Source organism: Somniosus microcephalus, chromosome 22, assembly GCF_052327205.1.
Source record: "Somniosus microcephalus isolate GS21.2 chromosome 22, FLI_Smic_1.0, whole genome shotgun sequence".
NCBI lineage: Eukaryota > Metazoa > Chordata > Chondrichthyes > Squaliformes > Somniosidae > Somniosus > Somniosus microcephalus.
This window is the reverse complement of record NC_141008.1, coordinates 61,750,309-61,894,487: the sequence shown is the minus strand read 5'-3', so window position 1 is coordinate 61,894,487 and position 144,179 is coordinate 61,750,309. Positions and strand designations below refer to the sequence as shown.

The 144,179-nt window shown below is 46.3% G+C and overlaps 1 protein-coding gene across 3 annotated transcripts; it reads right to left on the bottom strand.

Annotated features, from left to right (window-relative positions):
- Positions 1 to 24,675: 24,675 nt before the first annotated feature.
- On the bottom strand, positions 24,676 to 133,692 carry LOC147102454 (hepatocyte nuclear factor 1-beta-like). 3 transcript variants are annotated; one of them, XM_085964919.1, is made up of 10 exons: positions 133,011 to 133,692; positions 129,184 to 129,383; positions 124,438 to 124,705; positions 121,486 to 121,718; positions 66,691 to 66,810; positions 65,071 to 65,231; positions 62,122 to 62,263; positions 58,279 to 58,473; positions 50,754 to 50,872; positions 24,676 to 29,066 (listed from the first exon to the last, which is right to left on the bottom strand). In XM_085964919.1, the coding sequence occupies exons 1-10, from the start codon at positions 133,358 to 133,360 to the stop codon at positions 29,046 to 29,048; spliced, it is 1,809 nt and encodes a 602-aa protein (XP_085821045.1). In that variant the 5' UTR covers positions 133,361 to 133,692; the 3' UTR covers positions 24,676 to 29,045. The 3 variants fall into 3 exon arrangements, with proteins under 3 accessions (XP_085821045.1, XP_085821046.1, XP_085821047.1); XM_085964920.1 differs by having other exon boundaries at positions 121,495 to 121,718; XM_085964921.1 differs by lacking the exon at positions 66,691 to 66,810.
- Between the last annotated feature and the right edge of the window lie 10,487 nt (positions 133,693 to 144,179).

Below are 144,179 nucleotides of genomic sequence, written 5' to 3'. Positions count from 1 at the left end.
AAAGGTCAAGGACATGAAGCTGCCATAAACTGCAAGGCAGGAGGGAAGAATGTACTGCACATTCTGTACATATCCCTGGCACAGGGTGAAGGTGCAGAATTTCTCTTGCCCTGCCTACCAGCAGTCCAGATTGCGATGTGCTATTCAAAAAGTGAAACACAGTGATGGTTTGTTCCTGGAATTCTATAATTTCTGTGTAATAACCATCAGCCATTGTGTGCTACAAGCATGACTGTTCTGATTACAGACGTGAGTTCCAAGGGTTGTAGGTTCAATCCCCGCTCAAGACTTTAGCATGCAATCTAGGTTGGCACTCCAGTGCAGGAGCAAGGGAATGCTGCATTGTCAGAGGTGCCCTCTTTCAGGTGCGATGTGAAACTGTGAGCCTGCCTTGCTTATTCCAATGATTCATTAAAGTGTATGTGAAGCACTTTGAGATGTTTCCGATAGGAGTAATGAGGCGCTATATAAATGCAAGTTCTTTATTTCCCATGACCCTCAACAGGTTTACGCCTCTAATGGGCATTATTATCACAGCAAGTTCATCACTCTCATAATTTGTTTGTTAAAAATCTGGGCAAGGATTTTTGAATTCATGTACGCACCAGCCTGGGATCTTGCTGTCCCTTAAAATGAATGGGGGTGATAATCACGGGCCGGCGAGTCTACAAGCGAAGAGCCTCGGCCCTGGTTCTTAAATAAACTGGAATATGATGTCCAGCACCAGTGAGGGAGATGGGCACTTTAACTGTTATGGCAAAATTCCAGGCCTAATGCAATATAAAAGCCATGATTAGTCAAGTAAGAATCTTTAATAAAGACTGAGGTGGGCAGTATGACAGCAATGTTTATTTTAAGGAGGCTTAAATTAGTTCCCAATCTGTATCTCTGCTAGAGACAAATAGTTTAGAAAACTCGCACAGTGGAAACTGGAACAAAGTCAGAGAGTGGTGCAGTGAGGCTAACTGCAAGACCAAGTGCTGCCTGACTAACCATACATTTCTTTTAGTTCATTAGGATCCAGTTAAATAAAAACAACTCATTCATTTCTCTCTCTCTCTCTCTCTCTGTCTCTCCCTGGGGTAGATTTTATGCAATAGTGTAAAACGGCCGATAGTGAATGGGCAGCCCGTATTACATCTCTCCTGATTTTTATTTCCATGGGATAATCAGGAGAGATTTAAAACAGGCTGCCCATTCGCTATCACCTGTTTTACACTATCACCCAAAGTCAAAATCTACCCTTTTCTCTCTGAAGGAATTGGAGTTGCACAATTGAACGAATGATAAAGATCACCGCTATTGTATGCAAGGTTATAAAGGTCAAGAAATGTTCTAAAACAAGATTTGACAGCACACAAGGCCCCTGTCCTGTATTAAACAAGGCAAGCTAGTACTTTTCTCAGATCATAGGTTGGGACATGACAAATACTGGGCGTGGGATGTGTCCAGACTCGCCGCAGTTATAACAGTACAAGTCTGGACAGCTTCTTACAAGATGGTTGTGTCCAAGGCAATAATAACAAACCTTCACCTGGTTATCATGCAGTACCCGAAAGTACTGCACTCCTTCCATTGTCTTAAATGTCATGCTATACGGCAATGACTTCACCCCCTCTAGGAACCGCATCTTTACATAACGGGTTCCATCTGCTACCCATGTTCCTGGATAGTATCTCCTCTTTATTGCCAAGTAAATTTTAATGTCCCACGACTCCAACTTCTTTATTAGCACACCGTCCTTAATATAAACCGACAGGTTTAAGAATGAGACCACCACCTCTTCAGAATATAGCAGAGATACCTCCAAGAACTTATCTCCAACCTTCAAACTCAGTAAAAGTCTTTCTACCTCCTCTTGGCCACTGACCGTCAACTTGAACCCAACATTTGGCTTTGGTCGGCAGGCAAAGCAGCTTCCCTCGTCGCAGACCTCATGTACCACCCGGATAATATCCCAAGCTCATATCTCCTTATCCTCGCACTGAACCACCACCGTGTTTTCTTTGCCAAACCTCCTGGGGTCCCGGCCTAAATCTTTGGGCCTTTTTTTCTCCCTTCCCCCAACATTTGCTCCCCTGATTAAATTCATCCTGGCAACATTGTCCTCTGAGGGGCCCGGCACTCCAGGGCCCTCGGCAGCCATCTGGCTGTTGTTGAAGGACCAGAAAGGCACGAAACCCTGAAAAAAAATACAAAAACCCACCACCAACTTTTTTACAAACTCACTCCAACTTCCTGCAGTAATCAAGCACCTGCAAGCAAGCACTGAGTGCGAGTCATCAAAGAGTGCTCTGAGTTTGGGTAAGTGTGAGAGTTCTTTAATTGTTATTTCTCTTTAAATCATTCTTGATAAGATTACTTAAGCAGTTTAAGTAAAGGGGAAAAGTTAAATATTTGGGATTCTGTTGGTTTAAGAAGAGTAAAACAAGGTTAAACTGCAGTAGGAGTAAATTGGCACAGCAGGCAGTGGAAACCAGTTTTCTAACCAATCAGCAGGGGTGACTCATTTGGCTGTAAACAAACAAACAGTATAAAAAGACCAGTCCTAGTGCGAGCAAGCACTGAGTGCGAGTCATCAAAGAGTGCTCTGAGTTTGGGTAAGTGTGAGTTAGGGTGAGTGGGGTGTTAGGTGCTCTTTTCAAACTTTAACTCTGTGGGTTGCAGTTAATAAGGCCTTTCTGGTGCAGAGTGACTGTTGGTAAACCATTTAACTGGTGTAACTAGAGGGATTGATTTAATTTAAATCCAATTAATTAAAGGGGATACTAGCATCTAAAATCGGGCAGAGGGTGTACATAACTAACAATAAAAAATGTAATAAATTACATAGAATGGAGCAGGTGATGTGTTACTGTTGCGAGATGTGGGAGCCGGTGAACCCCATTGAGGCTCACGGTGATTATGTCTGTGACAAGTGTCTGCTGCTACAGGAACTCCAGCTCCGTGTTGATGAGCTGGAGTCTGAGCTTCAGACACTGCGACACATCAGGGAGGGGGAGAAGTACCTGGACTCTGTGTATCAGGAGGTGGTCACACCTATGAAGTTAATTAATTCAGATGTAGCCCATGGTCAGGGACAGGACGGTGTGACTACGAGTGAGGCAGGTACGGGGATCCAGGAGGTAGAGCTGGAGGAGCCGCAGCCCTTGCTCTTGTCCAACAGGTTCGAGGTTCTTACTCCCTGTGGGGACAGGAGCAGGGACTGCAGGGAGGATGAGCAACCTGGCCACAGCACTGTGGAACGGGGGGCCATTCAAGAGGGGGGAGTAAATAGAAATGTTGTAGTGGTAGGGGATAGTATTATTAGGGGGATAGATAGAGTTCTCTGCAGCCGAGAGCAAGAGTCCCGAAGGCTGTGTTGCCTACCCGGTGCCAGGGTTAAGGACATCTCCTCTGGGCTGGAAAGAAACTTGCAGTGGGAGGGGGTGGATCCAGTTGTCCTGGTCCATGTTGGTACAAACGACGTAGATAGGACTAGGAAGCCAGTTCTGTTAAAGGAGTAAGAGCAGCTAGGGGTCAAATTAAAAAACAGAACCTCAAGGGTAATAATCTCTGGCTTATTACCTGAGCCACGAGCGAATTTGGCTAGGACAAATAAAATTAGAGAGTTAAATGCGTGGCTCAAAGACTGGTGTGGGAGAAATGGGTTTTGCTTCCTGGGACACTGGCACCAGTACTGGGGCAGGAGGGAGCTGTTCCGTTGGGACGGGCTTCACTTGGCCAGTGCTGGGACTAGAGTCCTGGCGGATCATATAACTAGGGCTGTAGAGAGGGCTTTAAACTAACTAGTGGGGGGGAGGTTCCTAGAGAACAAATAATAAAAATGACAACAGAGAAGGTCATAGACTTAGGTAGCAGTGGAGAAATTAAAAACCAGAGCATGTCAGGAAGGGGCAGAAGGTATGGAGTAAAAGGTAAAGTAATAAAAAGGGCAAAAGCAGGAACTAAGTGTCACAAAACATATTTGAAAGTTCTCTATCTGAATGCACGTAGCATTCGTAACAAAATAGACGAGTTAATGGCACAAATAACGACATATGGGTATGATCTTGTGGCCATTACAGAAACATGGCTGCAGGGTGACAATGCCTGGGAATTAAACATGCCAGGTTATTTAACGATCAGGAAGGACAGGCAGGAAGGAAGGGGAGGTGGGGTGGCTATGTTAATCAAGGAAGGAATCACTGTAATACAGAGAAATGATATTGGGTCAAAAGATCAGGATAATGAAACAGTTTGGGTGGAGGTAAGGAATAATAAGGGGAAAAAACACTAGTGGGCATAGTCTATAGGCCTCCGAACAGTTGCAACTCTGTTGGACGGAGTATCAATCAGGAAATAGTTGAGGCTTGTAATAAGGGAACATCTATAATTATGGGGGATTTTAACTATCATATTAATTGGACAAATCAAATTGGGCAGGGCTGCCTTGAGGATGAGTTCATTGAATGTATTAGGGATGGGTTTCTTGAGCAGTATGTAACTGAACCGACCAGGGGGCAAGCAACCTTAGATCTGGTCCTGTGTAACGAGACAGGATTAATTAAAAATGTCCTAGTAAAGGATCCCCTTGGAATGAGTGACCATAACATGGTTGAATTCCATATTCAATTAGAGGGTGAGAAGGTTGGACCTCAAACAAGCATGCTAAGCTTGAATAAAGGAGACTATGAAGGTATGAGAGCGGAATTGAGTAGAGTGGATTGGGAAAATAGATTAAAGGGTAAGACGATACATGATCAGTGGTGTACATTTAAGGAGTTATTTTACAACTTCCAAAAAATATATATTCCACTGAGAAGAAAAGGGTGTAAAAGAAAAGACAGCCATCCGTGGCTAAGTAAAGAAATTAAGGATAGTATTTGACTAAAAACAAGGGCATATAAGGTAGCCAAATCTAGTGGGAGGATAGAGGATTGGGAAAACTTTAAAAGACAGCAAAAAATAACAAAAAGATTGATTAAGAAAGGGAAGATAGATTATGAAAGTAAATTAGCAAAAAATATAAAAACAGATAGTAAGAGTTTTTATAGTTATATAAAAAGAAAAAGGGTGGCTAAAGTAAATGTTGGTCCCTTAGAGGATGAGACCGGGAAATTAATGGTGGGAAATATGGAGATGGCAAAAACACTGAATGAATATTTTGTATCAGTCTTTACAGTAGAGCTATAGGGGGGGAGGAGCTAAACACGATCAAAATCACTAAGGAAGTGGTACTCGGTAAAATAATGGGACTCAAGGCGAATAAATCACCTGGACCTGATGGCTTACATCCTAGGGTCTTGAGGGAAGTGGCGGTAGGGATTGTGGATGCATTGGTAATAATTTTCCAAAACTCCCTGGACTCAGCAAAGGTCCCGGCAGACTGGAAAACTGCTAATGTAACACCCTTATTTAAAAAGGGCAGTAGACAGAAGGCTGGAAACTATAGACCGGTTAGCCTAACATCTGTGGTAGGTAAAATTTTGGAGTCCATTATTAAGGAGACAGTAACAGGACGTTTGGATAATCATAATTTAATAGGACAAAGTCAGCATGGTTTTATGAAGGGGAAGTCATGTTTGACAAATTTGCTGGAGTTCTTTGAGGAAGTAACATATAAGGTGGATAAAGGGGAACCAGTGGACGTAATGTATTTAGACTTCCAAAAGGCATTTGACAAGGTGCCACACAAAAGATTATTGCTTAAGATAAAAAATCACGGGATTGGGGGTAATATTCTGGCATGGATAGAGGATTGGCTATCTAATAGAAGGCAGAGAGTTGGGATAAATGGTTCATTCTCAGACTGGCAATCAGTAAGTAGTGGTGTTCCGCAGGGGTCAGTGCTGGGTCCCCAACTCTTTACAATCTATATTAATGATTTGGAGGAGGGGACCGAGTGTAACATATCAAAGTTTGCAGATGATACTAAGATGGGAGGGAAAGTAGTGAGTGAGGAGGACATAAAAAACCTGCAAGGGGACATAGACAGGCTAAGTAAGTGGGCAGAGATTTGGCAGATGGAATACAATACTGGAAAGTGTGAGGTTATGCACTTTGGCAGGAAAAATCGTAGAGCAAGTTATTATCTTAATGGCAAGAAACTGGAAAGTACTGAAGTACAAAGGGATCTGGGGGTCCTGGTGCACAAAACTCAAAAGTATGCAGGTGCAGCAAGTGATTAAGAAGGCCAATGGAATGTTGGCTTTCATTGCTAGGGGGATAGAATATAAAAATAGGGAGGTATTGCTTCAGTTGTACAAGGTATTGGTGAGACCGCACCTGGAATACTGCATACAGTTTTGGTGTCCGTACTTAAGAAAAGACATACTTGCTCTCGAGTCAGTACAAAGAAGGTTCACTCGGTTAATCCCGGGGATGAGGGGATGGACATATGAGGAGAGGTTGAGTAGATTGGGACTCTACTCATTGGAGTTCAGAAGAATGAGAGGCGATCTTATTGAAACATATAAGATTGTGAAGGGGTTGGATCGGGTGGATGCGGGGAGGATGTTCCCGATGATGGGTGAAACTAGAACTAGGGGGCATAGTCTTAGAATAAGGGGCTGCTCTTTCAAAACTGAGATGAGGAGGAACTACTTCACTCAGAGGGTGGTAGGTCCATGGAATATGTTGCCCCAAAAAGCTGTAGAAGCTACATCATTACATAAATTTAAAACAGAAATAGACAGTTTCCTAGAAGTAAAGGGAATTAAGGGTTACGGGGAGCGGGCAGGAATTTGGACATGAGTCTAGGTTCGGATCGGACATGGCCCTGTGGGTAGCGGAGCGGGCCCAGGGGCCATGTAGCCTGATCCTGCTCCTATTTCATGTGTCTAATTCTGTTAGATTCAGGAGATGGTTCTGTGATAGTGGATTGGTGGTTAGGATCAGATCAGCCATGATCTTATTGAATGGCGGAGCAGGCTCGAGGGACCGATTGGCCTACTCCTGCTCCTATTTCTTATGTTCTTCTGTTCTTATGCTCACTCCTAGCCCCTCCCACCTAGCGAGTGCTACCCACTGAGCCACAGCTGACACTTTAAACACCTTTAGAAGGAGAACACTTACAATCAGGTCCTATTGCTGTATGTTGGTGCCTTCTATTCTCATTGGATGTGACAGAAGAAAACTACGAGGCACTTGGTCTGAGTATTAAACAAGGCTTTAATCAACTTTTTTAACATGGAGATCTAGTTGTGTCCTTCACTAGTACCTGTTAAAGAATGTCCTGAGCAAGCTGGCCCCATGCCTGAGTATTTATACTCTCCCTGGACAGCGCCACCAGCAGGCCGCCCAGTTTCATAAGTCATTTCCACGTGAATGACAAGATTCATGTCAGGATGTGTGTATATGGCTTGAGAATGAAGCAGCTGTTGTGTGCTGTGAGTGGCACAGCTTTAAGGAGGAAATTATGTGAATAAATTAAGTTTTTAAAAAAAAACAAGGCTGAATTTTATTGTTTGTGCACCAGTGCATGTCCACTATGCCCTTCAGGCTCTCAAGGCACTGGTCCACTTGCTTTATTCAGCGGCATGAAATGGCATTTCGAGGCACTGAATGAATATTCACACGGGCCCTTATGACCTGTTTCCAGTAGGCCTTGGTGCCTCGCGCACAGCAATGAAAATGGCCTCACTTGGCGTGCGTCAAATTTCCAGCCCAGGATGGAAGAGAAAAAATGGCCGAGTTGTACAAGTGGAAAGGCGCTGAGGCCAATTCGGGCAGCCGACCCACTGGGTGAAGTTCAATTAAATTAATCATATGGTTTGTTTTCCTTTTACTTTTGGCATGATTTAAATCATGTTTTATCAAAATGTGACCAAAGTTCACTGTTCCCTATCCAGGGAGCATGTAAAGAAATACAAAGTGAGTTCTCACCACTCTTTATCTAACCTCAGAAAGTAATACCAGCCCTCTGCTGCCTCACTGGTAACATCTGCAGTTCCTTCTTACTGCTCCATCAGTACAATCCATTCATCTATTAAACCTAATATAATTGCAAAATACTGCGAATGCTGGAAATCTGAAATAACAACAGAAAATGCTGGAAATACTCAGCAGGCCAGGCAGCATCCGTGGAGAGAGAAACAGAGTTAACGTTTCAGGTCTGGGACCCTTCATCATCTCCAGCTTTTTCCAGTTCTGATGAAGGGTCCCAGACCTGAAACATTGACTCTGTTTCTCTCTCCACGGATGCTGCCTGGCCTGCTGAGTGTTTCCAGCATTTTCTGTTGTTATTTCATCTATTAAACCTGTTCCTTTGATTCTCATTGTGAACCCAGGTGTGGTCAGTTTATTTTAAATATCTCATACTTTTATTTCCCAGTGGGGAAATGTTTATAACATGTCTATAAATGTTTATAAATCGTCTTTATCGGAGCTTCTGTAAAATCAAATGACTGACTTATCTCTACTATTTTATGGCAAACTTTCTACATTCGCCAGAGCTGAGATTGAATTGAAACCAATGTGTTTTGTACGGTGTCATTTTGTGCCACACTCTTTCATGATGTGTTTTTGGACCATGTTGATTGTGGTAAGTGTATCACCTACATTTCAATAAAACAATGATGGCAGCCCCAACTTCCAGCCCCTACCACCCCCGCCCCCCCCCCGTCCACCCCCCGCCCCCACAATGGTACACTCCAAATTAAAAAAACATTACAATATTTTATCTGGAATCTGCCTGCAAAAATTTGCCTCCAATCTGAAATTTGCAGCAAAGCATTTTCGCATCAATGTGAAGCAGTCGGAATTTCAAACTCTCAGTATCCTGGTGTCTCATTTCTAAGGAAAAATCGGGAGAGGTATACAACAGGCCTTCGATAAGGTCCCACATAAAAGATTAGCATGGAAAATTGAGGCTCATGGGATAAAGGGGAAAGTTTTGGCGTGGATAGGGAACTGGCTGTCAGATAGAAAACAGAGAGTTGGAATAAACGGCTCATTTTCTGAATGGCAGGCAGTAACAAGTGGGGTACCACAGGGATCTGTCCTGGGCCCCCAGCTGTTCACAATTTACATTAATGACCTGGATCAGGGAGTCGGATGCAGCATTTCCAAATTTGCAGACGACACTAAACTAGGAGGGGGGGTGGGCTCAGAGGAAGAGACCAGGAAGCTCCAGAGCGATTTGGACAGACTGGGCGATTGGGCGGATAAATGGCAGATGCACTATAATGTGGACAAGTGCGAAGTTATCCACCTTGGGTGCAGGAACGGGAGGGCAAATTATTATTTAAATGGCAATAGATTGGGAGAGGGGGAAGTACAGAGAGACCTGGGTGTTCTTGTACACCAGTCACTGAAGGCGAGCATGCAGGTGCAACAGGCGGTCAAGAAGGCAAACGGTATGCTGGCCTTCATAGCAAAAGGGTTAGAATACAGGAACAGGGATACCTTGCTGCAGCTGTACAGGGCACTGGTGAGACCACACCTCGAGTACTGTGTACAGTTTTGGTCGCCTCATCTGAGGAAGGATGTTCTTGCCATGGAGGGGGTGCAGCGGCGATTCACCAGGCTGATACCAGGAATGGTGGGAATGACCTATGAGGAGAGACTATGTAGTTTAGGGATGTACACACTGGAGTTTAGAAGATTGAGAGGGGACCTCATAGAAGTGTATAAAATTCTGACAGGTCTAGACAGACTGGATGCAGAAGGAATGTTTCCCTTGGCGGGTGAGAACAGAACTAGAGGACATAATTTAAGGATAAGGGCTAAACCATTTAGGACAGAGATGAGGGGGAATTTCTTCACTCAGAGAGTGGTGAACCTGTGGAACTCATTGCCACAGAGGGCAGTGTACGCCAGCTCATTAAATATATTTAAGAGGGAATTAGATATATTTCTACGGGCAAAAGGGGTTAAGGGTTACGGAGAGAAGGCGGGGACGGGATACTGAATTAAAGGATCAGCCATGATCTCATCGAATGGCGGAGCAGGCACGAAGGGCCGAATGGCCTACTCCTGCTCCTATCTTCTATGTATCTATGTATATTGCCCAAAGCCAGAATGATCCCAGTAGGTGGAGGTAATAGGGTATGGTAGCCTAATGGTTATGATACTGGATCAGTAACCCTAAGGGTCATGAGTTCAGTTCCCAGCAGGGCACGTCCTGAACTGAAACCCTATACATGTGGTAATTCTGCTCACGTCCTTCCTTCGGGGAAGAAATCCTGCTACCCCTACATGTGACTCCAGTCTCACTCTAGGGGGTTGACTCTGATTGTCCTCAAGGCAACTTGGGATGAGTAATAAATGCTGGCTTACTCGTGTTGCCTACGTCCTGAGAACGAATAAAAAAGTAAACCACCGCGCAAGTTAAGTTACAGCTTACCTGTTCATTAGGACATCAATGAAAAACTTCAGATGATGGCAACTATAAATAGCGATATACTTTAGTCCTGTTTCCAGTATCATTTCCCCCCCCCCACCTTATTAGTGGTTTTTAATGTACAGCACACTTCCAGTGATTGCTCCACAAGCCATCTTCTCAATTCTAGTCGCACTTCTGTGGAATTGGTGAGCAGAAGCAAGTTGTATCCCCCTCAGGGAGAGGGGTGGAGGTGGGGCGAGGTCACTCAGGGCCCCTTTAACACACCTTCTAGTGACTGATCATAAGCAGTAACGGCTATAGGAACATAGGACCGGAGGAGGCCATTTAGCCCCTTGAGCCTGTTCCGCCACTCAATGAGATCATGGCAGATCTGTGACCGAACGCCATATACCCGCCTTTGCCCCATATCCCTTAATACCTTTGGTTAACAAAAATCTACTATGAGCAAGCCTTCTGAAAATCAATCACAAGGGAAAAGTTGGAGAGCTGGGGGGAAAATAATACATTAATGACAAAATGGAGGGAAACACTCCATCGATGGATCAATGAGTTAATCTAGTGAGTAGTTGAGCTCATATTCAAATACTAGTCTGTGTTGAGTTATCCAATCTCAGCCAGGGGAGTGGTAGGTTATTATCATTGACTGTAGTGACCCAGGCTAGGAAGGGGAATGTTGGCCAGGGTTTCTGTGCCTGATCAATATCTAGGGACCACTGTTGGAAGTGGATCAGATAAAGACAGGATTCTGCTGTCCTCTGCTACCCCCTCCCTAGTTGAAAACATAGAAGATAGGAGCAGGAGTAGGCCATTTGGCCCCTCGAGCCTGCTCCGCCATTCAATGAGATCATGGCTGATCGTCCAAATTCAGTACCCTATAGAAACATAGAAGATAGGAACAGGAGTAGAGATAGGAGCAGGAGTGAAAAGCCTGCTTGTGGCGACACGCCACCACTGGACATAATCCGCTCACGGCGGCACGGACAGTTTAAGCAGATGCCCCCAGCCGGGGGCCCTTTCCTCCAGCAACTTGTTTCCCGCAGGGACAGGCTGCCGGGAGCACTTCCTGTCTGGGGAGTATTTAAGTGGATACGCGGGCTGTTCCATTCTCTCTTTGCCATGAGGTAGAATAAAAGCAGTTGTGTTTTACTAGCTCTGGTCTCGACTCCCACGTTTGCCGCGGTATCTCAACACTGGTGACCCCGACGCTCAGGACAAATCCTAAGCTAGCATGGCGGAAACAAACGCAGTCACGGTGAAACTACCAGACTTTTGGGAGAACCTGGCCGAAGCCTGGTTCGTTCAAGCTGAGTCCAGATTCCGGCTGAAACACATTACGGTCGACGCCACAAAGTACGACTAGCTCGTCTCCTCTCTCACCTACGCCACAGTCCCCAAGGTTTGGGCAGCGCTGCAGGATCCACCACCGGAAGGCAAGTACGAACATCTGAAGGCTGCGCTCCTTAAAAAATTTCAAACGTCCTCTTACCAGCGCAATTGCCAACTCCTTGACCTCCCCGGCCTTGGTGACGCTTCACCCTCGGATCTGCTTTCCCACATGCTGTCCCTCTCGGACAACAAAAACACCGGCGCCCTCTTTCGCACGCTTTTCATTCGGCAGCTCCCCGCCAGCATCTGCCCGCTCATTGTGGAGTCTGGCTCCACGGACCTGAATGACATAGCCGAAAAGGCCGACCGGCTGCTCTCTGCACAGTCCGCTCGCGACGTCGCGCCCGACCTCATGGCAATGACCACGCGGGCTTCCCGGCCCACTAGGCCTGACCGCCCTACCACTCCGGGTCACTGCTACTACCACACCTGTTTTGGCGCTCGGGCCCAACGCTGCACGCCACCGTGTACTTTCAAACACCCCCCCGCACCGGCCCCCGCAATGGCCGCGGGGCAAAAGGGGCCTCTACTGTACGTCACCGACGACAGAACCAACCGCCGATTTCTGTGCGACACAGGGGCCCAGCACAGCATCACCCCCGCCTCCGCCCTCGAAATCCAACGCGGCACACGGGGTATCACGCTGGCCGCAGCCAATTGCTCTGACATCCGCACATACAGCACCCGCATGGTCACGCTCGACCTCGCGGGCCGCCGCTACCGCTGGGAGTTCCTCACAGCCAAGGTCTTCTGCCCACTCATCGGCGCCGACTTCCTACGCGCCCACGGCCTCCTTGTCGACATTCCGAGGCACCGCCTCGTCGACATCAACACCATGACCCCCATCCCCGGCGCATTCACCCCGGCCCGTTCGGCCAGCCTGACGACCTACTGCCTCGCCAGAGCCACGGACAACTACTCGGCACTCCTAGCCGAGTTTCCCGCCCTCACTAACCCGACCTTTTCGGCCAAAGCCGCCAAACACGGTGTGGAGCACTATATCCCCACCACCGGCCCCCCAGTTTCTGCCCGCGCCCGCAGACTCAACCCGGCCAAGCTGGAAATCGCGCGGGCCGAGTTCACCACCATGGAACAACTCGGCATCATCCGCCGCTCCAGCAGCCCTTGGGCCTCGCCCCTCCACATCGCCCCCAAGCCCGGCGGAGGCTGGCGCCCTTGCGGGGACTACCGCCGCCTCAACAACGCCACCACCCCCGACCGATACCCGGTGCCACACATCCAGGACTTCTCGGCCCGACTGGCCGGACGAACCGTCTTTTCCAAGGTCGACCTGGTGCGCGGTTACCACCAAGTCCCCGTACACCCCGCGGACATCCCCAAAACGGCCGTCATCACCCCATTCGGCCTGTTTGAGTTCCTGAGGATGCCCTTCGGCCTCAAGAATGCAGCCCAGGCTTTCCAGCGCCTTATGGACTCAGTCCTCCGGTCAACCGACACGGCGAACTTGCACCTCACGTCCCGCCAAATTTACAGCAGGCGCGCTTCATCTTCGTGCGACAATACGCGCACCGCGGGCCCCGTACGACGGACCGTACGAGGTACTACAAACCGGGGACAAGGTCTTCAAGCTGCGACTCGGCGACAGGGTCGACACAGTCTCCATCGACCGGCTCAAACCAGCACACACAGAACCAGGGGAACAGGTCCCCGTGGCCCGGCCTCCAACTAGAGGCCGTCCTGCCAGCAAGCCAGCACAGCCGGCGGCGAACCGCCCGGCCCCATCAACTGTGCCGGCGACCACTCAGAGCCGCTGCGGCAGAACCATCAGACCACCGTCACGACTCGTCCACTCCTCCTAAGCGGATTCTGGGGGGAGCTCTGTGGCGACACGCCACCACTGGACATAATCCGCTCACGGCGGCACGGACAGTTTAAGCAGACGCCCCCAGCCGGGGGCCCTTTCCTCCAGCAACTTGTTTCCCGCAGGGACAGGCTGCTGGGAGCACTTCCTGTCTGGGGAGTATTTAAGTGGATACGCGGGCTGTTCCATTCTCTCTTTGCCATGAGGTAGAATAAAAGCAGTTGTGTTTTACTAGCTCTGGTCTCGACTCCCACGTTTGCCGCGGTATCTCAACATGCTCATATTTACTGTCAAGACGTACATGTGTATAATACCCACTTGGGCAAGGTCCTGAGTGCCCCAGCGCCCCTAGAACCATGCCCCAAACAAGGAGACAACAGGGTTGATATCCAGTTTGAGGGGGTGGAAGTGAGCAGGGCGGGACGTCCTCCCGTTGCTGTGACCCGATCCCAAATCCCGGGGATGGGGGCAGTGTCATTCACATAATGGCACAACAGAAGTGCCTTCCCCAAAGATGCAGTGGAGAGCAAGAGCTGGAGGCCTGGATCAAGCCAAAGAAAATGGAGGGGAAAATCATTTGCCCCTAAGCCCCAATTTGCACAATTTCTGGACTCGCCCCTTTAGGTGAGATGGGTCGTTTCCTAATCAGGAGAAAAACGCATTCGAAATGCAAGAGCTCATGACAGAAGATGCCATCTGTAGACTTGCTTAATTATAGCAAAACATTTTATGTTATTTTAATTCAATAGGGGGCTACTGGAGCCTCATTAGAGGGGAGTGCAGGTTGGAGGTGAAGCTCTAACACTTTAGGGCTGATTTTGTGACCTGCGCTCCCTTCTAGTGAGGTTCCACACAGTAAGTCACAAAACGACCACTAATACTTCAGTCACAGGACAAGTGATTGATGGAAGTTGATCTTCTTCTTCTTAGGCATTCCCCCAGAGTCGAGGATGTCTTGCTTCCACTCCAATATTGTGGGTTCTAAGGTGACTAATGAGTCCTATGCGGGATCTACAGACTCTGCCACAGGTGGGGTAGGTAGTGGTTGAAGGGATGAGTGCGTGGAGTGCTTGGTTTGTCATACGCTCCTTCCGCTGTTTGTACTTGGCTTCCGCGTGCTCCCGACTGTTGTGTCTGTGTGTTGATAGAGACACTGAAGACAGGAGTTGGTTTCATAGGTGTTTACTAAACAAAGTCTGGAGGGGAACTAACTGATACAACACAATATACAGGCTTATATAGCCTGAGTGGCAATTACCGGCATTACAGTACACCTGGGGCTCTTAAAGGCACATACACTACAATTCCTCCCCTTTTAGCCAACCAGTACATAATATTTTAAGTAATTATTAATTACATGTTACAAGAAAAATAATCTACACATTGCTGCAGTTAATTAATTATAAGTCAGTCTCTCTGGAGGCTTCCTGACTCGGTCCGGATAACGCCTCGGTGGTGTAGTAGTTTCTGGTGGTGTAGTAGGTTCTTTTGGCAAGGCTGATTCGGCTTGAATGCCAGTGTCGGGTTCATCGGGTTCCAGTATCACCGGATCGGAGGTAGATATGGGTATCTCTACTTCATCATTAGGCGTATAGAGTTGTGGTGTAGGTTGTCCCTTTTCGGATGACTCTATGATTTGGTCAGCATGGCGCCTTATTATGCTTTCTCTGATGTCCACGGTATACATCAGCGGTCCTAGTCGTGTGCAGATAGTTCCAGGCTGCCATTTCTCGGTACGGTAGTCCCGGGCCAAAACTTGTTGACCTATCTGGAAGGTTCTAGTTGGCCTTTCATTCATGCCTTGAAATTGCCGGTTCTCCACGTCCCTTCTGATGTTGGGCTTGATCAAATCCAGCCGGCATCTTAGGCTTCTATTGAAGAACATCATGGCGGGAGTTTGGTTTGTAACCATATGTGTTGCATTCCTGTATGCGAACAAGAAGTTATCCACCTTGTGCTGAAGTTTTATGTCTTCATTACCCATGGCCTTTATGGCCTTCTTGAAGGTCTGGACAAACCTTTCAGCCAATCCATTGGTGGCGGGATGGTATGGGGCGGACGTGTAATGCTTCGGACACAAATTGCGGTCCATTATCAGAACAGATCTGTTCCGGCAGCCCATTCCTGGCAAATATGGTCCTTAATACTGTGATGGTTTTTTCCGTGATGGTGGAGGACATCTTTATTACCTCCGGCCACTTGGAGTGTGCATCAACCGCGATTAAGAACATTGAGTCAGGGAGATGAGGGCCACTCCCATGGATGTAGAGGGGCTTGGGGTGGAGCGTTTTGGACCTTCTGGCATCCTAGGCAGCTCTTGGTCATTTCTTCGATGTCTCCATCGATACCTGGCCACCATACAAACGCCCTGGCTAGGTTCTTCATTTTCACTCCACCCAGATGCCCCTCGTGAAGCTCCTTTAGAACTTTATCCTGGAGTTTGGGTGGAATCACCACTCTGGATCCGCACATCAAGGTTCCTCGGCACACTGACAGCTGTTCTCTTCTTTGCGAGAATGCTGGCAACAGTGGTTCGCCATGTGCTGGCCATCCCTTCACTGTTAAATCGTAGACTCGTGAGAGAGTCGGGTCATTTCTAGTTTCCCTTTCAATGGCAGAATTTGTTACTGGTAGACATTCGACTATGGTAGAGTGGAAAATCTCCACTGGGTCTACGGTAGGTGCTTCTTCTACCGTTGGCAACGGTAGGCGTGATAACCCGTCAGCATTCCCATGCTGTTTTGATCCTTTGTATTCTATGTTGTATTGGTGTGCTCCTAGAAAAAGGGACCACCTCTGTAGCCTTTGCGCTGTCATAATGGGAACCCCCTTTTTAGGGTTGAATATGGAGATGAGGGGTTGATGGTCAGTCAACAAGGTAAATTTTTGTCCGTGTAGGTAATGGTTGAATTTCTTCACTCCCCATACCAGGCTGAGTGCTTCCCTGTCGATCTAGGCATAGTTACGCTCAGCTGAGTTCAATGAGCGTGACGCAAAAGCTATCGGCCGTTCCGAGCCATCAGGGAGTTTATGCGATAATACTGCTCCTACGCCGTAAGGGGATGCATCGCACGCCAGTCTGATTGGCAGTGATGGGTTGTAATGAGCCAAAACTTCTTTGGACGTGATTAAGTCTTTGCATTTATGGAAGGCACGTTTACAGTCTTCGCTCCATTTCCAAATTACTCCTGTTTGTAGCAGTTCATTAAGAGGGTGTAGAAGAGTTGATAAGTTCAGTAAAAATTTATGATAGTAATTTATTAATCCCAGGAATGACCTTAATTGTGAAACATTTTCAGCTGCTGGGGCTTTTATGACCGCTTCAATTTTTTCAGGTGACTTATGCAACCCTTCCTTATTAATTATGTGGCCACAATATGATATTTGATTTTGGAAAAATTCGCACTTGGGGCGATTTGCTCGTAGGCCCCGTTCTCTCAGCCTAGTGAGCACCTGCTCCAAATTGGCAAGGTGCTCGTTGTCATTTTCTCCTGTTACAAGGATGTCGTCTAGGTAGCATTGAGTCCCCGGAATCCTTTGGAGGACTTGCTCCATAGCTGTTTGGCAGATAGCTGGAGCGGATGCTACTCCGAAAACCAGTCGATTGTACTGGTACAGGCCTTTGTGTGTATTTATCGTGAGATTTTTTTAGAGGCCTCTTCAACCTCCATCTGTAGATATGCCTGTGCCAAGTCAATTTTGGTGAAACGTTTCCCTCCGGATAGTGAGGCGAAAATATCTTCTATCCTCGGAAGAGGATACTGTACCGTGTGAAGGACTGGGTTTACAGTCACCTTGAAGTCTCCACAGATGCGAATTTTTCTCTGTTCTTCAGATTTATCATTATTCAACGTTTTCTTCATGACCGGGACGATGGGTGTTGCCCACTCGCTCCAATCTATTTTGGATAATACGCCTGCCTTTTCCAAATTCTCCAGCTCTGCCTCGACTGCTGGACGAATTGCGTATGGCACCGGTTTTGCCTTAAAAAACTTGGGAATTGCCGCATCTTCCACTTTTATTGAGGCAGTTCCTAGTTTCTCTTGAAACACTTCCTTGGCGTTGGCCAAGATGTCTTTTAATCGTTCAGGTATGACGTCATCATCATTTTTTTCCTTACTGGTCACCGTCAGTGCCTGAATGGAGTGCCAGTCTAAACGTATCTTCCTGATCCATTCACGTCCCAACAGCGGTGGACCGCCATCTTGTAGAACGTATAAATACAACTTCTGTATTTCCTTGCCGTTGTATACAACAGGCACCCTTATTTTTCCTTTGGGGTATACTTTCTGCCCCGTATATGTTTTCAAGATAATGGATGTGTTTTTTAAAGGTATATGCGGAAATAGCCGCTCGTAATCCCGTCGATTAATGACGGTCAGAGCTGATCCTGTATCTAGCTCCATTTTAACTGGGGACCCTGCTATTGTGAGGGTAACCCAAATGGTCTGGTAATCTTCTTTGGCAATTACATTATGTAATTTGAGAGAGCTTAGTCTCTTGTTTCCGGAGTCGCTATCGCTCTTCTGGTCTTCGGAGCTACTGTCCGTCATCATTTGTACCTTTCTGTGCTTTTCCTTATTGATTTTTTTTTCTGTTAGTGGATTTTTTGTTTCCAGATCGGCATACACGTGTAATGTGTCCCATCTTTCCGCATTGCCTGCATGCTTTGTCCTTGAACCAGCAGTCCCATGGTCATGGTTGGATCTGCCGCAGCGATAACATCTCTCGAAACCCCGTGTCATTTCATGGGTGCCGAAGTCCTGTGGCTTTTGCTGTATCTCTGCAGCTCCTCTTGCACTGAAAGCCTTGTCCAGTGTCAAATCTTTCTCAGAAAGTAGCCTTTTTTGTGTTCCTTCACTTAGGGGAAAAAAAAATGGCGCTTCCCGCGCTTTTCTTTCTTTTCTGCAGAAAAGATATGGCGCTTCCCGTGCTTCCCCGCCGCTGCTGCCGATGACAACGCTGTTTCCCGCGGTTTCCGTTCTTTTTATTTATTTATTTACAGTTGGAGACTCGTTCCCGCTGGACTCTCTCTCTAGGTCTGAACGCCAACCTGCTTGCAGCGCCGGCCGTCTCCCGAGTGCTCCCTCCCCGTCTGTTACTGCTTGCCTCCGCTTTCGCTGCTTGGCCTAGCTGCAGAGCCAGCCGCAGGAGCCCCAGCCCGACGCCCAGGAAGGATTATTGCAGTACCTGCCACCAGCTTGGCTAGCTGGTGAAACCACAGCTTTTTCTTTTTCTTGATTTCTTTTCAACTTTGGACGCCAGAGGAATCGATGTCCTTGAGGTGCTGCCGAATTGCAGGTAAGTCCGTTTCCAATTCGTCGCCACTGTTGTGTCTGGGAATCGCCATAAAAAAGGATGAAAATTCCAAGTATTTTTGGGTAGGAAAAGGGTTAAAGACGAGATGATGTATGGCCCGATTTACTGGACAGATTTCACTCCTGGGTGAACCCACAACTGTTTTGATTTGGTCATAAAACACTTGTGTAAACTCTCCTGAGGAGGTCACACCCCTGTACTCAATGCAATCGGAATTCACTCTGAAATGCCGTAGTTTGACTCTAGCTGGGACTCAAGTGATGTGCAAATGGCATCAGGCACCCTGTGTGACTCAGGAAATTTTGCCCCTTGGCACTGCACTGTAATCTCCCCCTCACATGTTCTAGGGGCTGGGGGCATCTTAGAATAGAATCATAGAATCGTTAGAGCACAGAAGGAGGCCATTCGGCCCGTCGAGCCCGTGCCAGCTCTCTGCAAGAGCACTTCAGCTAGTCCCACTCTCCCCTGCCCTTTCCCCATAGCCCTGCAATATTTTTTCCTTCAGGTACTTATCCCTTTTGAAAGCCACGAATGAATCTGCCTCCACCACCCTTTCAGGCAGCGCATTCCAGTAACCCACATTTTCTTTGCTGTGAAACTCACCATGTGCGACGTGGCATCCTTCACACCGCTTCTGCACCGGTCATCTTTTCACAAACATCAGACCAGACTCACAACATACACTTACCTGGCGTGTTGTCCGGATGTCGTGAAACCCGATGCAGAAGCTGGAAAATCGAAAAACAGCCTTTAATCCGTTTCCTGCCGCTAGGTGTCGGGTCCATTCGCAAATCGGAGACCTGACACTTGGGAAGGTTGTATGGAGGTGGGTTGATGGCGGGTGCGAAACCCGGCATCAATCAAAACGACTTTAACCTCTGACCTGCCTCCAAACCCGCCCTCTGAGCGCCGGGAAAATCGCGGCCACAGGGGGCAGCTTATACCCAGATTATAAGTGGTAATATAAGTCTCAATTATACTCTGTAAACTGCTGCTCGAATCCTGTAATGTATTAAGCCTTGCTTGTGCTGAATAAAGCTAAATCGCTGTCCCCACTACGGGTCAACCTCGAATCATTTGGAACCAGGGTCCCTCTGGGATCTTACAACTACTCTCTGTTTCCTGTCACTTAGCCACTCGCTCAGATTCCTTTTTCCCACTCTGTGAGGAAGTGCCCAGCTCTCTGTCATTGGCTGGTCAGCAGCTTGACCCTGGGATTGGCAACTTGCTATGTGGGGGGAACTGCATCCCATCGTTTCCATGTTGCACGGTTTTCAGTACATTACAATCCTGGGGCAGCACCTTCCCCCTTCAGTGAGGTCTACCCTGGAGCTTGCAGATCTGCCATAGTGTAAACAGAGCAGATAGGTTACAATGCCTTCTTTTAATCAATACACTCTAACCCCGTTGGGAGTGATGCCACAACGTAGCAAATAATGGATAGCTTGGGAGTGGTTACAAGGTAGTAATCTAATCAAGGGGCTGAGATGACATCATAAATTGCGAGAGAGGTCGAGTGGTTTATTACTGTTATCTGAACACTGGGATTAGATTACAGCTTGGGAATCATCCTCCTGGAATGTCACTTGTTTATAACAGATAACTTTAATTTTTTTGTTTTAAAGTTTGTTCAGTTTTGGTTGCTAGTGCTTAAGGGAACTCTCAGTGGCTCCGTGTCATTGTTGTGCGGTAATCTTAAAACAGAGGGTTAACCATGGCAACATCACCACCATTAAAAGTTATCAAGGAATAATCTGAGGGGTTAATTTTGCGAGGCTCCTAGCGGGTCGTCGGAGTGTTGTAGTCCTGTCTCTGGCCCGTGCTCCTGGCTGGTGAGGCTCCTCACTGGGAGCGACACCTTGTAAAATTATTCCCGTAGCTCATCATCAGGGAAGCCTAGGCCCAATGTTTAGAAATGATATACATTGTTCATTGTAACATTACACAATACATTTAATCCTTTTATTTTAATACGCAAATCAGTTTCTTTTAACGGGCCATTGTCTTCATCAGGGAGGGAAAAGGTTCGAAATGACAGTGCATCTTTGCTGTGACAATAATGTCACATGCCAGTGAAATAATGATATTTTATTGACACGATGAGGTGTTTTGATACGAATTACTCCAAGAGGCTGTCAAGCGGTAATGGATTCTGAAGCAGATTTGGAAGAATTCTGGAGACCCTCTGAAAAAAGTTGGACATCGGTTCCTTATCCCATCCTGATGACTCAATAGATAAATACATTGTGTGGTATAGGCCTGAGCCAGATCATGAAGGCCCCTGGTTGTGCATCTCAGTCATCATGGCAACAAGGGCATCATAGTTGGTGCGTGGGCTAGAAAATTACAAACTGAGTCAGGAGTTCTCACTGCCAATCACTATCAAGTGTGCTTCAGGATCAGGTTTGGCTGCCATGTCCTTCACAAGTATTCTGCCAATGTACATCGAGTTACATCGAGTGTACTTCACAAAAAACAAGCCATTCGGCCCAACTGGTCTATGCCGGCATTATGCTGCACACGAACCTCCTCCTGCCAATGTTCCCTGTAATTATTTTTGGGGCCATGCGGCCCCTTTAACAGGCTGTGCGGCCCATTCAAAATTCTGTACATGCGCATTTTTTTCAATTGAAAAGCCGTCTCACCAGCTACGCGGGACCGCTAGAGCGCGGCATGGCCGCGCAGCTTAAAGGGACCACTGCCTCCCATCCTACTTCATCTAACTCTATCAGCATATCTTTTGATTCCTTTCTCCCTAATGTGCTTATCTAGCTTCCCCTTAAATGCATCTATGCTATTTGCCTCAACTACTCCTTGTGGTAGCTGACATGAATCAACTGAGCGGCCTGTGGGTGGCGCTGCCCAGGGAGAGTATAAATACTCAGGCACGGGCCCAGCTTGTGCAGGACATTCTTAACAGGAACTAGTGAAGGACACAACTAGACCTCCATGTTGTAAAACAGTTGATTAAAGCTTTAACGCTTAGACCAAGTGCCTAGTAGTTTTCTTATGTCATTGATGACCTCTAGTTTTGATTCCCCCACAAGTGGAAACATTTTCTCTACGTCTACCCCATCGAACCCCTTCATTATCTTAAAGACTCTATCAGGTCACCCCTCAGCCTTCTGTTTTCTAGAGAAACCAGCTTGTTCAGCCTTTCCTGATAAGTATACAGTATAAGTATACAATTGTTAAAGCTCACACACGAAGAGTGGTAATTGGCATGAGGTACTCGGGGGTGGAGGGGAGTGGGTGCTGTCCTGTGCCAATGGAGTTGTACCCCAGCAAGAGTTACTGCATTTAAGAAAGATGGGGTGAGAAAGGAGGAAATATTTTTTTTAAGTTGATAATTTACACATGGAGAAGAAAGAAAGATTTGCATTTCCATAGCGCCTTTCATGACCTCAGGACGTCCCAAAGCGCTTTACAGCCAATGAAGCACTTTTTGAAGTGGAGTCACTGTTGTAATGTGGGAAACGCAGCAGCCAATTTGCGCACAGCAAACTCCCACAAACAGCAATGTGATAATGACCAGATAATCTGTTGCTGGTGATGTTGATTGAGGGATAAATATTGGCCAGGACACCAGGGATAGCTCCCCTGCTCTTCTTCGAAATAGTGCCATGGGATCATTTATGTCCACCCGAGAGAGCAGACAGGGTCTCGGTTTAACATCTCATCCAAAAGAAGGAATGCTTCCCTTAGCTCACACCTTGGGACATTTTCCTACTTTAGAGGCACCATACAGCTGCAAGTTGTTGTTAGTGTTTATCGCCACAGGTGATCATTGTGACACCTTTTAACTGCCAGCTCTTTGCCACCTTGAGTATCGGTCCGACATTGAGTAGAAAGGAAACTCCCACAGCCTTCAGCTTTCATCAACATTGTTTACTCCCAATGTTCACTTTACACATTAAGTATAAATATGATTTTTAAAAGACTGGATTTGCATTTTTACAAAAATAATACATCGAAACAAATCAATTCTAACGGCATTTTTTTCCTCTAGATAAAAAGGTCAGAATCCCTCTATGTCCTCGGCAGTAAAGAAATTGCCAAACATCGACAGACAAAAATATACCAAAGACCAGACCGTCTCTGCTGCTGGGTCTCTGTGACCTGTTGCCTGCAATATACATAAAACGGCAAGTACCATAGAAAATGAGCTGGAACTGAGATTATTAAAAAAGTTACACTTTCATGAGGGAACAATTTTCGTACATTACAAAAAAGAATTATTTTAGTATAACATTTTCTTTTGAAAAATTCAGTTTTGACCGAGAATTTCTTCAGCAAAAATGTAAATTAATACTGCTGTATATTGGACATTAGAAAAGTTACAAAGCATTAAAATACATCAATTGTAAGATATAATCAGTTTTTTCAATAATTACACACTTTTATTTAAAAATCTGGAAAGTTTAAATAACACTGTTTTGTCAAATGCAGTGAAGTCAGGAGGGAGAAGAGAGAGCAAGAAGGAGAACGGGAGGGAAAATGGGAGAGAACGAGAGGGAAAATGAGAGAGATAACAAGAGGGAATAAGAGGGAGAATGAGAGAGAGAGGGAGAGAACGAGGGAGAATTAAAGAGAGAGAACAAGAGGGAGAATGAGAGAGAATAAAAGGAGAGGGAGAACGAGAAAAAAGTAGAGGAAGACTGAGAGAGAGAAATGAGAGGGAAGCTGAGAGAGAGAAATGAGAAAGGGCGCCATTTTGTTGCTGTGAATTATTATACCATATAAATATTCAGTGTCACAAGGGGAGACGTTTGATGATTTTGAGGACTATTAAATAATTATTGTAAACCTACTGTATTTCCTCACTTTGAAATAAAATTTGCAATTTTAGTCCCTCCATTTTCTCAGCCTGTGTGTGTGGTACAATCGTTTATTGAGACAACTGTTTACATCTCACACCTCCAAACCCAGGAATATAGAACTGGTATTTTATAAAGATTTATAGATCTCATATTAGTAAGGTGAATTCATATCGGGCAGAGATGGTGTAAACAAAATCTAAAGGTTGTGAAATAATAACGTTAATTCTTTTTTAAAAAATCTGTACAAAATCAAAGTTGCTTGAGCGCTGCTTGCTCACAACATAGAAAAGAGGCAGGGTATAGAATAGGATCAAGGGAATCAGCTAAAGGCTAAAAGGTATCAAATCCGTCGAGTTCAGAGGGCGTCTCAAGCTACAAGATGAATCTAGGCAATAACTTGGCTAGTGGTGGTATTTAGATGAACACAGTGTGCGGAGAAGCAAGATTAGTAGGTCTTTCGTCCACTCCGTTTATGGGACCGAGCTGTGCGCAAATTGGTTGCTTTGCTTGCCTACCCAACAAACAGTGATTGCACCTCAAAAGTACTTTATTGGCTGTGAAGCATTTTGGGACATCCTGAGGTCATTAAAGGCGCAATATAAATGCAATTTTTTTCTTTCTTACCAATAAAACAATGGCTGCCAATGCTCAAGCTGAAAAACAGCAGCATAATCCGGCACATGACTGATGTAGAATGGGCTGTCAATGGGCGCAAGCTCTGGACGGTGGAGAACGCAGTTGATACGCAATTGAATTTCCTTTTTTGATTATTGTTGTACGATGTGCAAGTACTGTTTGTTGTGCGGCGCAATTCAACTTCTCAATCGAGATGAACATATTAAACTTGCACAAATACAAAAGCAAAATACTGCGGATGCTGGAAATCTGAAATAAAAACAGAAAATGCTGGAAATACTCAGCAGGTCAGGCAGCATCTGTGGAGAGAGAAACAGAGTTAACGTTTCAGGGCGATGACTGACGAAGGGTCATCGACCTGAAACGTTAACTCTGTTTCTCTCTCCACAGGTGCTGCCTGACCTGCTGAGTATTTCCAGCATTTTCTGTTTTTATTTTATATTAAACTTGCAGTTGACTTGATAATTTGTGTTTCATTCAGTGGAGCAAACTAACTCAAATCATTGCCAAAGGATCGGCAGAATTTTCAACAGGATGACACTTTTTCAAGGCAAGATGAGGCTGAAAATACCGTGTTTTTTTTTATAAGGGTTGAAGGGAAGCACTGCAATGCTGTGTGGAATGTTTATGGGGAGTGGAGAGCAACAGGAATGAACATTGAAAAGAGCTCAATCTGCTCACTTTCTGCAAATATCGTTATAAAGTCTGGGTAGTATATTCGGTAACTAGTTATAGTTAACCTAACTAGACGCTGGGAAATCTGTCTCTTCATTTCCAGTACACACAAGGTAATCTTTGCAGTCAAATGACTGTCGTACAGTAAATCCATTGTTTATAAGTGGTATGCGAGGGGTGTTGATTTTTATGGGAAAATGGGCACGATATATGATCCCAAACCACTGGCTAAAAATCGCAGAAAATCAATGCAATTTGATGCAGTAAATATAGAATCTGACTTATTCAACCAGCATAATCCAATGGGCCTGATTATAACCACGTGGTATCACGACCTGCAGTCCCCAAAAGGCATAGGTAAAAAAAAATCTCAGTAATAAAAACAGAATTTGACAAAAGCACGCTCCCCAGGCTGGAGCATCGCCTGCAGCGAGCACCTTTTGGGAAATTGCAGGCATGCTCCCCACAATTCGTCGTTCGTTATTACCGGTTGGCAGCCCGCCTGCGATTTCCTGATACGTGCTCCTGTCGGGCGACGCTCCGAGCCAGGAGACCACGGTCTAAAAATCAGCCCTCTTGGGTCACCGTTAAGCGGTGGCCTCTGGCGACATGGCATATTGACGCACACCATTTGTGTCTGATGCTCCAGGAGTAGGGTAATAACTTTATCTTGTCAGCTGGCCTCATTCTTAGCCGGGTGCAATTATTGCTTTGATACACACGTGAGCTTGGGAAACGGCCAGCAGAACAAAGTGAATGTGAGATATAACTCTTCTGGTACTTGGCCCTCTGCGATGGAGTGAGTTAGTTGGATTGACAACCAAAGAATTGCAATTCATTTGAGATGGGCTAGCTTTATCGCTGAGGGGAGGAGGGGGCGGGGGGGGGGGGTGGAAATAACAGTCAGCATAGTCACATGTCACTTCTAACGCAAAGGCACATTATGATGTAAATTGTGTTGCAGTCCCCGGAAAAGGCAGAATAAAGATTTTAGCGAGCACGTCTTAATTTATTTCGAACTGCGGCTCGTTGAGCTCGGGCTCTGCGCCTCAGATTTCCGTTCTTATTTCACTGGCTTGGAATTTGTGAGTAAACCGCGCCCTTCGTTTTTATCATTCAAAGTCGTGTGTATGAACCTGTCAGGTTCTGCTTTTCACAGTTGTCATGAACAGAACGGAGAGACTGGAGGAGGCGGTCAATTCAGTTTCATGTTAAAAAGAGGAATATGTTGTCGCTAATATAAACTTTCATGTTTGTCCTCATTAAGGCACTTAAAAATCTGTCTCTTTTTTGGAGCAAAGGGTTCACTTGGTCCAGCACTTCACTGTCCCAAGTTGTCACATTCTATTGTGGTGTATTTTTTTAATGCAACTGGCAGGATGCCTCTGTGGAAATGGTATCATTTCAATGTTTTCAGAAGATATTAAGTATTGATACTGAGGGGCAGATTGAGGGTGCTGTACCCTTCTCAAACAGAACTATTGAAGCAGGTTTTTCAAGTCGCAGTTTTCTCCGGTAATTTCTCCCCCTCATGTTGATGATTTGCCAATGCACATCCTTCCATTGTCACTGGGGGAGAGGAACATTCTGGGCTTCTAATTATCTATTATCCAATGAGCAAGCTTTTAATGACATGCTGTAATTGGCCAACGTGAGGTATGCGTCAAGACGAGCAAGTCAGAACATGCCTGTGTTTTGTTTCGCTTAAGATTGAGCACCATACTTACACGTGCCAACAAGCTAGCAACCTCACTAAGCATTGGTAACCCTACCTAAATGAGGCAGGGTGCTTGAGTGACAGATTGCCTTAGGACTTGAAGTCAAGACCTTCTGATCGGAAAGGTTTACCACTTGAGCTCTAACGTCACTTTGGAAACGACTATTTCTAATGACCTTCCCTCCCCCCCCCAGCCAAGCCAATTTGTTGATCTTATATTACTATTTCAAGGCCAGCATTCTGTTTCCATGCAATCCTGTTCAGCTGCAAGGTTGAGGCCACTGGGATGTGACCTGCTCAAGTGTTCAGACAACAGGAAGCGCTCCTGCCTCTAGGCATGATGGGTAATGTCAGCTTTTCTGTCCAGTAGCAAGGGATCTTACTCCTTGTAGGCCGCACTACCTAAGGAACCGATAAAGCTCAACAAATCTGGTTGGTAGAGTTGGTTGAGCATTCTGGGGGGGGTGGCGGAGGGACCTTGAAAACTGGAAGGGATACTAGGCAACAATTTCTAGATTCATTTTTGGAGGAAGGGTTGAGCTTTGAATTATTATTCTTTGCACTTTTGTGAGAACGTGGAAATTTATGGACGACCCTTTTGTACAGCCTTTAAGTGAGTGCTGAACATGGCTGGAGAAAATTGGAATCAAAATGTCAGATTGAATCGAAATCCCAATTCAAACTGCCTCCAAATTCCAACACCTCCACTTTCTGCAGCAGCCTGAATGACAAGCATCCTTCTCCAGAAACAGCCACCTTATGGCTTCTGAAAGCGATCCAATCCCAGCTGGGCACATTTTTTTTCCCCTCACACCTAGTATGTTCTAAAAATAGCTGAATAAATGTGGATTCAAGTCCGAAAGCAAACGTCAAACAAATCCGTTAATCATTCCCGCCGACGTATGCCGTGGCGAATGTCTACAGTAAAATGTACTTAGCGGCTTCAAGAGCACAAACAAGCAAAACAGCTGTACCGCCACATTCGCTTCTGGGTTCTACTGCAAGCTAGCTAACGTTGTGAGTGAAAACAGGAGAGCTCAAGTCGGAAACCTGCCCGCTGTACCACAAACACACCTAGCGTCGTCATGGAAATGAAAAAATCAAGAGCTTCATTACGCTTTAAAGGAGATAGAGATAGCACAAAAGTTGACTGTATTCTTCACCGAATTTACCAGCCATCAGTGAATATAAAGCTGGATATTACATATCGAATAGGCAGGGACTGGCTTCCAGCTAAGGAAATCCATGGTTTTCCAGCATGCACCTGAACAATTCTGCACCCCGCTACCCCCCCCCCCCCCCACCCCCACCTTGCACAAATATTAATATTAAACAGTAGTCTTATATGATGAATGTAATCTGGAATAATCAAGCCAACAGAGCTTCTGGATGAAGCTACATCCTCTATTGATCGCTTGCATTGCAAATCCCCGTGTCATTGCCCTTTCGATAAAGGCGAGCCACTTTCAAAAATGGAGTTCAGCGCTGATCGAATGCAATCTGTTTCTCCTTTTTTGTCAAATCATTGCCCCCATTATGTGACAGGAGTATTTCTCGCACTGTGCTCCTGGGAACGCCAGTCTGTCTCTTTGCAACTTCAAAAGCGACTATTCAGTTCACACATTTGAAATCCATCGATACGAGCTGGGGGACAATCCTGTTTTCTTCACGAACCCAGTTCCCGTGTGGACACTTATCTTGCAGCCGACGCATTCCTTGGTGATGCTGGCAACATTGAGAATTGCACTTAATCAGAACAATCAAGATTTCTGTGTTCATTTTCTAAGGCGTTCCTTCTTTAGAATTTAACTATAATCTGTCTTCATTTTAATATTCACAGTTTGGATTTTGATTTAACTGTACAAGTGTTCTTGCTTCAAACTTCCAGTAACAGATATAAAGGTGTTTTTCGGCTGAGAATTTTATTTGCTGCACAAGTGAGTTCTAAAAAAAAAACTCCAATTCTTTAAAACTCTTTCATTATTTTTGTTCTTGCGCGAGGCCTGTGCAAACCAGAGCACGATCTGAAACAGGACGCGTTTTTGGTCGATGGGGAAGTACTGTCACAGCAGGAATTTCAAGGTAAAGTTTGGGTCGGGTTTATCTCTTCCGCACCGTGTTCTCTGTCAGGTGTGCTAAGGGATTAGCTGCAGAGGCGGCCAGTCTTGGGACAGCTCCGTGGAATCATACCGTGTACTGGCTGGCTCAGTGAGTTCTCCATGGAAACCGCCCCCCCCCCCTCCCGGTCTCCGTAGATACCGGAAAGATGTTGCGGAAACCATTTTGTTTTTTGTTTTTTTAATGCTGTTGTCTGTGATGAGAAGACAGGAGGTGAGTGGAGCATCACCAGGCTTGTAGAGGACACTGAGGAAAATAAAAAGACAACAGAAAAAATGAGTGAGTGCTGTCAAAAGCAAACAGGGAGATTGGCTCTCATCAATGTTGAGGTAAAAATTCCACGCCTGCGCTCGCAGCGAGCGGCACCAGCATGTTGATGAGATTGCGCACACCCAGCCCGTGACTGGCCAACTCGCAGCAGAATCTTTTACCCCCTGCCTAAATGCGTCCGTGAAAATTTCCACTGGATGGTATTTCTAGCAAAACGGTAAACACGATCAAGCGGATTTTGCCAACGGAAATCACCACGATTCCATTTACAAGGTTGCTAACACACAGTTGGGGGGGGGGGGGCGATTTTAACTCGAGTCGCTCAGCAGAATCCTGGCGGGTGGGCAGTTAAATCTGCCCTGGCTCTTACCCTGATCACAACATCTCCAATTTTAACCCTGCTCTCCTCGGCAGGTGGCAAGGCCACCAGCCCGGAGCCAACAGGGTCCTTCTTTACTTATGCATGTTGCAGCCCGATGACATCATTGAAACCCGACTGTAATTTTAACTCAGGCCTGAGCGGGGGAATCCACCTGGAGTTAAAATCGGGGCCTACCCAGAACAAGTCTTCCCCATCCCACCCCTCCCTCCATACTGTTTTCTTTTTTCTACTGAGGGCAAAATGACTGCATTTCCACCTCCCTCTCTCTGTGTCCAGACATCACACCGAAGGTGTCACATATTAGATGTCGCACTTTATTACAGATGCAAATAACCTTTTTTTTAAAAAGTGAAAGGAAGGCGGGCTTTGACCTGCAGCCTGAAATTTACAGGCAATTTACTGGCCTCGAATGGACCCGAGTAATTTAGATCCAGCAGCTTTAGCTACATGGATTCCCACATGGAATGCTTAAGGAGTGGACAGGACAACTTAGCAGCTAAACATCCCAATTTAAAGGGGTAAGGATTCCTCCACTGCACTCCTAACGCATGGCCGAGCACATATCACGGAATTGGGACTCTCCTTACCCGTGATTGTTCCGCCCAGTATAGACCGAAACCTGCGAGCTGGGAGGCAGTTTCAAGCTATGCACTCCCAGGAATGCAGAAGTGGGATTCTTATCCCCATGTTCCAGACTGCAGACTTCCCAAGGGCAATGGAGGATCCATTTGTGATCTAATAACTCGCTGAACATAAGTTGCATTATTCTTGTTGAAAGGACTGTGCCTGATGCTGTTTCACACTTAATATTTTCACACTAAAAAAGTATTTTTTTGCCAAAAAGTCTAAAACATTTTCTCAGATAAACTTCCTCCTGATGATAATTTTAGAGGAAAGGTCAGCGAAAACAGCACTCCCTGTTTTGTACTCAAGTGGACTTTTTAATGTTTACATATTGGCATTTAAGGGGAAGTTAGATAAGCACATGAGGGAGAAAGGAATAGAAGGTTAGGAAAGAAAGACTTGCATTTCTATAGCGCCTTTCACGACCTCAGGACATCCCAAAGTGCTTTACAACTAATTAAGTACTTTTTGGCGTGTAGTCACTGTTGTAATATAGGAAATGCAGCAGCCAATTTGTGCACAGCAAGCTCCCACAAACAGCAATGTGATATTGACCAGATAATCTGTTTTGGTGACGTGGTAGAGGGATAAATATTAGCCAGCAGCAATGATACAGGACCCAGTTTAGTATTTCTGAACTGGCTCCATATCCATTTTGTTCCGGCTCCAATTTGATTCTTTTTCATGACCATGCATTAAACAATTCTTCACAACAAAATTCATTGGCAATCTCCTTTAGCCGTGACTCCAGTTCACCCGGGGCAGGTTTGTGGGTGGGATTTGGGGTTACACAGAAATGGAGTCACTTCTTCTGGCTCACATTTTAGGTGCCATAGACCTGATACTGTCACCAAATTATTTGATTTAAAAGAAATAATTCTCCTGAGACATAAACTGACAGCACAAATGTCCCCAGCAAGTCACTCTATCTGAATGCTAGTTCCATAGAATGACATTGGGGGAGAAATTCAGTGGGCTGTGCCACCAGTTAGCGCCTAAAGAGGGCACTCAGTGGCTTTAGCGCCACTGGCCGCACCTCCCGCGATATTTAGCTGGGGCGCTAATGGCGGCGTTAGCCTGTTGCGCTGCGCCGCCACCGATGACATCATCGGTGTGCGCAGTGCCCCGCTACCGCCCCGATCGCGATATTTGGCAGCGACCGCCTCTGTAGCGCCGCTCGCTCATCGCGCCCGGTTCACGGGGCCTACCTGTGGCGGCAGTGGCGCAAATTAAGGTGGAGGTGCGGGGCGGCCGTTTTTTTCGGCGGCCGCCTGCCAGCACCTCCGTCCCCGGCCTCCTGTTCTCCCCCCGCGGCATTGCTGGCTGTTTTCCGAGAGCCCGGCACTTCTCCTCGGTGCCGGGCTCTTTTGCCGGCACTCGCGATCGCTCATCGCGCTGGTGCAGGCCCCTCCCCCTTAAGAATGGGAGGAAGGCCTGCAGTACCGCAGCGCGCCGTGCCGCAGCGTGTGGCGCTGCGGCACGTTGCGCTGCGATATTCAGTTTCAGCGCCCTAAGAGGGACGCGGAGCGCCTCGAGCCTCGCCCCGTGTCCCTCTTGGGGCGCTCAAGCTGAATTTCCGGCGATCGCTGCTGCTCCGATCGCAGCGCAAAATCTGGCGCCCAGGCGAGCTTGGCGCCCCGTTTGCGGCTCCACCCAATTTCTCCCCCGTGAGTCTACAGCACAGAAACAGGCCATTCAGCCCAACTGGTCCATGCTGGTGTTTATTGTTAACACGAGTCTCCTCCTACCCCTCTTCATTTCACCCTATCAGCATATCCCCCTATTCCTTTCTCTCTCATGTGCGTATCTAGCTTCCCCTTAAATGCATCTGTGCTTTTCACCTCGACTACTCCCTGTGGTAGCAAGTTCCACATTCTTAACACTCTTTGGGTGAAAAAGTTTCTCCTGAATTCCCTATTGGATTTATTAGTGACTATCTTATAGTTATGGCCTCTAGTTTTGCACGCCCCCCACAAGTGGAAACATCTTCTCTACGTCTACCCTATCAAACCCTTTCATAACCTTAAAGACCTCTATCAGGTCACCCCTCAGCCGTCTCCTTTCTGGGGGAAAGAACCCCAGCCTGTTCAGGCTTTCTGTTGAGAGAGGTCTCAGATCAGCTCTTCCTCACCACAGGTGAGGCTTCAGGTGAGTGCAGTGGAAGGTGTGTCAGCATCGTCATTTTTTTAAGACCTAGTATGTGGTTAAACTAGCTTCATTCCTGTAGAGTGTGACACAGGGTGGGCAGACCCCAAGTTATACTGCCGTGTTATATCATTCTCAGAGACAACAGGCCTTTGCGCATGCATGTTCCACTCTTTGGCACCCAATTTGTTAAATTTAACTAAATATTGTTTAAGAAGTTCACAGTGTTAAGGTGTAGGTAGTCTCACACATCTTGTTAGTCTCTCTCTCTCTCTCTTAGGCAGTCCCTCAGAACCGAGGATGACTTGCTTCCACGCTAAAAATGTCTTAGTATACACTAGGCAACTATGCACCTGAAGTGCTTGACGTAAGAAAACTACTCGGCACTTGGTCTAAGCATTAAACAAAGCTTTAATCAACTGTTTTACAACATGGAGGTCTAGTTGTGTCCTTCACTAGTTCCTGTTAAGAATGTCCTGCGCAAGCTGGGCCCGTGCCTGAGTATTTATACTCTCCCTGGACAGCGCCACCCACAGGCCGCTCAGTATTATTTCATAAGTCTTTCTTTCATGAATGACTGATTCATGTCATTGTTTGTACTGACTCAAAGCTGGATTATCTCAGCATTGACGCAAGCTGTGTACGTAGTGTAACTGGCCTCTTGCTGCACTTCACCTAATAGAGATTACGACAGGAAAAAAGGCCATTCAGCTCATCGCAACTGTTCAACTGGAGCTGTCCACTATAATCCCTTGTCCCTGTCCTTCCCTCATACTCCATTATATTCTTTATTTTCAAATACTTATCCAACTCCCTTTTAAATGACGTTATAGTCTCTGCCCAAATTGTAGTAAAACATTCAATATTCTAATAAGCTGCTGGGCAGGATTTTCATCGGGCCATGGAGGCGGGATTGGAGGCGTGTGGGGGGTTAAAATCCCGAAATCGGGGGGGGAGCACGAACCCAACCCGCCTCCATGCCAGTTTCAAAGGAGGCGGGTACCCGCCCCGCACTGGGACCCGCCTCCCTGAGGCGGGAAGGGGATTAGTGCCAATTAACTGCCTGTTAACAGGTAGTTAACAGGCAGTTTTTAGCCTAATCCCTATTTTCATTCTTGAAGTGTGGGATTCCCGACGGCTCCAAACCACGCCAAGTTAGCGAGGCGGGCCGTCGGGCTGAAGGGCTTGGAGGGTTCAAGATGTCCGGTGTTCAGGTGAGTGATGGGTGCATGAGTGCAGAGGTAAGTGTGTTTGGTGTGTTTAAAGTGTTTAAAGAAGTTTTACTTACCTTTACTTACATTTACAGCCTTCCTTCCTTCAGGTCTCGGGAGTCCCTCATCTCACCGGCACAGAAAGCAGAATGGCCGCGAGCTGTCAAAAATTCCAGCATTCAGCTTTCTGTTCCAGAGAGATCTCTAAATCATCCTGAGAGGAAGGAATTAACTTAGAGTACAGATTGTCAGTGTTTGACAGCTTCAAACAGCTGTTAAACGCTGATATTTCATCTGTCAAAAGGTTTTGACAGAAGAAATATCAATCTCTGACATCACCTGTTGCCGGGTGGCCCTTAATTGGCCTGCTGAGCCCGCTGGGTGGGCTCAACAAGGTCAATCAAGTCAAAATTGCGTGGTTTGGCTACAACTCGATGGAGGCGGGACTACAACCCCGAATGTTGTAGTCCCGCCTCCTACCTGCCTCCTCAATGAAAATCCAGCCCGCTGTGTCAAAAAAAACCTTCTTATTTCCCCCCTTTGTTCTTCTGGTAATAATCCTGAGTTTATTTCCTCTAGTTATCGATTCACCAACCAATGGAAACAATCTTTCACTGCTGGCCCTTTCAAAGCCTTGTCATAATTTTGTAAAAATCAGAAAACCAATATAAAAAAAATCTCAATAATTTTTGGCAATATTGCAAAGCTTTGAGCCAGTGCCCACTGTAAATATCAAAGCATGCCCAATGTGCCCCACATTGACCACTGTGTTACTAGCGTCAGTCGTGGCTCAGCGGGTAGCGCTCTCGCCTCTGAGTCAGAAGGTTGTGGATCTCAAGGCCCACTCCAGGGACTTGAGCACAAAAATCTAGGCTGACGCTCCAGTGCAGTGCTGAGGGAGTGCTGCACTGTCGGAGGTGCCGTCTTTTGGATGAGACGTTAAACCAAGGCCCCGTCTGCTCTCCCAGGTGGACGTAAAAGATCCCATGGCACTATTTTGAAGAAGAGCAGGGGAGTTCGCCCCGGTGTCCTGTCCAATATTTATCCCTCAATCGATATCACTAAAAACAGATTATCCGGTCATTATCACATTGCTGTTTGTGGGAGCTTGCTGTGCGCAGATTGGCTGCCGTGTTTCCTACATTACAACAGTGACTACACTTCAAAAGTGCTTCATTGGCTGTAAAGCGCTTTGGGACGTCCTGAGGTTGTGAAAGGCACTATAGAAATGCAAGTCTTTCTTTCTTTCAGGGCAATAGAGCTGGGCTTCAGGGAGACGGAAGACACAGCAGAATACTAAACCCGAAAATAAAGCTCCTAAAAGGAGAAGGCCTTTCTTTTTATTTCCCCCCCTCCCCCTCCCCCCCCCCCCCCCCACCACCAAAGAAATGTCATTAAATGACACAGGCTATAATTTCTTTGCACTGCAGTAGAGTCACTATATGATTGATGACAGCCTCCTTTAATAATCTACTTCATGACACAACGAATTGCTGTGAGGTATCCTGTATGAAGGAAGGGTAAAGATACGGTGTGGTTGATCTTATTTCGTCAGGAGGGTGGTGCCAAAGATAGCTTTTGCGACCGGACTAATTTATTGGAACTGTAAACATAATAACCCAAAGATAAGCAGACGCCAGGAGATGTCATTAAGACCAGACCCCTGCGACTCAGGCACTGGCAATACAAACATTACTGATCCTTTAAAGTGGCAGCAATAGTCCCTAAACTAAAGCAATCATAGGAATGTCCTATCAGTTGTCTTACCTGGGCAAAGTTGTCCTATCTGACAATATGTGATTAGAAACATGAGAGGACTACACCTATTATAACTCGTTTACACATGTACCCGGGGTGACTCTAAAATGATTTATTCCGGATGCTAATGCAATAAAGAGCAAGGTCAGGAGCAGTGAAACTTTATTTATTTAAATTTATAAATTCAGCGCTGTTGCCCTCCCAGTATTGAGCCATGTTCAAAGGGAGTGCGGGACAGAGATTGAGCTACAACACTGGCGCCTGATTCCAACCCGCGCTCCCTCCGAGTGTGGCTTCGCACTGGGGGGCGCAGGAGTGCTGAATTCAGGCCCAAGAGCTTTATCTACGTTTGTGTGTTTACCAATAGAATTGGGGGGTGGGGGAGAGTTCAGAGGTCGAAATAAACCACACATGCATGGCATGAGTGACTTCCAAAGCCACCTGAGATTGTGTTATAGTTTTATAATGCACCCAGAGTGTGCATTTCCCTGTAATACACAAGAACACGATACTCCCCAATAATATGTATGATTTCCTTCTTCACAAATACAGTACTGGAAATGCTCTTTCCCATGTGTTATATATAAAGTATGCTCTTTCCCCAACATACAAAAGGCATGCTTTTCCTTTATAATATATCCAACTTATGGCATTTTCCTATATTATGTATGGTGTGTGCTGTTCCTCCAATATATACAGGTTATACTGTTCCTTCATAATGGCCCGGAATTTGTGGTGGGTAATAACCGCGAATGAACAGCGTTTCCTGTTATTACCGCTTTGAAACTGACCGCAACTTCAGGATTTAGCGCATGTGCATCCTAACGCGGAAATCCTGAAGTTGCGGTCAGTCAGTCACTGCTCCGACACTGGCTGTGCTGTGGACCGCGGCCCCCCCCCCTCCACCAATCAGGAAAACTGACGAAAACTTCGGCTTTTCCGCGGTAGTACCGCTGTTAAATTCCCCACTAAAAGTTAGAGCTTTTTAGATTGGGTGTAACTGGGGTTTTAACAGCGTATTGACTGCTAAACAAAGGTTATGGCCCTGAAAAAATCATTTAAATTTTGTGGCGTGTCAAATTTAGCCATTTTAATAAAAATTAAAACTTTTAAGAGACTTAAATTTAAAAAAAAGTTTGTTCATCTTTATTTCAGGTTTACCTTTTCCCCATGTGAGAGCCCCGGTATTTGTTTGGCTCTCTCTAACATTTAAAAAAAAGTTAGAATCAAGGCAGCTTACTCACTTATTAAGTTCGCTGTCTGTGAGAATTCTGCATTGTGATTGGCTGCTTGTTGACGTCACAGCAGCTCGCGTTGGGGATTCCCCGTTAACTTTCGCAGATTTCAACTGCACGTCGGAAAAGCCGAACTTCTCTCCACAGAGATTGCGAGATCTTTATGGGAAGCTTACCTCAGGGCCAGCGACGAAAGCCTTTGCTTCGCCACTGACCGCAAATTACGGGTCAATATATACCTTGTACGTGTTGCCTCTATAATGGATCCAAAGCATGGCATTCCTTTATACTTACAACATGTTCAAGGTATGCTCTCTATATAGTATATATTCAGAGCCTGCTATACCTCTATAATATACACAGGGTGTGCTATTTCCTTACAGTATATACAGTGTGTGCTGTTTCTCAGTAATATTCTGTGAGAGGAAGATTCATATCACAGTACTAAGTCACATGGCACAATGGGACAGCAGAAAGAATCGTATGACTTAATGTCATTTCAGTTTGAGCCACGTAGTGCAAGTGCAGGAGTCCGCCCTTCATTTAGAACTGAGCAGCTGCCACTCTTTTGTCTGATAACTTCTCTCAATCTCCCAGTGTAGAGAAAATAAGAAGAAATGACTGAAGCACATGGGGAAACTGCTTGTTCCCCTCTTCCCTGCCAACGATTTCCTCCCCATCTCTTCTAAAGGCGCACGCTCTTGCTCAGATACATTTTCACAATTTCAAGGGGTCCGGGAGCCGTCCTAACCCGGTATGTGACACCAGACCCACGGCAATGTGGTTGACTCTTAACTGCCCTCTGAAATGGCCTAGCAAACCCCCACTCGGTTGTACCAAACCACTACGACAAAGTCAGCACTGTGGGAGTGCCTGCACCACACGGACTGCAGCGGTTCAAGAAGGCGGCTCACCACCACCTTCTCAAGGGCAGTTAGGGATGGGCAATAAATGCTGGCCTTGCCAGCGACGTCCACAAACCCATAAATTAATTTTTAAAAAACAAGTACCAAGCCTTCCTTAACATAGTGGACAAAAGAATTTCTCACTAATATCTAACAGCGCAATTTCACTATCTATAAGACCAGTTAAAAAAAATCAGAAACATAACAGAAGAAATGACAAAAACAGGGGGCAATTTTCCTTGCTGTTGTAGATTTAAGAACATTAAGGGACCATCTTGCCCTTTGCCCCCGGGGAATACTCATTCCCCAGGAAAGGTCGGGAAAAAGGGGATGGCGACTCCTTTTGCTGGGTGTCCACATCTCTTTACGTAGCCCCAAGGCTCAAGCCCAGTGCGTCAAGGGAGCAGGAATGGGTGAGGCCTCTAACCTTTTTCTCCTATAAAATGGACATGGGGCACCTCACAAAGTTGGCACTAGGCTTGCTCTGTGGCGGACCCTCAAACCACAGGGTCCGAGGAGTCCTGGCAACAAGTCAAAGAGGAGCCCAAAAGGTGGACGTTTCACATTTTCTACAACTCACTGATTGGATCTTCAGGACTTGCGGCTTTCTGGCTGCTGGTAGCTGCACTCCTGTTTCTTGCTCTGTTTCCAAGGATGGATACAGCCAGGCAGCAGAACCCCCCCCCCAAAGCCATGTTAAAGACTTCATGCAGGAAATTTAGGTGCACTGGAGTGTTCGTGTGAGCTGCTCCTGCTCAGTGCTGTCTTTGAAGAAAAAGGCTTTTAAAGGACTGCTGCTGCCACACAAGTAGTGCTCGTTGAACACTCAGATCCAGTACCCCTGCCATGTTGGCTGCGCAGAGGGGAGAGGAAAACGTTGGCGGTGGGGGGGAGGGAGGGGGTGAAATTGTTCTATGCTAGTAGCACGAAATGGGCTCGTAGCGAATCAGCGGCCCATTTTACACTGCGTCTAACGTTCTTTTCCAATGGATTAGATGCATCTTATTGGAAAAACCTCTCCCAATTACAGTAATCGGAAAGACAATAAGTAAAATCCATTTGATAAGGATATTCTGTTTAACTATGTGTCATCTCATGCGCACTGCATTTGCATTAGTTCCAGTTAACTATCCTTCAAGGAAGAGTGACCGTAGTGCCTGATGAAAAGACTGATAATTATCAGGATGTATGTTAAACTAACAGGTAGCATCACATAATATTTTGATAAGAGGACATTTCCTGTACTGTGAAGGCTTGTTCCAACAAGCAACTCATCTAAGACCATTGAAGTATGAAGGCATAATTAATCAAGCCAGTTTAAGGCTGAATAGTTAGCATATTGATTGATAGAGATTTTCAAAGAAAACCTTGTTTACTTAGGAGTATTGCTCTGCTCGGTTGCCCAACTGATTGAGATTTGTGTATCAGAACCTCAACTAGCATTAAAATTCAATTTCTATTTGATGTATATTAACCCTTCTTCACCTTTATGTTAGGGTAATAAAAATAATTTAGTTGTTTAACTGGACACATGTATAGTGATGAGGCGGGCAACTTATATATTTAACATTGAAGAAGAAAGGTATTAGGATGGATATTTTCAGCTGAACACTATTTGAGATAAGTGTAAAATTGGATCTAATTCACTTAACTGCAGTCAGTCACTGCATTTTATTGTGCGATGCACTTTGAGTATTCGACGACTCGATAAGCCATTAGATAAATGGAAGTATTAGTACACTTGAAATAATGTTGTGGTACAATAAAAGCTAACGTGGGTTTATATCTGCATATAAAAAACTTGATTTGCTTCTTAAAGGGCTAGTCTTAATCCAACGGCGTTTAGGCAAACTTTATGTTTGTTTGCAAACACACGGCATTGTGATGTGAATTGAGTTGAAACATATCATCACGTCCCCTATCTATGATGAAAATAGCGCATGGCTGCCATTCCCTCCTGTTTACTTTCCTCCTTCTTCCCACCTCCTCAAAACAAGTGCCCAATACTTCTTTGTGAAGGCAGCGGCCCTTTATCTACTAGTGTAGGATCTTGTTGCCATTTTGCAGGACATCCTTCAAGACAGTCAGTGTGACAAAAAGGACAGAAATAAAGTATTGCGTCTTGACCGAACAGTAATGAATAGAGGAGACGGAATGTACCTTTTACTATTTACTGAGTAAATGGGTGGACATTACAGCACATTGTCTGCATGGCAGAACCCGAAACTGAAAGTGAAAGACAAAGTAAAACCGAGCCCCCCAGCACCCCCTTCAGGTAACACCCGGGAACTGGGACAAACTTCATTGAAGCAAAACTCAAAACACAACAAAAAGAAACTGTAACAATTAACAATACAAGAAAGAAAGACTTGCATTTATATCGCACCTTTCACAACCACCGGACGTCCCAAAGCACTTTACAGCCAATGAAGAACTTTCTGAAGTGTTGTCACTGTTGTAATGTAGGAAATGCAACAGCCAATTTGTGCACAGCAAGATCCCACATAACAACAATGTGATGATGACCAGATCATCTGGTTTTTTTTTTTAAGTGATGTTGATTGAGGGATAAACATTGGCCAGGACACCGGGGAGAACTCCCCTGCTCTTCTTCAAAATAGTGCCGTGGGATCTTTTACGTCCGCCTGAGAGAGCAGATGGGGCCTCGGCTTAATGTCTCACCCAAAGGGCAGCACCTCCAACAGTCCAGCATTCCACTGGGAGTGTCAGCCTAGATTTTTGTGTTACAAGTTTCTGGAGTGGAACTTGAACCCACAACCTTCTGACTCAAAGGCAAGAGTGCGACCCACTGAGCCGCTGGCTGACACAGTAAACATGTGCTGCTGAACAGCGCCCACAGCTGCTGTGCTTTTCCACTCTCTTCTCTGAAAATACAAGAAAATGAATATCCAAGAATGATCAAACACCCTTTAAACCACTGCACATATCCAATACTTTTTAAAATATATATTCAATGGAGTTTTTAAGGGTGGTTTTACTCCAGTCTGAAAGTTCTATCCCACAAGTGGGTGCCATGGAGATCGGGCGGGAAAGTGGAGCTGAGGTCGATGATCAGCCATGATCTTATTGATTGGCGGAGCAGGCTCGAGGGGCCGCATGGCCTACTCCTCTTATTTCTTATGTTCTTATGTCACGGCGGACTCTGTACTTTAATGTGTTCTGATCCCACGCTGATTGATTGGTGTGGCAGAGAAAGTATTGTTAGTGATATTGGTGCATAAATACTTAACATGCTCGTATGACATTCCTTAACAAATGGGTTAACACACTTGTGGACATGAGAACATCAAACATGTTAAACATTCATCCATTAATATCACCAACAGTAATTTCTAGGCTGTAATAGCTGAAACCTTGTGAATGGACAATCCACAGCTGATCAGCCATGATCGCATTGAATGGCAGAGCAGGTTCGAGGGGCCGAATGGCCTACTCCTGCTCCTATCTTCTATGTTTCTATGATTACTATGGGACAGTCAACATAAATTATACGAGTAAACTGTCCTGGGAATTGCCCAAAGTCAGTTGATGAAAGTAAGGTTTTTTATATACAAGATGGTGACAGATTTGGGAGAGAGGTTTCCGAAACTCACCTAGTGGCCAAAGTCTGCAACTACACCTTAACTGTTGACATTGGAAAATTAAATGGGAAATGTTGACAAGGCAGCTTATTGTTGACAGAAGAGTGTGACCAAAAATCCTGACAACAGGAAGTAAGATCTGTGGACAGAAAGTGCACACTCTATGCAGGATCTATAATAATATATAGATTCAGTGACTTGGTGCGGAGGTGATTAGAATTTCAGCAAATATTAGCATTCCCTTTTCACTTAAGTCAAACGTTTACTTTTATGAATGCCTTCTTCCCTGGCTTCCTTCACCATTGGCAGTCGTGCCTTCAGCTGTCTCGGCCTCAAGCTCTGGAATTCCCTCCATGAACCGTTCTACCTCTCCTCCTTTAAGATGCTGCTTAAAACCTCCCTCTTTCACCAAGTTTTTGATCACATTTCCATCTTTGGCTCGGTGTCAATTTTTGTCTAATTACGCGCCGGTGAAGCACCTTCGGACATTTTGCAACGTTAAAGGCGCTATATAAATGCAATTTGTTGTTGTTGTTGAATTATTTTCAGACAAGGCAGTCAGTGGAAAAGCACCAACTAGTCTCATTTTTTTAGGCAAGTAGAATTAACAGAAAATACTTTGCAACAATTTGCAATGTGAAAAAAAAGTTTCCCCCCCTCCCCCAATGAGCTAAGAGATTATAATTTGATATATTTGCCATATAGTTGTGTTTGGCATTTGCATTAAAAAGGTTTAAACGTGGCATGCCAGCAGTTAGCCTTAACTGCCATCGACACACATTGGAAATTCAGGGGCTCGGCCACAGTTGCTGGTGGGCGAGGCTCCAAGATCACCCCTGGCGTGTTAGGTACATCAGGGTACGTTGTAAAAAATAATCACTTTGTAATCGTAAAAAATGTCCTACAAAATTCTCCTCAAAACGGCAGGGATTGAAAATAAATTACGGCTCGGCTATTCAAGTCCAAGATTTTTTGTGGGAGGGTGAGGTTCGCTTTGCATAATCTGGCTAAAATACGACTGAGTCTTTTTAATTGAATTTTCTCAGCCTCTGGGTTCTTGATAAGTTGCTGTTATGCGAGCGCTCAGTGCTGGTAGAATTTCCTAGCCGTACAGCTCTGATATTTAGCTTTGCATCAGGAAACCAGAGAGAGTCGCTTCTCTGAGTCTACCTTGGGGCAGCCGACGATTCATTTCAAGAGTGCATCATGGAACAACATGGGTCTTATCTGCAATTGGTGGAAACAGACCAATCAGAAGCCAAGAGCTCACTGTGTTGGACTAAGTATGGGACTCTTAATTATCAGCCGATTTGTGAGGGGGGGGCGATCCCCTCCATTATAATAGGTAATCGAGGTTCCACTATAAACTAGATAAATATTGGTCCTAATATAACCTCACATCCAGTCTTATCTCGGATTACTGCTTCCTTTCCTGAGGATTCAGGAAATGTGATAAATAGAGCAATTTCTGAAGCACAGTGGATTATGGGTACTGTAACCGCCATTATTGGTCGATTGCCGTGTCGGCCGACCAATGGCAGGAGCATGGGAGTGAGATGGTTGCAGCCTGGAGGCTATATGAAACCTCCCTGAATACGGCCGTGCCAGAGTTGGCGACCTATGAGTTGTTTGGCTACTGTACCCTTTGTTTTTGGACTTATTGTTCTCATGCCATTTACTATCTTACATAGACCTCTATAAAAGCCCTCTCAGTTCTCTTCAGCATTCTCTGGCTCTGTAACCTCCTCCAGCCCTATAACCCTCCGTGATCTCTGCGCTCCTCCAATTCTGGCCTCTTGCACATCCCTGATTTACAATCACTCCACTATTGGCGGCCGTGCCTTCAGTTGCCTGGGCCCTAAGCACTGGCATTCCCTCCCCAGACCTCTCCGCCTCTCTCTCCTCCTTGAAGACGCTCCTTAAAACCTACCTCTTTGACCAAGCTTTTGGCAACTTCTTCTAACATCTCCTTGGGTGGCTCGGTGTCAAATTCTGTCTGATAGCACTCATGTGAAGTGCCTTGGGACATCTTACTATGTTAAAGGTGTTATATAAATGCAAGTTGTTGTTGTTCATGGTTGTGCGCCCATGATTTTGTGAGATGCGCTTCTTGCTCTCACTGCTCCCATTGGGAGCCCCGAGTTGTGGGATCGTCCCTCTTATCCTTGCTCAATCATCTCTTAGGAGGCAAAAACAGGCTTGGACAGCATTAAGTTCACGCTACAGTTAGGTGAAAGCATCATAAAATCATCAAGAGCTTGATCCACATCTACTTCACGAGTCCCTTAAATAAGCCATTGCTCTTTATACTTCCACGTGGTGTATTAAAATTGTACCATTGCCTCAGATTTCTGCAACAGGAAGGATGCAATAAAGGCAATCCATGTGGAAAGTGATTTTACTTGAAGCAACCAGCAAGCTCCACATCGCCGTCCACCTTTAACTGAGCCTCACCCACCAGTTATAAAACACAGAGCTGCCTTGTTTGCTGCAGGTATTGCACTGAGCGCAGTCGGTAACTGTCAGCACTGTAATTTATGACGGCCTTTTGCAATTTTGTATTTATTTGCTTTTTCCATGAACCAATATGATTTTCACTGTGTAACGCTGTGCACCTTTTTCACTGGGTTCAATCACCTTGACTGCTAACCTCGCTAATACTCTTCACCCCCTTTGCCATTTAATCACTGCTGCCCCCCCACCCTATCACAGACCTTCCCCTTTGTTCTTTCCTTCATCTCCCCCCACTCCCAAACCCGCCCCCACCCCGCACCGCCTTTTCCCGGCTCTGTACTTGCTTGGACACTGTTAATCTCTAACATAGAAACATAGAAGATAGGAGCAGGAGTAGGCCATTCGGGCCCTCGAGCCTGCTCCGCCATTTGATGGGATCATGGCTGATCATCCAAATTCAGTACCCTGTCCCTGCTTTCTCCCCATATCCCTTGATCCCTTTAGCCTTAAGAAATATATCTAACTCCTTCTTGAATATATTTAATGAATTGGCCTCAACTGCCTTCTGTGGTAGAGAATTCCACAGGTTCACCACTCTCTGGGTGAAGAAATTCCTCCTAAATGGCTTACCCCTTATCTTTAGACTGTGACCCCTGGTTCTGGACTCCCCCGCCATCGGGAACATCCTTCCTGCATCTAGTCTGTCTAGTCCTGTTAGAATGTTATAAGTTTCAATGAGATCCCCTCTCATTCTTCTAAACTCCAGCGAATATAAGCCTAATCGACCCAATCTCTCCTCATACGTTATTCCTGCCATCCCAGGTATCAGTCTGGTGAATCTTCACTGCACTCCCTCTATGGCAAGAACATCCTTCCTCAGATAAGGCGACCAAAACTGCACACAATACTCAAGGTGTGGTCTCACCAAGGCCCTGTACAACTGCAGCAAGACATCCTTGCTCCTGTATTCGAATCCTCTCGCTATGAAGGCCAACATACCATTTGCCTTCTTAACCGCCTAACATCTTCCAGTTCTGATGAAATGTCACCGACTTGAAATATTGGGGATAATTTTAACCTAACTTGGCAGGTGGGAAACCCACGGGACCGGGTGGAACGCCGGCTTAACACCCCGCCCAATATTAGTCTCCAGTGAATCCAATGGAGAATAAGGTCAGACGGGCTGTAAAACCAGCATTGCAGCCGACCCCATCTGTTTCACGGTGGGCTGTTTAAGTTAAAATTGCCCCCCTTAACTCTGTCTCTCTCTCTCTCCACAGATGCTGCTGGACCAGCTGAGCGTTTTCCAGCATTTTCTGTTTTTATTTCACTAATACTCATTTCAATACATACATGCAACACAACTCAAGCTATAATCTTCAACTATTAGGACTTCTTTTTCACAAGAGCATACGCGAGGGATTGCCTCTGTGAGATATGTCCAACAAAAGTCTAAAGCTGTTTATCGGTTTGTAGTGAATGGGTTTATGATTTTGTTACAGAGGGGGGAGCGCGTGGAGGATCTGCCATTGAATTTAAATGATAGTAATGAAAACACCTTTAAATTGCTTCAGTTTATTTTTTCAAGGATTACCTTGCCCTGCTAAGTCTATCAGTAAAGAATACAATTACAGGATGTAGAGTGAAGCCTTTCATTAGATCAATGTGTGCGGCAGGTGAGTCACCTCAGAGCCACACAGAGGCCTTGTGAGTGGGCTCGGAGGTGAGTGGTCCCTGGGGTGAGGGGTCTTTGGGGTGAGGGGTCTCTGGGTTGAGGTGTTTCTGGGGTGAGGGGTCTTTGGGGTGAGGGGTCTCTGGGGTGAGGGGTCCCTGGGGTGAGAGGTCTGGGTTGAGAGGTCTCTGGCGTGAGGGGTCCCTGGGAGGAGGGGTCCCTGGGGTGAGGGGATCCCTGGGGTGAGTGGACTTTGGGGTGATGGGTCCCTGGGGTGAGGGGTCCCTGGGGTGAGGGGTCCCTGGGGCGAGGGGTCGCGGGGTGAGGGGTCCCTGAGGTGAGGGGTCCCTGGGGTGAGAGGTCCCTGGGGTGAGGTGTCTTTGGGGTGAGGGGTCCCTGGGGTGAGTGGATTTTGGGGTGAGGGGTCCCTGGGGTGAGTGGATTTTGGGGTGATGGGTGCCTGGGGTGAGGGGTCCCTGGGGAGAGGGGTCCCTGGGGCGAGGGGTCCCTGAGGTGAGGGGTCCCTGGGGTGAGGGGTCCCTGGGGCGAGGGGTCCCTGGGGCGAGGGGTCGCTGGGGTGAGGGGTCCCTGAGGTGAGGGGTCCCTGAGGTGAGTGGTCACTGGGGTGAGGGGTCAATGGGGTGAGGGGTCACTGGGGTGAGGGGTCCCTGAGGTGAGCGGTTTCTGGGGTGAGGGGTCCCTGGGTCAAGGGGTCCCTGAGGTGAGGTGTCCCTGAGGTGAGCGGTCCCTGGGGTGAGGGGTCGCTGGGGTGTGGGGTCCCTGAGGTGAGCGGTCCCTGAGGTGAGCAGTCCCTGGGGTGAGGGGTCACTGGGGTGAGGGGTCACTGGGGTGAGGGGTCCCTGGGGTGAGGGGTCCCTGAGGTGAGGGGTCCCTGGGGTCAGCGGTCCCTGGGGTGAGGGGTCCCTGGGGTGAGGGGTCTCTGGGGTGAGGGGTCTCTGGGGTGAGGGGTCCCTGGGGTGAGGGGTCCCTGGGGTGAGGGGTCCCTGGGGTGAGGGGTCACTGGGGTGAGGGATCCCTGGGGTGAGGGGTCACTGGGGCGAGGGATCGCTGGGGTGAGGGGTCCCTGAGGTAAGCGGTCACTGGGGTGAGGGGTCACTGGGGTGAGAGGTCCCTGAGGTGAGGGGTCTTTGGGGTGAGGGGTCTCTGGGGTGAGAGGTCTTTGGAGTGAGGGGTCCCTGGGGTGAGGGGTCACTGGGGTGAGAGGTCCCTGAGGTGAGGGGTCTTTGGGGTGAGGGGTCTCTGGGGTGAGAGATCTTTGGAGTGAGGGGTCCCTGAGGTGAGGGGTCCATGGGGTGAGGGGTCTTTGGGGTGAGGTGTCGCTGGGGTGAGGGGTCCCTGAGGTGAGGGGGTCCCTGAGGTGAGGGGATCCCTGGGGTGAGGGGATCCCTGGGGTGAGGGGATCCCTGGGGTGAGGGGGTCCCTGGGGTGAGGGGGTCCCTGGGGTGAGCGGTCACTGGGGTGAGCGGTCACTGGGGTGAGGGGTCTTTGGGGTGAGGGGTCTTTGGAGTGAGGGGTCCCTGGGGTGAGGGGTCTCTGGGGTGAGGGGTCTTTGGAGTGAGTGGTCCCTGGGGTGAGGGGTCTCTGGGGCGAGGGGTCTTTGGGGTGAGCTGTCTTTGAGTTTATTGCACATTTGTTCCCAAACTGTCTTCAATTTATGTAAGAAACTTGGCAGCTCCTTTAAAAACAACAGAGACACCTTGAAATTCATCCAACAGGAGGAAGCATGGACTCCCTAAGATGGGAAATTCCCAGTTCTGGACATGGAAGACGATCTGCTGTAGTAGTGGCAACTGGTACACGGAGTGAGCAGAGGTGTACTGGCCTCCACTAGGGCACATGTGGGCTTCAGTGGTGGGGTCCAGGCCTGGCAAACTTGCTGCCCCTCTGCGAAGAGGCAAATAAAAACTCCTGGCTTGGTGGCGAATTGGAGCAGAGCGATGGTCGGTGGGGTGGAGGGGGGGAGGGGTGGGTGGAGGGCAGGCTGGGTTACTTCAACCCTTACCTTTTATGCTTAAGGCCTATTACAGGCATACTACACTGCTGCCCTATGTGGGAGGTATCACGGAGTGCCAAAGAGGGCAACCCTACACATACCCACCTCAGGCAGTATAATGCCCATTTTGCCAGCCAGTAAGCATTGGGAGCTGGGCAGCTTCATCACTTGCCCTCTGACTGCACATGCTGCCTCCACATTGGGTCTACTCTTTGTCTCTCACTTCCCCTCCACCCCTCCATCCTTGCCAAAGTCTTGTACACCTGTGTCAGCTGTGACTCAGTGGGTGGCACCCTTGCCTCTGAGTCAGAAGGTTGTGGGTTCAAGTCCCACTCCAGAGACTTGAGCACAAAAATCTAGGCTGACACTCCCGGTGCAGTACTGAGGGAGTGCCGCGCTGTCGGAGGTGCCGTCTTTCAGATGAGGTGTTAAATAGATGTTAAACAGTTTGCCCTCTCAGATGGACGTAAAAGGTCCTAGGGCACCATTTCAAAGAAGAGCAGGGGAGTTCTCCCTGGTGTCCTCAACCAACATCACTAAAACAGATTATCTGGTCATTATCACGTTGCTGTTTGTGGGATCTTGCTGCCGTGTTACAACAGTGACGACACTTCAAAAAAAGTACTTCATTGGCTGTAAAGTGCTTTTGGATGCCCTGAGGTCATAAAAGGCGCTACAGAAATGCAAGTCTTTCTTTTTGTTCCATTAGGTTTGGTGTGCCCTTTGAAGCTTTCTAAAGATGCCTGTCCTCCGTGCTACTTCCCTTTAACTGGCTGCTTCCTTTAGATTGCGGCTACATTGCAATGTTCACGTCTCCCACCTCCCTACAACAGGAGCTCTGTATAATTATGTAAATAAGCTGACTCAGCAAAACTGCATGTGATCAGCGCATTACGATCCTTGCCAGAATGACACCAGGTCTTAACCATTCAGAACTGAATCACATCAGGTTGCAAAAATCTACCCCATCTCAATTAATCATATTTCCCTGTTTTTTTGCTCTACCCTTTACTATTTCTTTTCTTCGAGTTTTTTTAATTTGTTCACGGGATGTGGGCTTCGCTGGCAAGGCCAGCATTTATTGCCCATCCCTAATTGCCCTTGAGAAGGTGGTGGTGGGCCGCCTTCTTGAACCGCTGCAGTCCATGTGGTGAGGGTACTCCCACAGTGCTGTTAGGTAGGGAGTTCCAGGATTTTGACCCAGCATTTTGACCCAGCGACAATGAAGGAACGGCGATATATTTCCAAGTCAGGGTGGTGTGTGACTTGGAGGGGAACTTGGAGGTGGTGGTGTTCCCATGCGCCTGCTGCCCTTATCCTTCTAGGTGGAAGAGGTCGCGGGTTTGGGAGGTGCTGCCGAAGAAGCCTTGGCGAGTTGCTGCAGTGCCTCTTGTAGATGGTAAACACTGCAGCCACGGTACGCCAGTGGTGGAGGGAGTGAATGTTTAAGGTGGTGGATGGGGTGCCAATCAAGCGGGCTGCTTTGTCCTGGATGGTGTCGAGCTTCTTGAGTGTTGTTGAAGCTGCACTCATCCAGGCAAGTGGAGAGTATTCCATAACATCGTAAAATATTGGGTGCTACAATTGGTTTCAGTGCCCCTGGGTTAGGATGGGGAAAATCCCAATGGTCCTTACTGGACAGTGTTGTCTGTGAACCTCTGATAAGAACAGGGTGGAATGAGGCTCACTGATGGAGAAGGGCCATATGGGCAAATTCCCCATGGATTCAGACCCCAGCAAGACACAACACATTCAGGAGAGAAAGGGGGGTGGGAAGGATAAAAATTGATACAAAATAAAAGGAAAATATTTTATAGCTATTTGTCTTCTTCCGCTCCTCAGAGATTCCCTGCCCTATACACCACGGATAGGTTCACGCTGGCTAGCTACTTCTAGACCTCTGATTCTGCTCAGTCCCTCCGAAGACCACGGAGCTAAGACTGGGAGACGCAAAATCCACATCCCGGCACCCGCCTTTCTCGTCCAATACCTTGCGCCATTGCATCACCCACAGACAGCGGAGCTCATTTTAACAAGGAGACTGTGTTACTGTGAACAGGTCTGTTTCTTACTATACACCTGTTAAACTCACCCAATAAAAAGCACCAGGCTGTGTACAATACTGGTCAGCAATGGCCAACTCTTTCAAAATCATAATGGCCCAGGAATTCGGGTCTCCATGGGTGAGTACGCACGGGGTACTCGCCCGTAAGCCCAATGGAAGTGCCGGTTTCCTGCATGCACTGCGCATGCGCGGGAAACCGGCACTTCCATTCCCCTGAACGTAGGGGTTAAGAGGTGGAACACGTGCACAGGAGAGGCTGCGCGTGCGCATCGAACTTAGGTTTTTTTTACAGGTTTTCCCGGGGGGGTAAGTCTGCAGAATTTACACATTTAAAAAGCAGGCGTTAGGCCTGCTTTTTACAAGGTAAGTGGTGAATTAATTAAAATTAAAACATTTTTTCCACAGGTTTATTATTTTTAAATACTTTAAAGAAAGGTAAGTTTATTTTTAGCCCTGTTAGAAAATAAAATTACTTTTTTCAAAAATTTAAATTATTGTTTAAAATAGTTATTTCATGTAATTTATAGTTTATTTAAAAAATGTGATTTAAAAAAAAAATTATTTTAAGATTTAGTGATGTTTTGGGGCTCGTAGTATTTCTAAAGTTTTGACAGCGCTTCCTGTCAATCTTATGAATGGAGCATTCCCTGCTCTGATTGGCTCCCCATGGCCCACGTGATCCCAGGGGATGCATCGAACTAACTGCGCCCCTGGGATACGCAAGCACTGCGTGCCGGCAGTTGGAGGAGGCCCAGGATCGGAATCCCACGGGGGCCCACAGCTCAACGGCCGGCGCGCTAGGTAAGTGCAGGTCGGGGGCTTGCACCCGCGGGAAGCCCCCGACCCGAATTTCTGGGCCAATATTATTCATTAAAATTAGGAACTAAATGATGGAGTGTGTTGGATGAACTGATGGCCTTTTCTCACCGTTATCACATTCAACAGCTTGCATTTATATAGCGCCTTTAACATAGTAAAACATCCTAGGAGCAATTACCAAACAAAATTTGACACCGAGCCACATAAGGAGATATTAGGATAGGTGACCCAAAACTTGGTCAAAGAGGTAGGTTTTAAGGAGAGTCCTCAATGAGGAGAGAGAGAGAGGTAGAGAGGCGGAGAGGTTTAGGGAGGCAATCCCACAGCTTAGAGCCTAGGCAACAGAAGGCACGGCTGCCAATGGTGGAACGATGTAAATCGGGGATGTGCAAGAGGCCAGAATTGGAGGAGCACAGAGATCACGGTGGGTTGTAAGCCTGGAGGAGGATACAGAGATAGGGAGGGGCGAGGCCATGGAAGGATTTGAAAACAAGGATGAGAATTTTAAAATCGAGACAGTGAGAAAAGGCCCATCCAACTCACTCCATCATTTAGTTGCTGATTTTAAGGAATAAATTGATTCAAAAAATTGTCCAGTGCTAATAAATATACAGATATGTTATATGCACCATTCAGATCTTAACCTTTGCCTCAATCTCAGCCTGTGTGCACCTGCAACACATTAACGATCACCTTACAGCAGGGTTTCTACGCGCCACAGGACCGTAGCCAATACTATCGCTTTGAGTAGCTACTGTAGTTGCTGCACTCAGTTACCTGCTTGCTGGAGGACATGCTCGCTAGTGCGCTGATGCTGCCCGTATCCGTGACGACCATGGCTGATGGGAAGCGTGCAGTGTGGGAATACTGGGGAGGATCTGGCTTGTGTGTGTACACTAGAAGGAAACCAAAACAAAAACAGCCATGTTAGACAAACGACTCTTTCATGAACCAGCAATCTTCAAACCCCCAAAGCTTTCACAATCTATGTATTTTCCGTCATATAACGCATTAAAGATTCAGACACCCTTTCACAATGAACAGAATGGGATACTGTACTTACACGTTAATTCGTGCATATAAATGTTTAATTTGAAGCAATTTATAATGTTTTTACATCAATTTAAAGAGCTATTATTGATTGGCCACTGTTATCAGGGCTGCATGCAAAGAACATAAGAAATAGGAGCAGGAGTTGGACATTCGGCCCTTCGAGCCTGCTCCGCCATTCAATAAGATCATGGCTGATCTTCTACCTCAGCTCCATCTTCCCGCACTATCCCCATATCCCTCGAGTCCCTTAATATTCAAAAATCTATCGATCTCAGCCTTGAATATACTCAACGACTGAGCCTCCACAGCCCTCTGGGGTAGAGAATTCCAAAGATTCACCACCCTTTGAATGAAGAAATTTCTCCTCATCTCAGTCCTAAATGGCCGACCCCTTTATTCTGAGACTGTGACCCCTGGTTCTAGGCTCCCCAGCCAGGGGAAACAGCCTCTCAGCATCGACCCTGTCAAGCCCTGTAAGAATTGTTTCAATGAGATCACCTCTCATTCTTCTAAACTCTAGGGAATATAGCCCTATATGTGGGCAGGTATAGAAACAGCAACAGTGATTCGGCAAGGTTATGGCGCTGCTAATCTCATCTGGGGAGGCAAATTAATAAAAGTTTATTTGCAAAGGAAATGACCAGAAAGACCACTGCAAGGCAACAGTTATGTATTGCAGCAGATCGAGGTTCTGCAGTTGAGCAACAGAGGTGAATCCGGTCTTCCCCAGTAGCACGAGATGGGCTCACAGCAAATCGGCAGCCCGTTTTACACCATTAACTTCAATGGTTTATCAAAAAGTCCGGATTACAGAGAGGTATAGTAAAAGGTACGAGAGCCCCGTACACGGCCACAGATCCAGGCGTCCCTGTTGCATAGCAACAGGTGCAGGAAGCCCGGTTTACTCGGTAAAATAATGGGACTCAAGCCGGATAAATCCCCTGGACCTGATGGCTTACATCCAAGGGTCTTGAGGGAAGTGGCGGTAGGGATTGTGGATGCATTGGTAATAATCTTCCAAAACTCCCTGGACTCAGCAAAGGTCCCAGCAGACTGGAAAACTGCTAATGTAACACCCTTATTTAAAAAGGGCAGTAGACAGAAGGCTGGAAACTATAGACCGGTTAGCCTAACATCTGTGGTAGGTAAAATTTTGGAGTCCATTATTAAGGAGACAGTAACAGGACATTTGGATAATCATAGTTTAATAAGACAAAGTCAGCATGGTTTTATGAAGGGGAAGTCATGTTTGACAAATTTGCTGGAGTTCTTTGAGGAAGTAACATACAGGGTGGATAAAGGTGAACCAGTGGACGTAGTGTATTTAGACTTCCAAAAGGCATTTGACAAGGTGCCACACAAAAGATTATTGCTTAAGATAAAAAATCACGGGATTGGGGGTAATATTCTGGCATGGATAGAGGATTGGCTATCTAACAGAAGGCAGAGAGTTGGGATAAATGGTTCATTCTCAGACTGGCAATCAGTAACCAGTGGTGTTCCGCAGGGGTCAGTGCTGGGTCCCCAACTCTTTACAATCTATATTAACGATTTGGAGGAGGGGACCGAGTGTAACATATCAAAGTTTGCAGATGATACTAAGATGGGAGGGAAAGTAGTGAGAGAGGAGGACATAAAAAACCTGCAAGGGGACATAGACAGGCTAAGTAAGTGGGCAGAGACTTGGCAGATGGAATACAATACTGGAAAGTGTGAGGTTATGCACTTTGGCAGGAAAAATCGTAGAGCAAGTTATTATCTTAATGGCAAGAAACTGGAAAGTGCTGAAGTACAAAGGGATCTGGGGGTCCTGGTGCACGAAACTCAAAAGGTTAGTATGCAGGTGCAGCAAGTGATTAAGAAGGCCAATGGAATGTTGGCTTTCATTGCTAGGGGGATAGAATATAAAAATAGGGAGGTATTGCACCTGGAATACCGCACCTGGAATACTGCATACAGTTTTGGTGTCCATACTTAAGAAAAGACATACTTGCTCTCGAGTCAGTACAAAGAAGGTTCACTCGGTTAATCCCGGGGATGAGGGGATGGACATATGAGGAGAGGTTGAGTAGATTGGGACTCTACTCATTGGAGTTCAGAAGAATGAGAAGCGATCTTATTGAAACATATAAGATTGTGAAGGGGTTGGATCGGGTGGATGCGGGGAGGATGTTCCAGATGATGGGTGAAACTAGAACTAGGGGGCATAGTCTTAGAATAAGGGGCTGCTCTTTCAAAACTGAGATGAGGAGGAACTACTTCACTCAGAGGGTGGTAGGTCCATGGAATATGCTGCCCCAAAAAGCTGTCGAAGCTACATCATTACATAAATTTAAAACAGAAATAGACAGTTTCCTAGAAGAAAAGGGAATTAAGGGTTACGGGGAGCGGGCAGGAATTTGGACATGAGTTTAGGTGCGGATCGGTCATGGCCCTGTGGGTAGCGGAGCGGGCCCAGGGGCCGTGTAGCCTGATCCTGCTCCTGTTTCGTGTGTCTAATTCTGTTAGATTCAGGAGATGGTTCTGTGATAGTGGATTGGCGGTTAGGATCAGATCAGCCATGATCTTATTGAATGGCGGAGCAGGCTCGAGGGGCCAATTGGCCTACTCCTGCTCCTATTTCTTATGTTCTTATGTTCTTACACGGCCACAGATCCAGGAACGGCCACTAATATGAAGTAAAACTTACCTGAACCTACTCCTGCATTTTGCCGGTTAACGGAGATTTCTGGTTATTTAGGTGCCGGTAAATCGAGAGTTTCCTGTATAAAAGGCCCACTGATTCGCTATGAGCCCATTTTGCGCTACTAGTGTAGACCAATTTCTCCTCCACTCCATCAACACTCTCCCCTCTGTGCTGCCAACATGGCAGAGGTACTGGATCAGAGTGTTCAAAGAGCTGAAGTCCACCCACCCCCAACCCCACGTGTGTCAACAACAGCCCTTTAAATGCATTTTTTTTTAAAAAGTCAAAAGAAATTGGGGAAAACGCCTCCAAAAATATATTTTCAAAATGCTACACAATACACATACGGGGCTGGTAATCGAATGGCAGGTGCCCAATGCACTGAAGCGCATCAGGTGCCTGCTCCTTGTAGTATTGGTCACGGAGATCTGAAGCTTACAAATCCGAGTGCACCCGAATGTTGGCACCCAGGGCCATGGGAGGCTGTGCACCAGCTGTCTACCGCTTCGCTCGAATGATGGAACAGAGGAAAATATCCCCCTTGCAGTGAGCTTTAACTGTAGTACGCTGTCCAGAGCACTTGTTATTCAAAGCATAAGTTCAAGAGGATCAATTGGCCTCCATCATTAGACGATAGTTACTGCTTGGTGACTTATTCTTAAACAGCAGGAGCCAATTTTAACAAGTTGATGCTCTTTCTCCTTTGAAGTGTTGCACCAGTTTCTCGTTGTGTGAACGGCGGGGTTGGGGGGGGGGGTAAGTGACTTTTTCAAAGACCCTTGAATCACACCTGCAGTGCACCTCAACAATCATTCAGATGAGGAAAATACACTTTCTGGATGTAAGTAATAAAAATTTGCATTAGGTGATGGGGCCTAACCCTAACGCTAACCCTGCTTGCTTATTGAGAGTTACATGGAACTTCACCCTCAATACTGTTAGGTGGTTCCTGGTATTAGTAGTTTGGCCACAATCTCAGCCACATCTATTAAAGGGCTATGTGGGCAGGTCTTCCTGTTCCTGCACCTGCATTCATGAAGAAGTGTTTGGCAAACCTTTAATTGTTCAGCAGGGGCGAAGAGCATTGTGTGCCTTATAATGACATCATGATTTGTGTCACGCCTCACTGTGCATTGGCAAAGAAGCAACATAAGGGTTTGCATGAAGGTGGCAACCTCCTTTAGCATTGTCCAATGAGAAAGAGACCTTAAGAAAAGTCCTGAAGGTATAGAGGCATCAGCCCTACCCCGCCATCTCATTCCAGACTCTCTAGCTAGTCCTGGTACCTGGGAGGGGACCCTGTCTGTTTTACTCCTGCTATGAGTTATACGGTAACACGGTTTGTGGCTCTGGAGTTTTTAAAATCTACTGCCGTCACCTCCCACAACTCCTCCCACTCCGCAGCCATTTCACAAGCAATGGCCAGCTCCCAGGTGGTCTCAAGAGAAGCCATATAGCGCGTATTAAAGAGAATTCCATTTTCAACAGTGAATGTTAAAAAAAGATACATCCATATGGGCTGTAAAATCCTGATGCAAATATGAGAGTGGATTTCTTTTAAATGCACTGGTTGGCGTGAGGCACAACCTCACAGGCCAACCCCCCCCCACAGTCTGCATTGAGTTATCTAATCTCAACTGAGGGGCGGGGCAGGGGGAGGGCGGCGGGGGGGGGGGTGGGGGTGCGAGTGGGATGTGGTATAATTCACCTCAGGATGGCGATGATAACAATCAGCCTAGATTTCTCTTCCTGATCACTGTCCAGTGGCTTACGTTGGAACACTGGCTGAGAATGTTGGGCTTGACTGTGGCGGCCCCTATGGTAGGAAAGCCTACAATAATCATTGTCTAGGTTCCCAATGGGCACTTGGCCGGGTAATCAGAGCTTTGCTAAAACAGATTATCTGGCCATTAACACTCTGCTGTTTGTGGGAGCTTGCTGTGCCCAAATTGGCTGCCGCGTTTCCCACATTACAACAGTGACTGCACTTCAAAAAGTTCTTCATTGGCTGCAAAGCGCTTTGGGACGTCCTGAGGGCAGGAAAGGTGCAATAGAAATGCAAGTATTGATGCTTGTGGAACTGCACCCCAGAGCGAGTCAGTACCGTCAGGAAAGGGGAAGATTTGGGGAGCATCATTTTTGAGTCAAATATTGGCTGGTCAATGATACCATTGGGTCAAGCTGATGAATCTATTAACATGAAAGCTGGCCTTTAATGCTTGCCAGGCAAACAAAACCCTTCTTATAAACAAGCTTTCCCCACTTCCATTTTATAAAAATCATTCTGCGAGATGTGGGCGTCGCTGGCAAGGCCAGCATTTATTGCCCATCCCTAATTGCCCTCGAGAAGGTGGTGGTGAGCCACCTTCTTGAACCGCTGCAGTCCATGTGGTGAAGGTACTCCCACAGAGCTGTTAGGTTAGGGAGTTCGAGGATTTTGACTCAGTGACGATGAAGGATCGGCGATATATTTCCAAACCAGGATGGTGCATGACTTCGGGGGGGGGGGGGGGGCGGTTAGGAGGCGATGGTGTTCTCATACACCTGCTGCCCTTGTCCTTCTAGGTGGTGGAGGTCGCGAGTTTGGGAGGTGCTGCTGAAGAAGCCTTGGCGAGTTGCTGCAGTGCATCTTGTAGAAAGTACACACTGCAGCCACGGTGCGCCGGTGATGTAGGGAGGAGTAGGATGAACCATAGAAGTTTACAACACAGGAGGCCATAAAAAATAAGAGGATGAAAAGGATGACAGGCAAACACAGGTCACGTGTTAAAATGTTTCTACTTTTGTATAATACTAGTAAATTGCCTGTGACTTTGCCTGCAGTTAGTTGATGAATATTTTTTATATACAAGATGGCGATGGAGCTGGGAGAGAGATTCCATGCCCTTGCTCCACAGAGCCACCTAGTGGCCACAGCATGCAACTACACTGTGACCACTGACGTGACAAAAGTGAATACAAAATATTGGCACAGCAATTTATAATTGTCAGTTATGATAAAAAGGTATATTTTAGGGTTAATATTACAAAATAAAGCTATGTTTGAGTAGCTTTATTGCTGTATTGGTTTAGGTCCCTGATCCTGCTGGCAGTCTGGGGGTTAATAGTTTCTCATAAGGATTTTATCAAGGTCACGATATAAATTTTAATTTCAAAATTAGAATTAGTAAAAAAAAATATATAGTACTAGTCAGGAGGTCGTGGGCCTGAGCCCCAGCACTGCCCCACGTTGGAGATTGGCTCTCTCAGTTTGTCTAATTTTTGGCTGGTTGGTGAGCCCTTCGCAAGATCGCATGGTAAAAGTCTGGGGCCTAGAAATTGAGTTTTGGCTTAGCCAGGGCTTTAGCGCCGGAAGTTAGTGCCGGCGCTAAGTCCCCCTGCGCGCGCCAAAAATTCAGCAGGGCCGCGCCCAAACGGCTGCCGGCGCTACTGAAGGGTCTTTGCGGCGGTAAATCGGCGCTAACTGCCGTTTCGCGCCGCAATTCCGGCGCTGCGGCACCCGATGCGGTGCGGCAGGCTCGGGAAGTGCAGGCCTCCTCCTTCCCTTAAGGAGGAGCTGCCTGCACCCGGCCGCGGCCCGCGAAAATCTTTTTAAAAATGAGCCCGGCACCTCGGACAAGTGCCGGGCTTGCTTCTGTTCCGGGGGAGGGGGGGGAAGTCCAGGGAGGGAGCTGCGGCCAGGCGGCCGGCGGGAAAGCGGCCGGCCGCCGCGGGGCCTTTAATGCGCCGGCGCAAAGACTTGTAAGACTCTGTTGCCAGAGTCTTAGTTGCGGCTGCCACGGGCGAGGCGGCCGCAACTGAATTTCGGCGCTGGGGCCCGTCGGCATGGCAACCGGGACGCTGCGCACACCGATGACGTCATTGGTGCCGGCGCAGCGCTACCGGTCTACCGCGGCGGAAGGGCCCCAGGCAATTTCGGCGCCGGCGCCAATTGCAGCGCTAGGCCCTCTAGCGCCACAAAATCGGCGCTAAGGGCACTCAATTTCTAGGCCTGGGTGTAGGAAGCCCTTTGGTCCATTTGCTTTCATCCTTCCAGAACACCAACCCTCCCTTTGTGGAAGAACACTGCTCTAATTTATCTTACAAAATGGCCACCAGCCTCATGCTTGTTCTCAAACGTGCTCATTTTCACACCCACTCCTCCCTCCGCCCACCCTCCCCCCCCAACCACCACCCCCAAGACCATCTCCAGGGCGAGTCTCTGAGTGGCCCTGATGGTGATCTTGAGGGAATCCATACTCGCAATAGTGCTGGAGACTCCATGGGAGAGAAAACCCATAACTTAACTTTGAGATTAGGGAGGTGGGGGGAATGCCGAGGCAGGAATGCAAAAAAAAAACCAAACCCAATATATTTTATTTCATTTAAGGATGATTAAAAAGCTCTGCAGCTTTTTTCCACCTGTGTGACTTCAGTTGGTAACTAGGCAAAAGACGTTGTGCGTTTGCGTAGATTTCGAACAGTTAATCATCCTACTTTCTATTACGCCGCAGAGGGGTTAGGCCCTCTTTTTATTGAGCACCCAACCTCCCACTCCAACCCCATGCCACCCGCCCGTCTTACTGTGAGAGTTTTGCAGCTGGGTCACCGTGGCCATGAAGGGTTGCTGTGACATGTGACTCTGAGACTGCTGCATGATTGGCTGCTGATGTGGACTGTGGAGCTGCTGGGAAAACTGCACGGGTTGTAAAGCTGCCAGGCTGCCCGCTGTGACGCTGTTTATAACAGGGACGCTCTGCCCTTGGGATGTGCTTATACCTGAAAATACAACAACAAAAAAACAGGAGAACATCAATACCCTGCACAAAAAACTTTTAATAAAGAAATCATTCAATTTGCACAATTCTTCTACTTCTTAGGCAGTCCCTCGGAACTGAGGATGATTAAAAATGAGTTCTCAGGTGACTGATAAGTCCAATGCGGGACCTACAGTCTCTGCCACAGGTGGGGCAGACAGTGGTTGAAGGGGTGGGTGGGTGGGCTGCTTGGATTGATGAATTATTTGATACTTAAAGGGAAACTTTAAAGTACCCCCCCCCCCTATTGTTCATCTATTCAAAAAAAAGGTACTCCTACGAGACTTCACCTTTAAGTGATAATAAATTGGCTGATGGGTAGGGCACAGTACTCATTAGAGGAGTTTGTCAGAGTGGGGGCAGGGGGGAGTACTGATTGAGGTGTCCCAGGGCTTGGTGCTGGGACCAATACTGTTTCTAATTTACATAAAGTATCAAGATTCAGAAACTCAATGCAAAGTCATCAGATTCGCAGCTAATTCAAAACTATAAGTGGCAGTGGAATCGGAAGAGGCAACTGAGAAATGAGTTGGACAGGTAAAGGAGTAGAATTAAGGGGGACACAGGTTCATGCTAGCAAAAAGACCATTTTGGGATTGATATCAGGAAGTTTTTCTTCGTACAAAGAGTGATTAACAAGCGCAATAGACTTCCAGATAGAGTAAATCCTGAAATAACAACAGAAAATGCTGGAAGCATTCAGCAGGCCAGGCAGCATCTGTGGAGAGAGAAACAGAGTTAACGTTTCAGGTCTGGGACCCTTCATCAGAACTGGAAAAAGCTGGAGATGTAACAGATATTAAGCAGGTGCAGAGACAGGGGGAGGGGTGGGGGGTTAGGAGGGGAGGAAGGAATAGAAAGAATATCCTGTACTTTTGTAAGAGGCAGGAAAGATAAAATGTTGCAAATGGGAATGGCAAAAATCATACTGCATGAAAAATGGGGGCAGGGATAATTATCTGAAATTGTTGAACTCAATGTTGAGTCCGGCAGACTGCAAAGTGCCCAATCAAAAGATGAGGTGCTGTTCCTCGAGCTTACGTTGAGCTTCATTGGAACAATGTAATAGGCCGAGGACAGAGAGATCAGAGTGGGAGTGAAGCGGTGAATTAAAGTGACAGGCGACCGGAAGCTCCGGGTCACCCGTACGGACTGAACGGAGGTGTTCCGCAAAGCGGTCGCCCAATCTGCGTTTGGTCTCCCCAATGTAGAGGAGACCGCATCGTGAGCAGCGAATACAGTATACTAAATTGCAGGAAGTACAAGTAAATCACCGTTTCACCTGGAAGGGGTGTTTGGGGCCCTGGTCAGTGGGAAGGGAGGAGGTAAAAGGGCATGTATCCTGGAATCATTTAACTAACAATCGGATGCTGCAATGGGGATTTCATTAGATGGATGGATGGATTGTGAAAGGCTGAATGGTCTCTGTGACACCCCTCACATTTACACCTTCAGAATTCATAGATGTTCTTGGGATGTGAGCAATCCTGACAAGGCCACACTTACTGCCACTCCTAGTTGCTCTATAACTGAATAGCTTGCTAGGCCACTTCAAAGGGAATTAAGAGTCACTCATGAAGTGTAGAATATAGTAGGCCAGATCAGGTCGGGGTGGCAGATTCTCTTCCCTGAAGGACAATTAGCGAACCAGTTGGGTTTTTATGGGAAACCGGTAACTCTTATGGTCATAACTGACCACTTTCACACGTTGCAATGAGTTGGGATCTGAACTCAGGCTCTACTGTGTTGCTAGTCGAGTACCATAACCACTACACGACCATACCATACCCCTACAACTGTAGTGTCTGTGCAAAACTGAGGAGGGGGTCTCTGCTTTGCTTGGGAGTCAGGTTGGGCCTTGACTCCTGATTTACGCTACAACTTCCTAGTACTGGTGCAAAGCAAGGTCATTTTGTGCCAACACTATAGATCTAGTGCAAATGCAGCCAAAATCATTCTTAACTGAAAAACACAGTTGTTAAAAATATTACTTTACATTCTTCCACATAATACTTTTTTAATAAAAGCAGGTTTTTGTTTTCTTTTGATTTTCTCCTCTCTTCTAAAGGCATGACTTGATGGGATATGAGGGTAGATTTAGTGAGGCGAGGCTCCTGGTGCAGAGGCCTGCTTGACAGGAGTGCGGTTCAGAGAATCGGGTGTGTTGACCTCCACGCTCAAGTCAAGCAAACCCCCCCCCACACCGGGATCGCAAATAATTCCTTGGGTGCCGGGAGCCCTCGGGCTACTTTCCCTCATGCGTGAGCCTGGGCAGTGAGTATCGGTAGTGTACTCAGCCATGGAAAGCCTCATAGCTGAGCACGATCCCGTTCTCTGCTGACATCCACACACGTGGACATTCCAGCGGGACGTCACTGGACAATGATCAGCAGCTGTCTGGCCTGATTGTTCTGCTTTCTTGTGCAGAGATGCTAATGCCAATTATATGGGTAAATTCAGTAGGATGGAGTTAGGGCTACAATACTGTATTGCCTGCCAGTGGGCTCAATATCCACCGTCTTCACCACTGGCGCACTAAGGCTGCACTATGCACTATGTACAGGATGCAGTGCAGCAAATCATCGAGGTTACTTTGACAGCACCTCCCGGCCCCTCGACCTCTACCGCTGAGAAGGACAAGAGCCACAACGTCATGGAAACACCATTATCTCCAGGTTCTCCTCCAAGTGACACACCATCATGACTTGGGCATATATATGGCCATTCCTTTATTGTTACTGGAATTCCCTCCCTAACACTATTGTGAGAGCACCATCACCGCAAGGACTGCAGCAGCTCAAGGTGAAGGCCCACCACCTTCTCCGGGCCACGAGGGACGGACAACAAATACAGCCTGGCCAGTGTCGCCCACATCCAGCAAACAAATCCCAGCGGAGAAGAAAATACACATACTCCTTTTCAGCACGGCTCCCCTCTTGGCACGGCTCAACTTCTAATGCCTCACCTAAAAGGTGTGCCCCTATTATATATATTTTTTGTCCACACCTTTGTTTTGTGCCCCCCCCTTTTTTTCTCTCCCACTTGGCAGCTGTCTCCCATTCTGCCAGCACATTTCACACCTCATCTAGAGCCATCTTTTGTCTCCACTAGTCCGATCACCATCTCGTCTGGTTTTGAATACCTCTTAATGTCTCTTCACTTCTCTTTTGTTCTCTCATCCCCATTTCCCAGCCCCCAAACTGGCCTTTTAATCTGTTTCATTTCCTGTGTTTTTTCAGTCCTGACGAAGGGTTTTGACCTGAAACGTTGACTCTATTTCTCTCTCCACGGATGTTGCCTGGCCTGCTGAGTTTTTCCAGCATTTTCTGTTGTTATTTCGGATTGCCAGCATCCGCAGTATTTTGCTATCGTAGGAGTCAACCTTTACGGCCTTACAGGTCTCTATGGCTCAGTGCCACACCACATAATGTATCCATTTTGCCGACGGAGCCATCAGGGGCACTGCCCTGTAGCAAATCCCCCATGAATACACATAAGCACACACTAACCCAGGTCTCCAGAACATTCTGGAACTCTCTCTGCAAAGCAAGAAAAGCAGGTGACTAAATGTCGCTCTGAATATAGCTAGTTGGTTGGAAAGAGGACGTACTTTGTGCTATCGCCATGACTCCCGAGAGGGGGTTGATGATGAGATTCTGCGTTTGTTGGTGATTGTGATGTGGAGGCTGTGACAAGCTGTGGATATTTGTCAACGTGCTGACTGGAGGCAGAGGTCCACCTGCGGCAGTGATCTAAACGGAGAGAAAAGGAAAAACCAGATCAGATACAACGGGAAAGCACCGACCTGCCCCAAAAGTGCCCAGTGCAGTGGCGTGTTTTCAGCCAGTGTGCAAAGGCGCATCATTAAATGGGTCAGCGCATCCGCATACAGTGGCGTGCATTACAAACCCTTTGCATTGTACAGTTCCTTTTCTTAGGGACACAAGGAGAAGGCTCTGGGTTTTGTCCCTGGCCACAATAGTGATTTTTATTGGAAATTGTACAGACTTGACAGGTTTCGCTAGCATCGTAACAAGGACTCGTGCCGTGAAGCAGCCCCTGAAAGTCATGAACCAGACATGGCACCTCACCAACCCTGTGTCATTATCCCCATCGAGTGCCATAAAACAAGCACAGACGGGATTACTCTCGTAAAGGGACTGGGACCAATGGTCTTTTCTGATCCTCTACATTTCCTACGTTCCTAAAAGGAAGCTTTAGGTTCCAAGGAACTTGTACCTGAAACATAAACACTCCTCCAGTGAACACCTCCCAGCACTAATTCATTCTCACCAGCTCCTCTACACAGGAAATGTAAAGTGCATTTACTGAGAGCAGCTACATACCAACAGCAAATAGTGCAAATCACCGTCAACTGGCAAATGGTTGCCAGCAACAATCTAACTGTGGTTAATGGCTGTCAGTGGAAAACATCCATTTCGAGAATTGTTTACACCATTTAGATGAAAGAGTAAAATTAAGTTAAGGCCTTGAACTAGCTTTCAAGGCTGACGGGGGGGGGGGGGGATTCTTGGTGAAAGGTCTGTGTTTAGAACGTTAACTTATCTTTTCTCTTTACATACTCATAGACTCATATAATTTCACAACATAGAAGGAAGCCATTTGGCCCATTGTGCCTGTGCTGGCCCTCTGACAGGGCGATCCACACAGTCCCATTCCCCTGCCTTTCCTTACAGCCTTTTCACATTTTTCTTTTTACCAAATATTTATCCACTTCCCTTTAAAAGGCATTGTAGATTAATTTGACAGTTGAAGTTTTGTATTCCGAGTGTCATCATCAATCACTATAAAAGGATGGGGTTTTGAGGGGGTTTTGGTGAGGGTGCGGGAAGAGTAAAAGAAAAACCTCTTCGTTTCCTTTTTCTCCCTTTCTCTCCTGAAGGTGGTGGCTCACGCTGGAGGTGTTTTCGACGAGCGCCAGTGGCCATTCTCTAGACAATGAGCAAGTCCCAGTTGCTCCTAATGACACTGCACCCCACAATGCTCCGGTTTTTGTCCCAGTAGAAAGGCATGCTCGCTCTGAAAAGCTCTGCACACCTCCATAAATAGAAAACTTTGCCCGTGATTCAGGTGGGCTTTGATGGAAAGCGCTCAGATATAGCTGGGCATTTGGTTGGATGGAACACTTTCGCTAGCAGAACTGGGAGAAGTGCCCACTCAAGGGGTTTGTCCCGTACATGGGATTTTGATGTCTGCGCATATACTTCCCGAATCGTTCTTTAGAAAATACATTTGAGGGCAGGCGCACTGAGGCAGCATGGTGGAGTTCCAGGCCACAGTGCCACAGGAACGTATGGTCGACGTAAAGCCCACATGATGAACACCTGATCCCAACCATGTCACCATGGAAGGCACTGAGCAGAGGTCTTAGCCCTTCCCTACTGATCGAGAGGGAGGAAAATGGAAAAGAGTCACTTCATTCATTCTCTGGTACTTCCTAACAGCCAGCTGTCTAACTGGGAGCTGGTCTCCAGCTCTTCCACTCAGCCAAGTGTGACATGTGGTGTGGAGACCATAATGGAAGACACCAACAAGATTGAAATAAGTAGGAAAATGTGACTGAGGTAAATCGAGAAGTGGGGCTTGGTTGGCACTATACTACGGATTTAAAAGACAGTAGATTGAAGGAGCAAGGGAAGCTTAGAGAGGTAAAGAGTTCCACTGTTTGGAAATGGTTAGAGTAGGAGGCTGTACAATTGGATGGAAAGGTAAAAAGAAAGACTTGCATTTCTATAGCACCTTTCATGACCACTGGATGTCCCAAACCACTTTACAGCCAATGCAGTACTTTTGAAGTGTAGTCACTGTTGTAATGTAGGAAACGCACCAGCCAATTTGGGCACAGCAAGCACCCACAAACAGCGATGTGATAATGACCAGATAATCTGATTTTTAGTGATGTTAATTGAGGGATAAATGTTGGCCGGGACACCGGGGAGAACTCCCCTGCTCTTCTTCGAAATAGTGCCGTAGGATCTTTTACGTCCACCTGAGAGAGCAGACGGGGGCCTCCTACTGAGCCACAGAGAGGTAGAAAGAAAGGGAAGTAGAAAGAAAGAAAGTAAAAGCCCTTATTGTGTGCTTTATCACATCCCATAGCACTTCACATACAATGAATTCGTTTTGAAGTGCATTGACTGTTGTTATGTAGGCAATGCTGGGGAGGGGGAATGTCAAATAAACCAAGTGAAAAATGAAATAAATGAGCTTATTATCAATGTGAATGTTGCCAATGATAACAAATAGTGTCACGCCCAGAATACAACTTTAAAATGTATTTAATCAATAAATTGAAAAGGTTTCTTTGTCAGTTTAATTGGTTGAGTGCAGAATTTGCACCTTTAGTGCCATGCAGGCTAAGGGTTACAGCACTGCCTTTCAGTCCTAACTTAGTTTGGATTCCAGACCTTCTTTTCCTACAATGCTCTCATTGTTTTGTACGAGCCTGTCCGCCATTAAAAAAAAAGACTTGTTTGCTTTGCCTTCTCAGACTCTTATCTTATCAGCATTGCAGTTACAATGGTGCAGGTGTACTCACCATTTTGCCATCAGGTGACAGCAGACTGTGGCCTGGGTCCAGGTTTGCTGGCGAGACTTGCTGTAAAACTGTTTGGCTTGTTACCATGGCACTGTTACCATGGTGGCTGACTGCTGTGGAAGAGGAGACCTCGCTGGTACCTTGCTGGCCATACCGCACTCCTGTTGCAAAAAAAAGTGAATTAAAAAAGTCAAATATACTGAGATGGATTGAATTGTATTTCAGCCTCTGAAACGACAAGGTCCAAACTGAGAGCAAACTAAAAGAACGCATGAAGTAAACACTGACATGGTGGTGGGGGCAAAGGTGAAAGGTCTCAGGTGTGTTTGAGCATGTCAGTCAATATACTGTCTGCTTTCCCAGTAAGTGGCAGGACAAGAAGACCAACAGAATTGGGCGCAAAAGTAGATGTGATAAGAACATCAAATCATGACACATGTCACAGGAGGCATTTAACTTTATAATGGAGAAAAAAAAACAAGGCGATAAAGCTAAATACAATTAAGAATTTCAGCCTTTGCCGGTTTTCATCTGTTAAAAAATAATTTTCCCTTTTTCTTTTTTAAGTTGCACTATGTGATCAAATCTAGATGCAATCCCGACTCAAGCAAACTCAAAAGGAATTGCCTGATGTAACTTATGACAAAGCTCTGATTTTCTTTGAAAGTGTTGGACACCGCTCCCCCAGCCCCCTCCGCCCACCATTAACCATGAAGAGGAAACCATCTGCAATGGTGGTCAGTCATATGGAAGGCCATCTGACACGTCAACCTGACAGATGGGCAAACCTCCATGTTGCTGTTGATGATTGGCCGACCGGCCTGGCTTATTAATAGTACGTGGAAGGATAGACCTGTTACTGCGACCTGGGATTTTTCCCACTCAGCTCCAGATAATCCCGCAAGCCAATGCCTTGATTGGAAGGGTGGACCTAATGGACAAGCAGTCGGAAGTGTACAAGTGCCTTGTGTTGGTAAGCTGCTTAGTTTTGGCTGGTTAAACTCCTACAGCACCCCATGTGCATATTTGGGTGTCCCTAATACTTGACTCTTGCCAACCTGTGCCTAAACTCCCTTGGTTTGGTTGAGTGGAGTGGAGCCCCTAAGGGAAGAGAGCGTGCACTCCATATGGGCTAAACAGAATCAGTGTAGCTTTCTCAGGGGTTAAAGACACATCTGACCAAAAGAAATCTGCTGTGTCACACTAAACAGGATTAAGCACAACACAAATTAACATCACGTCAGATCATGTGTCCAGAAAGCACTTGTGAGCAGGAAGTGCCAGTGAACAGGAAGTGCTTGTGAGCAGAGTACTGTCCATGTTAGTGAAGCAGCTGCTTTAAACCCTGCACTCCTGAATCAACAAGAGATAAAGTTAGCAACAAACTCCAGGACTGCTGTTTTTTAACCATGAATTGTGGAGGAAGAGGAGTCTCTCCCATGTCCAACTTGAGTATGGGGGAGGGGTCAGAGGGCGAGGGGTTGGGGTTGAGAGTCTCTCCCAGTATGACGGTTACTGAGTCCGACTCTCAAGACTGCCCAAGGTTTCCCTCGGTTGGGCGAGTTTTTGTTAGTGAGGCGTAACAACTCGAGAAAATAAAAGCACTACTGCCCGGCTCACCCTGACTGAGTAGCACCTCCTGCCAGCTTGCCATGTTGGGGCACTGATGGTTGTGGAGATGTTCATAGCCAAGAGCACCTTGACTTCCTTCATGAAGGAAGATACCGGGCAGCGAGTGGCCTACGAGGGAAGAAAGGGAAGAAAATGTGGAGAAAAGAAAGATAAACAAAATGGAAAAATAAATTTGACAAAAAACATGGACAGACAACAACAAATTGCATTTCTGTAGTGCCCCCTCCTATGCAGGAACGAAAGAACGTGCATTGATATAGAACCTTTCACATCCTCAGGACTACCCAAAGCGCTTCTTAGCCAATTAAGCACTTTTGAAATGCAGTCACCGTTGTAAAGTAGGCAAACGTGACAGTCAATGATTGCATTGCATTGTCCCACAAACAGCAGTGGGATGAATGACCAGATAATCTGTTATAGGTTTTGGTTGCAGGATAAATATTGGCCAGGATAGGGATAAACTCCCTTGCTCGCCTTCAAAAAGTGCCACGGGATCTTTTGTGTTGACCTAGAGAGGGCAGATGGGGCCTCCATTCAACGTCTCAACTAAAAAGGCAGCACCTCCAAGAGTTGCTGCGCTCCCACGGCGCTGCACTGAAGCGTCAGCCTAGATTATGTGCTCCAAATCTTGGGAGGGGGGGCTTGAACCCACAACCTGCTGACTCAGAGACAGAGGTGCGACCCACCGGGCCAAGACCAACACCTAAGGAATATGACTAAGGAGAAAGGAAACAGTAGATACTAAGCAGGAGGGAAAAAGAGAAAAGAGGAGCGGGTTAGAGAGGGTGGAGCAGAGGCACAGTCAGAGAGAAGGTTTTTCAAAGCAGGGAGGGAGGGGACAAGGCAGAGGAACCAAGACAGAGAGTTCCAGAGGACAGGAACAGAATGGCTAAAAAATAGAACATTTTGAGTTACAAACCATTTCCACTATGAAAAATGAGCTCATTTATCGTAACTTGTGTTATTTATGATTAATAAATCTGTTGAGTCGTCACTTGATCATAGTCCCTTGAAAGCAGTCTTTCAGTGACAATGAAAACAAGACCCGTTTACAGCTGGAAGTTTGCCAACACGAACAGCTCACTCATGTCCAGGGCAAACATTGTGCAATGCCGGGGTGACGGTATTATTGAATATATCACTGTAACTGTTGTCACTGTATTTCACAGTTGCCAACTTCCTTCATATTTCCGATATTGTAATGCTTGTTTGCTCTTTCAGCAACTCCTTCTGTAAGCTGCTCAGATCTCGCAGAAATAATAACAAAGATGCGTGAGAGTGATTTGCTACTTTACTGAAAGTGTTTGCGGCCTTTGGCTCCCTACGTGGCTCCGTGGATAAATGCACCACCAACTGAGCATTTCGGAGCTTGCTCTGAGTTAGCTGATCCTAACTACAATTGGCTCCAATGCGAGGGAGGGAGAATGAAAGAAAGAGAGAGAGAGAGAAAGAAAGAGAGAGAGAGAGAAAGAAAGGAAGCAAGCAAGAAAGAAAGAAAGAATGAAAGGAAGTAAAGAAGGAAGGAAAGAAGGAAGGAAAGAAGGAAAGAAAGAAGGGAAGAAAGAAAGAAAGATATGCATTTCTATAGCACCTTTCACGGCCACCGGACATCCCAAAGCGCTTTACAGCCAATGAAGTACTTTTTGAAGTGTGGTCACTGTTGTAATGTAGGAAATGCGCCAGCCAATTTGCGTACAGCAAGCTCCCACAAACAGCAGTGTGATAATGACCAGATCATCTGTTTTATTGATATTGATTGAGGGATAAATATTGGCCCAGGACACCGGGGATATCTCCCCTGCTCTTCTTTGAAATAGTGCCAGGGGATCTTTTACGTCCACCCGAGAAAGCAGGTGGGGCCTCGGTTTAATGTCTCACCCAAAAGACGGCACCTCCACAAAAAGTTAGCATGCAGGTACAGCAAGTAATCAAAAAGGCAAATGGAATGTTGGCCTTTATTGCAAGGGGGGTTGGAGTATAAAAGCAGGGAAGTCCTGCTACAACTGTACAGGGTATTGGTGAGACCACACCTGGAGTACTGCGTACCGTTTTGGTCTTATTTAAGGAAGGATATACTTGCATTGGAGGCATTTCAGAGATGATTCACTCGGTTAATTCCAGAGATGAGGGGGTTGACTTATGAGGAAAGGTTGAGCAGGCTGGGCCGATACTCATTGGAATTTAGAAGAATGAGAGGTGATCTTATTGAAACATATAAAATACTGAGGGGGCTCGACAAGGTAGATGCAGAGAGGATGTTTCACCTCGTGGGGAAATCTAGAACTAGGGGGGCACAGTTTTAGAATAAAGGGTCGCCCATTTAGAACTGAGATGAGGAGGAATTTCTTCTCTCAGAGGGTCGTAAATCTGTGGAATTCTCTGCCCCAGAGAGCCGTGGAGGCTGGGTCATTAAATACATTGAAGGTGGAGATAGACAGATTTTTGCAAGATAAGGGAGTGAAGGGTTATGGGGAGCGGGCGGGGAAGTGGCTTTGAGCCCAAGATCAGCCATGATCTTATTGAATGGCGGAGCAGGCTCGAGGGGCCAAGTGGCCTATTCCTGCTCCTATTTCTTATGTTCTTATGTTCTCCGACAGTGCAGCACTTCTTCAGCACTGCACTGGAGTGTCAGCCTAGATTTATGTGCTCAACTGTCTAGAGCGGGACTTGAACCCACAACCTTCTGACTCAGAGGTCAGGGTGCTACCCACTGAAAACAGCTCCTGATTGCTATCCAGGGATTTTTCACTATCGAGGCTCATGCACAAATAATGGACAATTCAGTGAGATTCCAGAGGGCTGTGGAACTCTATACCCCTGCTGGGCCAGGGCTTCAGGAGAGGAGAGGAGAAAGTTAGAATAAAATATTTTTGCAGTCATAAGAACATAAGAAATAGGAGCTGGAGTAGGCCATTCGGCCCTTCGAGCTTGCTCCGCCATTCAATGAGATCATGGCTGATCTTCTGCCTCAACGCCATTCACTGGCCCTATCGCCATATCCCTTGATGCCTTTACTAGTCAGAAATCTATCGACTTCTGTTTTGAATATACCCAATGACTGAACCTCCACGGCCCTCTGGGGTAGAGAATTCCAAAGATTCACCATCCTCTGTGAAGAAATTTCTTCTCATCTCAGTCCTGAATGGCCTACCCTTTATCCTGAGGCTGTGGCCCTCGGTTCTAGACTCCCCAGCCAAGGGAAACATTCTCGACCTTGTTAAAGTTATGAAGGTTTAATTAATTGACCAAATGGGGCAACACAGCACAATGTGCAATGCCACGGAGTGGCCAGATGTGGGCTCACAACCTTGGTCTTCTCCCATACCCTGCTGAGTGCCTGATCTCGGTTGCAGGGAGGCACCGATTGGAGACCAAGTGCTATCCCGAAGGTGGGGAGGAAATACTGGAGGGATAATCCTCACCAGGCCACTCTCGATAACCAAATAGTGGCTGGTTCAGGGGAGCAATAGGCAAGGACTCAAGAACAGATGCCCCATCCCCCTTCTCTCCAGCTTCTCTCCTGGCCAGAGTCAGTGAGTAGACCAGTGAAAAGTGGGGAGAAATAACGGGATTCACATCTTCACAGAAAGACAACGGACTAGTCTGAATAGCCCACAGGATTTTTATTAGTGCAAAGCAATATTAGGGTGGCTTTGCATGAATAACTGAAAAATATTGCATTCGAAAAGAATGTTTCTATGATGTCTCTACACATAGTGGCCAAAGCAACTCTTCAATCATTACAGGAAACTTTCGTTCTATCCACCAGCAAAATTCAGGAGTCGGTTCAGATAAGTTTTTTTACTTTTCGTTGCTTTTTTTCTCCAGTCGTGGCTCTGCAAGCGTCTAGCTGAAGCTGTTGCTTAGCTACAGAGATGCTTGCAAGCTGCGCTGACTGTTTTGAAGCTGTTGCTAAGCAACAGGGTTTGTTGCTTCAGACGGAGCTCAGAAGCTCCGTATGTTTTAACATTAGCGCTGGTTTCTCCGGCAGTTTTGATGGGCCGGCACCAGCTCGGTCCCGTCAGTGCCGGATACCAGAAAGTTTCCTGTATTAAATTGAATAGAAAACCTATGAAGATTTGGGCTATAAAGGGTTGTTAGGCCTATTGATGCTTCCCCCTAGCCAATAAATAGTGTGACCTTGTTCGCCTCTCTCCCCAACAACACTTAACTCCTGAAGCAGCAAAACAGTGAAGGGGGGAAACAAGCCTGTGACCAACTTCAATAAAAACTCTCCCTGATTCCAAAGGCAATGAAGCAACTCCAGCAGACCATGATTGCCCATGATGCATCACTAGCCAAACATAACTAACCCAATACAAAAAGAAAATACTGCAGATGCTGGAAATCTGAAATAAAAACAGAAAATGCTGGAGATACTCAGCAGGTCAGGCAGTCACTTTAATTCACCGCACCACTCCCACTCAGACCTCACTGTCCTCGGCCTCTTGCATTGTTCCACTGAAGCTCAGCGGAAGCTCGAGGAACAGCACCTCATCTTTCGATTAGGCACTTTACAGCCTTCTGGACTCAACATAGAGTTCAACAATTTCAGATCATAACCTCAGCCCCTATCATATATATATTTTTCATCCACACTTTTTGTCTGTGTCTTTTTTTCTTCTCTCCCACATGGCAGCTGTCTTTCATTCTGCCAGCGCAATTCACACTTCATCTAGAGCCATCCTTTGTTTCTTAACCTGTTCTATTACCATCTCCTTTTGCCTTGAATATCTAATGTCTCTTAACCTCTCCTGCCTTCTATCCTATCACAGGCCTTCCCTTTTGTTCTTTCATCCCCTCCCCCCTTTCCCAGCCCCTGCACTTCCTTAAAAATCTGTTCCATTTCCTGCTTTTTTCCAGTTCTGACGAAAGGTCATCGACCTGAAACGTTAACTCTGTTTCTCTCTTCACAGATGCTGCCTGACCTGCTGAGTATCTCCAGCATTTTCTGTTTTTATAACTAACCCAATGTCCTACTCCCTCAGGAAATTGTCAAGTCTCTTCTTAAAGGGCTGCAGCCCAGCCTTGTTTACCGCATCCACCAATCATATTAATATAACTGACATGAATCAGTCATTCATGAAAGAAAGACTTATGAAATAATACTGAGCGGCCTATGGGTGGCGCTGTCCAGGGAGAGTATAAATACTCGGGCACGGGCCCAGCTTGCGCAGGACATTCTTAACAGGAACTAGTAAAGGACACAACTAGACCTCCATGTTGTAAAACAGTTGATTAAAGCTTTGTTTAACGCTTAGACCAAGTGCCTAGTAGTTTTCTTACGTCAATAGCCATGGCAGATTAATTATTAATTTTCTGACGTGATGGTTAGCTGCTCAAATCAACATCATTAGGATATTAGAATGGAGGCGTTTGATTAAAGGAGTGGAGAAGTAACAGCTTTTGAGTGCATTCTATGATCTTATGATAATGACCAAAAATAATTTTTGTCGAAGCGTCCGTGAAGGTTCATCAATTTTCCATGTAAACACAGTAGTGGACTGTGTTTCCCAGTCTTTAACCCAAGCCCATGCTGCAGTGGTTTGCCTTGTAAACATCAGCAAGACAATAAAACACTTAACTGGTTCTGTTGCTCAGTGGCCAAACAATGGTCCAGAGCCCAATAAAAAGCCTTTATTTTACAACTCAGCCTCCTGTAAAACTGTCAAAAGGAGGAAAGTCCATTCTTGCATTGGCCATTAACAGTATCTTACATGAATGCTTGTGAAGTCCTTGTTTTCAAACCCTAGCTCTGTAATCTCCTTCAGCCCCACAACCCTCCAAGATATCTGTGCTCCTCTAATTCTGCCCTCTTGCGCATCCTTGATTTTAATCACTCCACCATTGGTGGCCGTGCCTTCTGTTGCCTAGGCCCTAAGTTCTGGAATTCCCTCCCTAAACCTCTTCGTCTCTCTACCTTTCTTTCCTCCTTTAAGGCACTCCTTAAAACCTACCTCTTTGACCAAGCTTTTGGTCACCTGCCCTAATTTCTCCTCATGTGGCTCGGTGTCAAATTTTGTTTTATAACACTCCTGTGAAGTGCCTTGGGATGTTTTACTACGTTAAAGGCGCTATATAAATACAAGTTGTTGTTGTAACTTTTTAAACCTGAGTTTTCTCCCTTACATTCCTGAAGGCACTGACTGATGCCAGAGTTCAGTTCCACAGGTGTTGGCGCCCTTCTGTACTTTCCCAAGTAACCATTCCAAACTGCACAGTGAGCCTGATCCTATCCTCACCTGATATCCATATAGATGCACCTTCCATCAGGAGTCACTGGGTACTGGATCACTGAATCACAGAATCACAGAATCACAACAGTGCAGATAGAGGCCATTTCGGCCCATCGAGCCTGCACCGACACATATCCCACCCGATCCCCGTAACCCCTACACCAACACATATCCCACCCTATCCCCGTAACCCCACATATTTAATCCCCCTAACACTAAGGGTCAATTTATCATAGCCAATCATCCTAACCCGCACATCTTTGGACTGTGGGAGGAAACCGGAGCACCCGGAGAAAACCCACGCAAACACGGGGAGAATGTGCCCCTGTTCAAACCAGGTAACCTAGTGACTGAACCTGGTACATTTTCTTTGAAATGAATTTGCACGGTGCATTGATAATTGTGCTGGTCATTTGCGGTTTTGCCACTTTCCACTCTTTGAAGGTAGTTCTTCCAGGACTTTTTGATCAAGTCTTCTTCAGGTCTCATTTCATCGGCCGGGAAAGCTAAAATCAGCAAGATCTTTGAGGGCTCAAGGCAGTAAGTCAAAACATCCTGGGAGAATATTGTCATAAAATACTGCAAAACAAAAATAAGGTGAAAATCCATCTTTCACGCTAACACCTAAAAGACACGAGGTGCTTTGTGATATAGTAATATCATAATAATTATAATATATATAATTATAAATCTTTCATAGGGTTCACACTTCCTATCCATAAGCCTTACTTCCGTTTGTCACGATTTTTGGTAACACTTTTTTAGCAACATTTACCATTGTAAATTGCTATATCAACACTTCCCATTCAATTTTGCTATGTCAACTGTAACAATGTATTTGCAAGCCTTGGCCACTAGGTGGCTCCATGGAGCACTTTTTCCTAAGTCTCTCTCCCACCTCCATTGCCATCTTGTGCATAAAAAATGTTTGTATTCACCAACTGACCATGGACAATACCATGGGAAACTTAACAGTAATGTATTAAAGGTTTTGCATATAGTACGCACTTCCTGTAAGTCACACTTACTTCCTATAACACTTTTCCCATCTTACTTTGTTGTAACACTGTCGTAAAATACCATATCCTGCGACTCACCATGGGCAATGCCATGGCAGATCCACTGGTAATATATTAAAAGTCTTGTGTATAGTGTGCGTTTCTTGTAAGTGTCACATTTACTTCCTGTAACACTTTCTCCATCATGTCCCTATTATTATAGAACATTATAGCTTCCAACTCACAGTGCCACATATATAGAAAAACGTCTTGCATCTAATGCGTGTCTGTCACACTGCAGGCATCACAATTCAAACTGTCGTATGTTGTTTTCCTTGAATAAAGACCAGGCATTTCACTGGATCCGGAAATTTGCAATCAAATTAGCAATTGCCAGGCGATTGACCTCCATTTGCCGGGGAGGACATGAGCAGTGGCTTTAAAGGGACAGGCCAGATTAGCAGCTAAACATCACGATTGCGCTCCAGACCTGAGACTACAAGTTTAGGGCCCAGCCAATCTCTCAGGGACAGCAATGCCGGTCACTCCCATAAGTGCCAAGTGTCTTATGTTTAGGCACATGCCCATACTACTCGATGGCTAACTATATGACAGCGTAAGCCAGGGGCTGTAACAGTAAGTGTCCCCTTGTCATCTGAGGTGGATATTCTTCTTGTTAGCACTCCCGCTTCCTTCATTCCTTCAAAGATGGACCCAGTAAACACTTGGTAAGATCATAGAAACATAGAAGATAGGAGCAGGAGTAGGCCATTCGGCCCTTCGAGCCTGCTCCGCCATTCAACGAGATCATGGCTGATCATCCAAACCCTAGCACCCGGTCCCTACACCGACAGCCATCCCACCCAAGCCCTATCCCCGCGTATTTAATCCCCCCTAACACTAAAGGCCAATTTTTATCATGGCCAATCAACCTAACCCGCACATCTTTGGACTGTGGGAGGAAACCGGAGCACCCAGAGGAAACCCACGCAAACACGGGGAGAATGTGCAAACTCCACACAGACAGTCACCCGAGGCCGGATTTGAACCCGGGTCCCTGGCGCTGTGAGGCAACAGTGCTAACCACTATGCCACCGTGCTGCCCGTTAGGCTAGAAGCCAACCGTTAAGTGCTTTCTTCAACAGCGAGTGAACAAAAAGAGCAACGGTTATGATCAGACAACTTGTCCTCAAGTAATTATACAAAATAATGAATTCGGCACACTTCCATACATTGGTAGGTTTCTTTGCTTCACTTACACAAAGTAAATCCTAACTACTTTCCTGCATTCTAACCTTCGAGTAGCCTCTGCTGGGCCTGAATGTATTTGCTGCATTCCGTTTTAAATAACCTGACTGGCTGCCTGTGTCTCTGGGGGAATTTTAACATGAAAAAATGTGTGGGTTGGAGGCGGGGTGGAAGTTAAAGTTTAAAAAATCTAAATCTCGACCCCAACCCACCTCCAACCCACCCCACTTTCAACTTTTACTCAGGCGGCATGAGGGTGGGCAGACAACCTGTTGCCAGGAGGCGGGTTGGCATTTTAAATATGGTAATGAGGCCCTGAAGCCTCTGCTTTAACCTGCTGTGCAGGTCTTACTGCGACCGGCCAGGGATCCCGGGCCTCAGGATTCCCGGCAGCTCCAGCGAGGCGAGTACAGCCTCGGGGAACAGGAGTGCTTCCTCCCGGCCCCCCAAGCTCACCCACCAGCAGCCTGCCCCACACAAACACTACCCCCTGGGTCGGTGATTGAACTCACCCTGGGGGCCGGGGATCGGACCCCCCGGGGATCGAACTCACCCCCTGGGGGATCGGGGATCGAACTCACCCTGGGGGCCGGGGATCGGACACCCCGGGGATCGAACTCACCCTGGGGGCTGGGGATCGAACTCACCCCGGGGATCGAACTCACCCCCTGGTGGCCGGGGATCGAACTCACCCTGGGGATCGAACTCACCCTGGGGGCCGGGGATCGGAACCCCTGGGGGTTGAACTCACCCTGGGGGCCGGGGATCGAACTCACCCCCTGGGGGATCGGGGATCGAACTCACCCTGGGGGCCGGGGATCGGACCCCCCGGGGATCGAACTCACCCCCCGGGTCGGTGATCGAACTCACCCTGGGGGCCGGGGATCGGATCCCCCGGGGATTGAACTCACCCCCTGGGAGCCGGGGATCAAACTCCCCCTGGGGTCAGGAATCGGACACCTTCCCCCCACCCCTGGGATCAAACTCACCCCCAGGGTCAGAGATCGGATCGCCCGGAATCGAACTCACCCCCGGGGTCGGGAATCGGACACCCCGGGGATCGAACTCACCCTGGGGGCTGGGGATCGAACTCACCCCGGGGATCGAACTCACCCCCTGGGGGCCGGGGATCGAACTCACCCCGGGGATCGAACTCACCCTGGGGGCCGGGGATCGGACCCCCTGGGGGTTGAACTCATCCTGGGGGCCGGGGATCGGACCCCCCGGGGATCGAACTCACCCCCTGGGGGATCGGGGATCGAACTCACCCTGGGGGCCGGGGATCAGACCCCCCTGGGGATCGAACTCACCCCCCGGGTCGTTGATCGAACTCACCCTGGGGGCCGGGGATCGGATCCCCCGGGGATCGAACTCACCCCCTGGGGGATCGGGGATCGAACTCACCCTGGGGGCCGGGGATCGGACCCCCTGGGGATTGAACTCACCCCCTGGGGGCCGGGGATCAAACTCCCCCTGGGGTCAGGAATCGGACACCTTCCCCCCACCCCTGGGATCGAACTCACCCCCAGGGTCAGAGATCGGATCGCCCGGAATCGAACTCACCCTGGGGGTCGGGGATCGGACCCCCCCGGGGATTGAACTCCCCTTGGGGGCCGGGGATCGGATCCCCTGGGATCGAACTCACCCCCGGGGTCAGGAATCGGACCCCCCGGATCAAACTCACCCCCAGGGTCGGGGATCGGTTCCCCCCCCCCACCCCCCGGGCTTGGAACCCCCCCCAACCCCGGACCCCACACTTACCTGTTGCTATGGCATCCTGTCCAGCCAGCGTTCCTCGCCCGACTGGAAGGCAGCCTGTCAATCAGGCTAGCTTTCAGGCGGTGAACCTGCCCATGATGTCACACGCACGCTGTGTTAAAACTCCACAGTGTGCGGGGAAACCCGGACCTCTGGGTTTCCAGTGGTGTACCAGCCACACCCCCGCCCCCCCCGGGCCCCAGGCGGGTCGGAAACTTCAGCCCGCTGTATCTGCTTTTTAAAAATAAATTCGCTCTGTACACAACCAAAAGGGATCAGAGACTTCCCAACATAATGGTTGCAAGGGCTTTATTAATTGCTGAGACAGGCTAACCAATTGCTTATTATTTACAGTTGAAGTGGAAACAGCATTAGAGTTTTGCTCATTAGCATTTTAACCAGCTATTGTATCAGTGCCCTTTTTTAAACTTGTGAACAGACTATCCTTTAAAACTCAACACTTGAATCAAACTATTTTTCCAAATTGTTTCCTTGGAAAAATGGTCAAAAAATCCTGAAACACGACAACCTTGATTAAAGTAGTGGACAAAGGAATATAACACAAACACAAATGGGTAACGAGATCAGTACAAAGATCAGATAGAGCAACTTCAAACCCAAGAACGCCAAAGTAGTGTAACTGTGTGACTACCACTCAAAATAGTTACATTTGAAGCAGTTTGATTTCCATTTAGCTTTTCAGAAAGCTGGCGCATTTTAAATAAATGCAACAAAGAAGACAATAACATTTTCCCAGCTTCCAGATCTCAAATCTTAAATCTTGTAAAGTCAATGTTGCAAACACTGTCTTTGGACATGCGTAAGCAGTTATTGGTGGCTTTCTGCAGGGTCCAGGTAAGTCAATAGATCACTGGGATTTAATCAACACTGTGCAAACAGTGAGAAACCTATCGATGCAGATATCCAGGAAGAAAATAATTTGGCCAAAATAAAAAGGCAAAGCTCTGTACAGTCTTCACAAATCCCTTGTGATTTTGTTACGTTTCCTCATAAACTTTCAGCAAAGGCTCTTTAAAAATAGACTGCTGATATTTGCTCTGGCTTGCTCTTCATGAACATTGCTCTGTGCTGCAGAAACAGCGCTCAGCTACCAAGAGTCTGACCGAGAAATGGGACCAGAAACCTTTGCTGTATGTCAGCATTTACTACAAGAAAGGAGGCCAGAAACCTTTCGAGGCAGAGGCTGAATCTTAAAATGGACCACTCGTGGCAATCTTCCGACTCATGCTCATTTCATTTAAATTTAAACATAATCTTAAAATTAGAGCCAGGCCATTGAGGAGTGAAATCAGGAAGCACCTTTTCACACAAAGGGTAGTGGAAATCTGGAAAACTCCCCCCCCCCCCACCCCGCCACCCCCAAAGGCGGCGGATGCTGTGGGACAACTGCAGCTTTCAGGATTGAGATTGACAGATTATTGTGAGGTAAGGGTATCAAGGGACATGAAGCAAAGGCGGGTAAATAGGGTTGAGGTACAGATCAGCCATGATCTAAACTGAATGGGGGAGCAGGCTCGGCAGGGGGTGCGGCGACGGGGGGGGTGCTGTGTGGCCTCCTGCTCCTGTTTCCTGTAAAGTTAGCAAATCCAAATTAAAAATAAAATCTTTTCAGGGTAAAGCTTACTCAAGAAAATATGATTTACAGTGAAAACCGTTTGAAGAGCCCTAACCCTAAATGCATTATTAAAAAAAAACTTGTGTCGGTTGCGCACTTTCCATCCACCCACCTTACTTCCTGTTGTTGTGACTTTTGGTCATGTTGACTTTTATGTCAACATATGCCATTGTGAATTGCTATGTCAACTGTCACTGTGTAGTTGCAAACTCTGGCCACTAGGTGGCTCTGTGAAGTGAGTTTCTGAAGTCTCTTTTCCCAACTCTGTTGCCATCTTATTTCAAAACAAAGCTTCTGACTGCCTAAAGCAGACTCCAAATCACCAGTAAATTTTGTTGCACCTCAAATATTTGGCACTTGTCGAACTTTCCTCAGGTTGACAGATCTCACACGGAGACAACATCAGACAACCTTTCAAGCCAGTCACTAAACTTTGCCAACCTGCAACGCAACCCTTCATGAACTAAGCGCTCCAGGAACTTCCACTCCCTTTCATTACTTCCTATTGAATACCATTTTCACAACCTTTGTTTAAATGAGTTGTATTATCTTGAAAATGTGCCAGACACCAGGAGGTATAACAACAGAAAACGCTGGAAACACTCAGCAGGCCAGGCAGCTTCCGTGGAGAGAGAAACAGGGTTAACGTTTCAGGTCTGGGACCCTTCTTCAGACCTGAAACGTTGACTCTGTTTCTCTCTCCACGGATGCTGCCTGGCCTGCTGAGTGTTTCCAGCATTCTCTGTTGTTATTTCAGATTTCCAGCATCCGCAGTATTTTGCTATTTTACCAGGAGGTATAAGCTCATTAGACAAAGACTGACTTTATCCATGAGTTCAGAAGGCAATCGAGTCCACCTCTGCTAGAATTGATATTTTGCATTCTCCATCCACTTCACTTCAATGAGTTCTTCTTGTCCAGATGGTCCTGCTCCTTTGGCCTGAACTAATTTTGCGGTAATGTGCTACCGTTTCACTTTTGCTCCATTTCAGGCCATGCCATCCTTCTTCTGGTACTGCTGATGGACCACTCATCTTGAATGTCCACACTGATTTTAGATTTATGTCTATCGCCAAATTTGATAGCAATCTGCATGGTACAACCTGAGGCGGGCGTGATCTGGTTCTAATGTGTCAGCCATGACTCAGTGGGTAGCACTCTCGCCTCACAGTCAGAAAGGTCGTGGGTTCATAGTCCCAGAGACCTGAGCACATAATCTAGGCTGACACTCCCAGTGCAGTGTTGAGGGAGTGCAGCACTGTCGGAGGTGCCGTCTTTCGGATTAGACGTTAAACCGAGCCTGCGTTTTCCCCCTCAGGTGGGCATAAACGATCCCGCGACACTATTTCGAAGAAGAGCAGGGGAGTTCTCCCCGGTGTCCTGGCCAATATTTATCCCTCAATCAGCATCACAAAAACAAATTATTTGGTCATTATCACATTGTTTGTGGGAGCTTTCTGTGCACAAATTGGTTGCCACGTTACAACAGTGACTACCCTTCAGAAAAGTACTTCATTGGCTGTAAAGCACTTTGGAACATCCTGAGGATGTGAAAAGCGCTATATAAATGCAAGTCTTTCTTTTAATACTAGCCAATTTCACAGGTAGACGCTCCCTTCCCTGTTTATAAGTGTGTTATTTTGTTAACTGTCACAGTAACAAACTCCTGTGCTATGTCCTATTTTAGTTTTTTTGCAGTACGATTACATTTACAACACCTCAATGGTGCCTTGTTGTAGAATATCGCTTCTGAGATAACACAAGATCCAAGGATAAAGATATGAAAAGAATAGGGATTGTATTTACCTCTTTTTCTTATAAAGGTTAATAACCCCATTTTAGTTGAATTTAACTGCTGCCAATCAAAGTGCAACATGAATTCAATATTGAGAGCAACAGAAAATCACACTGCAGCCACAACAATGCGCATTTCATACTTCTCAAGCAACTAACAAGCTGTAGAACTGACAGCGGAGATAAAAATGGGGCTAATACAGCTGTGCAGTTCACAAAACTGAAGGAAAACAAATGGTACTGTAAAATTTTGGAGAGGCCTATTTTTGCGCACCAGGACTTGGAGTCCCTGTCACACAGTTTATTTTTTAAAAGGAAATTGGTGGGGTAATTTTCACTGTCACCGCCTGGAGTAGCAACCTGGCGGAACGGATTGCCATTGTAGAACCCGCCCAATGTAGAACCCGCCCATTGTAGAACCCGCCCATTGTAGAACCCGCCCATTGTAGAACCCGCCCATTGTAGAACCCGCCCAATGTAGAACCCGCCCATTGTAGAACCCGCCCATTGTACAACCCGCCCATTGTACAACCCGCCCATTGTACAACCCGCCCAATGTAGAACCCGCCCATTGTACAACCCGCCCATTGTACAACCCGCCCAATGTAGAACCCGCCCATTGTACAACCCGCCCATTGTACAACCCGCCCAATGTAGAACCCGCCCATTGTAGAACCCGCCCATTGTACAACCCGCCCATTGTACAACCCGCCCAATGTAGAACCCGCCCATTGTACAACCCGCCCATTGTACAACCCGCCCATTGTACAACCCGCCCATTGTACAACCCGCCCATTGTACAACCCGCCCAATGTAGAACCCGCCCATTGTAGAACCCGCCCATTGTACAACCCGCCCAATGTAGAACCCGCCCATTGTACAACCCGCCCATTGTACAACCCGCCCAATGTAGAACCCGCCCATTGTACAACCCGCCCATTGTACAACCCGCCCATTGTACAACCCGCCCATTGTACAACCCGCCCATTGTAGAACCCGCCCATTGTAGAACCCGCCCATTGTAGAACCCGCCCAATGTAGAACCCGCCCATTGTACAACCCGCCCAATGTAGAACCCGCCCATTGTAGAACCCGCCCATTGTAGAACCCGCCCATTGTAGAACCCGCCCATTGTACAACCCGCCCAATGTAGAACCCGCCCATTGTAGAACCCGCCCATTGTACAACCCGCCCATTGTACAACCCGCCCATTGTACAACCCGCCCAATGTAGAACCCGCCCATTGTACAACCCGCCCATTGTACAACCCGCCCATTGTACAACCCGCCCAATGTAGAACCCGCCCATTGTACAACCCGCCCATTGTACAACCCGCCCATTGTACAACCCGCCCATTGTAGAACCCGCCCATTGTAGAATCGTTCATTTTAGAATCCGCCCAATTCTCATCTCATCATTTTCAATGGGATGACAACTGGCCATGAGTTTTTTTTAAGCTGAGGAACAGACAACAGTATACTGCATGGAAATCAAGGTTCCCTACAATAAGGACCTAGGAGGAGATCTGGACTAGAGCACCAAGGTGAGAATATTGCCCTAATGTAGCAACAGAGGACAACTATGAATACGAATGGAACGGTCTTTGTGGTTATCGAGGGGAGATGAGGAGAATATTTTTGATGCAGCAAGGTGTTATGGTCGGGAATGCGCTGCCTGAAAGGGTGGTGGAAGCAGTCACATTCAAAGGGAAATTGGATAAATACTTGAAAAGGAAACATTTGCAGGGCTATGGGGAAAGAGCAGGGGAGTGGGACTAATTGCACAGCTCTTTCAGACAGCCGGCACAGGCACGATGGGCCGAATGGCCTCCTTCTGTACTGTAAGATTCTATGATTCTAGATTGATGCAAATACACAGGGGTTGGATACAGATACAACAACAACTTGCATTTATATAGCGCCTTTAACATAGTAAAAACATTCCAAGGAGCTACACAGGAGCGTTATCAGACAAAATGTGACGCTGAGCCACATAAGGAGATATTAGGACAGGTGACCAAAAGCTGGGTCAAAGCAGGTGCTAAATCTTACCGCCTTAATATGGGGATGAAGGACATGTGTGATATGTATGAAATTAAAGCTGTTCTTAGTAGATAGATGCAAACAATACTGTATTTACACAGCAAAATATTAATTAGATTGGGAGTAGGAAGGTAAAACAATTTAAAATAGAAGTCTGGTACAAATGACATTACACAAGGCATGGAGTTAATGACAAGGAAACCACCCTGAAACTCACACACAACTCTATATTGTGAAACTTGAGTTTCCTGTTCCCCAATGAGGCACTGCTGCAAAGCTAAAGAATCCAGCAAAATATCTACGTTCCAACGTTCTGAGCTCTTGGTGACTCATTACTGACACAGGAGTAGATTACTCTATTTTTACTCCCCTTGTCCAGTCTCTTTCCACCTACATCCGTGACTCTTCCGACGCCCTCCGCCACTTTAACAGTTTCCAGTTTCCTGGCCCCAACCGCCTCCTTTTCACTGGACGTCCAATCCCTCTACACCTCCATCCCCCACCAGGACGGCCTGAGGGCGCTCCATTTCTTCCCTGAACAGAGGCCCAACTAGTCCCCATCCACCACCACCCTCCTCCGCCTGGCTGAACTTGTACTTTCATTGAACAACTTCTCCTTTGACTCCACTCACTTCCTCCAAATTAAAGGTGTTGCTATGGGAACCCGCATGGGTCCTAGCTATGCCTGCCTTTTCGTGGGATATGTGGAACATTCTTTGTTCCAGTACTACTCAGGTCCCCTCCCTCACCTTTTTTCTGGTACATTGATGACTATATCGGTGCCGTTTCCTGCTCTCGCCCTGAACTTGAAAATTTCATTCACTTTGCTTCCAATTTCCACCCTTCCCTCACCTTCACATGGTCCATATCCGACTCTTTCCTTCCCTTCCTCGACTTCTCTGTCTCCATCTCTGGGGATAGGTTATTGACAAACATTCACTATAAGCCCACTGACTCCCACAGCTACCTGGACAACACTTCCTCCCACCTGTAAGGACTCTATTCCATTCTCCCAGTTTCTCTGTCTCCGCCGCATCTGCTCTGACAATGCCACCTTCCATACTAGTGCTTCCGACATGTCTTCTTTTTCCTCAACCGAGGATTCCCCGCTACCGTGGTTGACACGGCCCTTGACCGTGTCCATTCTATTTCCTGCACTTCTGCTCTCACCCCTTCTCCTCCCTCCTGGAACCACGATAGGTTTCCCCTTGTCCTCACCTTTCACCCCACCAGCTTCCACATTCAACGGATCATCCTCTGCCATTTCTGCCACGTCCAGCGTGATCCCATCACCAAACACATCTTCCCCTCACCTCCACTTTCAGCATTCCAAAGGGACCGCTCCCTCCGCGACACCCTGGTCCGCTCCTCTATCATCCCCAACACCCCTTCCCCTTGCACCTTCCCGTGCAAGCGCAGGAGAGGCAACACCTGCCCTTTTACTTCCTCCCTTCCCACTGTCCAGGGCCCCAAACACACCTTCCAGATGAAACAGCGATTTACTTGTACTTCTTGCAATTTGATATTCTGTATTCGATGCGGTCTCCTCTACATTGGGGAGACCAAAGGCAGATTGGGTGACTGCTTGCGGAACACCTCCGTTCGTTCCGTAAAGGTTACCCCGAGCTTCCAGTCACCTGTCACTTTAATTCTCCGCTCCACTCCCACTCAGACCTCTCCGTCCTCAGCCTCTTACACTGTTCCAATGAAGCTCAATGTAAGCTCGAGGAACAGCACCTCATCTTTCGATTAGGTACTCTACAGCCTTCTGGACTCAACATCAAGTTCAACCATTTCAGACCATAACCTCAGCTCCTATCACTTTTTTCTCTCTCTCACATGGCAGCGGTCTTTCATTCTGCCATTTACGCTTCATCTAAAGTCAACTTTTGTTTCTTAACTTATCCCATTACCATCTCCTTTTTCCTTGCACCATCATCCCTTTAGTCTCTTTATCTCTCCTGCCTTCCATCCTATCACAGACCTTCCCTTTTGTCCTTTCCTCCCTTCCCCTTACACTTGCTTAAAAATCTATTACATCTCCAACTTTTTCCAGTTCTGACGAGGACCATCGACCTGAAACGTTAACTCTTTCTGTCTCTACAGATGCTGCCTGATCTGCTGATTATTTCAAGCATTTTCTGTTTTTATTATATTAGATTACTCCTTCGAGCTTTAGTAACATAAGAACATAAGAAATAGGAGCAGGAGTAGTCCATTCGGCCCCTCATTTAATAAGATCATGGCTGATCTGATCTTGGCCTCAACTCCATATTTCTGCCTGTTCCCCAGAAACCATGACTCCCCTGTAGTTAAAAAATCATATTCAATGACTCCGCCTCCACAGCTCTCCGGGGTAGAGAATTCCAAAGATTCACGACCCTCTGAGAGAAGAAATTCCTCCTCATCTCCGTCTTAAATGGGCGACCCCTTATTCTGAAACTATGCCCCCTAGTTCTAGATTCCCCCACGAGGGGAAACATCCTCTCTGCATCTACCCTGTCAAGCCCCCTCAAAATCTTACATATTTCAATAAGATCACCTCTCATTCTTCTAAACTCCAATGAGTATAGGCCCAACCTGCTCAAAATGTCCTCATAAGACAACCCCTTCATCCCAGGAATCAACCTAGTGAACCTTCTCTGAACTGCCTCCAATGCAAGTATATTCCTCCTTAAATAAGGTGACCAAAACTGTACGCAGTACTCAAGGTGTGGTCTCAGCAATGCCCTGTACAGTTGTAGCAAGACTTCCCTACTTTTATACTCCATCCTCCTTGCAATAAAGGCCAACATTCCATTTGCCTTCCTAATTACTTGCTGTACCTGCGTGATAACTTTGTGTGTTTCATGTACGAGGACCCCCAGATCCCTCTGTACTGCAGCATTCTGTAGTCTCTCTCCATTTAACTAATAATTTGCTTTTCTATTCTTCCTACCAAAGTAGATAACCTCACATTTTCCCACATTATACTCCATCTGCAAAATGTTTGCCCACTCACTTAACCTATCTATATCCCTTTGCACACTCTTTGTGTCCTCCTCGCAACTATACTTTCCCACCTATCTTTGTATCATCAGCAAATTTGGCTGCAGTACACTCGGTCCCTTCATCCAAGTCATTAATATAGATTGTAAATAGTTGAGGCCCCAGCACTGATCCCTGTGGCACCCCGCTAGTTACAGTTTGCCAACCTGAATATGACTCATTTATCCCGACTCTCTGTTTTCTGTTAGTTAGCCAATCTTCTATCCATGCTAATATATTACCCCAACACCTTGAGCTCTTACCTTGTGCAGTAACCTTTTATGTGGCACCTTATCGAATGCCTTTTGGAAATCCAAATACGCTACATCTACTGGTTCCCCTTTATCCACCCTGCTTGTTACATCCTCAAAGACCTCTAATACATTTGTCAAACACGATTTCCCTTTCATAAAACCACGTTGATTATGCTTGATTGTATTATGATTTTCTAAATGTCCTGCTACTACTTCCTTCATAATTAATTCCAGCATTTTCTCAATGACAGATGTTAGGCTAACTGGCACACCTTCAGGCTTTGCAGAGTCCGAAGTAGCCCAGAAAGCATTTATGTGCGCCCAGAAGAACAAGACAGTTTTGGACAATGAACAACTTGATCCAAACAGTAAAAAGAAAGACTTGCATTTATATAGCGACTTTCACGACTACCGTACATCTCAAAGCGCTTTACAGCCAATTAAGCACTTTTGGACTGTAGCCACTGTTGTAATGTGGAAAACACAGCAGCCAATTTTCACACAGCAAGCTCCCACAAACAACAATGTGATTATGACCAGATAATCTACTTTTGTTATGTTGATTGAGGGAGAAATTTTGGCCAGGGCACCGGGGATAACTCCCCTGCTCTTCTTCGAAATAGTGGCCGTGGGATCTTTTACATCCACCTGAGAGAGCAGACGGGGCCTCGGTTTAATGTCTCATCCAAAAGACGGCACCTCCGACAGTGCAGCATTCCCTCAGCACTGCGCTGGAGTGTCAGCCTAGCTTTATGTGCTTAACTGCCTGGAGTGGGATTATGAACCCACAACCGTCTGACTCAGAGGCGAGTGTGCTACCAACTGAGCCACAGCTGACACAGATCAGTTTGAAGTATGTTATTTCTTGCTGGATTCCCAGGGTTAAATGAATGAAGGAGTTGGAGCTTGTGCAGACAGCACGGAAGTATGGGGGAGTACGGACTTCAGCTCGGGTGGTGTGAAGGACACGTCAGGTGGAGCATTATATGTACAGCACCTGTAGATTGTGTGCTTTTTCCTTGCCATCTATACCCTGCATTAATTTACAACAAACGCTGTTTATAAAGGGTGAGGGGAAGATAATTCAGCAAATAGGTTCAGTGCATAAATACAGATTCCCTCCAAACTGCTGTCCTGTGCAATTCTACCACAGTATGTCTAGGGATCTGCAAACCACGATATCTTTTTTACACGATATCTTCCAAATAGTGGTAACTAGTGGTGTTCCGCAGGGGTCAGTGCTGGGACCCCAACTCTTTACAATCTATATTAACGATTTGGAGGAAGGGACCGAGTGCAACATATCCAAGTTTGCCGACGATACAAAGATGGGAGGGAAAGCAGCGAGTGAGGAGGACATAAAAAACCTGCAAAAGGACATAGACAGGCTAAGTGAGTGGGCAGAGATTTGGCAGATGGAATATAATATTGGAAATAACAACAGAAAATGCTGGAAAAACTCAGCAGGTCAGGCAACATCCGTGGAGAGAAATTTGAGTTGACGTTTTGGGTCGAACCCTTCTTCAAAACTGGAAAGAAAAGAAAATAGATCGAAGGCAGGGCTGCGATCGGACAAAAGAAGTGAAAGAAACAAAAGAGCTAGACGAGATGGTAATAGGCTGAGATTAGGTGTAAAGTGTACTGGCAGGGCAAGAGATAGCTGCCAGGTGTGAGAGAGAAACAAAAGGAAAGGGGCGGGGGGGGAAAGGAGTGGAAAAATTACAAGAAAAAATGAAATAGGGGCCGAGGTTATGATCTGAAATTGTTGAACTCGATATTGAGTCTGAAAGGCTGCAGAGTGCCTAATCGGAAGATGAGGTGCTGTTCCTCGAGTTTACGTTGAGCTTCCGTGGAACAATACAAGAGGCCAAGGACGGTGAGGTCCGAGTGGGAATGGAGCGGTGAATTAAAATGACAGGCGACCGGAAGCTCGGGGTCACCCTTACGGACTGAACGGAGGTGTTCCGCAAAGCGGTCACCCAATCTGCGTTTGGTCTCCCCAATGTAGAGGAGACCGCATCGTGAGCAGCGAATACAGTATACTAGATTGCGAGAAGTACAAGTAAATCGCCGTTTCACCTGGAAGGGGTGTTTGGGGCCCTGGACAGTGGGAAGGGGGGAGGTATAGGGGCAGGTGTTACATCTCCTCCGCTTGCACGGGAAGGTGCCAGGCGAAGGGGAAGGGCTGTTTGGGGTGATAGAGGAGTGGACTGGGGTGTCTCGGAGGGAGCGGTCCCTGCGGAATGCTAAAAGAGCAGGGGAGGGGAAGATACATTTGGTGGTGGGATCACTTTGGAGGTAGCGGAAATGCCGGAGGATGATCCGTTGAATGTGGAGGCTGGTGGGGTGAAAGGTGAGGACAAGGGGAACCCTATCGTGGTTCCGGGAGGGAGGGGCAGGGGTGAGGGCAGAAGTGCAGGAGATGGAACTGACACGGTCGAGGGCAGTGTCAACCACGGTAGAGGGGAATCCTCGGTTGCGGAAAAAGGAAGACATGTCTGAAGCACTGGTGTGGAAGGTGGCATGTGTGAGGTTATGCACTTTGGCAGAAAAAATCAAAGAGCAAGTTATTATCTAAATGGAGAGAAACTGCAAAGTGCTACAGTACAAAGGGATCTGGGGGTCCTGGTGCATGAAACACAAAAAGTTAGTATGCAGGTGCAGCAGGTGATCAGGAAGTCCAATGGAATCTTGGCTTTTATTGCAAGGGGGATGGAGTATAAAAACAGGGAAGTCTTGCTGCAGTTATACAGGGTATTGGTGAGGCCACACCTGGAATACTGCATGCAGTTTTGGTTTCCATATTTAAGAAAATATATACTTGCTCTCGAGGCGGTTCAGAGAAGGTTCACTCGGTTGATTCCGGAGATGAGGGGGTTGACGTATGAGGAAAGGTTGAGTAGGTTGGGACTCTACTCATTGGAGTTCAGAAGAATGAGAGGCGATCTTATCGAAACATATAAGATTGTGAGGGGGATTGATCGGTTGGATGTGGGGAGGATGTTTCCACTGATGGGTGAGACTAGAACTAGGGGGCATAATCTTAGAATAAGGGGCTGCCCTTTCAAAACTGAGATGAGGAGAAACTTCTTCACTCAGAGGGTAGTAAATCTATGGAATTTGCTACCCCAGAGAGCTGTGGAAGCTGCAACATTAAATAGATTTAAAACGGAGATAGACAGTTTCCTAGCAGATAAGGGAATTAGGGGTTACGGGGAGAGGGCAGGGAAGTGGACGTGAGTCTAGGTTTCGATCAGCCATGATCCTATTGAATGGCGGAGCAGGCCCGAGGGGCCGTATGGCCTACTCCTGTTCCTACTACTTATGTTCTTATGTTATGTTCTTATGTAAATTCATTCACTGACTGCTCCAGTATTTGAGAGGGAAAAAGGAAGAAATTCATAATTGCTTAAAGAATGTACTTGGACTCGTTCATTTAGACAACAAAAGAAAATTTAAATACTGGAGCCCCTGCCCCCTCCCCCCCACACCCCCGACTCTGCAAAGTCTGAAGGTGTGCTACTTGGCATAAAGTACTACAGATAGACGTTTGTATTCAGAAGATTGTTAGTGGTAGATTCACAACATCAGTAAACCTGTCGCTGACAGAGTTAAATAATAAAGGAATGCAATTCCTTTCGAATGCTACTGTTGCTATCACTCATTAATCCAAAATCCATCCCTTTTCTCTGGTTCGGCTGCCTCTGGATGGAGACCAACTCCAAGTCATGTTTGACAGTGAGTTTCTTGACTTAAGTGCCAAAGGTTTAATGGGTTAAGTCAATATGTAATAAACCTCATATAGCTGACAGACTGCCAAAAGCAGTTTAAAATGTCCTTGACCCTGGAGAGCACTGTGCTTGTTTGGCCTGTCACTGGATTCCCAGGTTGGTGCAGACACTACATTAGGAACTGTTATTAGTTCCAGGGGTTTTCCTATTGTGAGTCTGACCTCTGCACAAATAACAATGTGTGGACAGATTGAATTAGACTCGAGTATGAAAGTGGATTAAAGCTGTGGACTCCTAATAGTACAAACCTCTGGCTTTGTAAGGCCTTCAGTTGCATTGCGGAGCAGGCTCGAGGGGCCAAATGGCCTACTCCTGCTCCTATTTCTTCTGTTCTTGTGCAAAGATGCTTCCTTCATGCTATTCGCCTTTTGACTTTTCCTATTAAACTGTACTCTGTGTTGAGCCACTCCACAATTTATAAAAGGTTAGGAAATCCCTCGTGCGCACACCACCCCCCCTCCCGACTTTGCGGGGCAATTTTAAAAGCCAGAAGGAAAAGGTGTGGAGACCTAATTGAACTGGGCTGCCCAGCTGACGCCGCTGATGAGCTCCCAGGGTTCAGGAATCCGAGCCTTTTATCTCAGTAGTTGCTTCACACAGCAGTGGGGCAAAAGAAAATGGAACCCAACACTCTCATCAACTGGCTAGGCTTTCCATTTCCCTGCCCCCTGCCCCGCCCATGCCATCATCGTCAACAACTGCCTTTTTCAGGACAGGGCACTGGGTTTAAAGAACGGGCAGTGCACATGTGTAGTCCAACGAGAGATTATTTGCTTCATATTTTATGATTATTTCCCCTCTTCTCATCACTCTTAACGTACACTTTAGGCGTGCCACACACTTGTATTTGTTACTTAACAGCCCTGTGAAGCTGCAGTTTGCTTAATAAAACCTAATGGGCTCCTATCACCAACCCAGCAACAAAATGGTGGCCAGAGCTGTTGAACACTGTCGTTGTCAAGGCAAGTGAGTGATGTCACGGTGTTTTGCTTCAATATTGATAATACAACCGTGAATCGTGAGATTTTTAACTCCTTGAAGGATGAGTGACAAAACGCTGTGCTTTTTCCTGGGGGGCGGGGGGGTGGGTTGGATGGGGGGAAAGAATTGTTGTGGTTTTGTACAAGTTGTGGTTAAGTTCTTTTGGAAAGCATTTACAATGCAAAGATCCAGAGCACTTCATCTGCCCCGGTTGGTAAAAAAAAAATTCTGTCATAAAAATGTATTCCCAGTTCATTACGATCAAACTCTGCATCAGGGTAAGCCTGTTATAATCTGAAGGCGTTTTTAAACTGACCTGATGTGGGCAGCACCTCAGCAATGATCTGACTGTGTTCTAGGAATCAGGGAAGTAATCCCAGAAATATGAGGGACTTAAACCAATAACATTCCCAGAAGAAAGAAGCATTTGCTGTACTGAATCACCAATGCTCCAAATTCTACAGACTGTTCTGAATTCCAGGTTGAGGGGGGTGGGTAGGGTCGGGTGGGGGGATGGTGGAGAGAGGGGTTTGTAGGCGAACATACTGACATTTGATAAATGCAAGGCCAATTTAAGCATTGAGTCAGTAAAGTACATGAAGCTTACTGTAGGGCGTGTAGACCTGGGCCTGGGAAATTCGCAGATAACAGGTGTCAGTGAAACTTATGGAGATAAATATGTTTTCATGGCATTGGTTCCTCGGTTCTCTCAGGCGCCTGCCGGTGGACTTGTGACCTGCTAAGGTCCTGAAGCATTGTAGTCTAACACTAGAACTCTTTATACTTTCAGTGGGTGTCACTCTTGCTGTGAACAATATTGCTTCAGATGCTGTGTTCAAATGGTGAAATTAGTCACAAGCAGACACACTGTCTACAAGTGCTCAAGTTTTACTTGGTGCTCCTGAGGCAGCAATAAGCAATGCACCTTTATATTACAAACAGGGTTGGATATTCCCTTATATATATGCAATATATATGCTGATCCTCTATAGTATACATGGGGAATGCGATCCCTCTATAGTATACACAGGGAATGCGATCCCTCTATAGTATACACAGGGAATGCGATCCCTCTATAGTATACACAGGGAATGCGATCCCTCTATAGTATACACAGGGAATGCGATCCCTCTATAGTATACACAGGATATGCTATTTCTCTACAATATATATAGGGCACGATGTTTGTGAATGATACAAAGTATTTGCAGCACAGAATTATTCTGCCCAACAGGTCTATGCTGTTTCTTTTCCTTTTTCTCTCTCCCACATGGCAACTGTCTCTCACTCTGCAGGCGCATTTCACACTTCTTCTAGAGCCATCCTTTGTCTCTTTACCTGTCCTATTACCATCTCGTCTCGCCTTGAATATCTCTTAACGTCTCTTCACCTCTCAGACCTTCCCTTGTGTTCTTTCATCCCCTCCCCCATTTCCCAGCCCCCAAACTTGCTTTTTAATCTGTTTCATTTCCTGCTTTTTTCTCGGTTCCGAAGAAGGGTCTTCGACCTGAACCGTTGACTCTGTTTCTATCTCCGCGGATGTTGCCTGGCCTGCTGAGTTTTTCCATTGTTTTCTGTTGTTATTTAGGTCTATGCCGGTGTTTATGCTCCACACGAGCCTCCTCCCGCCCCTCTTCATCTCACCCCGTCAACATATCCTTCTATTCCTTTCTCCCTCATGTGCTTATCTAGCTTCCCCCTTGAGTGCATCCATGACATTTGCCTCAACTACTCCCTGTGGTAGCGAGTTCCACATTCTCACCACTCTCTGGGTAAAGAAGTTTCTCCTGAATTCCCAATTGCATTTATTCGTGACTATCTTATATTTATGGCCCCTAGTTCTGGACTCACCCGCAAGTGGAAACATCTTCTCTACGTCTACCCTAACGAACCCTTTCATAATCTTGAAGACCTCGATCAGGTCACCCCTCAGACTTCTCTTTTCTAGAGAAAAAAGCCCCAGCCTGTTCAATCTTTCCCGATATGAATAAACTCTCTGTTCTGGTATCATTCTAGTAAATCTTTGCTATGCACAAAGTACACGATTCCTCCATAAGATACACAGGTACGCTGTTTCTCTATAATAAACAGAGCGTGCTATTTGACAATAACACACCCAGGATATACTTGGAAGAAATTGGACCCCATTGTGCTCGTTTTTCAGGTGCAGAACAGGGGCAAAAAGCACCAATTTCACGGGGTTATGTTCCGCCCCCAAACAGCACGAAAGTACATCCCACGCCATGTTGGATCGGGCGATATTTCGCCGTCTGAGCATAAGCTAATGGGGGGGGGGGGGTGCGAATGCCCGTTTCATGACCTTGCTCTGGAATTAAGCAGCACTGTGGTGGGCATCAGTCAAATCGGCGGCTCTTAAAGGGACCGGCAACCAAACGGTGAGATTTCCAGTTTAATTACTTACTTTTGATGTGGAGGTGGGAGGAGCAGGAGTGCTCTTCATGGCGCCACAGCAATACTGCAGGCCGGGTTGGCATTGATGCCTTGCAATTGGTCAGGTGGAGGCCCGAGGCCCAATTTTGGACGGGCTCTGGACCTGTGGCTCCTGGCGCATTGTCTAACTCAGGCCCAAAAAAACCAAGCCTAAACCAATTTCTCCCCCACTATTCCTCTGTAGAATAAGCAGGGAGTGTTCATTCTCCATAATAAACACAGGTACGCTGTTGCTCCATAATAAATTATAATTCTAACAGGACTAGACAAAATTCCAACAGGACTAGACAGACTAGATGCAGGAAGGATGTTCCTGATGGTCAGGGAGTCCAGAACCAGGGGTCACAGTCTAAAGATAAAGGGTAAGCCATTTAGGACTGAGATGAGGAGAAATTTCTTCACCCAGAGAGTGGTGAACCTGTGGAATTCTCTACCACAGAAGGCAGTTGAGGCCAATTCATTAAATATATTCAAGAAGGAGTTAGATATATTTCTTAAGGCTAAAGGGATCAAGGGATATGGGGAGAAAGCAGGGACAGGGTACTGAGTTTGGATGATCAGTCATGATCTCACTGAATGGCGGAGCAGGCTCGAGGGGCCGAATGGCCTACTCCTGCTCCTATCTTCTATGTTTCTATGTAAATACAGTGCGCTATTTCTCAGCACTATGTTCCGGACACACCATTTCTCTATAATCAAAATACACAATTTCTTGTAACCAAGGCCACTTATTTGTGGTTTTTCAAGGAAAATTACAGAATGCAATTCCAAAAACTCCAGTAAAAATCTCAGAAAATTTCCAGAATCCTTTCCAAAAAAATTGAGTTTGACTTTTGCAGTGATATACACAGGATATGGTACATCTCTATATAATACACAAGAGGGTGGATTTTGAGATATATGAGCATACAGTGCCTTTCTTTTCTGATAAGCTAAAAATACAAGGAAACTCTATTGAGAGATAACAACAGAAAATGCAGAAAACACTCAGCAGGCCAGGCAGTATCTGTGGAGAGAGAAACAGAGTTAACGTTTCAGGTCCGTGACCCTGCGTCAGAACCGGGAAAAGTTAGAGATGGAACAGGCTTTAAGCAGGTGCAGGGGCAGGGAAAGGGTGGGAGGGGTGGAAAGAACAAAAGGGAAGGTGTGTGATAGGGTGGAAGGCAGGTAAGATTAAGAGACAAAAGGGACGATGGTGCGAGGCAAAAGGAGATGGTAACAGAGTCCAGAAGGCTGTAAAGTGTCTAATAGAACGATGAGGTGCTGTTCCTCGAGCTTATGTTGAGCTTAATGCAACAACTGCCCTTTCACCTCCTTCCTTCCCACTGTCCAGGGCCCCAAACACTCCTTCCAGATGAAACAGTGATTTACTTGTACTTCTTGCAATTTAGTATACTGTATTCGCTGCTCACGATGCGATCTCCTCTACACTGGGGAGTCCAAATGCAGATTGGGTGACCGCTTTGCGGAACACCTCCGTTCAGTCCGTAAGGGGGACCCGGAGCTTCCGGTCGCCTGTCACTTTAATTCTCCGCTCCACTCCCACTAGACCTCACCGTCCTCGGCCTCTTGTATTGTTCCACTGAAGCTCAACGTAAGCTCGAAGAACAGCACCTCATCTTTCAATTGGGCACTTTACAGCCTGCCGGACTCAACATTGAGTTCAACAATTTCAGATCATAACCTCGGCCCCTATTTTTGCAGGCGGCAGCTGTTGATGATTCTGCTATCCCCATTTGCAACATTGAATCTCTCCTGCCTTCCAGCCTTTTGTTCTTTCCTCCCCTCCCCCACCTTCACTGCCTCGGCACCCTGCTTAAAATCTGTTACATCTCTAACTTTTTCCAGTTCTGACGAAGGGTCCCAGACCTGAAACGTTAACTCTTGTTTCTCTCTCCACAGATGCTGCCTGACATGCTGAGTGTTTCCAGCATTTTCTGCTGTAGTTTCAGATTTCCAGCATCCGCAGTATTTTGCTATTGTATAAAGAGATAGATCTATTCCAGCATCGACAGGACAAGCGAAAGGGATTTATTAAAGCTGTCAGATTTAAGTCAGCACAGGTTCGACAGGCCGAACGGCCTCCTTCTGTGCTACAAGATTAGATGATTCTAAGTGAGCGTAGCTGATCAGAAATATGCATGTAATGCCCGACTTAATTATACAGTCAGGTTGTCAAGAGCCCGTCAGTTATCTAAATGTGAACCCGATGACAACATCTACACAATGTCCCAGTGTATCAGCACTGGGTCATAAAACCCCTACACCCACTCTACACTCCCCCCCCCCCCCCACCCCCGTATAAAACAGGTGTCCAGAGTTACTAGGGACTGTACTATATGTGGAAATGCATTTTTTTTGCAAATTTATTTCATACAACAATTTTACCTGCGCTTAGGACACAGGAGGAGGCCGTTCAGCCCCTTGAGCCTGTTCCGCCATTCAATGAGATCATGGCTGATGTCATAAATCGCAACTTTTACAAGAAGTAACTCAGGAAGTAGTATTGAACGGCCAGCTGAGGGCGCCGCCCGAGGAGTATAAATACTCGGGCGTGGGCCCAACTTGGCCAGAGACAATCTGGAAACAGGAAGCTAGTGACTACTAACTAGACCTCCATGTTTTGTTACAAGTCGATTAAAGCCTTGCTTTATGTACAACCAAGTGCGTAGTGAGTCTTTATTATGTCAGCTGATCTGTATCTTAATCCATTTACCCGCCTTGGTTCCCTATCTCTTAATACTAAAAATCTATCTCAGTTTTGAAATTTTTAATTGATCTAGTCTCAACATGGCTTCACACAGAGTCCATGCTACAGTACATAATTTACAATATTTGCGGGTGAATGTAGTGATGGTGATACATAGTTATACAATTCCATACATTGTGCGGGGGGCGGTGGGGGGGGGGTCTTCAGGTGAAAGGGCTGGGGGGGTCATTGCTGGTCAGCGGTTGGTGGGGACTTGCGCAGAGGGGGATGAGGCACTTCAATATGGTGTTGCAGTAGACAGGCCATGTCGAGATTGTCCATCTCCTTAGCAGGTAGCCTTGGGGTTGGTCTGGTTGTGGGACTTTTGGTGGGCAGCTGGCCCTCAGGAAGGGCCCCTGTATCTGCTGCTGCTTCTCCAGCACTATGGGTGGCCCGTATGTTACTTGCCTTGACTGTCAGATGTGCTTAGGCCGCACGCTTGTTGCAGGGGGGGTGTTGGACTGCACTGTAACAGGGGATGCACCATCTTGCTGCCAGGAGCGAGATCTGGGTGAGCTTGCAAATGGTAGGGGTTCCTTGCTCTGCTAGTAGCAGGCCAAGTATGCATGGACTTGGATCCATGGAGATGGTTAGGCCAGTCATCAGTTCAGTGGCCTCTAGCCCCTCTATCCAGAAGGACAAGTGGGTGAGGCAGGACCAGAATGTATGCAAGAGTCTGCCCTTGAGGCCTCAGTTATGCTGACACAGTGCGGATTAAGGTATGTGCAGTGGAGGATCCTAAATCGGCCTGTTCGCATTCTGCTGTAGGTGGAGTTAGTGAGGGCCTATCTCAGAGCTCTGGAAGTGCATTTGAAGAGGCCTGTACAACTTAAAAACTGTATTTTGCATTGTTTTTCCAGCTTTTCTTTGTTGATGTTTGTTCTTTTGTTCCCTGTCGGTGTTCAGTTGGTCAGGAGGCTTTATGCCAAGCGATTTGGCACTCCCCATTTTTTTTGGAATGTCCGCAGCTTTGGCACAATGCGCTGCCCATTAATTGTGTTTCTTTGAAGGAGGAGCCATGGATGGATGCCAGCCAGGTCAGGCTGCACCAGAGGCAGAATGTGCCCCCACCCCACCACCGTTGACTGGCACTCTCACGCCCATATTTACAGACAAAAGCACACCTACTTAGATTTGTCAGGGGAGCACTGTCTGCAAATACTCTGCATCGCAGGGAAGGAGTGACAAAGCTGAGTCATCGGTTGCAAGAACACTTGCAGCTAACGCGTGCTCCCAGGAAGCTGTGCCATGAAGTTCTCCAGCTCCATCTCTGTCCAGGCATGTCAGGCTACGATCCTATGGAGAAGGTGCCCTTGGAGTGACAACTGGGGACATGATCCTCGCAATCACCTCATGCAGCACCACCCCCATATTGCCAGCTATCAAAAAACAAGTGTCCTAATATCTCCTTATGTGGCTTGGTGTCAAATTTTGTCTGATAACACTCCTGTGAAGTGCCTTGGGACATTTTACTATGTTAAAGGTGCTATATAAATACAAGGGCCTAGAAATTCAGTGCCCTTAGCGCCGATTTTGCGGCGCTAGAGGGCCTAGCGCTGCAATTGGCGCCGGTTCCTAAATTGCCTGGGGCCCTTCCGCCGCGGTAGACCGGTAGCGCTGCGCCGGCACCGATGACGTCATCGGTGTGCGCAGCGTCCCGGTTGCCGTGGTAACCCGGCCCCAAGCCGAAATTCAGTTGCGCCCGCCTCGCCCGTGGCAGGCGCAACTAAGACTCTGGCAACAGAGTCTTCCCCCAGTGTGCGCCGGCGCATAAAGGTGGAGCGGCGGCCGGCCGCGTTCCCGGCGGCCGCCTGCCCGCACCTCCCTTCCCGGACTCCTGCATTCCCCCCCCGCGGCCCTGATCAGTGTCTGATGCGAGCCCGGCACTTCCCCGAGGTGCCGGGCTCAGATGTCGGGGCAATCCGCCGGACAGTTGTCGGCTGCAGGCAGCTCCTCCTTAACAGGAGGAGGAGGCCTGCAGTTCCCCCGCCTGCCGCACCGCATCGGGTGCCGCAGCGGGGGATTAGCGCCGGGAAACCCAAGTTCACGCCCGTTTTGAGGCGCTAAAGGAGGGTTTTAGCGCCCGCCGCCGTCTGGGCCCAGCGCACCCGAATTTTCGTCGGGCGCTGCCGCATTACCGCTGGCGCAAACTTTCTGGCGCTACAGCCCTGGCAAGACCAGAACCCAATTTCTAGGCCAAGTTGTTTGATAGCTAGCAATGTGGGAAGGTCATTGATGAAGCAGCTGAAGATGTTTGGGCCTAGGACACTGCCCTGAGGAACTCCTGCAGCGATGTCCTGGGGCTGTGATGATTGACCTTCAACAACCACGACCATCTTCCTTTGTGCTAGCTATGACTCCAGCCAGTGGTGCATTTTCCCCCTGATTCCCATTGACTTCAGTTTTACTAGGGCTCCTAGATGCCAAACTCGGTCAAATGCTGCCTTGATGTCCACTCTCTCAGGTGGACGTAAAAGATCCCACGGCACTATTTCGAAGAAGAGCAGGGGAATTATCCCCGGTGTCCTAGGGCCAATATTTATCCCTCAATCTACATCACAAAAACAGATTATCTAGTCATTAGCGCATTGCTGTTTGTGGGAGCTTGCTGTGCGCAAATTGGCTGCCGCGTTTCCTACATTACAGCAGTGACTCCACTTCAAAAGTACTTCATTGGCTGTAAGGCGCTTTGGGATGTCCTGAGGTCGTGAAAGTCGCTATATAAATGCAAGTATTTCTTTTTTTATCTGCCCTAAGGTGTGCTAATTCCCTACAGTAGACACAGGATTCATTTTGTAAAAAAAGCAGTAAGACATTACTTTTTATCTGTATCATATAAAGAATAACACAGACAGGAGTGCGTTGCGACATATCTCAGGGATGATAATGCCATCCAAGGGTTTACTGGCAGATAACACACTCCGGTCAGGCGCATTGTCAGAGAGTCAATGCAAGGGGTTAGTGTGCTTACAGATAACAGCAATTTAAATGTTCTGACAATTGACATCTTTTTTTTAAGCACCAAGGATGCAGTTTGAGTTAAGAGGGTTCATCTGAAAGAGATTCCGTCTGTGCGGTAACCAGACTATAATTGTGAATTTTTAAATATAAATGGTTTCCATTTAAGCTGCAGTGTCCCTGTAGGAGTCACAAAATTATTTTTCTCTGACACGGAGTTCAGAGCTAAGGAAACCTTCTTGTAAAATAAAAAGAGGCCCTGACACTCTACGGGATTGCGATCCGAAGGTTACACCAGGCTCGCGCCAGAATTTCAGGAGAAGTGGGAAGGTACATGAGGCAGGCGGGCATGGGCACCACCGCAGGCGCATCTTTGCCACCCACCATACACCCGGAAACTCGCACGCCACCCCGCCTGTGGGGTGTGGGAGTTGCCCAGAGCCTCTTTCCCTCCAGTCCCAGCACTGCTCCTGAATAAGGAGCCAATCCAGAATTTGGGGGGGGGGGGGTTTCTTTGGGGGTCCAGGCCTGAACCCCCATTAGTGGGACTCACACGTCCAAATGTGGAGGCCGGCATGCCTCAACTTACAGGGCACACCAGCCGCTACTACCACATGGTGAGGACCCCTGGTACTCCTGGCTTGGAGGGGGGTCCCTGCTCTCGGCCCTGCCCCACCCCGGCTCATCATTTGCCTTATACGTAATGGGGTGGCTGGAAGTACAAGTCAATGCGGAAACCCTCGGGCACTGCCGAGAGCTGGTGGAATCAGTGCTGGAGGGCACCGTCCTAGCGTAACCGGCAACACGGCAGCCTGCAGATTTTCGGGTCCATTGTTTTTCCAAGTGTTGTGCTGAGAAAATATTTTGCTGCATCACTTTGCTTGTATGTAAAAATGAACCTTTTCATAAATCTGATCAAGTCATTTTATCCTGTACACATCGATAGTATTTTTTGCTTTTTGGAAGAGACTGGAAACCGTGATTGCCGTACCACGTGATCTCCAGTGAATGACAGGCCACAAATAGGGATTGATTGTCAAACCTGGACATGCCAACCCTTACACAGCATGTAGAACAGCACGGGTTATGGATAATAGGAGACTCAAACTACTTATGGGAACTGCCTTGTCCCTGTGAACCAAGTCAACATGTTGGGGGAAAGCCCAAACATAGAATCATCGAGGTTTACAGCACAGAAGGAGGTCATTCAGCCCATCGTGTCTGTGCCGGCTCTCTACTAAAACAATCCAAAACTAATCCCACTGCCCTGCTCTCTCCTGACAGCCCTGTATTTCCCTCTGCTTCAATGGTTTGTCTCCTCTTCCTTTAAAACATGAAGTGGTCTCTGCCTCAACCAAAGTATTCCATACTCTAACAACTCTCTGGGGGAAAAATTCGGTATCGCCCCATTTGGGGCGCCGTTATCGGCCGTGCGCAAAGTTTAGCGCCTGGCGCTAAATATCGCCTCCGACAGCAAATTAGGCTTTTATCGCCCCTGGAGGTGATTGGAGCGCTAAATCAGGCGCTTCACACCTGTCTCAAGGTGCAAAGGCCGAGGAGCGAGGCGCTACCTCAGAGCGCTGGCGAAGCAAGGAAGGGCAAATCAAAATAAACCTACAAAGTGCTGCTCAGTACTCAAAACTCCTTCACACAGTGTTGAATCTCTCCAGAAGTCTCTCTCTCTCTCTCTCAGAATGTGTGCTGCAAAAATGTCACCAACAAAAAAAGGCAGGAAGCGGTCGCCTTTAAATAGCGCTCCCCCAGTCCCTTTCTGACAGCATAACGCTCCCCTCAACCTGTCGTTGTTAGCGGCAGGTGGTAAGGCAGGGGGCGCCACTCACTATCCGGTCCGGGGCGCTAACAGGGTGTTGCGCACTCGAATGACGTCACAATCTGCCGGCGCAGGAGATCGTGGCGGCAGTGTTTAGCGCCACCGCAAAATGTCTAGTTAATTTCGCGAGCGGCACAAACATCGCCGCGCCCGGCCTCTAGTTGCTTTGCGCCCCAATTGGCGCCCTCTTAAGGCGCTAAGGGGAGGCGCAAACAACTGAATTTTTCCCCCTCTGTGTTTCTCTTAACCTCGCTCCTCAAGAACCCCTCCTCACTGACTCTCCAATCTTTCCCTACACACCCTATCAAAAGCCCTCATAACCTATCAAATCTCCTCTTAGCCCACTCTGTTCAATGGAAATAGTCCCAGTACCTTAAGGTTCCCCTAGCTTCTCATCCCTGATAACATCCTGGTTAATCTGCGGTGTGTTAAAAACCACATCTTAACACACAGCGATTGAAATTCCTCTGAGCGTAATTTTTAGCGCACTGGTTAATACACGCCTGTCAAATTCTCAACGCAGTTTTGAATTCATTTATTTGAAACCGTTTAACAACTGCTGAAATACTGCACTGGGGAATTTGACAGGAATGCTTTAACCTGCGCACTAAAAACATGGTGAAGAGAGCCCTTGTAGCCCCACCGTGAGTTACTACAGGTATTCTAATTCAGGGGCTGGAATTGTTCCCACCTGTGCGCGATGGCATCAAATTCCCCCATGTACTATTTGAATGGCTTGCTGAACCCATAATGGTTTAAATGGACTAATCAATGTGTTAAAATAGAGCACAGAGGAAGTTCCTATGAATGCGGAGCGCCAAAGTCTCAATCGCTTTAGTTTAGGCCAGCACGCAGGCAGTGAGGCTGTGACAGATTGTACCTAAGGGCCTTGAAAAGGAAACATTTACAGGGCTTTGGGGAAAGCGGGACTAATTGGAGAGCTCTTTCAAAGAGCCGGCACAGGCAACGATGAGCTGAACAAAACCCTTCTGGGCTCTATGATTCTGTGTGTCAGCTGTGGCTTAGTGCTCTCGCCTCTGAGTCAAAAGTTTGTGTGTTCGAGACTTGAGCACACAAATCTAGGCTGATGCTCCAGTGCCGTGCTGAGGGAGCGCTGCGCTGCCGGAGGCGCCGTTTTTCGGGTGAGACATTAAGCAGGTGGACGTAAAAGATCCCCAGGCACTATTTCGAAGATGAGCAGGGGAGTTATCCCCAGCTTTCTGGCCAATATTTATCCCTCAATCAACATCACAAAAAAAAAAACAGATTCTCTGGTCATCATCACATTGCAGTTTGTGGGAGCTTGCTGTGCGCAAATTGGCTGCCGCGTTTCCCACATTACAACAGCGACTGCACTTCAAAAAGTACATCATTGGCTGTAAAGCGCTTTGGGACGCCCGGAGTGTTCATTTTAATGGACGGAAAATGGTGGCCGCTCATTCCCGCTTTGCGCCATCAGTGGGCATGACAACCGCCAGCGACGCAACCTCGGAAAATTAACTCCCCACGCACCCCCTCCCCCTCCCCCGGTGTCGTGTCACAGATGTTCTTTTATATACACACACCTTTAGCAAAATTTATAATTGCATGCAGCTAAGGAGTGCATTAAATTGATGTCTGAGATTAAAACTCAGAATGAGGAGCTCGCACCAGTAATTGGAAAAATCTAATGGTGACGTATCAATGGGCTGCAGGTCCAGCAGTGAGACGGTTAATGCGGCCTTATTTTTTTTTGTCGTAAAAATTGAGGTCTTGCACCATTTTTTTTACTGCCTTGTTTTCAACAGGTTGGCTCTTTTGCAAATCGTTTGCACTTTCACATCTCCTAAAGTGAACTATTCAAATTTTACACCGACCAGAAGATACCAAACAAAAGCCAGGTTTGACCAACTGCAGCTTATCTTTTACATATCGTTACTTTTCATTTTCTAGGTAAATTTTTCCATGACAACAAGGAAGTTAGCTCAGCAATTTCCAACCCCCACCACCCCCCTCCTCAATACCAGTGTTGATTGTGAAAGCTATTAAATTGGTCTGTTTATTTTTGTAATGCAAAGCAATGGGGACTTGGGCCTGAGATATCACCATGGGATACTAATGCATGAAGACTTAGGGGTCGATTGTAGCTTGTTTTGCCTTGGCGTCAATGGGTAGGCTGGAACCGGTCGGAGCGAACGTTGCATGTGCTCCGATTGGTGCAACGGGCCAGGGAGCCTGCGAGACCCAGCTTGGAGTTGTTTTTTGTGGGGTGCGGAGGAGCAGGAGCGCTCCTGCAGGCCCCTCGAAAAAAAAAGAACCTGGGCAGCCGCCACCCCGCCTCTATCCCCACCCCCGCCTGCCCGCACTTACTTACCTGGCGGCCAGGGCAGCTCAATGTTGGCCAGCTTTAACGCGCCGAGCTGCGTCAGGACGCCTGTTTGGAGCCCCGTGGGCTCGATGCAAGTGAGGCCAGGGCCTCGAAATCGCCGTGGGTACGGGCGACAGGCTGGCGCGCTCCGCCAGTTGGTCAAACAAAACTCAAAACCGACCCCATATTGCGTTAGTCTGAACGTCTTTGCCCCCCCACCCCCGTATTTTAGCAGAGGTGTTAACCTAGCAATTCAGGTTAATTCTCCCACTGGAGAGGAATTTCAGGAGAACACGGTAAGCGTTCCTACGGTAGTGTCCCATAGCATCATTCCGGGGATATCAGCAACTAGGTAGGGGAGAATAAACTTAGCCAGGGTTCCTGCCACTGATTGCTATCCTCTGCTGGAATGTGCAGGTGGTGGGGCGAGAGTCAGGACCGAGCCTGGTTGTGATGCACCCACAATCGAATAGCCTGCCGACAGTCCCGATCTAAGATCTAGGCCAGGTCCTACCAAGACTCACGCCTTAAGAAGAGGGGAGAAAATAGGGTCAAAGGGGAAGTATCGTTGGCTACTCGCTGCTCTTGATACCTTTTAACGTTTCACATAAGTTACAGGTTTAACCAGTGGTCTCAAAAATGTTCTCATCCTCACGCCGATGCCAACTTTCTGAAAGAGCAGGTAATTAGTCAATCCAATTAATCTTGTGGTGCAAAGCAGTGGGTACCAGAGGAGTGGCAGCCACCCCCTGTTTCCAGGTCTTGAGTAATAAGGCTCTGGGTGTGAACTTTTGACCCCCACAAGCTGACCTTTGAGCAGCCTGTTTGGTCTTGTTAAGCAAGCAGATACTGTGGTCTGAAGAATTTACCTGAACTTATAGTTAATGCAAATTTCTGCTCAGGCATGTCTTATCTATCCCAGTCAGGACCCATTAATTAAAGGAACGTCTTAGCAAACAGCATTTACAAAGCACTCTTCATGGAGCGTAAGCGTCCTTAAAAGAGCAACGTCTAGCTCAGCTAGGCTTTCTGTACAAACCTCTTGTATCTGTTGGAAAATGCAATACCAGTGTGACTTACGTCAATTCCTTCTCTTTAAAGTTCTTTCTCATGCCACATACCATTCCTCGGTTGAGCAGGTGAATGGAACTGCCCCCTATCTTTGACACTGGCAACTTCTGTAACAAACTACTGGAAAGCACAGGTGTGCCCAACATCAGCCCAGGGCGATCAGACCTCTGATGCCCCCTCCCTTCCTGTGGAGGAATGAATGGCCTCCATTACTTTTTTTTTTAATTGATGCTCAGTTGGGACCAGGCATGAGTTGCGTGGAGAAACCAATGGGTTTAATATCCTGCGTCTGGTACTTTTAGCGTACGTGTCTGCTTAAATTGCTGCCCGTTCGATCTAAAATGCAGTCGTCGACCGCTTTTAAAAGAAACAGGTTAACGGCGGCGCTAAAATAGGAACATGCAAAACCGGGTAACGGAACAGAGGGAATCAAACGCACAGTTGAGCAAATCCCACCCTACCAATCTGCAGCGGCAACCTGTGAGTACATAACATTTGAAATGTAACTGGCATGTAGCGAACGAGACTGCCATGTAATGTATTGAACCTGGACTGTACAATATATTTTTTTTTAAACTGTGGATTGTACTGTATTGTATTTGCACAAAGTTTTATGAATAAAGTATATTTTTGAAACAAAAAAAACCTGTGAGTACATCGATGCATCGCCCTGTTGACCATCTGTTTAACAGCCCATCTGTTAGTCAATGACTTGGTGGCTCAGTAGCAGGCCCTCTCAGTGACGATGGCCCGATATTCAGCCCCGTCCTCTGGCAATGAAGGCACCAACCCAAATGGAGCAGAGACGAGTGCTTTGTGTGATATCACGCCGATGAGGTCAACATGACCGTGGTCTCCAATCGGGCAGCCTTTAAATTACAGTGAAGTACTGTATATGGATACCAGGACATTGCCTTGACTGGCCATGTCTGGTGTGGACTGGTGCTCGCAGGGAGTCCTGGTTGGGAAATTGCAGGCCGACAGCACTTGATTTTCTGTCCATTCATTTAAATGGATGAAAATTGGGGGCTGCAAGCCCGCCATTTCCCGACCAGGGCTCCCTGTGAGCGCCACTCTGTGCTAATAACACTCGATCAGAGAATCGGACCTACAGTAGCACAGCGTACAAACAGCGTGGAACTATTGGGCTTTCTTAGCAAGCTGTACAGTGTATTGAATTAACGTTATTATCTTTGATGTTTATCACTTGCCAGAAAGGCCCTCTTGCAAAACAAATCATCATTTGACACAGTAAATGATATGGTTAAGCAGCGCCTTGATTTCAAATTTTCAACCTTGTTTTCAAATCCCTCCATGGCCTCGCCCCTCCCTATCTCTGTAATCTCCTTCAGCCCCACAACCCCCCCCGAGATATCTGCGCTCCTCTAATTCTGCCCTCTTGAGCATCCCTGATTATAATCGCTCCCTTTGGTGGCCGTGCCTTCTGTTGCCTAGGCCCTAAGCTCTGGAATTCCCTGCCTAAACCTGTCCGCCTCTCTACCTCTCTTTCCTCCTTTAAGACGCTCCTTAAAACCTACCTCTTTGACCGAGCTTTTGGTCACCTGCCCTAATTTATCCTTATGTGGATCGGTGTCAAATTTCTTGTCTTAAAATACTCCTGTGCAGCGCCTTGGGATGTTTTACTATGTTAAAGGTACTATATAAATACAAGTTGTTGTTGTTAAATCGTGATGCTAAAAAAAACAAGCTGTTAGGCATAAATGGCAAGAAGGGAGGGAAGTCTCAGAGGGAGAGTTAGGGGTGGGCTTCTGTCACAAAATACAAGTGGCCCTGGCAGGGGTCTGAGAGCTGGTCACTCAACCACCCTCTCGGCAAGAGAAGTTGAAAAGATCTGAGTGAGGGAGGGAGCAAACACCTCAGAGGGAAGGGCTCCCGACCGTAAAACAATATGGGGATGGAATTAGACTTGGGCGATAGAGCTAATGGGGCGCCATCGCATGGGCTACCTGTTTTACGCCCTGCTGGATATTCAGTTCTATTGAAATTAGTGGAACTGAATACTGGGCGAGGTGTATAACAGGTGGCCGATACGATACCGTCCACTTTGCACTACCGCTCAAGGTGAATAAAAGAAAGACTTGCATTTATATAGCGCCTTTCGTGACCACCGGATGTCCCAAAGTGCTTTACAGCCAATGAAGTACTTTTGGACTGTAGTCACTGTTGTAATATGGGAAACGTGGCAGCCAATTTGCGCACAGCAAGCTCCCACAAACAGCAATGAGATAATGACCAGATAATCTGTTTTAGTGATGTTGATTGAGGGATAAATATTGGCCAGGACACCGAAGATACCTCCCCATCTCTTCTTCAAAATAGCACCATGGGATCTTTTACGTCCACCTGAGAGGGCAGACGGAACCTCGCTTTAAGGTCTCATCTGAAAAGACAGCACCTCTGAGAGTACATCACTCCCTCAGCAGTGCGCTGGAGTGTCAACCTGGATTTATGTGCTGCAAGTCCCTGGAGTGGGACTTAAACCCACAACCTTCTGACTCAGAGGCAAGTATGCTACCCACTGAACCACAGCGGACAGTGTGCTAGCTGCCCTTACATGTTGGTACAGGCATTAATACAAAGAATTGCAATGAAAGTGGCCCTCACCGGTAATGCACCTGCCTGATACACAAGACAATGAATCTTAGCAATGCACCATTTGGTCCTATTAAAACTCCTTATTAGATTCTGCCGGCTATCTCTCCAACTCAGTTAAACAGTCCACTCCCCTTGCTTAATCCCAATTTTATGATAACCAAGTTTTTTATTAGCACTAATTTCACGCTTCGCTGTGGCTTAATTCAAATTATTTGATAATTCCGTTTTTTCTGTGCACAAACAGCTTTGAAGAGTAGGTTATACTTGAGGTGAAACAGAACAGCATGTTTTCTGAAACAGCAAATTTGAAACGCAAATGATTGTGGAACAACAATGTTGATAGAATTCAGCCCGTTCACAGTATAAAAGGGTTATCTTTTGAGGCTCGTGGCTAATCTGTGTGCCCGACCTTCTGTCAAAGCAAGGCCCGAGCTTTAAAACATCAGCGGATACAGAGGGAAAGCACACAGTGCATAAAGCCCACAACAGCACGTGATACGTTCTTATCACCTGTACATGGATCACAGCATTCGCTACACGTACATGAGGCAACAATCACACTGGAACTTCTACCCACTGAGCCACTGACAATTTGAAAGATAAACCCAATAGCTACGCACACTCCATCATCCCCAGCAAGCCCTTGCTGTGATCATGACAACACGCTCATCAGGGCAGTGAGAAATCCTACAGAATCAGCAACAACGACAACTTGTATTTATATAGCACCTTTAATGTAGTAAAACGCCACAGGAGCCTCATAAAACAAAACTTGACACTGAGCCACATAAGGAGAGATTAGGGCAGGTGAACAAAAGCTTGGTCAAAGAGGTAGGTTTTAAGGAGTGTCTTAAAGGGGGAACGAGAGGTAAAGGGGCAGAGAGGTTTAGGCAGGGAATTCCAGAGCTTAGGGCCCTAGGCAGCTGAAGGCACGGCCACCAATGGTGGAGCGATTAAAAATCGGGGACGCGCATGAGGCCAGAATTAGAGGAGCGCAGATATCTCGGGGGGTTGTGGGGCTGGAGGAGATTACAGAGATCAGAAGGGGCGAGGCCATGGAGGGCTTTGAAAACAAAGATGAGAATTTTAAAATCGAGGCGTTGCTTACCTGCAAGCCAATGTAGGTCTGCGAGCAGTACTCACTGGTGCTGCACAGATCATTGCAAAAAATATCATGCAAACTACAACAATTTTGTATGACTACAGGTAGACTACCTTTTATCCGAACTTCCGAAAACCGAAACCCTCTAAAAACCGAAGGTTTTTTCGTTCAGCGTAAGTCGTGCGCACGACATGACCAGAGTGGCGCACGACTTACGCTGAGCAGAGGGTCAGCGTAAGTCGTGCGCACGACCCCGACCCCCGCCGACGACCCCCTGCGGAGCCCCCCGCGGACCCCCGCCGACCCCCCTGCCGACCCCCCCGCGGACCCCCGCCGACCCCGACTCCCGCCGACCCCCCCGCGGACCCCGACCCCCGCCGACCCCCCGCCGACCCCGACGACCCCCACCCCCGACCCCCCGCCGACCCCCCCCCCGACAAATTTCCCAGTCTTATAAAATACCTTCCGAAATCCGAAATTTTCCGAAAACCGAAACACAGCTGGTGCCGAGGTTTTCGGATAAAGAATAGTCTACCTGTACCACTTTCATATAAAACCAAATTAACTCCTCTACATTGGGGAGACCAAACGCAGATTGGGTGACCGCTTTGCGGAACACCTCCGTTCAGTCCGTAAGGGGGACCCCGAGCTTCCGATCGCCTGTCACTTTAATTCACCGCTCCACTCCCACTCTGACCTCACCGTTCTCGGCCTCTTGCATTGTTCCACTGAAGCTCAGCGGAAGCTCGAGGAACAGCAGCTCATCTTTCGATTAGGCACTTTACAGCCTTCTGGACTCAATATAGAGTTCATCAATTTCAGATCACAACCTCGGCCCCTATCACATATATATATTTTCTTTTTTTTTATTCACACTTTTTGTTTGGCCTTTTTTCTTCCCTCCCACAGGGCAGCTGTCCTTCATTCTGCCAGCGCAATTCACACCTCATCTAGAGCCATCCTTTGTTCCTTAACCTGTCCCATTACCGCCTCCTCTCACCTTGAATATCTCTTAATGTCTCTCAATGTCTCTCAATCGCTCCCGCTTTCTATCCTATCACTGACCATCCCTTTTGTTCTTTCATCCCCTCCCCCTTTCCTAGCCCCTAAACTTGCTTTAAAATCTGTTCCATTTCCTGCTTTTTTCTCAGTTCTGACGAAAGGTCTTTGACCTGAAACATTGACTCTGTTTCTCTCTCCACGGATGCTGCCCTGGCCTGCTGAGTTTTTCCAGCGTTTTCTGTTGTTATTAACTTGTTACCAAGCGCAGGTAACCGCCCCCACCCCCCCCCCCCACACCACATGCACTCCATCCTGTATCATCGTCATTCAAACGGAAAGAGATTGTTGTTAATGAATTAGAATCAGTAATTAATCTTGGCGTTCAGATGCTGAAAAGAAACTTCCCACGGTTGATTCTGATGGTTTAAAGGTGCCACCTGAATCTCTCGATGAGATTACTGCCTTGTAAACCACCCTTCTCCACATCTGATTCTAGGGGCCGGCTCCCAGTGTTTATGTCTTTAAGTCGGGTTTGCTTAGACCCCCATCACAGTTGCGGACCTAGTTTCACTCAGGTCTGCAGATCTGCAGCTAAGCTCTGAAAATGAGACTTGTCATCAAAAATTCCAGGAGCCAACTAACAGATGCCAGGCATCTGGAATCAGACTTAAAGATCAGTACAAAAGTCACGGCCAGTTATCCATTATCGTCTATGTGATCTGCAAAGTGTTCAATCATTTCCTTTTACATGCAAAGCTCTCATAAGCTACCCGTTTCCCTTTCTACAGAACCTCACGCATCCATACATGGCCCAGAGTGCAGGCAGGTAACCTGCTCCATGACTCCTTGTCCAGGGTCCTCTGTAAATGGCCACTGGAAGGTGTGTAACAATCTCCCTGAAATTTGTACATCACTTGGTTTAAGGAGGAGCCTTGGTGTATGTCTCCTCACAGTGAGGGCTGAGGTCAGGGACTGGTCACATAGGATGTACCAGAGACACAGGCATATTGCTTCATGGCACTTGCATGCCTTCACCACCCACATGCTCATTTTTATTTCTTCCCAGTCTTCCAACACCAGATGCAGTTCTACAGGCACCCAAATGGCCACTCCTCATATGTCAACCTAGACAATGAAGATATTTCATCGTGCAGGCCATCGCACCCAACGTCCGCATCCACACACTATCCAACAAGAGTCTTTAGATAGCAATCAGGAGCTTCTTTTTTTCCCACTGACACTTAAGCCTATTGTAGAGTCCCTAGTCCAACTGATATCAGCCGTCTCATCAGATAATACACAACTAACCTGGACGGCTCAATTCCACACTGAGGAGCGCATTTCCCAGATAAACCAGGAGTGCTCATACTTAGTGTCATTCTGGGCTACTTAGGTGCATTCTAATAATACCCCACTGGCCACCAATATAGTTTAATTGAAAAGTTGCCATTAAGCTGCAAGTACCTCAGAATAGCAGATCTTGGTGTTGAAATTAGGATGAAGGACGGTGCTGGGAACAGATTAGTCCAAACCTCCAAGCTGAAGAAATTCATAAAGGAGAAACCAGCTGAGTAAGAAATGTAAGGAATTGAGTTGCCTTGACTTCATGGGCAGGATAGTTGGGGTTCGTGTTATGACCCACAGCTGTACCCCAGACTGAGCTAAATCATTAGTGGGGCTCTGCGTGCAAAATGTTAAATTAAAAAGTATAGTCGCCAACAAAGAAACTTAGAGTCACTGACTTCCCAGCGTACCTCCAGCAGAAAATCCACCCCAACAATACTGGAGTTATACCAGTTCCCCAGCATAACTCCAGCAGAAAGTCCACCCCAACACCCATTGGTATTTAATTATAGTTTCTAGAACTACATTTGCAGGAAAACAGCTCTGAATTAAAGAAAAGTGGAAAGCACTTTGAAAGTTGATTGAGTGCTGACAGATTTAAGCACCATTAGGAGACACTGCGATTGTTTAATGAAACCTTTATGGCTTAAAACAATGCAGTTAGTGTGACTATCAGTCTCCGCTAGCCCTTTAACCTGGAGGTTTGTAACTCCTGTCATATTTTATTTGTCTGCCCCAAGAGGCAGCTTGATTTGTGTCTCTATTGTGCTTGAAAGTCCCTAAAACTATGGGATTGCGACTATTACATGACAAGATAATGATCAAACTCTCAGGGAACGGGCTTTGTAACCATCCTTTCAACTGCACTGACTTTTACAGGTGTGTCTGTCTGTTCAAACACATAACCATGAGTTAGTTCTCTCTAAGAGGAAAACGAGCCATTTAAAAAAAAAAAATCCATTTATCCATCAGCCAAGTACTTACTATCCCAATGAAATTAATATGATGAACTCCGCCAAACCGTAACAATCTCTCGGAGTTGGCCATGTTGGCTGCGGGGAACGTAGAGTACAATATGCTTAAGAAGTAGATGACACGCCGGACTTATTTACCAATCTGAAGATGGTGCTATGTTTAGATTTTGGGAATTTAATGGTAAAAAAAATCATTCAAATTCAGTTGCCTAAGATTCCTGTGTCACACTAATGAGGATCCCCACTCCTCTACAGCTTAGGCCCATTGCTGGAGCGGCCTGGAATCTTCCTGGTCTGAACGTCATAACCAACTTGCCACTTTGGTTTTCTGGCTAGGTTCTGGTATAAAATTTGCAGGCCATTGGCCATCAGCTGTGCATCTTCGACATAATAGTCTTAACTTTAAAGGGGAACCTTCACCAGTTGTCAGAGGTAGCAATAAGTCACTGGTTTTGGAAGGAAACAAGCAGCATTCTCGTTGTAAGACAAGATAACGTTACATGCAAGCGATGTAACGGCGTGAATGCTGCCTTGCTGTTGCATTGACATCATCACACTATGCGTTAGTAAACAGCGCTCAGAAAGCTCTATCAACAACTTAGGTCAGAGGTCTCCAAGCTTTTATCTTTAGGCTACACTTACCATGGAGTATCAGGATCACATATAAAGTTCCTCTTAGTTTGCATATATTACAACATTTATATTCCATATATTCCTGCATTGCATATATTCTACATTACAACAGTAACTACACTTCAAAAAGTACTTCATTGGCTGTAAAGCGCTTTGGGACGTCCGGTGGTCGTGAAAGGCGCTATATAAATGTAAGTCTTTCTTTCTTATATCTTAATTTCGATTTAGGATTTATTCATCAATGAGGCAACAGCACAAAAAAGAGACCTTTACAAACCTCCAGCCGTGTCTCAGTTGGTAGCACCCGTGCCTCTGAGTCAGAAGGTTGTGGGTTCGTAGTCCCACTCCACACACTTGAATACAAAAATCTAGGCTGACACTCCAGTGCAGTGCTGAGGGAGTGCTGCACTGTCAAAGGTGCCACCTTTCGGATGAGACGTTAAACCGAGGCCCCGTCTGCTCTCGCAGGTGGACGTAAAAGATCCCGCGGCACTATTTCGAAGAAGAGCAGGGGAGTTATCCCCAGTGTCCTGGCCAATACTTATCCCTCAATCAACATCAATAAAACAAGATTATCCGGTCATTATCACATTGCTGTTTGTGGGAGCTTGCTGTGTGCAAATTGGCTGCCGCGTTTCCTACATTACAACAGTGACTACACTTCAAAAGTACTTCATTGGCTGTAAAGCGCTTTGGGACGTCCAGTGGTCATGAAAGGTGCTATATAAATGCAACTCTTTCTTTCTTTTCTCAAGACTTATAAAATTCTAAGAGGACGAACCTGCAAATAAGAAATTAAAGCGCAAACCGGAGTGAATTTCCTGGGCTTCGAGGGACAGATTTCCAGGGCTTAGGGGGTGCGTCTGATTGTAGGGCCACAGGTTGGAAATCCCTGACTTTAGGCAGTAATGCCACTTTGGATAAACCGTGGCTTCCACAAGATGAGTTAGTGGAAGAATCACAAATATGACAACTCTGTCACCAAAAATCTGCCAGATATCACTAATTAATTAAGGTGCGGACAGGCTGATGAAACCAGAACTGCATTCTCCCAATGATCTCATTTCCTCGGGTTTTAAATCCAAACCTCGGTGTCACCTAATCACAGCGTCTGCATTTATCTCCTCTTCCCTCCGAGTCTTTGCAACCTCACTGATGCCTTGTACTTTGGACCTTCGCCAGGGCTCCCACTTTAAAAAAAAGTGCTTCTCACAAACAGAATGTTTTCTTTTGGACATGTTAGCGCTACCTGGTCGGTCATACAGCCATGAAATGAGCCAAAGATAATGGTGCTCTGCGCTTCATTTTGTTCAGTCCTAAAAAGAGGCTCGCTTATCTCCCACTTTCCAGTTCTAACAGAGGGAACGACGCCAAAGGGTTAACCCGTCGTTGCCTTTTTCCCAGCTGTGTATTTCCAGCACTTTCTGTTCTACATGGATACTTTGACCACTGAGCCTTTTTCTGCTGCCGTGCATTATGAATAGTTTCACTGTGTACTTTGTAAACTCACATTAAGAATTATTTTTCAGTATTAGAAGCGGGTACTCCCACCTGCTCTACTCAAGTGGAATAAATAGCTGGCGGGGGGAGTGGGTAGTGTGGAGTTTGCGGCCAGACGCAGCCTGCAATAGCACACGAGAGTTGCTTGGCTGGGCTTTCGCACTCGGCAGCCACCATTAGCAGACCAGCCGTGCAGTATAACTGCGTTCTAAAAGGAGCTTAATAAATAGTACCGTACTTACTGCAACAAAGTCACTCCCTTGCCAACAATTATTAACCATTTCTACCACACAGCTCATGGGGAAGTTAAATGATCCAAGACCTATTGCTAGTTGCAAAGGAAACTTTGTAATCTGAAGAGTTATAATTAAGGTGAGTGATAGTTTGCCCTGTCGTGTACAGTTTATACATTTTAAAGAAGGATCGCATCGGTGTCGAGTTACAAAAAACGTTAATACGCAAAGATACTCTGTACCTGTGTGCCCCGGGAAAGGTTAAAAAGGCTCGAGTTCATTGACTTATTCATGCACTCCCCTGTCCTGCATTATTCATTTCCTGAGCTAATTTCCTCCTTTTTCGAGACCTAATCAATATCAGCACCAGTCCCCAGCAAATTCACCAATTCTCGCCTCCGACACGCCTGACCTTTCGAGACCCCTATCCCAATTCACAGACTGCATTAAGGAAGGACCATCATTCCTGGCTGGCAAAGGAGACCGCAGAATGGGCTGTCATCGCGTCCCATAGACTGGACAGCTCCTGCTGGCTGAGTCTGGAGCTAGGAACATAAAGGGGCAGCCCTTAACCGCCTTGCAGAAAAAAAAGATAAATGGACATGGATACAATTCTACAAATGCAGTCTCCTAATATAAAAAAACAAAGGATGTCATGCAGTGACTGAGTACACACTGGAAGGATAGGAGAGATCAAAGGAGAACATGGCTCATTCAAAGAGCTTGCTTAATTTTCAATTAAGCATGCATAATGGACACAATGCCATGACAACACTGACCGCATGCTGTTGCATTATTTTAGCCTGAGTGCGATACTGAAAACAGCTGATTTTGCTGACAATGTGCTTGTGGGGCATCTTGTAAGTGAGTGGCCTATGACACTAGGGCTGCAGCTCAGCTAGCCGGGATCAGCAGAACGAGCTCCCCCCACACCGCACCCCCCTCACCCCCCCTCATATTGGGACAGCGACCTCACGTTGACCTCCCCACGACCCCACGGCTTGTCAGGTTCCTTTGTTCGGATCAGTGGCTTGCTGACTTTAGTGTGTAGATTGCAGGTACAAGAACAATATGGATTGTTTTCCGATCTCCTCAGAATCACAATGACATTTGCACTATCACTCACTCAGCTTTTATTGGTTCGATCCTACGCTATGTTTTCCATACTGTCTTTTTTTTTAAATTCAATTGTTCTTTACTAATTTTATTTTTGCAACTCGGCTCCCCCTCCCACCCCACCCGTGCCCCAATTTTCTCCCCCATTCTTCCTTCTTCTCCAGAAAGTGCTCGCTCATGCTGAGGTACAGTATGGTGGCCACAAGTAGCCATTCAGTACTTTGTCCTAATGGCCATTCATCACACCTGAGCTCAGGGCCCTGCACACACTCCTGCAAGCTCCCAGGGTTAGGTTCACACAGACACAGAACACAGAAACCCCACAGTGCAGATAGAGGCCATTTCGGCCCATCGAGCCTGCACCGACACATATCCCACCCGATCCCCGTAACCCCTACACCAACACATATCCCACCCTATCCCCGTAACCCCACGTATTTAATGCCCCTAACACTAAGGGTCAATTTATCATAGCCAATCAACCTAACCCGCACATCTTTGGACTGTGGGAGGAAACCGGAGCACCCGGAGAAAACCCACGCAAACACGGGGAGAATGTGCAAACTCCACACAGACAGTCACCCGAGGCCAGATTCGAACCCGGGTCCCTGGCGCTGTGAGGCAACAGTGCTAACCACTATGCCACCGTGCTGCCCATTATTATACAGTAATAACAACAGAAAACGCTGAAAAAACTCAGCAGGCCAGGCAGCATCCGTGGAGAGAAAATTTTCAGGTCTGGGACCCTTCATCAGAACTGGAAAAAGCTGGAGATGTAACAGATATCAAACACGAGAAGGGAACCTGAAAGCAATGAAGGTGAACAAGGTTGAAGAGACAAGGGGAAATCCCGTCAGAGAGAAGAGCAGAACTTCTTCAAGGTGGGCATTTCTAGAAGAGAGGTGGCAGTGATCCAAACACTAATACAATAGCAAAATACTGCGGATGCTGAAAATCTGAAATGACAACAGAAAACACTGGAAAAACTCAGCAGGCCAGGTAGCATCCGTGGAGAGAGAGACAGAGTTAACGTTTCAGGTCTGGGACCCTTCATCAGAACTGGAAAAAGCTGGAGATGTAACAGATATCAAACACGAGAAGGGAAACTGAAAGCAATGAAGATGAACAGTGAAGGTTGAAGTTATATGGTTCCTGCTCACGCTCTTCCACCCCCTTCAGACCTGGCTCCTCGCCTCATTACTGACTCCGCCCCGGCATGCGAGAGGGGCTCAGACCAGCAACTCCAAACACATCAGTCCCGCCTGCCGGGTGGGAACAGTGCGGGTGGTGGGGGGATTAAAATGGCGGATGGGCGGGAAGCGCTGCGTTGCCGTGCACCCCGCCACCATGCTGTTTTAACGGCCGGGATTCTGGCAGCATGGAGGCCGCCCGTCATGGACTGGTCCGGGAGTCGAATTAATTGGCGCCGCAGTTCTAACATCAAATCGCGTGAGGCCGGCACAGCACCAAAGCTGCCATTGAAACCTGTCGCGAGGCAGCACTGTGGCCAGCAGAGGCTGTGGTAAGTTCATTCTTGGAAGGATCCCTTGGGAGCTCCTCCGAGCCCACTCAAGGAGTCCTTGGGCCTCCCTTGCCAAGGTCTAGGCTCTCCCTTCCCCCGACCGGCATCATCCATACAAAGCCCTGCCCAGGAATTGTTCCATTGGGTCCCCAGCAATATCTGGCTCCCACCCCAATTCCCACTCCCGCCCACTAGCCTTGACGTCATTGCCATTCACCTCAGGAGGGAGACCGATCTGCTGCATTAAAATGAGGCCCGGGAGTTAAAATAGCCCAAGGCCTCGTGCTGAAGAGTCTGTGGGGGACTGCCACCATCCCCCTCCCCCCACCTACCTATGCCAACCACCTACACCCCACCCACCCCCCCACCCATCTACCACACTAACCCCACACCCACCCCCCACCCACGCACCTACCCCACCAACCCATCACCCACTCCCCCACGTGCCTACCCCACCCACACCCCCACCCCCACCAACACCCCACCCATGCTCCACACCCACTCCCCACCCATACCCCACAACCACCCCCCACCCATACCCCACAACCACCCCCCACCCATACCCCCACTTACCTGCCCCACCAATCCCCCACCCACTCCCCCACGTGCCTACCCCACCAACCCCCCCCCCACCCCACCCTCCCCCCACCCATCTACTCCACCCGTACCAAACCCACTCCAGGTTCAAATCGGGGCTATCATTTTGTTTATTACATTGAGAGAGGATAAAGCTTCCTCCGTGTCCAATAAGCCATGACAGGTGCGCTACAGGGAGCTGGGGACACAAGAGTTTGCAGCAACTTGGACAGGTTCTCACATCAGGGCCACAAGCTGCCAACTGCTGGAAACACCCCGAGCAGAGTGGCTGCCCCCGGCAACTGGCGCTGGGAGTCTATGCGCAGCAAAGCACAGTCTAAACTGGGCTGGATTGGACGGGGTGCTTGGCTCAGGATTGGGTCAAAGGGGCCGGAGGTTCTGGGTGGGAGGGGCGCTTTACTGGGACATTAGAGCTGTAAAGAAGCTCAATCAGGCCGAGCTAGCCAATGTTCACAGTATGACCAAGAAAGCTTGTGCACCACAGCAGCTGGGAGTATTTAAAACAATGAATATGCATTTGGTTTTCTTCACATCCAGTTGACTAATGTGAGAGGACATTAGTGGTATGGTATTAACTTAAGTATAGCCCTGACCACTATGCATTTTCCATTTAATATCTCATCAGATAGATGATAAACATTATTATGCTTTATTATGATCATGGCAAACATAAAATACGTTTTGTGGGGCTCTTGCTAAAATTCTGGATACACCTGTTAGAGCTATTCAACCGAGAGTGGCATCACAGCTGAGCCTGCTACTGTCTTCACCCAACATCCACAAACAGACACCTTCCCCAGTAAGAGTCACTGGGTAGCAATCAGGCTGATTTTCAACCATCTCCAACCAAGGGACACTGAAACCATTTGTAGCATCCCCCAATTGCTGCCTTGTTGAAATGAATCAAACCACTGGGATCATTCTAGTCTGCATGGTTCAATGCTACATCATGGCGCTATCAATACTATACCATGGTGCTATCAATACTATACCATGGTGCTATCAAGACTACATCATGGCGCTATCAATACTATACCATGGTGCTATCAATACAGGACTATACCATGGTGCTATCAATACTATACCATGGTGCTATCAATACAGAACTATATCATGGTGCTATCAATACTATACCATGGTGCTATCAATACTATACCATGGTGCTATCAATACTATACCATGGTGCTATCAATACTATATCATGGTGCTATCAATACTATACCATGGTGCTATCAATACTATACCATGGTGCTATCAGTACTATACCATGGTGCTATCAATACTATATCATGGTGCTATCAATACTATACCATGGTGCTATCAATACTATATCATGGTGCTATCAATACTATACCATGGTGCTATCAGTACTATACCATGGTGCTATCAATACTATATCATGGTGCTATCAATACTATACCATGGTGCAATCAGTACTATACCATGGTGCGATCAAGACCATACCATGGTGCGATCAATACTATACCACGGTGCATTTACTTGCTGACCCATTTGGGGTGTACACCTCATTTTAAGGTTTCATTTTCTCTTCCTTTAAATCTCTGAAGTTGCACTCTGCGGGTAAGTGATTTCCGCCCCCCCGCGCCCCCCCCCCCCACCCCCACTCCCACCCCTCCCAATTGCTCAATTTGTAAAAAATGCCAGGATGTGTTGAAAAGTGTCCCTAGTTATGGGAAGCACCTGGACTCTGTTCAAGCCCTTATGTGAAGAATGAAGAATAAACAGCATGAACCTGTATCCTGCCACTCTGTGGTGCAACGTGTTTCAGCACCATTGCCCATCACCATCGCAAATCTATTTCTCATTCATTAAAATTCCATTACTGCTGTTTCTCTGAGCAACTTCGATACCCTTTATATCTGGGTCTCGCAATTGAATGATCTGCACCACCCTACTTACATTACAAGATCTCCTATTGGGTTGAGAAAGACATTGACAAAGGTCGAAGACTCCTACTCACACTCTACACCAGAGCACTGGAGTCTCGGGCATCTAGCTGGGCAGGTTACAAAATGAATAACAAGGAACATTTTAGACATTTTTTTCTTGCCCTGGCCAATATTTATTCCTCAGCCAACATCAGTAAAAATAAAACAGATTATCTGCTCATTATTTCATTGCTGTTTGTGGGATCTTGCTGAACACAAATTACCGTATTTCCTACATTACAACAGTGATTACACTTCAAAAGTACTTCATTGGCTTTGGAGCGCCGTGAGGTTGTGAAAGGCGCTATATAAGTCTTTCTTCCTTTTATACTCAGAATGCAAGCAAGCTGAGGTCTTCAACTGTCATTGAGAAGTGGAAGATGTCACATACATACATCTCAATCAGCTGGGAGCAACAAAGGTTGTTGGGAATTGCATTGGGGCCCAATATCAAACCACAGCCCCTTGATCTAACACCAGAACACCGTGCTAGACTAATCTACTGGAATTTTTTGAGGATGTAACTGGTAAAATAGATAAAGGAGAACCAGTGGATGTGGTGTATTTGGACTTTCAGAAGGCTTTCGATAAGGTCCCGCATAAGAGATTAGCATGCAAAATTAAGGCACATGGGATTGGGGGCAAGGTATTGACTTGGATAGAGAACTGGTTGGCAGATAGAAAGCAAAGAGTTGGAATAAATGGGTCGTTTTCCGAGTGGCAGGCAGTGACTAGTGGGGTACCGCAAGGGCCGGTCCTAGGACCCCAGCTGTTCACAATATATATTAATGATCTGGACGAGGGAATTGGATGTAATATCTCCAAATTTGCAGACGACACAAAGCTGGGTGGGAGGGTATGCTGTGAGGAGGATGTCGTGAAACTCCAGTACGATTTGGACAGGTTGAGTGATTGGGCAGAAACATGGCAAATGCACTATAATGTGGATAAATGTGAGGTTATCCACTTTGGTGGCAAAAACAGGAAGGCAGATTATTATTTGAATGGCAATAGATTGGGAGAAGGGGAAGTGCAAAGAGACCTGGGTGTTCTTGTGCACCAGTCGCTGAAGGTAAGCATGCAGGTGCAGCAGGCGGTTGAGAAGGCAAATGGTATGTTGGCCTTCGTTGTAAGAGGGTTCGAGTACAGGAACAAGGATGTCTTGCTGCAGTTGTACAGGGCCTTGGTGAGACCGCACCTTGAGTATTGTGTGCAGTTTTGGTCGCCTTATCTGAGGAAGGATGTTCTTGCCATGGAAGGAGTGCAGCGAAGATTCACCAGGCTGATACCTGGGATGGCAGGAATGACGTATGAGGAGAGATTGTGTCGATTGGGCTTATACTCACTGGAGTTTAGAAGATTGAGAGGGGATCTCATCGAAACCTATAAAATTCTGTCAGGCCTGGACAGACTAGATGCAGGAAGGATGTTCCCGATGGCCGGGAGTCCAGAACCAGGGGTCATAGTCTAAGGATAAGGGGTAAGCCATTTAGGACTGAGATGAGGAGGAATTTCTTCACCCAGAGAGTGGTGAACCTGTGGAATTCTCTGCCACAGAAGGCGGTGGAGGCCAGTTCATTAAATATATTCAAGAAGGAGTTGGATATATTTCTTAAGGCTAAAGGGATCAAGGGATATGGTGAGAAGGCAGGGACAGGGTACTGAATTTGGATGATCAGCCATGATCTCATTGAATGGCAGAGCAGGCGCGAGGTGCCGAATGGCCTACTCCTGCTCCTATCTTCTATGTTTCTATGTATATAACATTTGTGGCCAGAAATACATTGGGAGGCTTCAGAATTGAAACTGTCTTTTCACCCACAATAGTATTTGCAGTGTCAATGGGACGCTGGTCACCTCGAAAAGGTCGCTCTATCTTTTTAATGCTGTAATTTCCTCTTAAAACTATATTGGAATTCCACTTAAGAACCAGGGGCCTAACACTTATAGGATAAAGGACTAGGATCCCGTAAATATGGTCATCATCGTGTTGTGGATTTAAAGGTATACTGCCTTCCTTGTAGTGACAATGCCAAAACACTTTTAGTCACCAATTATGTCTGCCACTAATATTGCTATACAGTACTTCAATCAAAAATAACCAGAACTCTACAAAGCTTCATTGAAGTAGCTTGTGCTGCACCTGATATATGCTGCTAGACGCTTCATTCTGTCGATGACCCATTGTTTAATTTTCACTCCATCCCTATGGAAAAGTACCTGACCTCCACGGCCCCTCACAAAGGACAATTTGCATCTTTGCTTAGAATAGCATAGGATGTCACATTTTGACACACCACAGGTCGGAAAAGGACCTATATCCTTAGAATCTTATTCCATACACTTGCTGAGTTTCTGCTCTACTTGAGATTAACTCAGAATTGGTATGTGTACCGATTTAAACTCCCACTGCGCAATCATCGCCATCAAACTTCGTTTTAACAAGAAAATGATGGAATCCATGTAGAAATCCAAACTGAGAGAGATATGTATACTTTTTGCGAAAGAAAGGTTTGCAAGAGGTCTAGGAAGCACAAGTGTTAATGCGTTAAGTTTTTAACTGGCTCTGAATGGTGAGATTGAAAACAACATTTTCCCTCCCTGTGACTACTATCAAACCCTGCACCTCTCAACCACTCCATTTTAACTAGTGAGCCCCAAAATTTAAAAGAAACACAAGTTAATAAGATTCCCAAACTGATAAACTCCGCTGACTCTCCGGGGGGGTGGAGGGGGGGGTAATTTTAACATAACTCATCAGGCAGGAATCCCACGGGATTCACACCCTGCCCAATATTACTCTCCAGTGACTTCAATGGAAAGTTAAATCGGACGGGGTGTAAAATCGGTGTTGCACCAGATCCCGACAGTTTCCCAACAGGCGGGTTGGGTTAAAGCTGCCCCCGGAGCAGTTTTACGGCAAATCGTATTTCTCGCCCCCAAGTGCCAGCCTGAATTCCACCTTTGCGACACGCTGCACGTTTAGAGGGCGCATTGGCATAAAAGAATGGGCAACAGCTTACCGTGCTTACTTGAGGGGGAGGAGTTTGGCTGCGGGTGGTGCGGAGAGCTGTGAGACAGCAGCGGGTTCATGCTGTGTGGCTGAACACTGTACGCGTCCATGGCAAGTTTCTGACGGAAAGCTTCTTCCTTCCTTCGGTTGGCAAACCAGTTATACACTCTGACTTCTGTAACCAGATTTGATCCCAGTCCGTGTGCTTTAGAAGGGGAGACCCCACGTTGTATGCATTCAGCTCTGAGGTGAGAAGTGATAGTAATGCTTTAAATAGTTTATCCGTGCTCTCTGGAATGTAATTTTACCATTAAAATTAATTTCTCAATTATATCGCATACTGTCACTTACTCCATTTCATTCATATAAAAATGCATTTGATTACATGAATATAAAATTTCACTTAACATAAATATGGATTAAGACATAATACAGACTTGTTGATAAAAACATTTTTGGATACAAGACATTTTCACCATCCAAAAGAATTTGGATAGTGAGGAATGAGCTCACAATCAAGATTTCTTTCAAATCTCAAGTATGAAACTGAGGGGAAGAAATATGTTTAAACTAAACATCTTTCTGCTTGTTTCTGTCCTTCTGGTTCTTTAAAGACACTGGCCGAGATTTTTTTTTATTCATTCATGGGATGTGGGCATCGCTGGCAAGGCCAGCATTTATTGCCCATCCCCAATTGCCCTTGAGAAGGTGGTGGTGAGCCTCCGCCTTGAACCGCTGCAGTCCGTGTGGTGAAGGTGGTCCCACAGTGATGTTAGGGAGGGAGTTCCAGGATTTTGACCCAGTGACGATGAAGGAATATTTCCAAGTCAGGATGGTGTGTGACTTGGAGGGGAACTTGGAGGTGGTGGTGTTCCCATGCGCCTGCTGCCCTTGTGTTCTAGGGGGTAGAGGTCGCGGGTTTGGGAGGTGCTGCCGAAGAAAGATTTGCTGCTCCTGCGTTCACAGCCCCAGATTGCCCGTCTGTTGAAGTGAATGGACACTTGAAGGCTGGTGAATGCAGGAGAGACAAACCCGGTCATTTTTCCTTAACAGTAAGCACAGATGGTATCATTGGTGGAACTGGCTGAAATGAGTTACTGAACCTGACAGTGTCACATGAGGGAGATGAACAGTCATACCAGAGGAGGCATCCAAAGGAATGAAAGGCAAAATTTGTCTCTTTATAGTTTTAATAATTTAAAACAAGTTTGCTGGGAATTTCTCTAGAGATTTATTAAAAACTACATTTCCTGATACCCCTTGCAAAATTCCCCCACCCCCCCAAAAGAAAATATGAAAGCTGCATTTTCCGACTTAACACTGGATTAATTCAACAGAAAACATTACGGTCCTTCACTATTAACAGGTGAATCAGTCAGAAATAGCAACAAGCAGATTGTAAAGCCAATTCGTCCACACGTAGAATACACCCTCTTACTTAATAACTGTACATCTCCTGATAGTAACTGAACTCCTTTACAATGTTGGGCTCAATAACTCGCCCCAAATATATCATCAGCACTCACTGCTTAAACAAAAATACTGTCTGTCCCCTCCCCCCCAAAAAAACACAATAGGAAACAGAAATATACAAAGAGAGTTAAAAGTTAATGATAAGACTTTGTCATTATTTGATCTTGAAAAGTAACACTGATACTGACATATACAGCTTCAATTAATTATTCTAATATTGAACTCCTGAACCGTTAATCACATCGACTCAATTTTGCCCAGAGAGAGTGTGTCAGTGACTAAATTCTATTAAAAATTATAGAGAAATCTAAAGTAGCATATTTAGCTCGCAACGGAAATTGCATTGTCTGAAACAATAATTTTGGTTTGACAATATCATGATTACATTCACATTGTTTGATCAAAACTAGGACAAAGTAGCGACAACTGCACAGAGGCCAATGCTAACAAGCAAAATGTTGGTTTTATAAAGATTGTATTGAGTCTTTGAAGTCAATTGCATTGGTCTGTGTTGTTATGTAACTCCACTCTGCCTGTATTCATTTTCTGCCCCTTCTAATTTTCTCCCTCCTTCTCCTGAGTGTGCTGCCTCATAGCACGGTACAGTTCGCAGGGCTGGCTACCCTCCGACACCTTGCTTAGGTGGCCATTCTTCATTTGTGAGCCCAGTAGTGAGTGCATGGTGAGCTAATGCACCATGGACAGCATCACAGCCGAGACTGATCCTGTCCCCACCTGATGGACTCACTGGATCAGGAGTGAGAATGCAGGCTGATTTCTCCCCTGCCCCACTCCTGGAGTGGGAATGCAAGCTGATTTCTCTCCTCCCCCACTCCTGGAGTGGGAATGCAGGCTGATTTATCCCCTCCCCCCACTCCTGGAGCGCTCAGGCCAAAGGTAAAAAGAAAGAAAGATTTGCATTTATATAGCACCTCTCACAACCCTCGGACACGCCAAAGCGCTTCACAGCCAATGAAGTACTTTTGAAGTGGAGTCACTGTTGTAATGTAGGAAACGCGGCAGCCAATTTGCCCACGAACCGCAATGTGATAATAACCAGATAATCTGTCTTTTAGTGATGCTGATTGAGGGATACATATTGGCCGGGACACTGGGGATAACTCCCCTGCTCTTCTTCAAAATAGTGCCGTGGGATCTTTTACGTCCACCTGAGAGAGCAGCCTCAATTTAACGTCTCATCTGAAAGACGGCACCTCCGACAGTGCAGCGCTCCCTCAGCACTGCACTGGGAGTATCAGCCTAAATTTTTCTGCTCAGGTTTCTGGAGTGGGGCTTGAACCCACAACCTTCTGACTGGAAGGGGAGGGTGCTACCCACTGAGCCACGGCTGACACCCCTACTGTGATCATGGCTACGATCAACTGACTCAACTGGTCAGGGTTCGAACCTGGATCCTCCCACACTAGGCAATGCGCTTACCAACCGAGATACCAAGGATACCTGTGTATATATGTTAATCACTGCTTACCTGTTGCACTCCTCCACTAGTGCCTCTCGTTCCTCCTTGCTGGGGTTCTTTTGCCTCTCATAAGCCTGGTACAATATTTGCTGGGATGCTGGTCCCCACTTAAACCTGTTGCGACGCATCTTCTTGTTGGCAGGTTCAGGTCCCACCTCCTCAGCCTGCCCCGAGGCCTGGTCTTGCTGATTGAACTCTGGAAAGAGAAACAGCAGCTGATCTGGCCTGCTTTTGTCTGTCATATTGTTTCCAGTATTCTGGATAGTCTGGTTGAATTCTGAAAGAGAAAGGGTAGATTTGACCCAGCCTATACACAACAGGCATATCTGATTTATATATTCTTTTTCTAAAAAAAATTTCATGACAAGATATCAAAAATAGTCACAATCAACTCTCATCGACAAAGGCTACAGAATAAAAACTTAATGTGGAAACACAGCACTGCCTTCTGTTGCTCTCTGCAGCTTGTGGTTTGTTATTGGGTATTACATTACCTTATAGTAAAGCAATATAACATGGGGGAATTATTAGCTCTAGGCTGGAACCAAATTCAGTAACATTTCAAAGCTAGTGTCTCACTAGGCTGAAGGAAGAGACATAGAATGACATAGAATTTACAGCACAGAAACAGGCCATTCGGCCCAACTGGTCTTTGCTGGTTTATGCTCCACACGAACCTCCTCCCACCCTACTTAATCTAACCTCATCTGCATTCCCTTCTATTCCTTTTGCCCTGAAATGTATCTATGCCATTCGCCTCAACCACTCCTTGTGGTAACGTTCCACATTCTGGCCACTCTCTGGGTAAAGAAGTTTCGCCTGAATTCCTTATTGAATTTATTAGTGACCATCTTATATTCATGGCCCCTAGTTCTGGACTCCCCACAAGTGGAAACATCTTCTCTAAGTCTATGGTTCTACAGCTACAGATACAATTCTACAGTTTCCAATAGCAACCAATAGTGTTGTCACAGGAAGTGACCTGTAGTACAATATTAATGAAGTGATCATTTCATTGCCCTTTATAAGCGGCACTTCTTTTTGTGATCAATTCACTGTGATGTCGCACAGGGCAATTTTAACCATACTCTGCCGTAGCCCAAACTCAGAAGAGCACCCTCAGCTGAACCAGGGCACTTTTCACACCAGCCATCCCTCTGGCCTCTCTTAGTGAGAATGCGGTTTTAGAGCCAAAAGATGTAGAGTCATGAACAGTTTTGCCATAACCTGGGATATTTCTCAAAACTATTTCTGAAAGGCCCTTCCATAAGGCAGGGTGATAACTAGTCCCTCTTCACTGTCCTTTTAATATTTGCCACTAAAGATCTCCTGTGTCTATAAATATACATTTTCAAACGCTGTAATGCAACGTTTCCATGCTGAGTGGATTAAAGTCCAATCAGTTTCCATACACTGTATAACCATTATGAATATAGATCTTACTAATGGTGCCTAATGCTAAATCTATTTTATTGTAGAACAAGGAAATGGCGTGTCATCAGTTATTGACTATACAAGATCTGTTAGAGTGGAGAGTATGGAGTGGAATAGGAATTGTGCAGCGGGTATCTTAACATAGGCCAGTACGTCTAATCCAGGAATTGCCTGTAAATGCAATAATATAGTCGTAGTGTGTCTAGATATCTTCAGAGACTAAACCTTGATGAGAAAGTTTAATGATCGAGAACTTTATATGGATGTTCTTAGAGAAAAACTACATGGATAGAAAAATAAGGAAACATTGGTAGAATGATTAATAAAGTCTCATTTTAGTATTTAAATATAAATGTTCTTTCTCTGATATTGTTGCCACTTAAACCATAATAATGGCATAAGTAGCATTATTGGAAAGATTAGACGAGGTATTCCCAATGCCGTTGGCTTGTTAGATGGAAGAGTATTTCTAGATGACTGAAAATCTAAAGCTACATTTAAAAATACCATCTCTGTTTTACTATTTTTTTCATTATCCAATGTGTTGAGTTCAATTGTTTTAATCTCATACTTTATATGGGAGGATAATAGCTATCTGGCAGCGAGAAACGAGTTTCATATTCAGTCAAGTGGTACTAACCACATTATAAATGGCTTCTGTTAGCAGAAGTCCAAGATTGAGTTAGTGTCTTAAATTGGCTGCCGGTTGTTTTTCATATATATAATCAGTATTTCTTTTTTTAAATGTTAATTAAGAAATGCTATTCAGCAAGTGTATGGTGGAAATGGTATACATGTGAAAAAAGAACAAAGGTGAGAACAATCTAAGAGCTGATAACAATTGTTTATTATTTAAAAGTTCCGTTCAATTGTGCAAAAAAGTACCAAGACTAAAAAGAAGATGAGGTCAATCAATAAGTAGCGGTTACAGGATGTCAAGCCTGTGTTTTAAAAGCATGTAAACTATAGAAGGAAGACTAAGGGAAGTGAAGTGATATTGTCGACCATTTTAGGTCCTGTGACCATTATTTAATACCAGATCCATTTGGATCCTGTGTTTATTGCACCACCTTAACTCCAAGGTGTTGTATGCCTTTCAAATACACTATAACCTGTGATATTCTACATGATATACACAAGTTCAGTTCCCACAACCTTTTGTTTCATTTTCCATGCTGTTTTTGTTAGCAGTGGACATCATGGTAGAGAGTAACAGATGGCAAGCTCCACATTTAAATGGTGTGATCTGAAATGCTATTGTACCATGTTGTTTGACCTATTACAATACCAAGCTTGTTGCCTTGTGTGTTGCAGACCTTAAATTTATTATGTTAATATGCTATTCCATTTCTTCCCGGACAATAGATTACTGGCGAATAAACTGCACACCACATCACAACAGTTCAACTGCATCAAAAAGATTACAGGTACTGTATTGTTTTTAAAATATCTTGTATTGTTTTTCCCAGAGCTACTGTGATAATAGCAGAGAAATTATCTTATGAACTGTGTTTCGGCTCATTAAGATAGACTTTTCTATACATGCATGTGAGGGGACAGAGAGAGTGACTGAGGATATCAGTTCAATAAATTAGTCTGTCTTTCTAAACCAATAAAGTGGATACTGTATATTTATTTCAGTAGATTGTCCCAAAGTTATGGGTTTTCAAATGGTCTTTCCTGTTACTCATATTTCCTATGTTACTATGGGGAAACCATCGAAGTACATAAAGTACATGGTGAAAAATGGTTCACAAGATGACAAGACAATTACAGATTATAGAATCACAGAAGTTTATGGCACAGAAGGGGGTCATTCGGCCCACCGTATCTGTGCCGGCCGAAAAAGAGCTGCCCGGCCTAATCCCACTTTCCAGCTCTTGGTCCGTAGCCCTGTAGGTTACAGCACTTCAAGTGCATATTCAAGTACTTGTTAAATGTGATGAGGGTTTCTGCCTCTACCACCCTTTCAGGCAGTGAGTTCCAGACCCCCAAAATGGTGGTAGAGACAGAAACCCTCATCACATTTAAACAGATGAGGAAGGCCATCTTCGTCAATCCATCCAGAATTACCTTAAAGTCCCCCCATTCCAATTTGGCTCCTCAATGATTCCAGGTTTCTACGTTCATGACTCTATCCAGGGTCACTCTCTGTATGATAAAGAACTTCCTGGTATCAGTCCTAAATTGCCTTTAACTAAACCTGTGTCCCTTCATCCTACTTTGGCAAGAGAGAACTAGATGTGTTTCTGGAGAAGGATAGGATTGAAGGATGCGGTGAGAAGGCAGGAAGATGTGTCTGAGATCAACAACAACAACTTGTATTTATATAGCACCTTTAACATAGTAAAATGTCCCAAGGGGCTTCACAGGAGCGTTATCAAACAAATTTTGACCCTGAGCCACATAAGGAGATATTAGGGCAGGTGACCAAAAGCTTGGTCAAAGAGGTCGGTTTTAAGGAGCGTCTTAAAGGAGGAAAGAGAGGTAGAGAGGCGGAGAGGTTTAGGGCCTCGCAGCTAAAGGCACGGCGCCAATGGTTGAGTGATTAAAATCAGGGATACTCAAGAGGCCAGAATTAGAGGAGCTCAGATATTGGGGGGGGGGGGGTATTTGTGGGTCTGGAGGAGTTTACAGAGATAGATGGAGTGGGGCCATGGAGGGATTTGAAAACAGGGATGACAATTTTAAATTTGAGACGTTGCTTAACTGGGAGCCAATGAAGGTCAGCGAGCACAGGGGTGATGGGCGAACGGGACTTGGTGCGAGTTAGGACACGGGCAGACGAGTTTTGGATGACCTCAAGTTTATGTAGGGTAGAACGTGGGAGGCCATCAAGCAGAAAGGGGCAGGAGTGTTGGGCAAGTGACCTTTCCCTATAGCTTTCTACACTTCCTTTCATTCCTAAATACAGCATATGTAAACTGGGCAAGTGATTTGAAATGGCAAGTCGTCTGAATTTCTCTATTTACCACATGTAGCACGATTTACTGCCCCAGTATTGCAATCCTGTATGAAAAGGGTCCCAGATGTAGTGAAAATGTCGGTTTCTGAATGGCTGGGAGAAATTACTTGGCGTATACACAAGAAATGTCAGTTTAATGTTAACATACACCCGAATGTATAACAACAGCTGGAAGTGAAAGCATTGTAATATAACTGGAAAGTAAAACGGTTATTTTAGAGAATGGGTAAACCCTTCACATATACTTTTTTTCTCTCTATCAGATCATTGACTGCTCGCTGTGAGGATATTTGAGAAGAATGTACAACTTCAGTGACGCTCCCGCCCCGCATCCCCTTCGGGGTGACCGCACTTACGTCTCTGAATCTCCTGCTGTTTCCTAATGTACCAGGTGTAGAGAGCGGCACGCTTCTGGTTTTTCATCGGGGTGCCCTTGTTCAGGTGCTGCGAGAGGTGAGACTGATTGAGGCCCGTCACATCCACCACCTCCCTCTGGGGAATGTTGTGCTGTTGCATGTAACCTTTGATCATCTTCGCCGCTCGCCATGGGTCTTCCCTACCAAGTCATCAAATACACACATTACACTTACAACAAGCACCTCCACCGTCCTGAACAAGAGATTGCAACGGAAAGGGCCTACTCCTGCTCTTACTTCTTAAGTTCTTATGAAAATCTGAGACTTCCCTGCAAAGGGGGGAGGGGGGAATCCACAACAAGCGAAAGCTGGGAATTACTGCATTTTTTTAAAGCAACTCACTCGTATCCATCCATGCACTTGTAGAGAAAGACACTATTTTTTTAATCGAAATTGCAGGGAAATGCACAGATTTGTACTTTGCGTTTGTACTAAGTAGGTATCGATAAGAAGGGCTCTCCCTCGGGTTACTGGGGCTGGATACTGTGCATTCTGTTGCCTCCCACTATTAAGTTAACGTTGAGTTTTTTGTGATTCTAGCCTCGATCTCCACTGTACATACAGAACGCAACACGCAGCCAAAAGACCAACCTTGATTCAGATGAATTTTCACCCAACTAAATGATGCTGGCTATTATTAAAACTTGCTATCCAACACCGACTCGAAACAGCTTCGACACTTTGGAAACTGACCTTACATGGGAGAGGGAGATCTATTCCGTTAACATTTTCAGCAACACTCCAGAGAATCTTGACCAGGTATTTTCCACCGGGTGAGCTTTCCTTCCCAGTTAGTTTGTGTTAATTTTTGAAAGATGTTACATGTTGTCCACATTCATTGCTTGTTGATAATTCAGTTAAACTCACCAACCCTCCCTGCACGGAAAGTTTGGTGAGACCACGGGCGGGTTTCCACTCTCACAGCCCATTCTGCTGTGAACTGATCTGGGCCCAGGGAGACTCGATGCATTGCCCCCCGACCTCCCCCCACATCACCAAATCCATTCTGATTTGTGTAGCTATTTTCCGATCTGTCCACTCCCACCGTGCAAGCGGTGTAAATTTTAAACACTCCCAGCTGATGGTCAACACGCAAGTTTAAAATCTGCAATTAAAATGTAGCGAAACCCCAAAATAAAAATTCTCAGGTCGGCTAGTTTGATTGATGCTCAGATATCTTTGCTGTAAATCAATTGGTATATTTTGAAATGATTAAAATCTGTGTATTGTCTAGCTGATATTATCTGGGGGGCGGGTGGGGTGGAATTGAGAATTCTCCCCGTTTGATAACTTTTCATACGACAGAACTACAAGCTGCTCATTTTTATTCGCGGTATAATGTTTTCTTCCTTATATATTACGAAACAATAATGGGTTATCTGGTTACTGGGGACAGTATTGTAGACCATTTGAACGAATAACATTTCGTTGTGTTTTCGTTAAGCGGAAGAATTCAAAGCGCAGTTTGGCAACATTTATATATATTTTTAAAAGTCGTTCAAAAGATGGGCTAAAATCGGAATTAAAAACGTCTCCCCGTTAACCGAGCCATCACACCAGCCCCAGGCACACTCTCCGGTTGCATTTCCGTCCTATGGAACATTTATTGACCCCTTTAATGCATCACAGTAGCGCTTATAAACCAGAAATGAAACGGTCATCAAATAAACAACCGTCCAAAAAATATATTTATTTCAAATAGGAAATAGGATAACAAACTGGGAGACACCCATCCGTTTAAACGTGTCGCTGAAATTAACAGTGAAATGGCAGCATGGCAAGTTTTATAAGGAGCCCAATGGGGCTTGTCCTGCGCTCTCTGCCCCGACACTGGAACCCACTCCAGAGACTCGTGTGCTTTTATCGGTTTATATTCGAAGCTGATTTGACGATTGCAATTTTCAGCTCATATTTAGTAAGTTATCGTGCGCGGCAAACCCAAACACAGAGCTGTTTGTTTAGGATAATGCCCGCATTTGGATTCGAGTCTCTTTACAACTTGGGCTTTGCCAATGAGTAACCAGGTTACCCATTCACCTAATCAAAGTGTGTTCCACTTTTCTGTACATTCGGGGTTGATGATTTATAATAAATTAATAGCACTCGGCACAAACGTCAGCGCCACGTGTTCCAGAATCTTGGGTCACATTTATATTTACAAACTGTTACAAGACAATAAAAGGCTGCGGGTCCGATCCTCGCCTCTCACCCAAACAAAAAGAGGCAGCAATGTGCTTCCAATATTGGCGTGGTTTCCATTAGACTTTACTATGTATTTTCAACATGTATTGAAAAGGTTTCTATATATATATGTGTGTGTGTGTATATAGATAGAGTTATGGATATAATATATAAAGTTATAACATTATTACACACACACAGTCAGAAAGACTTCAGACTGGCGTTTATAATAAATGGGGAAAATACACTATTACAATTTAACACGGTGATAAATCAGGCTTCCTCCGTGTTAATTTGTGTCACGGAGCTTAAACGAATGTGAACAACTTCTCGGTTTACAGTGCGACCTCGGTCCGAGGAGGTTTCTCTGAGCTACACTGTACAAGTTTCACACTCAGCGTGTGCTCCGAGTCCCTGTCTAACGGGGTTCCCTCGCTCTCTCTCCCCCGTAAAGCGTCAAAAAAAAAACCTTACGATTTATGGGTGTTTATGACTTGGAAATAAAGCCAATCGGGTGGCTGTGTTTGAAATAAATCGCGAAAAGCCAGCCTTAAACAGAGCTGTCGCTTGCTGGCAGTGTTAATGTTTCCAGCAACGCTCAGTGTTCTCAATACACAAGGACGCAATTACTCTGCTGTAAATTAGCTGGTTTGTTTATTCGATGTCAAAAGAGCAACCGGGCTTCAGATAAAATGGCCTTAATTTCTGCTTCAAGTTGTTCCGCAGTCCAGCTGTCAGAATAGGTTTTATCATCTATTAAATTATTCGATATTAACGCTGCTTCGAAGACGCCACAAACCCTTTAAAGATCCCAGCGAACGGACACAGCTTAAATGTTGTTTTTATGGTTATTTTCTTTATTAGCTGTACCTCTCTTAAAAAACGGGGGCACTTTTTGTTTGGGTTTTTGGTTGATGACAGTGGGGCAAACCCGGTGTCTTCTTATTGGTTACTTCAGAAAAGGGCAACTTAAATTGATTATTATGGATTTTCAGCCTATTTTATAGATTCGGGTGATGTTTTGTTGCGAGAGCGGTCCTGGCAAAAATAGGACAGCTTGAAATTCAACTTGGCGGCGTGAAAGTGACAAACTAACCGAGTGAAACTGACAAAATAACCGAGTGAAACTGACAAAATAACCGAGTGAAACTGACAAAATAACCGAGTGAAACTGACAAAATAACCGAGTGAAACTGACAAAATAACCGAGTGAAACTGACAACCTGTCCGAATAACGCTCCCAGTAAATAGCGCTGCAAAAAGCTATTTCCGTCCTTGCTAGAAGCGTCCTGGCTTTAGAAATATATGTGTGTAATATATACGGGAGGAAAAACGCTTTAATATAGGCAAGGCATCTCGGTCATAGCCACACCGCTCTTGCGCGCTTGCATTTAGTTTATATTTTCCTAATTAAAGAAACTAAACAGTAAACTGTTTAGATAATTAGTAACTAGCCCACGGGCACTGGAGAATCTAGCGCCCTTGTTTTTTTCCCCTTAAATTGACAAGCTGGCCGCTCAATAATTCAGATTATGTAAAAATCATTTTTTTTTTTTAAAAAGGTAAATATTCTGGAGATCGGTCACCTCAGCATTCTGTCCACCTCGGCTCGCTGCTCGGCCGCCTCCTCCGTGTTGAGAGATTCCAGCTCCTTGAGGATCGGAGGGGTGTCGTAATCGTCGCCGTCCTCGGACCCCTCGTCCCCGGACAGTTTGCCTTTGCTGTGCCCGTTGGTCAGAGTGTGGAAGACGGCTTTGCTCTCCGAGCCGGAGCCGTTCATCTTCAAGGGGGAGACGGGCAGGTTCTCCAACTTCACCTCGAAGCTGGGAGTGGGCTCCAAATCCTCCAGCGCCTGAATCAGAACATCTTTGGAGAGTCCGGAGCTCAGCAAAGCGTTCAGTAGCTCCTGTTGGAGAGATGTCAATTTGGACACCATTTTTTTAAATAAATCAAACTTTTTTTTTTAGAAAATATATACACACACAGATCAATCGGATCCACTCGCTCCTCTTGTGCACCAAAAATAATATTTAAAAAAAAGGGAAAAACAATTTTTTTTAAAAACCACACAATCCGGAGAAGCCGTTTCCTGCAGGCGCCGCTTGCTCTAAACTGCCATGATCTTTCTTTGGGAAGAGAATATAAGAATATGCAAATCGGCGGGAAGTCTTTGTGGGGGGAAAAAAAGTCTTAGCAATATGCAAATGCAGCGAGGCAGCAAGAGAGTGCGTTGGAGGAGCTGGGACAATGTGAGCTCAGCTCATTGTGTTTACATTTGAGACTGGCACATTTTATTGGCCGCTATTTATCGTTCCGCACCTACAAAACTCTGAACTTTGGACCGGCGAGGCGCAAAGTCCAGAGTCCGCCGCTGCGCCAGCCGAATGGATACACTGCAAAAGCCATGGTGTTTAAAAAAAAATACACCAGGCTCCATTATATTAAAGGAGAAAAATGGCAATATGGATATACTGGACTTTTTAAGGGCACGTTAACACAAAACTTGAAACAGCTAGGAGAGGAAAATCAAGCGTTGGACTCTTTGTTTTAAGCAAATAAAAGTTGGTTGAATTTTTTTTCGCAGAATGTACTGTGCATCTCAAATATAGAATTACAAAAATAAATGAGTGATAGCTCTGATTAAATGTATAAAATAAGAACTGAAGGAGAACAGGCCTGCGGTTGGGAATTGGACATCTAGGCGTTGGGTGTTTAAATGCTACGAAATAACAGTACTGAAATTATTCTGGATAAATAAGAGTCGGATGTAAAAATTCCCAATAATATTTGGGAATGAGAGATTTAATTGATATTGTTTTGAACAAACTTGGTTAACACGTCAAATCCATTGTTGTTTTATTCAGAATGAAACAATCAGATTTAGATTGGAATCCCTTAACTTCACTTCTGGGTGAAATGAACACGTTTCACAAATTCGTGTCAATTGCACAGGGCTGGATTTCAGCTCCGATTGGAAACAAAGGTGGGGGGGGGCAGTTTAAAGGGTGCCTGTTTTTAGTCTCGGTCAGACTCTTAACACCGTTTGCTCAGTCCCCATATTTCCAAAAATATAAGAAGGAATTTATACAGGACTGTAGATTTATGCAGTTTGGGAGGGTGGAGGGGATAAATTCAAGTTTTGAATTGTATTGTGAGCTGGAAAACGTATTAGGGAGGTGAAAACATACATCATTTATAACTAGTCAGAAGTTCAACATTTGGTTAACACATGCACAATCTTCATGTAGTTTCTTGCGTCTATAAAATCCACTTGAAATTAGTAAATGCAACAAGTTGGAAGTGTGTAATGTGAAGTTCGTTTGTTTAAGATAAATGGTGCCATTCATTTTGAAACTATGAATAAAAAAAATAAAACTACAACAACGAGGAAGCGAGTAAAAATGTTTCTTACACTTCATAATATAAAAAAAAATGGAAGTGTATTTATCGTCAATTTCGAACTGAGCTTCGCTGGGTCTTTTTCGGAATAATAGTTCAAACGGATTTCTAAAACAATATCCCTCCAGGAGGGCGCTAATGTCTCGGTGGGGTGCAACAGGTCCTGGGCGACACTTTACTGCCGTTTTATTGCCCGGGTGCTGTTAAATGCTCGCCTTCAGACAACCCGTTCAGAATTTGTTTCGCTATACCAGAGGCCTGCCATCGAATGGCTCATTCTGCGGGCCTGGCTTCCCAGCAAGTTAGGGGCGAGAACAGTTCCTGAAATCCGTGCAGAGAATCTGTGGCGATGGGTTGATCCAGACACCTGCCCGGGCGCTTTTCACCTGCAACCGCGCTTAAAAATAACATTTTCTTTAATTCCCCGTTTAATGGTGTGCAACTTTGTTCTCATGATGAGTTCTTTTTTTTTTAAATGAAGCAGTTTTCAGTGCAATAAATGCTCAGAGAAAACTCATATTCTCCCCTGAAAATCAAACGCTCGCACTAACAGGCCAGCGTCGATGTGTGGCCGCTGCAATAGGCTCTCCCTTTGAGTCTTTGCTTATCAAGAATTTGGTCCTGGGTGGGGTAGAAATTAAATTAAATCAAGTTCTGCTAATGTTAAAAATATATATGTATTTCCTGGGGGTATAAAAAACGAAAATAAAAGAATAGGAGCTTTAAAAATGGACAGAAGGGTGATCATTTGTGTTCGTGTGTTGGGAAAGAGTACAGTGTCAGTACAAGGGGAAATGCACGGGCTTTCTCTCTCTCTCTCCGAGCTGAACATGTTGTTACTAATGGACAGTCAGTGAGGGCTATTTCAGAATGTCCTATTCTAGTGTGAGTGTGCACTGATCACCGTCTTACATTCCCAGCTTATGGGGAGTTCGGTTTGCTTTCAGTTAATAGTAAAGTGTCACTTACTGTCCGTCTGATATCCATTCCGTCACTGAGGGATCTGAGACAAAACACGAGCTTTAATGAAGATATATATGTGGTGGAGGCTGCTTGTAGCTCCCGTGTTGTGTCTGGATCACATATTGGCCCAACATGGCCGCTTTAATCTCCAAATAGTTGACTAAAAGATGCCCCTAGTTCATTACTGACGATTAACACATTTTCCTCCTACCCTTCAATTCTGCTGTTGAAACTAGAAGCTGAAGGTTAATTCATGCAAATTCTAGCAACAGACGGTCGAATAATTAAAAGATTACAAGGTTTTATTCGTTTTTTTTGTTTACATTTTTTAATTTAAATTTTTAACATTTCATTTAGAAAGGAGACAAATTGGGAATTGGGGAATATGGATTGAGTTGGGTTATTGGCGTATCAGAGATACAACGGCCATTTAAGAACGGAAGCCGTGAACACAAGCTCAGTACACGAAAATTGTTTGGGAATTTCACGCAAGAAAATCGCTTGGAATTTTAAAAAATGTATTACAACAAAACAGAAAGATTGATGAAACAGGTCAACGACACTGGCGGATAAATCAATATTTTTGTGTACATAACCCATCTCTGCACGGGAGGGGCCTCACGTTTGTTGACACTGAAACGGCTCCTTAGTGGGACAGTTGTACAAACAGTTGGGGAAAGTCTTCCCTAGAACAGGGAAATAAAACCTGTGGTCGGGGGTGGGGGGAAGAGAGAGAGTCGGGCCTGTAATGGAAGCTACAAGTCATTTCTAAAGGTAGACCTTAGATTAAGAGCCACGCGGATTGAAATCCAAATAGATTTTTATTCGGTGCATTGCCCATTCCGAGCCGGGAAATCTATGCGCTTATTGTCCCTTGGGCTCCACATGTTCAATAAACACACTGCGCTCTGCGAGTGGGTGGGATATGTAAGGGCCACTTTATGTCCCACTGGAACCACTGACCTCCAAAGTCCTCGGTAGAAGAACGTGCCTTCATCACAGCCCCTGAGGAGATTTACAGTCATTTCTCCCAGCCTAGGGCTTGTCACTGTACGTTTACATTTAGACGTGGCATTCGTTTTTAATTGTGCTATTTTAGTTTGCAGAGAACATGCTACCCCACTGCACATTTCAAATCTGCACCAGCCCTTTCGGCACCTATTCACCAACTACCTGTTATGAAGGCAAAATACACAAAATCGTATCGTCTGTAGGAGATGGCGGGTCGCTTTCTGTGGTTGTGTAACTGTCATTAAACAGAAATAACTACAAAGTAAGTGTGCTGAATTCTAGCACATCGCCATATTGCAGCTCGGTTGTAAATATATAACTACAAGATATGCTATTCGAATATATTGATACCCTTAAATAAAATTATGGGAAACTCGGAATCTTTCGCTATCAAACTTTCTAGTAAAATATTACTATTACTTTAGATTTATTTTACTTTATGTTTTTTCCCCTGTTACAATGACAGTATAAGCAGAGCAGACGCGACTTGCCAATAAGTGTTAGTACCTTCTGTAAACTTTACACTGATCAATGCTGCAAACAGAGAGCTTGCCAAAAGGGCGGGCGGGGAAAGGTGGGAGGAAAGGAAGGTCACAAGGAAAATATATATATATTTCGCATCATGCATGTCGCCGTAAAACTAATTTGCATAGATTTGGCCTTTTGATAATTCGGCCGAATAAAATGGACGCTGCGCCTTTAAATTAAGTTTTCGCCTCCTAATGCATAATGCAGCATATGTAATCAATCTCCAGAGAGAAGGGACCCTGAATGAAGCCCATTGTCACATCAAATGTTATCACTCGGGATAATCTTGTAACTTTCCAAAAATAGCCCCGCAACGCAGAACAGCAGAGAGGTAATTCCTGCGGGTAATCTCAACACACCGTTCATAGCGTTTTTATATATAGATCCTTCATTTTCGTATCCAGATGGTCTTTTAATAAACAGTAAATAGGATGGACCCAAGTTTACCAACATTTTCCAAACATTGTGTCTACTGTCCTCCCCGTTAAGTACATAAGAGTTTGTGCAATTGATTAAGGTCTGATTATATAAACAACACCGTCCCGGCCCCCCAAAAAAGTGCAATTTCAAATATGTTATTTTAACACGTTATTTTAACACGTCTAAGTCTAAATGTGACAATGACGAGGCAGCTTATCCTGGTTCTGCAGTTAATGCTTTATACTGGGCTGTTATCAAGGGACTGACTCGCGGATACCAATTCGTTTCTGAAGGGGGTCGGAGTATAATGGTTTAAAACTTTTGTTTTTTAAATTGTCATAATCATACAGCTGTTAACTTTGGGAGGAGTTTATAGGGTTAGCTCGCAAATAATCGCCAGATTTTCCCTTTACAGCCTTTTAGCCTCATTATTACCGAGTGATCGAAGGAGGTTAATGAAGGGGCCGCTATTATTAAAGGACTTCTGTCATTTGCCTTTCAGATATTTCATGGGACGAAACAGGGCTCGGTCCAATGAGGGGGTTCGTCCGGAATTAATTTCAAGAGGGATTTTCGTAGAGAGAGACTGTTGTAGAAATTGTAAACAAAATATATTGCAACCGCTGATCATTAAATACAAATGTCACTGTTTTCAATTGCAAGACTTGCTGTGCAAGAATCGAACAATCTTTTTAATTTAAAAACTATTTGACCATTCGTTGCTAGCGTATTCCTTATAAAGGGATATTTAGGGCTTTAAAGAAATCCGTTTAAAATGGGGAGTTAAATTCGCATATAATGCATATAATAAACAACACCACGGAGTTTAGGGGCTTCCTTTAGTTGATTGTTTTAAAATCTGACACTACGTTTATGAAACAAGTGGACACATTTATACAGACACAGGAAGATTTTAGAGAGAGAGAGAGAGAAACGGTATTTGGCGCGGATTTCACGCTTTCAGAAATGTTTTGGTGTCTCTCGGCTACACAGAACGCTGAGCAGATTACTCAAGTTTGGCAAATTTGGTAATTCTTATTGATTTCGCTCTGTTCTCGCAATCTTACTGAAAATATCCCAAACCTCTCCGTTTTTTTTGTAAATGATGCACTATTTTATGCTCAGATATTTATCTTTGTATTCTTACTTTTTTTTTACAGCAGTGAAGAATATTTAAAATCTTAATTGTCAAAGCACTGTCAAAAAGCAAGAGAAATCAACGTCAAACCATGTGGGCTATTTTAATGACAATCTACGTCTCCTAAAGTCAGTGTGGAGTGAGGGTCAGGATGGGGTTAATAACTTGGTGTGAATTCATTTCTTAATAGATGGCAGCTCTATTGGTGAGTTTGGTGGTTTCACTGTAAATGTACTATTAATGCCGCAGTTAGTTACCAGACTTAAGAGACTGCTGGCTGCAGAATGAGTCCCTGCCCTCTGGTACCCCATTTACCCTGATTGTCTGGATCTCCTGTCCGGGAGCGAGCTATGCGCAGGATCTCCCCAGTAGTTCAAATGTGTCTATAGATTGCATGTGGCATTGGCCTCAACTCTGGAAACATTGACCTTAACTGCAGGATCGGTTTAAAGTGTGACCAAGAGACCCCCCACCCACGCCCCATGTCACTTTCTAAACCCTGTTTGGCATTCCACCGGAGTTTTGCTGTGTCATTCGGTGTGTCAGACTGCTTTCTGCTGGGGGTCCCGCACCGCCTCTCGCCACAGACTCTGGATTTTGCAGTGATACTAAAGTTGCAGTGTAAATGCACGCTCGGGTCTGTAAGCGGAATCCCTTTAAACTATCTAACAACCCTGACTCGCTTAAGTCTCTCTAAATTTGCTATTTCGGTTTAGTATTTAAAATATTTTCTAAAATCCTTAATGCGGTGTTTGGACTCCCCCCCCCCCCCCCCCCCGTCATACTGTTATCCCACCGGTTTGAGAGCAGTACCTGCAGTGCTGAGTTATACTGCTGGCTCTGCGTTGCGTCCCGATCAGTGCATGCGCGTGCGCAGAGTGCCGCTCACTGCTATACAAGTGGCAGGTAGCATTCAGTGGACAGCTAACTCAGACTCTCAGCTAACAAATGGATTCACCTTAAGCTAGCACATGTACCAGGGGCGTCCAATTGGGGAGTTCGGTTGTTGCACAAATACTGCAGGTGTTTGCAATCCTGAAACAATGCGAGATTACCGGTCCAGCAACGTCTCGATTTTAAAATTCTCATCCTTGTTTTCAAATCCCTCCCTGGCCTCACCCCTCCCTATCCCTGTAACCTCCTCCAGCCCTGCAACCCTCTGAGATCTCTGCGCTCCTTCAATTCTGGTCTCTTGAGCATCCCCGATTTTCATCGCTCCACCGCTGGTGGCCGTGCTTTCAGCTGCCGAGGACCTAAGCTCTGAAATTCCCTCCCTAAACCTCTCTACCTCTCTCTCCTTCTTTAAGACGCTCCTTAAAACCTATCTCTTTGACTTGGCCCAGAAATTCGAGTCTCCACAGGTGAGTACGCACGGGGTACTCACCTGTAGGCCCAATGGAAGTGCCGGTTTCGTGCATGCACTGCGCATGCGCGGGAAACCAGAACTTCTGTTCCCTTAAAGGAAAGGGTTCAGAGGTCGAACGCGTGCGCCGGAGAGGCAGCGCGTACGCCTGGAACTTACGTTTTTTTTGCAGGTTTCTCCGGGAGGGTAAGTCTCCAGCAGTTACACTTTTAAAAAGCAGGCGCAAGGCCTGCTTTTAACAAGGTAAGTGGTGAATTAATTAAAATTAAAACATTTTTTCCACAGGTTTATTATTTTTAAATACTTTAAAGAAAGGTAAGTTTATTTTTAGCTGCGTTAGAAAATGTAATTAATTTTTTCAAAAATTTAAATTATTGTTTAAAATAGTTATTTTATGTAATTTATAGTTATTTTTAAAATGTGATTAAAAAAATAAAATTATTTGAAATTTTAGTGATTTTTGGGGCTTATAGTATTTATGGTTTTGACAGCTCTTCCTGTCAATTTTATGAATGGGCATTTCCCTGCTACCATTGGCTCTCCATGGCCCACGTGATCCCAGGGGGCGCATTGAACTAACTGTGCCCCTGGGATATGCGAGCACTGCGCGCCGGCAGTTGGAGGAGGCCCAGGATCGGAATCCCACGCGGGCCACAGCTCAACGGCCGGCGCGCTAGGTAAGTGCAGGTCGGAGGCTTGCACCAGCGGGAAGCCTCCGACCCGAATTTCTGGGCCACTCCTTATGTGGCTCGGTGTCAAATTTTGTCTGACAACGTTCCTGTGAAGCGCCTTGGGACGTTTTATTACGTTAAAGGTGCTAGATAAGTGCAAATTGTTGTTCTTGTTGTTGAGGTGGTCTCACCCCACTTGCCAGAATTAAATCTGGCAAAGGGCTTCAATCCTAAGCTATACTGCAACAGTGCAAGTCTGCAACTGCCTTGCATCAACGCAAGGTGTAGAACAACCAACCTGTTACAACGTGACAGCACAAAGAAACAAGCTCACAGTTTTATAACTGATTTGGTTACCATTCTCTGCGTGTGCCAGCTGCCCAGTTAATAAACTTAAGACTGAAAGTACATTTCAGTGTTTGTTTTGTAATGGAATGATGTCAGCAGGTCCACTGAAGAATTGCACTATGTCCACATCTGTTGTCTTAAAGGGCCAGTCTCTCCAGGAGTGCTCCTTTTAAAAAGACAATGGTAGGGCAAAGGAAAGCAGGGTTGCACAGAAGAGCAGAATTGGAGGAATGCAGAATTGTTGGAGGGTCACAGGCAATGTTCCCCTAATTTATTTTGGGGTGCGCGGCCCCTTTAAGGGGCTGTGCAGGACCAGCAGAGAGCCGAGTGCCCGCCCAGCCATGCAGCTTAGAGGGAACATTGGTCGTAGAGTTACAGAGATAGGGAAGGGGGAGGCCACGGAGGAATTTGAACACAAGGATGAGAATTTTAAATTTAGGGTGTTGCTGGACTGGGAGCCAATGTAGGTCGACGAGCACAGGGGATATGGGTGAACGGGACTTGGTGCGAGTTAGGATATGGGCAGCAGAGTGTGAGGAAACTGAACTAACAGATAAAATGCTGTGAAGACAAAAAATCCTCTGGTCACTAAGTGTTGTGTGGCATTATAAATGTGTTTGTAAAGATTTCCTCCTTTTTAGTGCTAGCAAACAGAAAGAACATGTTTATAATTTTGCTAGAAATACTGGATAGAGGAAATCTGCATTTAACATATAATCACAGTGCTTATTCTGCTGACTTATGTCTAATAATAATCATGATTCAATTCCTCTGAGGATGTCACTATTTAAACAAACATATTCCAAACACAGCTTATCATCATTACCTCCAACTGTTCTAGCTTTAAAATGGTCCTGATGCTGATTCCTGCTACTCGACAATTCTGTATTATTATCTTTTCTGTTCATTAGCTTTTAAGTGTCAAGTGATAAGCACATCCAGAGTCCCTTAGATCCAGATGGAGACAGTGTACTTTGCTGCTGTAGATTATGACTGAACTAAATTGGGATTGAATAGCTCAGGGTCTTAACGCACTCTTCCATTCATCTATAGAAGCCGGGTTCAAATCTAACCCAGACAAATTGGATCAGTGTCTCTCTGTCTGGTTTCTGTAAGAGTTTTAAGGGAAATGTGTTTGACCGTCAGATGTGGTTCAGTTGGTAGCACATTCGCCTCTGAGTCAGAATGTTGTGGGTTCAAGTCCCAACTCCAGGGACTTGAGCACATAAAGCTAGGCTGACTCTCCCAGTGCAGTGCTGAGGGAGTGCTGCACTGTCGGAGGTGCTGTCTTTCGGATGAGACGATAAACCGAGGCCCCGTCTGCTCTCTCGGGTGGGCGTAAAAGATCCCATGGCACTATTTCGAAGATGAGCAGGGGAGTTATCCCCGGTGTCCTGGCCAATATTTATCCCTCAACCCACATAACAAAAACAGATTATCTGGTCATTATCACATTGCTGTTTGTGGGAGCGTGCTGTGCGCAAATTGGCTGCCGCGTTTCCCACATTACAACAGTGACTGCACTTCAAAAGTACATCATTGGCTGTAAAGCACTTTGAGTTGTCCGGTGGTCATGAAAGGCGCTATAGAAATAGGGTTTTTCGCCTCTCCCGGGAGATCACATGGGTTCGGGTGGGATGGAGAGTGAAAGTAGATTTGAGGTTAGGATCAGATCAGCCATGATCTTATTGAATGGCGGAGCAGGCTCGAGGGGCCGATTGGCCTACTCCTGCTCCTATTTCTTATGTTCTTATGTTCTTTAAATGCAAGTCTTTCTTTCTTTGAGGGAAATCTCAGTGCAACTCCCAGTGGACGTGGGTCTACAGTTCGAACATGCCACAAGCATGACATGAATTGAAGCCAACGTTCACGCTGGTTTCAGACAGGTATGTTTGTCAGCAGGCAGCACCAAGTTATACTGCCCCACTCGCAGCATGCTGTGCTCAGGCACATCGAGGTCCATGCAAGCAAGCAGCCTGGAGCTCCGTTCAGTGAATTTTTAATATTAACAACAACGCTGATTATTCTCTTATCTCTTTACTAACATTGGAAATTTAGGGTCAGTTCCTCTTGGAGTTTGAATTTTAAAGTTAGAAAGTCCCCTTTGCACGTGTTAAAATTCTACCGCAAGCAGGATGAAGCAGAAGTGGAGTGAGGCTACCTTACACCACTCCTGAAAATCCAACTCATGCACAGATCGGTTGCCTTAATCTGGAGTAATAATATTGAATCTGCACCAGTTCACTACAGAAACTCTGCTCACATCTACTGAAACCTGTGAACATGTCAATCCTCCAGCGTAACAGGCCCACCAGCGTAGTAGGATGGATGTCCTGGAAGATGCGAACATGGGAAAATGATGGGTAGGAAAAGACTAGCTGGTCCATCAAGCCTGCCCCACACTCCCGGAGTATCATGACAAGTACTTCCTACCCCCACAGCCATGTAATCCACTGGAAGACACAAAAAAAAATAGAAAAAAAACCCACCAGGGCCAATAAGAGGGAACAAAAAACCGAGAGTTCCGAAGGTTGAGTTGCCTGCCTGGTGCCAGGGTTAAAGACATCTCCTCATGGCTGGAGGAGAACTTGGAGTGGGAGGGGGAGGATCCAGTTGTCGTGGTCCACGTAGGAACCAACGATATAGGTAGAACTAGGAATGAGGTTCTGCTGAGGGAGTTTGAGGAGCTAGGATCCAAATTAAAAAGCAGAACCTCAAAGGTAATTATCTCTGGATTGTTACCTGAGCCACGCGCAAATTGGCATAGGGACAAACAGATTAGAGGTTTAAATGCGTGGCTCAAAGAGTGGTGTGGGAGGAAGGGGTTTCAGTTCATGGGGCACTGGCACCAGTACTGGGGAAAGAGGGAGCTGTTCCGCTGGGACGAGCTCCACTTAAACCGGGCTGGGACCAG

Coding starts and splice junctions, on each gene's coding strand:
- LOC147102454 (XM_085964919.1), bottom strand. CDS start 133,360: ATGGTGTCCAAATTGACATCTCTCCAACAGGAGCTACTGAACGCTTTG. Junction 129,384..133,010: donor GAGGTGGACAGAATGCTGAG/GTGACCGATCTC, acceptor ATGACTTGGTAG/GGAAGACCCATGGCGAGCGG. Junction 58,474..62,121: donor AGTCATGGCGATAGCACAAA/GTACGTCCTCTT, acceptor TTGTATTTTCAG/GTATAAGCACATCCCAAGGG.